The 135,515-nt window shown below is 46.0% G+C and overlaps 2 protein-coding genes across 4 annotated transcripts; one reads left to right on the top strand and one right to left on the bottom strand.

Annotated features, from left to right (window-relative positions):
* Window positions 1-23,107: 23,107 nt before the first annotated feature.
* CKB (creatine kinase B) lies at window positions 23,108-42,497 on the bottom strand. Of its 3 annotated transcripts, none has more exons than XM_082218994.1 (8): window positions 42,342-42,497; window positions 40,337-40,546; window positions 37,801-37,955; window positions 34,257-34,389; window positions 32,895-33,066; window positions 30,366-30,489; window positions 28,939-29,128; window positions 23,108-23,513 (listed from the first exon to the last, which is right to left on the bottom strand). In XM_082218994.1, the coding sequence occupies exons 2-8, from the start codon at window positions 40,527-40,529 to the stop codon at window positions 23,335-23,337; spliced, it is 1,146 nt and encodes a 381-aa protein (XP_082075120.1). In that variant the 5' UTR covers window positions 40,530-40,546; window positions 42,342-42,497; the 3' UTR covers window positions 23,108-23,334. The 3 variants fall into 3 exon arrangements, with proteins under 3 accessions (XP_082075120.1, XP_082075122.1, XP_082075121.1); XM_082218996.1 differs by lacking the exon at window positions 40,337-40,546 and adding an exon at window positions 39,659-39,846 and having other exon boundaries at window positions 42,342-42,488; XM_082218995.1 differs by having other exon boundaries at window positions 40,337-40,542; window positions 42,342-42,463.
* A 14,891-nt stretch (window positions 42,498-57,388) lies between these two features.
* TRMT61A (tRNA methyltransferase 61A) lies at window positions 57,389-119,220 on the top strand. Its single transcript, XM_082219440.1, has 4 exons — window positions 57,389-57,557; window positions 62,519-62,883; window positions 79,264-79,530; window positions 110,641-119,220. Exons 2-4 carry the CDS (start codon window positions 62,553-62,555, stop codon window positions 110,967-110,969), a joined length of 927 nt encoding a protein of 308 aa, XP_082075566.1. The 5' UTR covers window positions 57,389-57,557; window positions 62,519-62,552; the 3' UTR covers window positions 110,970-119,220.
* The last annotated feature ends 16,295 nt before the right edge of the window (window positions 119,221-135,515 follow it).

The following is a 135,515-nucleotide window of genomic DNA, read 5'->3' as shown; positions in this document are numbered from 1 at the left end:
CGCGGCTATGGCAGGAGCCTCTATAGCCGCGCGTCACCTCCCCAGCCAGGAGAGCGCGCACAGGGCTAAAGAAACCATAGCCCCGCGACCCTCTCCCGGCTGGAGAGGTGACGCGTGGCTATGGCAGGAGCCTCTCCGCTGCGCCTTTCCGCTGCTCCCTGACCTGCTCTTTGGGGCTGGTGGTGGGCTTCCCCCCGCCAGCCCCAAAGAGCAGGTCGAAAGGAACCTGAAGCCTCGAGAGCGAGAGGGGTCAGTGCACACCGACCCCTCTTGCTCTCCAGGCTTCCAAGGTAGCCGCCTGAACGCACCTTAAACGACACCTTGTTTTAGAGCAGGAAAACAAGAGGGAGAAAGTTCTCCCCCTCTCTGTGCAGCGCCTCCTGCCGCTTCACTGAAGGGGCGCTGGGCAGAGAGGGGGAGAATTTTTTTTTCTTGTTCTCTCCCCTCTAAAACAAAGTGCATCCTATTGTCCGGTGCATCCTATGGTGCGAAAAATACGGTATTTTTCTCTTTGACATCTGGTGGGAGGGCGTTCCACAGGGTGGGTGCCACTACTGAGAAGGCCCTCTGCCTAGTTCCCTGTAACTTGGCTTCCCCCAGCGAAGCCAAGTTACAACAAGAATACAAAGCTGAAAATGAATGAACTGCAGCTAAAACATTATGTTCATTTTTCACATGCTCTAGTCCTTCCCCTGCCCGCCCACCCTAATATTCTTAAGAGGGTCTCTTCTCTAGCCTTCAGAGAGTAGCTGGAAGTGAAGAGGCAGAAAAGAGTCCTCCTTTCCATCCAGTCTGTAGTTTTATTCTGAAATCTTCAGTGCAGTACTGCGCCCAGAGCTGAGAAAAGGCTCACACTAATGAAGTTCCCTGTCACAAAATGAGCCTAAAGCAATGGGAGCTTCGAACACTGGCTACCCCAACCCTCAGGGGGAGCTTTTGGGGGACAGAGGGTAGGAGGGACCAGAAAAAAAATTAGCTACCCTTCCTTGCACAAGCTGAAGCATCTCTGCTAGCAGAAAGTCACCATGGGATGGAACCCATTTTCTATAGGACAGAAGCCAGCCAAGAAAGGACAAGAGCCGGAGAAGTCTTGAATTCCAGTTAATGGGAGAATTGTCCCATGACTAAAATGCTGACTGTCTTGACCATTAATGCTGGCCATGGGAGAGGAGGAGGATTACCAGTGGTTGCAAAAATAAGTGAGGAAAGTACAGTGGTACCTCAGGTTACAGATGCTTCAGTTTACATATGCTTCATGCTACAGACTCCGCTAACCCAGAAATAGTATCTTGGGTTAAGAACTTTGCTTCAGGATGAGAACAGAAATCGTGCTCCAACGGCGCGGCGGCAGCGGGAGACCCTATTAGCTGAAGTGGTACCTCAGGTCAAGAACAGTTTCAGGTTAAGAACAGACCTCCAGAACGAATTAAGTTCTTAACTCGAGGTACCACTGTACTTTCTTTCCCTGTCAATTTTTCTATTCTAAATTAGCCTTCCACAACCCTCCAGGTAATTTGGAGTCCCATCAGCTCCAGCTAGAATATTTAATGATAATGGAAGATGGTAGATGTAGTTTTGTGTTTGTTTTGTTTTTGCTGGAAGCTACCCAGAGTGGCTGGGGCAACCCAGTCAAGTGGGTAAGGTACAGAAATTATCATTATCATCATTTATTGCAAAACAACTGGAAGGATACCAGTTTGTTCTAAATCTACCTAATAGTGGCCAGAGCAAAAGCCAGTGGCCACTGTTCCTTTGCAAACTGTTAACTTGTATACAGGAGATTTTGTCCTTAAAGCAAAAAAAAAAAAAAAAAAGTGATTAAAAGAGGGCTGCCATTTTGCCTGCAAGTGTAAAGGCAGTTGAGGCCCTCTTCTTGATACATATCTAAACTACTAAAAAGATTCTGCACATGCAGACAGACACAAACACCAAGCATATTCTGAGACATGGAAGCAATTGGAACAAACCTGTGTGCTCACAGAATCGGGGTTTGCAGGCTTCGTATCTGAAACTTTTTCCGTTCCATTGAATCAGGAAAAGGGACAGTGTGAGACAGCGGTTGCAAGGTTGTCAGTATGAACTGTCACGCTGAGTAGCTAAGTCTGGTTCCTGGGCCTTTATCCATACCTCTCTTTTCTTAGCCATTACCAAAGAATTGCACACCATCTGTGAAATCGTCATCACTAAAAATAAAAAACCTGTTGGGATCACTGCATTGCAGAGTACCGTATTTTTCGCTCTATAACACGCACCTGACCATAACACGCACATCGTTTTTAGAGGAGGAAAACAAGGGAAAAAATATTCTGAATGAAACAGTGGACGTATCATTTTTGTGCTTCATGCTGTGGCCACAGACATGTGATCTGATGGTGAATTTGGGGTGACCCAATGCAAAAATCCTGAGAATCCCTGTGGATCCATGCTTTGTACCACTTTTTTGCACCATTGCAGCCCCAGGCAACAGTGGGTGCGTGATTTTGGGGGGGCAGGCTGTAGCCATGGACATGCTATGTGCTCTGATGGTGAATTTTGGCTGACCCAATGCAAAGATCCTGAGGATCCATGTGGATCCATGCTTTGTAACCACATTTTAAGTGGGGAGGGAAGGAAAAACACAGAAGGCTAAGAATGCAGGAGAGGGCTATAACGTGAGGAAAGGAAGGCAAAAGTTCCCCCCCACCCACCCACACAAGCCAGCCAGCGCTCTCTCTCTCTCTCTCTCTCTCCCTCCCATCTGCATGTTTTCCGGCTGCCTGATATTTATTTTTTTTAATTGCCTTGACAGAAGAAAGCATTTTAACTGCATTAAGAACTATTTAGCAGCGAAACCTAAGCTTTGCCATCCCTTAAGAGGTACACAACACTGTAATCTTCCAGATCGCATGAATTTACAGGCAAAACACTGTTTAAGGATTTCATCCTTTTAAATTGAAGAAAGCATATTTGAATGCTGTGTGTCCCCAAAAACAAAAAGCAGGAAGTCAAATCAGAATTTTAAGCTGAACCTGTAATCTCTCTCCCTTCACAAACATTGTTCCCTCCGGAGCACAGAGAGGAAAGCAGACACTCTGCTTGCCTGGAGGGGAGGGGCTTTCCCTGCTCTTTGTTCCGTTTCAGCAAACACAGCAAGGAAACAGAGCGGGTGAGCAGTAAGACCCTGAGGCAGAATGCAGGAAAGCAACCACTTCCTCTGCTTGCCTGGAGGGGAGGGGCTTTCCCTGCTCTTTGTTCCGTTTCAGCAATTGTGAAGCCCGATTTGATTTTTGTCTGATTTTTCGGCTCCAGGGACCACACATTCGCTCCATAACACGCACAGACATTTCCCCTTCCTTTTCAGGAGAAAAAATCTGCGTGTTATAGAGCGAAAAATACGGTATATTTTATGATTTGCATTGTATAGATTCTCCATATCTGGTGGTCTTAAGAACCCAGAAGTGACCAACCTTTTCTATGAGACAACACTTCTAGCGATAGCTACCATAATGGATATGTCTTCTTTGCATCAAAGCACAGAACAGCATCATCTTGTTCGCTCTTCTGGTTATATGAAATGTCCTTCAATACCTAGATTTGATATGGGCTTAATTACCTAACATAATTTTCATGTGGGTCCTCTTGTGTGACTTAGTGCTTGTGGCCCCCAGTCCAGCAAAGCAGAAGCGTGGAAAGAGCTTTATTTTACATTACTTTTAAAACATACTTGATGCACCCGTCTTGAGTTCAGCCTAGGAGGCCAATACTGAATGTTTCACATCCAATTTTACATCAGTGTAAAACTTCCTTGCAAACATTCTATACTAGTTAAAAGGGACACGGGTGGCGCTGTGGTCTAAACCACTGAGCCTCTTGGGCTTGTGGATCAGAAGGTTGGCGGTTCGAATCCCCACAGTGGGGTGAGCTCCCATTGCTCTGTCCCAGCTCCTGCCAACCTAGCAGTTCAAAAGCTTACCAGTGCAAGTAGATAAATAGGTACTGCTCAGCAGGAAGGTAAATAGCATTTCCATGCACTCTGTTTTCCGTAGTAGATAGGTAGCCGTGTTGGTCTGCCATAGTCAAAATAAAAACACTGTTTTCTGTCACAGTGTTCCATTGTGCCAGAAGCAGTTAGTCATGCTGGCCACATGACCCGGAAAGCTGTCTGTGGACAAACGCCAGCTCCCTCAGCCTGAAAGCAAGATGAGCGCCACATCCCATAGTCACCTTTGACTGGACTCTTTACCTATTGGTTAAAAGCATCCTAAGCCAGCCTTAGTGTTTTCTATAATCAACTCCAGTTGCTGGTGGCTGAGATAAAGGTTATCATGACTGTAGAAGAAAGTATAAAATGTCTGGTTTTTGAAACTGCTTGGTATGTATAGATATTTGATTGTTGAACAACAGCTGTAATGGGCATTGCTTCTCCCATTTTGTTAAAGCAGTAAACATTTCAAGGCACAAACTCTTAGGTGAGTATCTAGATCTCTAGTTTAGAATTTTTAAAAAACTATTTAGGCCTTTTTTGTGCAGCTACAATAGGTTATGAGAATTCCTTGTAGAAGCACATAAAGTGTGACCAAACCAAAGGTCTAAATAATTGGTGCTTTTTCATCACAAATTATTTTCTATTGTGTTTTGGGTCTCGCTTGCGTGCGCTCTCTCTCTCTCTCACACACACACACACAAACACAGAGAGAAAGATAGACTCAAAATACAAGTTATAGAAAATACTTTGTGATGACGAGCACCATTTATTTAGAATGTACAATAAGTTTGCTGAATGGTATTTTTCCATATTTATGGTCGCTGGTACGGTTATTCTAAAACACACTTTCTATAAGACATTTGATGAAAGCTTCTTAGTAAAGTTGCACTCTGCTTCTGTTTGCCAATTCCTTCAAAACATGACATTATCGTAAGTACAGGAGAAGAGCCCGTCTGGATCCAACCAAAGGTCCATCCTGTTCCTCACTGTGGAAACTTGCAAGCATGACGTGAGAGCAACTGCCCACTTCCCACTTGTGATTCTCAGCAACTGGTATCCAGAGGCTTTTTGCTTGTGATAACTGCAGGTGTTATGTAACCTTCATGGCTACCAATAGCCTTGTTCTCAGTTGAATTTGTCCTGCATATTTTTAAGGTGATCCAAGTTGGTGGTCACTGTGTGAAGAAGTGCTTTCTTTCCCCTCCTGAAACTTCCCTACATTCATGTTGTGAACCTTCCTGAGATCTACACATTAAATGGCCATATGCACGTTTAATAAACAATAAAAAATAAATAGCATTCAGTTTCATTGGTCAGCCCAGAGTATTATTATGAGAGAGGCTGAAAAACATCTTTCTGCTTCCTCCTCACCATGTGTAGTTTTCTACGTTTCTAGCATGTCTCCCTCCCCCCCCCCAAACTAAAATGTCACAAATGTCATAACCTTTCTAGCTGACCTGCCATTGTGGTTTTGAATACCACCTGCAGCATTCTGGAGAGCTTTCACCCTCTTGACTTGACCTTTCCGATTTCCTTTTTGCCAGTTCCCTCATTTTGGGAAATTTTTCTCTCTTGAAATCAAATGTGTTGGAACTCACCCACTTACATATTGTGTCAAATCTGTTTGGTCATGATCCCAACCAATCGATTCCAGTCAGTTCCAACACAACATTTTGCATTACACTAAAGACAAAGTCCAGGGTAATGTCTTCTCTGGTCAGTTCCATGACCGACTGTTCTAGGATACAGACATTAGGGCATCTAGAAATTTTGCCTCTTTGTTGTTACTTTGGATCTGTGTGCTGGCCTGATTTTAAATCAACTATTTGAAATAAGATGGGACTTCCTGACCTCCTTTGTGAAAGCACCTCACCACCTGCTCCCCCACCCCAATTTATTTATTTTTCAGATTTATAAACCAGAAGTTGCCAAAGTAGCATACACTAAGATAAAATACAAAAAGAATGCACTCTAAAAATAATAAAACTATTTCTAACAAGTCCCAAAGCAATAAAACCCTTTTTACGGTTGTGCAATTAATATTACCAAAGTTGACTTGGTCCCACTTCAGGGAAAGGCTTCTTAAACTAAAAAATCTAGAATTGATGCCTAAACATAACAACACTTGGCACCTGTTAATTTCATCTGGTGACTGATTCCAGAGGGCTGGAGCTGCAACACTAAAAATCAATTTCTTCCATTGGTGGTTACATGGAGAACTCTTCCCACAGTCCCATGCATGCAGCCCACCGCTATTTGTGCAAAGGCTCAGTGCCCAGACACATCCAGTGATGCCCTCATATTTGTTTTATAAAAAATATTTATACGCCGCTATATCATAGAAAGCCAAAACTGTTTACCCACAAGAATGTATATTCACAATAAAATAACTTTTTATATCGGAGATACAGGCTGTTTTTCAAAAAAATATCCAACACAAACTTTTAATATTGGAGATACAGACTGTTGTTGTTTTTTTACTGCTTTCTGCTACCAGCGCCCAAACACAAGCATTGCGCAAAAACTTGCCTGTACCCCTGCCATAGAGGTCCATATCAGTTTTAATGACTGGTGTTTTAATCTTTTGTTGGAAGCTGCCCAGAGTGACTGGGTAACCCAGCCAGATGGGTGGGGTATAAATATATTATTATTAATCCTCAGGGTCCCTTCCAGCTCTACAATTCCGTGACTTGCAGAAGCTGATTCTCCTGCTGTGCCTTACATATAGCTTTAATGTTGTTTCCAATAGCGTAGCTGAGACAAACTGAAGTCTCGGGCAAGGGCAAATTGAACAACCTGTTCTACTAAAGTTTCTGTTTCACACTCAAGAGATAAACCTCTTACAGCTCAGTAGGACTTGCTCCCAGGGAAGTGTGTACAGGATTGCTGCCTAAAAATTTCATCTGAAACTCTTAATTTCCAAGCTGTGTGACCATGACGCCCCAGAATCCTCAAATTTACCTGCATGTATATCACAATGGCAAGTAACTTCCCCTGAAGGGGTTCTGTAAATGTGGTGTGTGTTTTCATTTGGGGGGCAAGGGCTTTCCAACCCTACTCCTGCCCTATGCATGCAGAGGAAGAAGAAGAGTTTGGATTTGATATCCCACTTTATCACTACCCGAAGGAGTCTCAAAGTGGCTAACATTCTCCTTTCCCTTCCTCCCCCACAACAAACACTCTGTGAGGTGAGTGGGGCTGAGAGACTTCAGAGAAGTGTGACTGGCCCAAGGTCACCCAGCAGCTGCATGTGGAGGAGCGGAGACGCGAACCCAGTTCACCAGAATACGAGTCCACCGCTCTTAACCACTACACCACACTGGCTTCCTCAACCTCAAGGTTGAGCAAGCAGCTCAACCTTCAGCAATCTGATGCCCTCCATTGCTGGTTGGTGGCTGATGGAGGTTGTTATCTAGATCAGCATTTCCCAACCTTGGGCCTCCAGCTGTTTTTGGACTACAACTCCCATAATCCTCAGCTAGCAAGACCAGTGGTCAGGGATGATGGGAATTGTGGTTCACCAACCTTGGGCCTCCAGCTGTTTTTGGACTACAACTCCCATAATCCTCAGCTAGCAAGACCAGTGGTCAGGGATGATGGGAATTGTAGTTCAAAAACAGCTGAAGGCCCAAGGTTGGGAAACGCTGATCTAGATCACCTGGAGGGCAGCAGCTTCGTGAAGTGCCTTCTGCAGCATGCAGGGCTCTGGGCAGAAAAATTGGCGCAGAAGGGTTTTCCCGAGGGCAGGAAGCTCTGGGAAACATTGCTTGCCCTTAGGACGCACATGGATTCTCTGCAATACAAAGTGGCTGTGTTGACAGTTGCTCTGGAAACCAAAGCACTGGCCGTTCCGAGTCCAGCAGCTTAATGTCACAACCACAGAGCGGTTTGTTCACTGCTGAATGCCACCAAGCAATCACACAGTAAGAAGTGCGGGCTTTAGCACTTTGCCGCATTTGGTCACACATTTCTTTGAAACCATTGGAACCCAGTGTCGCCTGTCCCCCCCCCCCCCGTGACGGAACACACAGGGTCTTATTCATAGCAAGCTGCTAGGAAGAGTGAGGCCATCTCTTCCCTCTGCCCGTTTTGGGTGGGAGGGGGAAGAGAATTTACTGCAGTTAAATTGCCATTTTAATTTTTCAAATTGTCTTCATCTGCCCGCATTTGAAAAGATAGGAAACATGCAAACACCCTTTTAATTTATCCCTATCCTTCCTTGGCGATCTCTTGTAGCCAAGTAAGATTGTCTTCCATAAATACGGTTTTAACAATGAGTCCGTAAGTCATAGAATCATAGAGTTGGAAGAGACCACAAGGGCCATCGAGTCCAACCCCCTGCCAAGCAGGAAACACCATCAGAGCACTCCTGACATATGGTTGTCAAGCCTCTGCTTAAAGACCTCCAAAGTAGGAGACTCCACCACACTCCTTGGCAGCAAATTCCACTGTCGAACAGCTCTTACTGTCAGGAAGTTCTTCCTAATGTTTAGGTGGAATCTTCTTTCTTGTAGTTTGGATCCATTGCTCCGTGTCCGCTTCTCTGGAGCAGCAGAAAACAACCTTTCTCCCTCCTCTATGTGACATCTTTTTATATATTTGAACATGGCTATCATATCACCCCTTAACCTCCTCTTCTCCAGGCTAAACATGCCCAGCTCCCTTAGCCGTTCCTCATAAGGCATCGTTTCCAGGCCTTTGACCAAGTGATTGTGGGGGCCATATATCACCGGTTGGATCCTGCCTCCTCCAAGACCAGGCGTAGAAATAGGACTAACGTGGGTTCTGCAACAAAATTCTGCAGCGTGGGCTGTTCCTGTGTTCTTTTATTAAGGGCTTTTGGTATTTTTGCGAACCTTGGGCTGCACCTCGGTGGTAGAGCATCTGTTTGGCATGCATAAGGTCCCAGATTCTATCCTCGGTATCTTCAGGCAGGGAGTGTTCTGAGTCTGAAACATCGGAGTTTTACTGCCACTCAGACTTGGTTTCCGGACCCTTGATCATCTTGGTAGCCCGCTCTGCAAACGTTACAGCTTGTCAACATCCTTCTTAAACTGTGGTGCCCAGAATTGGACACAGTATTCCAGGGATTGATTGTTTCGATGCTGCTCTGTAGCTCCTCTACACAGCATTCATGTGGCAGCAATGGAGAAGGGCGCTTTGCAAGAGAACCCCAAACTGGAGCCTCCCCCCCCACCAGTTAACAGGACTAAAGATAAAGGTAAAGGGACCCCTGACCATTAGGTCCAGTCGTGGCTGACTCTGGGGTTGCGGCGCTCATCTTGCTTTATTGACCGAGGGAGCCGGCGTACAGCTTCCGGGTCATGTAGCCAGCATGACTAAGCCGCTTCTGGTGAACCAGAGCAGCGCACGGAAACGCCGTTTACCTTCCCACTGGAGTGGTACCTATTTATCTACTTGCACTTTGACGTGCTTTCGAACTGCTAGGTTGGCAGGAGCAGGACCGAGCAACGGGAGCTCACCCCGTCACAGGGATTCGAACCGCAGACCTTCTGATCGGCAAGTCCTAGGCTCTGTGGCTTAACCCACAGCGCCACCCACATCCCTATAGTTAACAGCACTACCACTTTGGAATTTATAGCAGGGCTAAAAACGAGCACAAAGTGAAGGCTAGGAACTGGTAATGACTGCAGTGGCCACAAGGTGGCGCTCAGATGCAAAGACGCAAAGAAAGATGCTGCTTTTTTTGTCTTGCCATAGACAGCTCCTCAAAAAGCCACAGCAATTTAGTAACAAGGGAGGGAATGCCAGGATTTAATTTGGTTTGCTGATGAAAGTGTTGGTTGGTTTAGGTTTTTTGTTTTTTAAAAATATTTTTAGCCTTTCCTTTTTCCTGGCAAAGCCCCAGAACAGCATTCTGCTATGTTTTAAACACAGCAAAATGCAAATTAGCAGTCAAGTAAATATTAAATGATCTGTGAAATCAAAACAATCGTGAGAATGAAAGCAGCAACAATAAATGGCACTGCTGTTGGCATCGGTGGCTCCAGATAGCTGGGGAAGAACAGTGCTGGTGGAGAGACAACAATGGCTGAAGCCAGCCAGCCAGCCCCCAAACTAGGGCTTTAGCCAGCCTTTGCCTGGGGCTCTCCAGCGGTTTCGGACTATGGCTGTGTCCGTACTACAGTGTTAATGCATTCATGGGTTGCTGGTTCGATGTGGGTGTTTCTCTGCCTTCATCCGCACATGAGTGTTTTTAATTTCATGCCTCTAAAATTTCTCGCTTCCTGGCCAAAGGTGCCTGATTGCGTTCGTGCCGATGTGGTGTCCAAACTTTTTTCAAAGAGGGCCGGATTTGATGAAGTGAAGGGCCGTGAGGGCCAACCAAGGGGCCAACCCAAAGTTTTTTTTACGATTGGAGTTGTTGAGGTTTTTTAGGATTTTACCTCAGAAAATAAACTGCCACAGGGGCCAGATTAAACCAACTGGCGGACCAGATTAGGCCCCCAAAATGGACTTTGGACTTGCCTGACAAGAGTTAAGACCTGGTCACCAAGGGAACAGACTGCCGTGAGAGATGGTGGGCTTTCTTTCGCCTGAAGTATTTTCACAGAGCTAAGACAGTATCTCTTTTTGCAACTTCCAGCTCTAAAACTCTGTACTATTCCAGGAAGTGTCCCTTCAGGTCTGTATAGGTCAGTGTTTCTCGGACATTTTTTTCTCTGGGCTGCACTTTCGGAATAAAAATTTGCTCATGTGCCGCACTGATTGATTGATTTTGCTAAGAAACATGTTGGAAAACAAAAAGAAACTACTGTATTCCTGGCAGCATTTGATTTATAACTCAGAACACAACTGCTTTCAAATATGATCAAGGGACATGCAGAAGTTATTAAACAATGCAGCTACATAGGAGCATGGATCATTCCCAAAATATAATTATAAATGAGACTCTTACATGCCTTATACAAACTCAGTGAGAGGTGTGAGCTTGCTGTGGCCAGGTAATCTCATTTATACAGTGGTACCTCTGGATGTAAACGGGATCCTTTCCGGAGCCCTGTTCGCATCCTGAGTAGAACGTAACATGCAACTGCACGTCTGCGTGTGCACGGGTCGCAGGTCGCTGCTTCTGCACATGCACGTGGCATCATTTTGAGCGTCTGCGCATGAACAAGTGGCGAAACCCGGAAGGAACACGCTCTGTTCCTTCCGGGTCGCCGTGGAGTGCAACTCAAACATGCTCAACCCAAAGCTAATTCAACCTGAGGTATGACTATATTGGGTCTGGTTGGAGACAAACTAACTCTCATCTCAACACAAAGAAGCCTTTATCTTTTTTCTGATCTTGATCCTATACTATACTGCCCTGAAACGTTTAACTGTTTCTTTGTCCTTGAATCTTCCTGATGCACTTGTCATCCTCTTGACATCCTCAAGAGAACCACTGGTATAGGCAAAGCCCAGCATTTTGGATTGTGCCTGAAAACAAATCTGAAAGCGTAGCAAGTTTATTATAATGTAAAATGTTAAAAAGTGACCATCTCCCCAGCCACAAGGCTGGAGAAGGACTGTAGGGGAGTAGGAGACGATTGGCCTTGCATGCAGGTGGTCCCAGCCTAAACCTCCAGCTACTCAAGGTAGTGCTGAGAGACTCCTAGAAGAGGGCTGTGCCAATCAGTGTAGACGATACTGGGCTAGATGGACCAATGGACTGGCGAGTTCCTATGTCCCTATAGCAGCTCTTTTAGGAGAGCATGGAGATATGGGGCTAGTTTGGGGCTAGGTAACACTAAGAGGGGCAAGCATTGTTCCTGCACAAACAAAGCCTCGCTTGACACGGCACTTATTTGCCTCGTTCCCATGGAAACAAAAGCTGTGCCCTTTGCTGTTCCTTGCAGCTGACTTTTTCAAATTTTATTTTTAAGTCGAGCTGCTGTTTATGCCTGGCAGCAACGAGCCAGTCAAATGAGAGTCGCCCTGGCAGTGCCCGTGTGTCAGATCAATGCCCCTCCTGCTGCTGGGCTGAGGAGGAAGTGCAAAAGCACAACGGGGTGCTCATTGCTCCAAAAGCTGGCTCTATATTTTGCATATATCAGAAAGCAGAACAGAAAGCCATACATGGAAGCAAAATAAAGTCTAGGCCAGCAGCACACTGCAAAAGGAGCCATAAATAAGGAAGTTGGAGGCAGCCCTGAATCAGGAAGCTTTTAGCATTGACATTTTATTTTTATGTTTTGCTGGAAGCCACCCAGAGTGGCTGGGGAAACCCAGTCAGATGGGGGAGGAGTGTTGTTGTTGTTGTTATTGTTGTAGTAACTTCAAGAGTAGGCTACTTTGGCTGTGAGTCCTTGAAGACCTGCTCCCTGCCTTGCGGGCCTTTTTCCACCTGGTTAGGAGGGCGGGGCCTGGACTGACTCCAGCTACAAAAGCTGAGGGTTCCGAGCAGATTTTTGGGCTGGGGTATTTCCCTACACGTTTTTCCTGTTTGTTCTACAACACCACTTTTATGCATTGACATTCAGCAGATCTGAAACCATAAGAGCAATATCTCCCCTAACCTTTCCTGTCTCAAGATGCTTCGTCTTTCTCTCAAATTCTCTTTTAATGGTACGTATGCAGAACCGACTCTGTTGTTGTTGTTTAGTCGTTTAGTCGTGTCCGACTCTTCGTGACCCCATGGACCAGAGCACGCCCGGCACTTCTGTCTTCCACTGCCTCCCACAGTTTGTTTTTTTTATATATAAAATTTTTATTGGTTTTACAAAATTTTTAGAGAACAAACAAACACTTAAAAAGACAAACATACACGTATATTTTCATGACATATTTTCATAAACCTCTTTTCTTGGACTTCCCCATACCCCCCCTTTCTGCATCCCAATGTCCATAATTTTATAGCAACTCCCAATTGTTACTTTCCAACCTCTGTCATCTTAGTCCTCTCTATATTCTAACCTTATATCACTGTATCCCTTTGTTTCTGAAAACCACAACACTTTAACATTCATTAAGTTTATAATAGTCCTTAAGATAACCTTTAAATTTTCTCCATTCTTCTTCCACCGTCTCTTTTTGTTGGTCGCGGATTCTGCCTGTCATCTCGGCCAATGTCATATAGTCCATCACTTTCATCTGCCATTCTTCCAGAGTGGGTAAATCTTGTGTCTTCCAATACTTCGCGATAAGTATTCTTGCTGCTGTTGTAGCATACATAAAGAAAGTTCTATCCCTCTTTAACACCAATTGGCCGGCAATGCCCAAGAGAAAGGCCTCTGGCTTTTTAGAAAAAGTACATTTAAGTACCTTTTTCATTTCATTATAGATCATTTCCCAGAAAGCCTTAATCTTCGGGCACGTCCACCAAAGGTGGTAGAAGGTACCTTCAGTCTCTCTACATTTCCAACATTTATTATCGGGCAAGTGATAAATTTTTGCCAGCTTGACTGGGGTCATGTACCACCTGTAGACCATTTTCATAATATTTTCCTTTAAGGCATTACATGCCGTAAATTTGATACCAGTGTTCCATAACCATTCCCAGTCAGCTGACATGATGTTATGCCCAACATCCTGTGCCCACTTAATCATAACCGATTTGACTGTTTCGTCCTGTGTACTCCATTTCAGCAACAAGTTATACATTCTAGACAAATTCTTAGTATTGGGTTCTAACAGTTCAGTCTCTAGTTTGGATTTTTCCACCTGGAAGCCAATTTTCCTGTCCTGTTTGAAAAACTCCACTGCCTCCCACAGTTTGGTCAAACTCATGCTGGTATCTTTGAGAACACTGTCCAACCATCTCGTCCTCTGTCATCCCCTTCTCCTTGTGCCCTCAATCTTTCCCAACATCAGGGTCCTTTCCAGGGAGTCTTCTCTTCTCATGAGGTGGCCAAAGTATTGGAGCCTCAGCTTCACAATCTGTCCTTCCAGTGAGCATTCACTGCTGATTTCCTTCAGAATGGATCGGTTTGATCTTCTTGCAGTCCATGGGACTCTCAAGAGTCTCCTCCAGCATCGTAATTCAAAAGCATCAATTCTTCAGCGATCAGCCTTCTTTATGGTCCAGCTCTCACTTCCATACATCACTACTGGGAAAACCATGGCTTTAACTATACGGACCTTGTTGTCTTTGTCCATGGAGTTTCCTTGGCAGGGATACTGGAGTGGCTTGCCGGTTCCTCCTCCAGGTGGATCACGTTTGGTCAAAACTCTCCACTATGACTTGTCCATCTTGGGTGGCCCTGCACAGCATAGCTCATAGCTTCTCTGGGTTATTCAAGCCCCTTCGCCACGGCTTGTACAGCTGAAACAGACTCCAAGGATCATCTAGTCCAACTCATTGCAATTCAGAGAACACAGCTAAATAATTCCCAACAGATGGCCATCCAATCTCTGTTTAAAAGCCTCCAATGAAGGGGAGTCCGCCATATGCAATTCTTTTCACCAGTGAAACCCTTAAAGCAGAGCTAGGTAAAGCAACATCTCCCCCTGCTGGCAGTAAAGGGGGAAACTACTGTCAAATGCTCTCTGTTTATGTAAACAGGCACGTGCGAAGCTGCAGAGATCGCAGAGGAATGTGGTTGGTTTGCCTCTCTGTTTTCCAATGCAGTGAATCACTGTGGATTTCGATGTTCATCACAAGTGGGGGGAAGTCACTGCGCCCAAGGGGCCTCCTGCATTATTAGTGCCCCCATTAGTTTTAATTTAGTCCTGATTAATTTCATATGTGAACTCAAGCATTATTATTTTTCCCTCAGTGGGGTAGGAAGACAAGAAGGAACATGTTGAGAATTAGCAAAGGAGGGATTATGAGCCAAGATCAAAGCACAGCTGCAGCTACCCAGCAAGGAAAGCTCTCCGTTGTGCCAAATGTCCCATAGCTGGGAACTAAGAGGCAATAAAGATTTCTGAGTATGTTTTGAAAGCTAGATAAGCTGGGCAAAAATAGTACTTTCATTCCAGAGTGGAGCGTGCCTTATCCATTCCAAGTCATCATTTGTTTCATGTAGTCAACACGCATCCTTTACTTTCTTGTGGTGGGAAACCCAGACAGTGTCCTTCGGAGTACAGTCATACCTTGGTTTTCAAACAGCTTAGTTCTCGAACATTTTGGCTCCTGAATGCCGCAAACCCCGAAGGGACTGTTCCAGTTTGCGAACTATTTTTGGAAGCTGAACGTCCGACGGGGCTCCCACGGCTTCCGATTGGCTACAGGAACTTCCTGCAGCCAATCAGAAGTCACGCTTTGGTTTACAAACCTTTTGGAAGTTGAACGGACTTCCAGAATGGATTCCATTCGACTTCCAAGGTACAACTATAAGGGGTTTTTTTTTGCAGGGAGTAGGAACAGGAGAATCTGTCAATTTTCGTTCCTCTCCATTTTTAATTTCCCAGTCTTAAGTTCAGGTCTTCACATTTCCACACCGGTTTGTGACCCCCCCCTCCGCCCTGCATAAAGGTCCTCATGATAATTAAGTATTTTATTGCAAAATTCTCCTAATGCACACAATTTTCTATTTTACCAGATATACACATTTCGGTGAAACTTCTCCTAATTGAATGCATTGTGTACGTTGTTATAATATATAACATAATGCACAAGGTATGTTATTTTCACTAATGTATTCATTTTTGTGCAAATTTTGAAGATTGGTGTATTTCAGTTCTCGTATTGTTCCTAAAAGGGGTGAATTAAATAAATTCCCCTTGAAATGGCAACTGAATTGAATCTCTCTCCCCAACCCTAGCATGCAGTCAGTGCACATTATTTATTCCATTAAAAAAACCCCCACATGATTGCCATATCCAGAGCCTTTTCCTTAAATGAGTGTGTGTGTGCGCACACCCCCAATAATTATATGGTTACATCTGGCTTTGGCTAGGGCACATCAGATTCCTAATTTAAAGCACAGCTCTCATAAGCCTGAGGTTTGCCGACCCCTGGCTTAATGCATTCAGCAACAAATTGCACTCCCTGACATCTATGTACGTCATTTATAAGACCTTCCTCCAGAAACACACAGTGACAAAGATTTTGCTAGCATCACAATAATACACAGTAAGAATAATTGCTCGTGTCAGAACACCTCGATTTATTCATAGCAGCCACCGTGTTCTGTTCTGTTCTGCACTTTCATAATTCCTCATATATATATATATATGAACGATCTAAATCAATTTAGGGTATGTATCTACTTTGTAGTAGGGAACACTCATCCCTCCTATTTAGTATATACCCGTTTGATATTTCTCCTTCATGGAAGCAAGGAAAGGTTGAATCACGTTTGCCAAGCCACTCACCAAAGCAAGAGGATTTCTTGTCTTAACAAGCTGCCTAGACTTCATTCTCTGGGCAATTGTTGCATCTGTGGGGTCCTTACAAAATGTACAACCTGAAACTGATAAGGCAGGAATATAAAAACATATGAAAGCAAATGCAGCAGGAATTTGGGGGGCATCAGGCACATCATTAGTCCCAAGACCCTTAGGTGGTCCTGAGTTGTTCAGAATGCTTCACTAACTTCAGCGTCACAAGGAAAGCCTCAGGTAGAGAGTATTAGAGTGGTCCTGTTATGAGGTCACCAGCCCGTGAAGCATCCATGTCCAGGAAAGGGCACAGTTTGTCCCGTTATCAACCCAAGCTGATAATAGGTGTTCCTTTCCACAGAGATCACCTGAGCCTCTGGTGACAAAGGTGGCTCTGAGAGCATCCCCCAAACTACAGTGGTACCTCGGGTTAAGTACTTAATTCGTTCTGGAGGTCTGTTCTTAACCCGAAACTGTTCTTAACCTGAAGCACCACTTTAGCTAATGGGGCCTCCCGCTGTCGTCGCGCCGCCGGAGCACGATTTCTGTTCTCATCCTGAAGCAAAGTTCTTAACCTGAGGTAATATTTCTGGGTTAGCGGAGTCTGTAAACTGAAGCGTATGTAACCTGAAGTGTATGTAACCCGAGGTACTACTGTACAAGCTTGTTCCTGCAGAGGGAGTGTGACGCTGCCCAGAACCCAACTTGAATTCCCCGACTTCCAGACCTGGGAACCACTCACCTACAGAATCTCCATCTTACCTGGATTCAGTTTGTTGGCCTTCATCCATAAGAACACAATAAGAGTCTGCTGGATCAGGCCCAATGGCCCACCTAGTTTGGCCTCCTTTTCTCACGGTGGCCAACCAGATGCCTGTGGCAAACTCACAAGCAGGATTGAAGCACATGAGCACGATCCACTCCTGTAGTTTCCAGCACACGGTGTCCAGAAGCATTGCTTGCCTCCACCACTGTGTCCGGGAAAAGGCTTAAGCCAGTCTCACAGTCTCTCCTGATTCAGACGTAACTGAGAAATAGAGCTGGGTGTCAACAGTGTTATGTACTGAAGTTCTCACCCTGGGCCAGCAGGGGGATACTGTAGATAGTTATGCAAATGAAGGATCGAAAGTGACGTTCAGTGATTGGATAGCTTTAGAAAGTTGCAACAGTTACGTTGTTCTGGAGCTCTATATAAGCAGGCTGACTGAGCCCTTCAGTTCAGTTCTGTTCTGGCATCTGAATAAAGAAGAGCTGTTTGAGGAATCGCTGTGTCGTCTGATATGTTCGCCCACAACTTAACAAACGGCATGTCAACAGCAGGAGTGCCAACTGTGGGTACCGGGGGCTGGGGGTGCCATGCAGCGTGACACTGAAATTTGTGGGGAATTTTGTGGGTGGTCAGACACCCAGTTCCCCAGGAAGTTGGCACCTATGGCCCCAAATCTCCTTTTGAAATGTTGAACAGTTCTCGATTCTCCTGGTTTACCTGCAAAGCACATATCACACTGAGGGGAAGAAAAATATTCTCTGCTTGCAAATTGATAGAGCTAAGTATCAACAGTATGTTTGCAGTCTCAACGAGCCGTGTGAGAATCAGTCCCCGGACCCCCATTAGACTTCTGAATATAATTCTCAAGGTGTTGCAGTGTTTGTAAATGAAAGAACATTCAGCTCTCTCTCAGGCGCAAGTATAGTTATGGGTGAATAACTTACTGAGGCCATACCTGCAACATACATTTAAAGCACTTTTGTCCTACTTTAAGAGTCATGGCTTCTCACAAAGAATCCTGGGCAGTGCGGTTCATTCATGGTGCTGAGGAGGTCTCCTGGAAACTCTCAGCACCCTTGACAAACTACAGTTCCCAGAATTCTTTGCAGGGAAGCCATGACAGTCATGAAATGTATGATGCAGGTGTGGTCCAAGTGAAAACAGCATGGTGGTTGTGCAATCACTTAGCAAGGCGGTTGTTTGAGTGCTCAGGGTAGGCTAGCCATCTGTGCCATCCTCCTGACAAGTGGGCAAGAGGGTCAGTGGTTAGAGCAAAAGCATTTCGGCCTTCTCAGTAGTGGCACCCGCCCTGTGGAATGCCCTCCCAGCAGATGTCATGGCAATAAACAACTATTTTACTTTTAAAAGACAACTGAAGGCGGCCCTGTTTAGGGAAGTTTTTAATGTCTGATGCTGTATTGTTTTTAATATACGGTTGGAAGCCACCCAGAGTGGCTGGGGAAACCCAGCCAGATGGGCGGGATATAAATATTATTATTATTATTATTATTATTATTATTATTATTATTATTATTATTCTATGCAACAGTAAGGTCACCCCTTTTCCTTCATATTATAGTCTTTGGGAACAACAAACCCTTTGTTACCGCACTGAGTTGTTGCAGAAGAAGATGACCTAGCACAATTTTGGAAAGTCGAAAGAGGAGTTATAAATGGGAGTCCACAGCTGTGAAAAATTCTCGCGTTCATTCTGATGAAGCATCAGTTGGGATGCAGCCCAGGAGATCTTGCTATAACAATTTGAAGTGCTTGGAGAATTTGTTGTAACTGTTACACTCTCATATATATATATATTTAATCTGCATGTTCATTTGACACTCAATCTTGTTTAGTATACCTGAAGGTCACTTGCAGGATTATAGGGTTAAAAGGAGAGTTAAAAGGAGATTATAGAGTTAAAAGGAGATCTTATAGTCTAACCCTCGTGCTGAATGTAGGATGCAACTTTAGCATACGCCCAACTTCTACCTAAATGCCTGTTTAGGTAGCAATTACAGATAGGTAGCCGTGTTGGTCTGCCATAGTCAAAATAAAAAAATTCCTTCCAGTAGCACCTTAAAGATACTGTGTGTATCTGAAGAAGTGTGCATGCACACAAAAGCTCATACCAAGAACTAACTTAGTTGGTCTTTAAGGTGCTACTGGAAGGAATTTTTTTATTCTGTTTAGGTAGGAGAGCACTGCCCAAGGCAATATGTTCCACTGTTTAAAAAGCTGCTCCAATGTCCTTGCAATTTCCACCCATTAGTTTTAGACCTCTGGAACCAGAGGAGAACAAGCCTGACAGGCCCTTCAGGTATTTCAAGACACATGAACCCTCAAAGCCACTGTAGTCCACTCCTCACAGCATTGGGACCAACACGGTAGAAACACAATGTTGAAATCTCTATGTAGCCATAGATTTGGGTGGTTTGCCTGTTGCTACCCCTCAATTCAATCTCCCTCAAAGGGCTGCTGTATGAATAAAATGGTGATGATGAAGGCCCGGCATGAAGGCAGAAGAAGAGACAATGAAAACCCCGGCTTTTGGTCTCTGCCTGCATTTCTCAGCCATACCACACTGCCTTTGTGGTCCGTAACAAAGAAAGGGCACTTGACTTCGCAACCATGAAATGCAGCGGCTGTTTTGATCAGGAGGAGGGATGCCCAGAGCTGTGACTTGGAACTCCTACAAAGCAGGAGCAGCAGTGCAGAAAGATGCCACCACACATCTGACACCACTGTTGCACACCTGTGCAATGCAGGGACAGGGCAAAGGTCCAGGGTTGTAAAGACTGCGGAGAGAATAATTGGGTGCACTCTTCCCACCTTGGATCAAATCTATGTTTCCAGGTGTCATAAGAAAGCTGCAGAGATAGTGCGCACCCCAGAAATGATCTCTTTCAGCTTCTGCCTTCTGGAAGAAGGTAGGTGTCAGAGCTGCTTCCAGATCCCAGCTCACAGAGGACCACGCTAGCCGGCAACACTGTATAAAAGTCTTTATTGAGTTACAGTTTCCATTTTCAAGCCGCAGCGCACAGCTCTACGTCTTAGAAGCTAGACCGGCGAAGCTCCGTCTGAGTCTCCGCCTCCTGTACACCAACTTAATACTCTAGCCTTACTCCACCTCTTCCGTCTTTCCTTCCTTCTCTGGGTCCCTCTGCCCCCCATGGTCTCTTCCTTCCTGGACTCATCTGACGCTGACCCCCCCGGACCCTTCTCCCTCCTTGCGGCGGGCTTTAGGACCTGGCTCCCTATCCGGGCTGCTTACTGTGCCGCCTTCCTGTGCGTTTGAACTTGGCGCGCGCGCCCAACCTTCCACCTTCCTCTTGACCGTTTCCTCGCTCCCCGATGGAGGTGTGGCCAATCCTGACTCATGCCCTCCCGCCTGCGGCGAGCCGCCGGATCCCGATACCTGGGACCCTTCCTCCCTACTGCGCTCTGGTGGGGAAGCTGGCCCCGATTTCCAACCGCTGCTCTCTGAGCCCCCTCTGGTCCCTTCTTCCTGGGGTGTCCCCCTTGCTCTGACCACTGGCGCTCCTTTCTGTGAATCTTCCGATTCACTGGAAAGACTCGGAGATCTCGGGCCGCTGTCATCGCTCATATTTCCTTCGGATTCCTCCCCCTCGCTCTCTGTTTCTTCCCTTTCCTGTGCCTCTGCTCCTGAACCCCTGACAGTAGGTAAAGGTAAAGGGACCCCTGACCATTAAGTCCAGTCGTAACCGACTCTGGGGTTGCGGCGCTCATCTCACTTTAGTGGCTGAGGGAGCCGGCTACAGCTTCTGGGTCATGTGGCCAGCATGAATAAGCCGCTTCTGGCAAACCAGAGCAGCGCACGGAAATGCCATTTACCTTCCCGCCGGAGTGGTCCCTATTTATCTACTTGCACTTTGAGGTGCTTTCGAACTGCTAGGTTGGCAGGAGCTGGGACCGAACAACATGAGCTCACCCCGTCACGGAAATTCGAACCGCTGACCTTCTGATCGGCAAGTCCTAGGCTCTGTGGTTTAACCCACAGCGCCACCTGCGTCCCCTCTGGAAGAAGGTACAGGGTTATAAAGACTAGGACTAGCTGCCTGAGAAACAGTTTCTATCCAAATGCGATTTGGGTTTTAAACGCAGTGTAAGGCAGTCTCTATGGGAGCATATTGCATTTAATTTTGGGGGTATCAGAGTTTTTAGGGGGTTAACCAGGCTGGGATAGCACGCTTGTTGGTTTTTGAATGTCTGATGTAGATTTTTTTCAATTTCGTTGTTCTGTATGGGACAATGACAATAAAGATTATTGTATTGTATAGTCACAACTCTGCATGTGCACTGGCAAGAGTGCTAGATTGGCTTTGTTGGTGCTCATGCCCAGGCCCAAGTTGCTGTACCGTGTCCCTACCCCGGGCATAGTAAGCAGCAGTGATGCCCCAGCCGACAGACCAGTTGCATAGCAGGGGCGCCATCACACCCTCAGGTTTGTGGGTGCCCACCACCACAACACAGACATGCAACATCACACACACACCTGCATGCACACGTGCACCTTTGGGTGGGTGGTGGCAGCAGTGACAACTCTTCCTCCTCCAATCTGCAGCCAGTGAGGTACCCTTTTCCGTGGGGAGGGGCTCAGCCCCTGCCTCCACATTCAAGCCCCACCCCCCCAGAAAAGGATACCTCGCTTGCTGGCTGTGCAGAGGATGGAGCTGAACTGCTCTCTCAGAGACAGCCCCCCTGCTGGCTTTTTTCATGGACTTTGTGGGTGCCAAGCCCCCACAATTATATTATTGTGGGTACCCAAGCACCCACGGCCCCCTGGAGTTGGTGCCAATGTTGCATAGCATTGCCCGTTCCAGCCAACCACTCCCCATTAGGAGACATTGAAGATAGTCACCATCTTAAGTCTTAAACCATCTTACAGCTGCTTCGAGAATGAGGTGGAGAAAACCCTAAAGTACACTGTCCCTGAGCTCTAGTGAAAAGGAGGGGTGGGGGCAGCGCTCCCCTCGTCCTTCAATATACAGTGGTACCTCAGGTTAAGAACTTAATTCGTTCCGGAGGTCCGTTCTTAACCTGTAACCGTTCTTAATCTGAGGTACCACTTTAGATAATGGGCCTCCTGCTGCTGCCACACCGCCACCACACAATTTCTGTTCTCATCCTGAAGCAAAGTTCTTAACCCGAGGTACTATTTTTGGGTTAGCGGAGTCTGTAACCTGAAGCGTCTGCAACCTGAAGCGTCTAACCCGAGGTACCACTGTATAGCTCATCTGGGGTTGCCAGCCATTCCTCATGCTGCAGTCCGTCTCCTTGACCATAGGGAGCCAACTCCTAGGGGCTGTGGGGGCTTTGACCCACCACAATAAAATATTTGAGGGGGCTGGGCCCCCACAAAGTTGATGGGCATTCCCATTCAAATGGTGTGTGTGCACTTCGTCATGTGATCGATTATGCAGGCTGGGCCCCCACAATATTTTATTCAAGTTGGCACCCCTTCCCTTGACATCTGATGGGAGGGTGTTCAACTGGGAGGCATGCAAATCTTACATGTTTCTTTATATAGAAAGATACATAAATATGGGGGGGGGGGAGAGGGAGAGTGTTCTGGGTATACAGTGGTGCCCCGCAAGACGAATGCCTCGCAAGACGGAAAACCCACTAGACGAAAGGGTTTTCCGTTTTGGAGGTGCTTCGCAAAACGAATCTCCTATGGGCTTGCTTCGCAAGACGACAATGTCTTGCGAGTTCCTGCTGGGTTTTTTTCCTCCTCCCCCCTTTTCTAAGCCGCTAAGCCGCTTATCAGCTGATCCGATCAGCAGATAAGCCGCTAAAAGCCGCTAATAGCGCTAATCCGTCAGTGGGCTTGCTTCGCAAGACGAAAAAACCGCTAGACGAAGAGAATCACAGAACGGATTCTTTTTGTCTTGTGAGGCACCACTGTATATCAATTCAGGATTTGCATAATGGCCCTAGAATGATGTTGGTGAAGCAAGCTAGAGTCAAAGGATAAATTATCTTATAATTTTAGTTCATCCCCAAATCCCAGTACCCCCTGAGGAGCCAGAAGCCTTGCTTAGCCATTAAATGCCCTTGAAAAACAGAAGGCAACAAATCAATCATTTGTCAGGCCAAACAATGGTTTTTATTTCATTTTTTCCGTGACATTTCAGCCATCAAAAAAATAAACTCTAACACATATGGATGGAAGACTTTCTACAAGTGTTACTAAGTGGGAATTTCTCTTTCGACTCCAGGATTTTGATTGGAGCATCATTTTTGTTTTTTAATTAATTATCCAATAAGTTAGGAAGAAGCATGGGGGAGAGCTGGGGTGTTAAAGTGCTTTTCATTTCTGAGCTGGGATGAGGTCGTCAATACACTGGCCTTTCTCAAGGCGCTTCTCCATTTCGATCAGGAGCTTCACCCCATCAACCACCATCTGTACCAGCTCCACCTCAGAGAACCCAAGGCGGTCGGCGTTGGAGACATCAAACACGCCTCCCACCGCAGCCGTGTCCACTCCACCTGAGGAAAACCAAACAGGAAAGGGGGATCAAATTGAGGATCATCTACTCCATAGGGAGCCAAGAACCCAAGTTGGCCCTGCAGATAATAATAATAATTTATTATTTGTACCCTGCACCCATCTGACCGGCTTGTCCCAGCCACTCTGGGTGGCTTCCAACATACCATATCTTTCCATGTATAAGATGAGCACAAAATTAATAAATAAATAATAGCAACATTCCTTGCATAAGACAACCCCCAATTTTAAACTTTAAAAAATGGGGGGGGGAAATATAGTCTTATACAGGCATCCCCAAACTAAGACCCGTGGGCCGGATAAGGCCTGAGGGACTCATTTATCCGGCCCACAGCCACCACTGCCGCCCGCTCTTACCGGCGCAGCTGCCCACTTCTGGGTAAGAGCTGCACCAGAAAAAGCTTGTGCGCGTGCGCAGACGTTATTTCCGGTGCACATTCGGGTTGGAGGAGGCGCGTGCACATGCGCACAAGCTATTTCCGTTGCTCATCCAACCCGAAGGTGCGCTGGAAATAGCGTGGGCGCACGCTCCCCTGGAGACACCGACCCGAGGCACAATAAGTTTGCTGAGCCCTGGTCTTATACATGGGAAAATACAGTATATAAAAAGATAATAAAACATTAAATAGCTTCCCTATACAGTGGTACCTCAGGTTAAGTACTTAATTCATTCCGGAGGTCCGTTCTTAACCTGGAACTGTTCTTAACCTGAAGCACCACTTTAGCTAATGGGGCCTCCTGCCGCTGCCGTGCCGCCGAAGCACGATTTCTATTCTCATCCTGAAGCAAAGCTCTTAACACGAAGCACGATTTCTGGGTTAGTGGAGTGTGTAACCTGAAGCGTATGTAACCCGAGGTACCACTGTGTGTGTGTGTGTGTGTGTGTGTGTGTGTGTGTGTGTGTGTGTGTGTATATATATATATATATATATATATATATATATATATATATATATGCAGGTTTTGGTGTCTTCGGGTGTCTTCCCGTGTAAGAGTCGGGGTGTCTGTGCGACGTTTCGACGAGGTCTCACTCGTCATCTTCAGGCTGGTGCTTTCGGCTTCTTGTTACTGGAACAGAGCAGAAACTGGTGTTTGAGTTCCTATAAATACTGTTGAGGGGTGTGGTGTATAGCCTCCAACGTTCTGGGCAGAGAGGAAGTTCCTAGATTAGTGTGCCTTTTCTTCTTTTGTTCCTTAATTACTTGAGGGATATCTTGAGTGATTTCATGAGTGATATTCTGAATACCACTGGGTGGGTCATTAAGTGTAGATTAGTTGCTAAAGCTTTCGTGTCTTGACCTCTTGAGCTTGTGAAGAGTTTTTCTGAGAAGATGGCTGTGCTGCATTTAGTTGTGCTCTGGCTTGGCTTCGTGTATAGGGGCGAGCTGTGGTTTTGTGCCTTGTGCCAGCCAGATCTGTGTAGGGATTGCAGGGGGGTGCAGCATCCGGAGGTGCCACTATAGTTTGGCTACTGGATGGAGTCTGTAATATGTCTGTGGAGAGGGTCTGGGTTTGGGTCTGGTGTGGTTGATTGGTGACGGCGTTCTGTGTGCCTCTGGTTCTGGTGTCGGTTTTTGTGGGGAGGGCTAATTTCCAGATGTCTGGCAGGCGGGACGTGTCGTCACGCTTGTTCATGTTGTGAGGGTGTTTCTCTATCTCGATGGCTTCCATGATTATTCTCTTGTGGTGATGTTCCGTGTTAAAGAGCAATTTGGAATCTGCAAAATTAATTTCGTGTCCTGTTTCTTTCATGTGTTGGAAAAGAGAGGAAGTTTTTTCTTCTTTTTTGACGGCATTCTTGTGTTCTGCGATACGTGCATTTATTCGTCTGTTTGTTTGTCCAATGTACACACACCAACCGCTACTTACATGCACAATCACACCACCACCCTGCACAAATAAACTCCGTAGCCAAGACTCTCATCTCCAGAACCAAACGCCTGGCTGACAAAGACCACTTGACAACTGAGTTACAGAATCTCTCAAATGTGTTAATCGCCAATGGATACCAGAAAAACAGGGTTACGAAGCTAATCCAAAAAGAAACACCCCCCAAAAACCAAGACACAGAAGAAAACAATGGCATGGCCCTCCTTCCCACCCAAAGACACCAAAACCTGCATTCCTGTACCCGTGAAAATCTACGAAAGCATATATATATATATATATATATATATATATATATATATATATATATTTTCTCCTAAATAAGCAGGGTGCTCTCTTCTCCCAACAGTCTCTCCAGAAAGAAACCATCTTTAATGGTGATGGATGACAGGGAGACGCCAACGAGAATCGACAGATGATCTCTAGCCTCTTTCTCCTAATAAAAGTCAGGATCCTCAGTAATGGTTGTTTTAGTACCATAACCAGGCCTGAGGCCAGACAGAAATGGGTCTGTTTTTAACTTTTTAATATTCTTTTTGTTATATGTTTTTATGTGTTGTTGTAACCCACTTTGATATTTTTATATATTAGCAGCACATAAAGGTTAGCCTGAAGGGATGAAAGACGTTCCCCACAGCCAGGCTAGTACAATAAAGCGAACAATGGGATCCAAATTCATGACTTATTTTATTGCACCGGAGGTTGTATTGCTGTGTTATTTCTAATTATTTTGACTTATGAGGCTGGCTTTGGGTGGTCCTTCAAATAAGGAGATATAAATTCCAAAACACGAGTAGCATGCTGCGGCTCTAAGAAATTTAGGAATACAGAGTCCATGTATGGCAGGCATGGCCAAACATAGCCCTCCAGATGTTTTGGGACTACAATTCCCATCATCCCTGACCACTGGTCCTGTTAACTAGGGATGATGGGAGTTGTAGTCCCAAAAACATCTGGAGGCCCAAGTTTGGCCATGCCTGATCTATGCTTCCCTGCACCAAATCCTAAAACAGATTCTTATCCACTACACTGGTCTTTAGAAATCAGCTTCTTAGGTTCACAGGATGCCATTTGCAAATGGCTATCTAACATCACATGTTTATCTCAACTTAATAACTAAGTGTTGTCTAGGGTTGCCATATGTCTGGGAAAACCAGGACATGCCCTCTTTTTGGGAGCCAACATGCTCATCCAGGCAGATATTTTTACATTTTAAAGTAAATGTCTGGGTTTGGGGGGGTTCCTTAAATATTGGGGGAGGCTGGAAGTGGAAGCACCACCATAGAGTGAGGCCATCATAGCAAATATCAGGTAGGAAATATCAGGCTCTGCACACCGTGGCCACTACCAACCCGAGCCCGGGAAAGAGGTGCATGGGTGTGGCTACGACCCCATGTGCCCCTTTCTCGGGCTGGCAGCAGCTCAAGGTCTCCTATTTTTTGCCCTTCAAGATATGGCAACCCTAGTGTTATCCTGATGAATTTCAAAGGGTGCCCCAACTTGGCTGCACTGCCTAATAGGCACCACTGCCTGACTATATACTTTTTTTTTGCACTATCAAGAGCAGAAGTGGGTAAGGCCAGATGCAGCCTCCCTTCCACTGACTTGACTGTCAACCAATGTTGCATTGCACCAGGCACTTTCAACTTCAAAGGTGCATGTCTGAATTCTTCCTCTCCATTGTTCTGCCCAGACGCTGAGGTCCAGCGCCAAGGGCCTTTGGGCGGTTCCTGCAAAGCTACAGGGAACCAGGCAGAGGGCCTTCTCGGTAGTGGCACCCGCCCCGTGGAACACCCTCCCACCAGATGTCAAAGAGATAAACAACTACCTGACATTTAGAAGACATCTGAAGGCAGCCCTGCTCAGGGAAGTTTTTAATGTGTGACATTTTAATGTATTTTTAATCTTTGTTGGAAGCTGCCCAGAGTGGCTGGGGAAACCCAGCCAGACGGGCAGGCTTGCAAAGGAATAATCAGGAATGCATTCCAAGGCCCCTTTGCAATCACAGCTTTGCCATATGTTCTCTGCTGCGGCTGAGGGTTTGCAGGCCAATTCAGCACCCTGGCAAGCATCATTTGCTTGAAGGTTCCCTGTGCCTGACCTAGAGCCTAACAGCTGGACCTGCAGGCTGGGCATAAACCTAAAGCAGCAAGAAGCTGTGTTATATATATATTTTCCCAAATATGGGACTACATACAAGGGAACAGCAGTACATGGAGCACTCGGTTTGCAAGCAGAAGGTTCCAGGTTTGATCCCAGGCATCTCCAGGGAGCTCAGGAAAAGAGTGCTGCCTGAAATCCTGGAGAGCTGCTGTCAGCCAGTGCTGGCAATATGAAGCCAAATGGATCAGTTTTCTGACTTGATATAGAGCCACTTCCAATGTTCACTGCACCTGCGGTTTTCGCTGTAGGGTAAAGCTTTTGCCTGGTTTTTACCGATTCGTACTGAGCGTTATGGGACGTGGGTGGCGCTGTGGGTTAAACCACAGAGCCTAGGACTTGCCGATCAGAAGGTCGGCGGCTCGAATCCCCATGACGGGGTGAGCTCCCGTTGCTCGGTCCCTGCTCCTGCCAACCTAGCAGTTCGAAAGCACGTCAAAGTGCAAGTAGATAAATAGGTACCGCTCCAGCGGGAAGGTAAACGGCATTTCCGTGTGCTGCTCTGGTTCGCCAGAAGCAGTTTAGTCATGCTGGCCACACGGTCAGATGGGTGGCATGTAAATAAAGTTATTGTCATCACCTTATCTCTCCCCCCTGTATGCTTAATCAGGGCTCTCCCCTGCTCTCAAAAAAACCCCAGCTCCAACTGCATGAAGTGGGTTCATTGCTTTGACCGTGTCTGGCTGCCCTCAGGGTTATATCAGGGCCATTCCAAAGTGCTGGATCTGGACTCTGGATCTGGAAGAGTCCGTGACCAGAAGGAGGAGGAGTATCAGGAAGCGTGGAATAAATTTAATGATTATTTAGTTAAATTTGTTAAGTTAAACTAACTGAAAATAGCTTGCAGATACTTAATGGGTTTAGGATTTTATTTATGTTAAATGATGAATTAATATGTTTAATTCCGTAAGGTGAAGATCTAAGGATGTTAATGTTTAAGTTAAATTTCATAAAAATTGGGATTTGGAAAACCGTTAAAAGGACATGCAATGAAATTCAACCAAGGGGAAGCGAGGAAGTCACTTAACAAAGTTAATAACTCTAATTTTCAATAAGGTTATGATTTACATTTGTTCGTCTTGTTTGTTTGTTTGTTTATAATATTGTGAAAACTAATAATTTTTTTTGGGGGGGGGGGAAACAAAACAAAACCAAAGTGCTGGATCCGGCCACCAAATCAAGAGAACAGCCATATGCAGCCCTAATTTTCAATATTCATTTTTTTAAATGCCTGCTGTGATCATTTTGCATATTTCGATGGCTTGGTCTGCGGGACAGCCGGAGTACCACTTGCTCTTGCCAAAAGAGCAAGGAGTAAATGTGATATAAAGCCCCAAGTCCAGGCTTTGGGTTCCTCACCTGTGCCCCGTTTCTGCAGCCTCAGCTTCTTGAGGATGTCGCCAAATTTCTCGTGCTTGCCAAGGTGGGGTAGCTTAATGTGCACTCCGGCACGGAGCCCTGTCCCGAGGTTGGATGGACAGGTCAGGATGTAGCCCAGGTGAGGGTTCCACATGAATTCGTAGTTTTTGGATTTGAAGAGGTTTTCAATCTAGGTGGGGGAAAAGACAGGCCATTATGAAGAAACGCCTTCCTCTCTCAAGATTAAGGAGCTACAAGGCCCCTTTGTGGCTATAATTGCAGAGTGGTAGAAGTCCGTCAGCTGCAGCAGTTAGAGTGTTGGGCTAGGGACCTGAGAGACCAGGGTTCAAATCTTCACTCAGCCAGGAAGCCAGCCACAGTCTCTCAGCCTGACCTAATGAGCTGTGCAGTTGCGATGATAAAAGGGAGATGAAACCAGGAGCTTATGCAGTGGCTGGGCCCAAGCTCACCCAGTGTGGGCCTTTGAACCCTGGTCTCCCGGGTCCTAGGACTCTAACCACTACACCACATGGCCTCACAGCCTTGAGGCTTAATGCAATCCTTCAGGAGTATGTTCTCAAAAGGCAACAAAATGCCTCTTGCCTGCCAGGATGAAGAGGTGGAAGAGCATGAAAACTTCTGGCTTTGATACTGCAAACTGCACCTGTTTCGCTGCCAACTTTTGCAGCTGGCTCCATCCACCACAAGCGTGTGGCCCCTGGGAGGCTGATTGTGAAGGGAAGTGGCCCTCAGGCTGAGACAGGTTCCCCACTCAATATGTAGCTACTGCCTCACACTCGACTGACTCTTTTCTTAGAGGCAGTGACCAAATACCCAGATGATTAATGCAAGATTTGGAAACACTGAAGAGAAGCCTGCCCTCTTACCCCTTTCAGAGGGGTACACCTTAGGAACAGATTACAAAAGCCTACCACTATGGATGTGCCTTAGAGCATCTATTTGAGCCTATCAGGTTGCTGCGTACATGCAGGAAATCTCAAAGAGCACTGTGTTTCCATCTGTAGAGGACGACAGCTTTAAGCATGCAAGGTTGCCTGCGTTCCGGCACTCTCCAGAAATTTCAGAGACAGGCCTTCCCCCTGGGAGCACATGGCCAAGGTCAATTGCCAGAGACTTCTCATTCCTCCGGATACGAAGGTAAGAAGCACTCCAGCACAGGCACAGGGGCTCTGTTGCCAGGACGCAGCTGCATTCTCTTCTCACTGCGCCACCACCTCTGCCTGAACTGGGAATTCGCAAAGCCACACTCTGCTGCGTTCAGTTTAGAGCCGACACTTAGGTCAGCACTTTTGAGCTCTGCAGAGAAGGTTGCACCACATCAAAGCACAAACACACACACAGGGAGGGAGGGAGGGAGGGAGGGAGGGAGAAGACTTCCACTTGCTTCGACACACACTTATATTTACCTGCGTTAGCCCAGTACAGAAGCGGGTGAAAACTTCCTTCATATTTCCACCTTTCTGCATAGAAATAACTCTAAGGTGATCTTCTTCATTGATCCACACAAGGAATGTCTTGTTGTCGTTGTGCCTGAAGGACACAAGGCAGGGACGGCGTTGAGAGCTGTTCTTGTAACCTTTCCTCGAGCCATAGATCTAAGTTAAGCTAGCCACATTTTTAAACCTGGCTCCGTCTGCAGTTGTAGCTTTCAAGACGCTTTCTGTGCCCACAGTGACTTTGCAGAAGCCCACCCCCCTCTTAGATGGCCATCAAAACTACCCCAGGGCATTTTGAGTTTTCTGCCTTCAACCAAATGTTACGCACACCACAGATTGACTGTTTTAGCTTTCAGCTGAACAAGAAAACCTTGGAAATCTAGGGATCCATCTGGTAAAGACTTTTGGGTTTCTAAAAAGCAACAACTCAGGGTTGTGCAGTGGGTAACACAATGCACTCAAATCCTGGAGATCTGCATTCGGATCCCAAGTAGGGAGCCCTGGCAAATCGCCATTTCTCAGCCTATTCTACTTCAGTTTGTTGGAAGGATAAAATGGGATTGGACCGAGATCCTGCGTTTGATGCCATTGGCAGGCGGATCCCACAACTGGAATTCTGCTAACTTATCATTCCCACCAGTAGAAGACAGTGGGGGGAAGCAACTATCAAGATCTCCCCTTGTCCCTAGAGTTTATTGTGCCCCCCCCAAAAAAACCCCTGCTCTAGAGATTTGGGGGCACAGCATGAGATGCCGCACAGGGAACTTTTGGGAAATTCTGCCAGTAGGAACATCTACTGGATCTTAGTTCCATCCATGAATGGAAGCCTAGTTAGGATCCAATCCATGGGGTGTTAGGGTTTGAAGGTGCCTTGCAAATAAACTCCTCCTCAATGATAATTTTCTTTATCTTTTTTCTTAATTCATTTCTTTTTTTTTACTCCTTTAATATTTTTATCTCTAATTTTTCCCCCACTTTGATTTTGCTGCTACTTTACTCTGTTTCTTTGTGTTGTTGTTTTGTTATTGTCTACTCAGTGTTAAGCCACAGAGCCTAGATCAGAAGGTCGGCGGTTTGAATCCCCATGACGGGTGAGCTCCCGTTGCTCAGTCCCTGCTCCTGCCAACCTAGCAGTTTGAAAGCACGTCAAAGTGCAAGTAGATAAATAGGTACCACTCTGGCAGGAAGGTAAACGGCGTTTCCGTGCGCTGCTCTGGTACGCCAGAAGCGGCTTGGTCATGCTGGCCACATGACCCAGAAGCTGTACGCTGGCTCCCTTGGCCAGTAAAGTGAGATGAGTGCCGCGACCCCAGAGTCGGTCACGACTGGACCTAATGGTCAGGGGTCCCTTTACCTTTACTCAGTGTTTATGAGAGGTTTTGCATACAGGTGAAGGTGAAGGAAGCTTGGTGAAGGACCCTGTGTGAGAGGCAGGATGGGAGAAGAAAGGGAAGCTCACAGGTGAGAGCTGGGAGGGTTCACCATTTTCGGTGTGGGACAAGTTAAGATCTACCTGTGAGAGAGGACTTTGCATACTTCTCCGTCTCTCGTTTAGATCAGTTGGTTTTTTACTGGATTGTATTATGAAAGGTTGTAATAAAATCTTACTGAAAGATTTTCAGTGCCTGCAATAGTCACTGGCATTCTGCTTTTGAAATTCTCAATTCCTAGCTCTGATCTTCACTTTGGGACAAGTTCAGACTTCCATATATTCTTGCCAAGACATGGCTGTGCCATTTAAAGCTCTCATCCTCTTATGTATAGCAACCCTAAATCATACCGGAGGGGGATGCCCACGTCTATAATCCAGGCTACTTGGAGAAGTGAGCAATGCATAGCAAGGATTCATTCCTATCCCAGAACCGGCACTCCCTGGCGCATGACTTGGCTTGCTCCCAATACAAAATTCACACACTACAACTGAATATCAGGACAATCTAGGGAACGCTTCACGTTGCCTTTATTCTTTGAGGCCAAGCTAAGATCCTGGAAAAGATCTTTGAGGCTAAGCTAAGATCCTGGAAGAGGATATCATTTCTCTGGGAACAGCTGCTCGATAATAGGTCGTGAAACTGTTTTATCAGAAGAGCAGTTGATATCAACACCTCCCTTGGAATCAGCCTCATGGCTCCAGGTGAGTTTAGTTACAGGATGGTGGCTAACCTGTGGCCCTCTAGAAGTTGCTAAAATTCCCATCAGCCCTGGTCAGCATGCCCAGTGGTCAGAGTTGTTGTCCAAAACATCTGGGGTCACCAGGTTGACAAAGGCTGCCCCCTAAGGCCATTTTACACTGGAAGCAATTGCTTTTCAATCATGGCTCAAAAGGCCTTAATTCTCCTATTTACTGACCAGGGCTTGTTCCTCCTGTCTGTTGAAGACATGCAAGACCAGAATCTACCTGCACATATTAGGTGCTGCCAGCTAAGACAATATCAGCATCTCCCATTTCCTTCCTTCCGTCATTTTTTCTAAGGGTTGCCTCTACTGGGCGTTACTCACCAGATGCCCCGGCCATCAGGCCAGTCACGTGCCATTCCGGAGGCTAAGAGCAGAGGAGAGACCGGCTTGTCAAAGAGGAAGTGGTCATCAATGAGCTGCTGCTGTTCCGCATCCGTCATGTTTTTCAGAGCATAGTACCTCCCGTTCAGGTCCCCTTCCAGGCTAGCCAAAGCTGGAAAAAGCAAGAGAGGCTTGCAGAATTACTGCTGGGGTTTTTTGGTGTGTGTTTTTACAGAAAACGAGTTAACACGTCACAATCTTTAAGGGAATGCAAACAATGTTCTTATTTCGATTATACACATGCGCATCATAAAGGAAGCTAGGACTCGAACCAATGGCTTCAATTTACAAAAAAAGAGATCCCAACTAAACATCAGGAAGAACTTTCTGATAGTAAGAGCTGTTTGACAGCAGAACGGTCTCCATCGGAAGGTTGCAGACTCTCCTTCCTTGGAGGTTTTTAAGCAGAGATTGGATGGCCATCTGTTGTGAATGCTTTAGCCGAGATTCCTGCATTGCAGGGGGTTGGTCTAGATGACCCTTGGGTCCCAAAGCTAAGATTCGATTCGTGTGGCTCCCCTCCCCTATCCTGCAAACTGCCGTTTGTTGAAGGTGGTGATCATTGTAGCTCCGCTAAGGGTAAACTGCAATTCCGAGGATTCTTTGGGTGAAGTCATGTGCTTCAAATGCATGCCGCAGACATGATCTCAGCATACCAAGATGGCAGCAAATCCAAGCTTAGCATGGCAACTCAGGTGTGCTTATATATAATTTTTTAATTCTCCACCAGCTTAGCTGGCAATTTCCCCAGGTAGTCAGGGATGGGGGAAGAGGAAAAAAAGGAATCTAAGCCCACTATTCTCGACCCTTTTGTTGCCCTATTAAGTTGTCGGATACCAAGGAGCAACGCATGCTTATCTGCGGCCAGGTATGCTTTTGCATACCAGGGAGGAGCCAAGGCTTATTATGCAAGCATGGGAAAGAACACAGAACTCCTCCAGCTTCCTGCCGCAGGTGTGGCTCGTCTGGCTGTGTGCTTGGCTTTATTGCACAATAAACTTCCTCTTCCACATTTCACCTTTTGGAGACAACAATGCTGTCCTTTTTGTCTTTTAAAGAGGTGCTATGGAACAGAGGTGCCAGCTTCCTAAATGCTGCCAAGAACCTAAACTGGGGGCGCACCCAGAGAGGATTCAGTCCCAAGCGCCTTGTAACTCGTATGTCATCGTATACAAGGCTTGAATGATTCATGCATTTTGCATTCTTCCTCGGCCCACGTGATCAGGTTACGTTCAGGGCTACGGGCTAGAGTCTCTGCTCACTGCTTTTTTTTTGCAGCATGCAAATGCCAGAACCTTTTACCTTCCACGGACAGCTTCTCGATAGCACGCCTTTCTCCTCGGCTGCAATGAGGCGGCAGGCAGAAGCCACGGATGCTCCTGCCAGTTCGGACACGTGAGCTCAGGACGTAGTTGGGATCCAGGTCGTCGCCACCCTGCAAGATACAGGAAGGAACGTCTTAGAACCAACCCCGGCGCAACCGCAGGCGATTCATCAGGCTGTCCCGGCCAGCATTTAATGAGTGCAACCACCCGGGAATTAAAACACAAGTCATTCGGAGAAGCTTCTGCGCTGAAACTTTAATGGCCTGCCTCACAGCCATGCATTATAGATGGTGCAGGTGCATTTCCCAGCAAGCAGATCACAAGTTCTCAGCTGCCACGATTATATATACAGTATACACACACACACACACACACACACACACAGTTGGAAGGGACCTTGATGATCATTCTAGTCTAACCCCCTGCAATGCAGGAATAAAGAGGCAGTTGTCCCATGTGGGGATCGAACCTGCAACCTTGGCGTTATCAGCACCATGCTCTAGCCAACTGAGCTATCCAGACGATGGTGCAGCCACAACATTTCAAGCACAGCCAGCATCTAGATCAGGGTTTCCCAAACTTGGGTCTCCAGCTGTTTGGGGACTGCAATTCCCATCACCCCCGACCACTGGGTCCTGCTAGCTAGGGGTGATGGGAGTTGTAGTCCCACATCAGCTAGAAACCCAAGTTTGGGAAACCCTGATCTAAATTAAAAGCGCTGGTCCTGGAGATCTGCAGAAAGCAGCATTTTGCCATCCACACGCAGAGAAGTGCAAAGTAATCCCTGAAGGGGAGAAGTCATAGTTACATGACTCGTGTCCATATTAAGAGACAGGACTTTGGCCATAAATGGCAGACTTGCTAAAGAGAATGCTCTTGGGATTGCTATATTAATAAGGCAGTGTGCTGCCATTATTATTATTAGTAGTAGTATTACTATTATGATTATACACAAGATCTCAGGGTGGGTTCACATGATAAAATACAAGTTTCAGTTCCATCGTTGGTATTGTTGACACACCAACTGACAGAAATCCCAGGTTTTCAGATCTCTCCCAGCCCTGCCTAGAGGAGCTGGGAATTCCACCTGGGGCCTTCTGCATTCCAGCCAGGTGTCCAGCCCCTGCTCCACAGCCCTCCCCATCGCTGGATGCGGTCAAGGAAGGAAAGCGGCAAGATTCAGTTTGTCCGTGAGACCAGGCCACCTAGCAATCCTGGGAAGCGGCTACAATTTAAATTAAATAAGCTCTGGTCACATCGACACCATCCCTTCCAAGCAAATTCATCCCACTTCAACAGCCATAGTTCCCCCGCTGCAACCTCAAGAACCCTTGGAATTGCCATTTATTACTCACAGAGTAACAATTCCCAGCACCTTGAACAAACTCCAGTTCCCTGGATTTGTTGGGGAAAGCCCTGACTGTTGAAGTGGTATAAATGTATTTTTATATATATGAAGTGGTACATTTATATATGAAGTGGTACATTTATATTTTTATATACAGTGGTACCTCGGGTTACATATGCTTCCAGTTACAGATTCCATTAACCCAGAAATATTGCTTCAGGTTAAGAACTTTGCTTCAGGTTGAGAACAGAAATTGTGCTCCGGCGGCGTGGCAGCAGCAGGAGGCCCCATTAGCTAAAGTGGTGCTTCAAGTTAAGAACAGTTTCAGGTTAAGTACAGACCTTCGGAACGAATTAAGTACTTAACCCAAGGTACCACAGTATATGGTGTGGATGGGACCATAGATTTAGTGTGCAGGTGTTTATGTGCACACACAGAACATTAAACAGGAAGGAAGTTACCTTCCAAACACACAGAAAGACTGCTTGCTGGTCAACTCCAGCCAGTAGCTCACTCAGGTTAGGACTTGGGGGCTGAGATCCCAGGCCCCACACAGCAGAATGAGACCCCCAGCACAGCAAGTCAAGCCTACCGCATTCGGAAGTAACACAGCTTACCAGAGGGGGGCCCCATAAGCTCATTACATCTAAAAGTCCAAGATTACCTAATGGCACCACTAAAACCAACAGCCATCAACGTGATCTAGGGCTCATTCAATCCCAGTATCCCTGGGTGTGTGAATGGATAGATCAGTGGTTCTCAGCATGTGTCGGGGAGGAAGATCCAAGGACAATCTATTATATTTTGGGAATGATTCCTGATCATACGTAGCCACATTGTTTTATACTTCCTGGATGTCCTGTAACCATGTTATAAAATAGTTGTGTTCTATGCCGTAAATCAAGCACTGCTAAGAGTTGTTCCTTTTCATTTTCCAACAAAAAAAAAATTGTGTGGCATGAGCAAATTGTTCTTCTGAAAGAGTGGCCCAGAGAAAAAGTCTGAGAACCACAGGTATAAAAAGATCTGTTTTCTCAGCCACATATAGCACTATCAGTTTTATGCAGACGATCAAAATATTGCTGGCTACTCTATTCCTTTCTTAGGAATTGTTCTTCCTTCAAAGCTTCCCAGGAATTGTTCTTTCCAAACTTCACACTGGGGTGAGTGGGGCACAGAGGGAGGAGGGGTTAACTTTGCAGAAGCAGCAGAGAAGCAAAGGGGAGAGAGTAATCCTGCACCAATCTCATTCAGAGGCACCATATGCCTGCTTTAAGAGAAACATGTCCCACCAGAATTGCTCCAAGAAGCAATAGCCACCAGGCAATCACAGTAAGCACCCATCTACAGATGGCGTTTGCCCCCCTACACACAACCAAGCCTAATAAATTCACATTATCTAGGTCTGCATATATGCCTAGACAGCCATTATTAGGGCTTTTTAATGGAAAGAATCACCTCTTTAAGAAATATGGATTTAGATGGGTTTGGTGGCTGTGCTAACAAGCTCTTTGGGGGAGTTTATTACTTTCTCCCACCAGCCTTATGAGGAAGGGTTGAGGGAGTTGAGTATGTTGAGCCTAGAAAAGAGGGGATATGATTGCCATCTTCAAATATCTCAAGGGCTGTCATATGGAAGAGGGAGCAAGCTTGTTTCCTCCTGCTCTAAGAAGGTAGGATTCGAACCAGTGGCTTCAAGTTTCAAGGAGATTCCAACTAAGCATCAGGAAGAATTTTCTGGTGTCAAGAGCTCTTTGACATTGGAACAGTCTCCCTTGGGAGGTGATGGACTCTCCTTCCTTGGAGGTTTGTAAGCAGAGGTTGGATGGACATCTGTCGTGGATGCTTTCGTTAAAATCCCTCCATTGCAGGAGGTTGGCCCCCGGTGTCCCTTCCCCAACTCTACAAGTCTGAGTCTACTATTCTTCCAGCAGGAGCAGTCGTCCTAGTCAACCCATGCAAATATCAAGGTCAAACTAAGGATGCCTTCAAGGAAGCCTGTTCCGCTTTTGCAAGAGGCGGCGCCTAGGCAGGGTGTAACATTTGGCAAGTGCCTATGATATTGTTCCAGGGCAAGGGAGCTTTTGCCTCCCCCCTCCAGATGTACTGAAGTCCTGTCAGCCCTGTAAGATCAATTTAAAATGCAATTCCAACAAACAAATGCAATTCCTACCTGCAAGTTATCGGCATTCAGGTCCGTCTTGTGCTGGTCTGTAGGCTTGTAGCCTCCATGTCGGTCTTCAATAATGGGGTCAAAGAGTTCCTTATACACGTCGTAGCATTCCTCATCACCGGCTACACATCCTACTGTCATAATGTAGGGGTGCCCTACAGAGGTCAAGAAGCCAGAAAAGCCAACGTTTGGATGGTGCTCGAGTCTAGTTCCAAGATACCAACAGCTTCATGCACTCAAGTCATCAGGAAGAACAAAAACAGATTTTGCATGCCATTCACTTTATAAGGTATAAGTAAAGCATGTTTTTTTCGCTGTGGTGTAAAGGCCGAAGCCCAATTCAATCAATTTTGCAGTTTGCAAACAAATGCATATGACCATCCGGAACCAGTTTACAACAACAAAAATGCAATATTTTTAGAAAGCTAGTTTTAGCAAAGGTGCCTGGATAGCTGTCCCCATTCAACATTAAAGGGAAAGGGTAAAGGGACCCCTGACAGTTAGGTCCAGTCGCGGACGACTCTTATGAAATCCCAAAACTAGACTTGGACGGTCACAATTAACTGGTTTTTGTTCACTGATATTACAAAGGGTTTCTAGCTTTGGGGCACTGCCTAGTATTGAGAAAGCGCCTGGCAGATTACTGACAATGGGCAATTATCCATCGTCATTCATATTCTGAGTAGACCCATTGAAACTGAAGGACTAATTTCAATTGCATCTATTCCCCGTATGAATATAATCACCCAGTGGAAGGTTACAGCTTGGCAAGCCCCATACTGGCCTCTTCAAAGAGTCTGGCCACCATTTCTCATTTACAGGGCTTTGTATTTTCAGCATCAACATTAAGATTCTGACCCAGTTAATCAAGATTCTGAAGCTAGTACGCATGATGAAATTTGAGGGGGAGGGAGAATCGTCTTCCCGCATAACTCTAGTTATTTTTTCTTTCCTTTTTGCACCATTTAATATTGCAGGAACAAGGAGTTATGAAGGGAAGAAACTTCACATTCAAACCTCTGGAATTTTATCAAGAGAATCCTTTGGCTTCTGAAGTTTCGGCAGAAACTGCAGTAAGGACTGCAAACATTTTCTCTCCATCAGCCAGCCAGGTTTCCCAGGAAACCAAGTTCTGCACCCAGTGCTAAATCCTGTGATTCACATAATCATGGCATACATTCTAGCTTCATGCTGTGTGTGTTTATGCTGTCTGGGGGTGTGCAGTCCTTTAAGGAACTAGTTTCCAATGGAGCTAACCAAGATGTGTATTGCCTGGAACCAATATAGGACCATGAAGGCCAAAAAAACCCTTGTTTGGAAATGTCACACTGCTTAGATGATGCAATCGCCATTATACAAAGGTGCACAAAGTTCAGGAGCCTGTCCAGTTGTTAACACAGCCCTCAGGCAAATGTCTGGTACCTTGGGGAAGAGGGCGAGTTTTTAGGGGAAACCCAAAAACACGAGAGCAACATTGCTCTCCTGCTGCCATTCCCCAGCAACCAATATTCAGAGGAGCTCCAGCTCTGATCCTGTACATATAGATATCGTGACTAGTAACCATGTTCCTGCCTTTTCCTAATCTCCTTTAAAAGCCATTAAGGTTAATGGCACAGGGCACTTTTTCCAAATTAGGAAGTGTGGGGGGGGGAAGCAAGCCTTAAGAAACTCCATCACAAATTATGAGTTCGGCTCAGTTGCGTAACTTGCTTCATTGGAACCACACTTCTCGTAAAATTGCTGGGACATTTCCACAATCACAGCTACGGCTTCAGACACAAACACATACACAGGGGTCATTGCCAGCCTAAGCAAAAAGCCACCGGTCCAGAGAAGAATCTCAATCAAGGCTTTTTACCGGGATTATCAACCCCAGTCTGAATGACATCATCCACGGTGCAGCCGCTAGAGGTTACTTTTTCTCTCAGTTTCTGGTACAATTCCGGGGTTAGGACCTTGGCCATATGATTGTTGTGGACGCTCAGGTCTGGGTATTCCTCATCGGCAGGCAGCTTCTGGTTATTAAAGAGGGCCATTTTATCCTTGCTAGAGAGAGAGAATGTGTGACAAAAACAAAACAAACGCAAACACGGCAGCGTTAAGACAGACAGCGAAAAAGGTCACCAAGATCTGCTCCCCTTTAATTTGCCAAAGAAGTGCCACGGAAGACAACCAAGGAAGGGGAATTTTTTATATCTATAAAACAGCCTCAGTTTTAAGAACTTGGGTTAAAAAGAAAAATTCTTCTTGTGCAGCAGTTTGCATATTTAGCAGGGTATTTACATAGGGATTTGCTGGGAGACGGTGGAGGCCATTGCATGTAATGACTGGATTTATATTCCTTGAATAAAGCCACCTTCAAGGTTTTGGGTGGTCAAGGGCTTTTGCACCAATGCGCAAGGCTTTTTAAAGTAGCCAGGCCTTTTGGAGGCTTCAAGGTTGAATCCCCTTCCAGATGCCATTTCAAAGCAGCACTTCCTCGTTAATGGAGGGAGAACAGATCCGGATCAAAGCAGGTGTCCATTTTTTTTTTTACCTGGGTTGTCCACCCCAGTTTGAATCACATCGTCCACGGTGCAGCCGCTAGCAGTCTTTTTGTCCCTCAGCTTGGCATACAATTCCAAGGTCAACACTTTAGCCATATGGTTGTTGTGGACACTCAGATCGGGATATTCATCCTCCGCAGAGTACTTGCACTTCAGGAGGTTGTGGCTGTTTGAGAATGGCATGGCTGGCACCTGACTGGCTAGGGGAGAAGGAGAAGAAGAAGAGAGCGTGTTGCCGTCACCTCGCCTCTTCCCGCAGGGCACTGGCTTAGCAGTCGCTCTCCGGAAGGAGGCTGGGCCACGGAGCAAGGTCACCTTGCCGCCTGCCCTACCTGCCCATTCAAACACCCTGCCTGCCTGGCACCTGCCCTCCTGGAGGAATGCCAGGGACTTGGCAAACATGGCTCAGTCCCGTCCCCCGTCCCCGGCTCCCTCTCCTGCTGGCACAGGTCGCCTCCAGGGCCAGCGCAAGAGAGGGGAAGCCGTCGCTAAGAGATTTGCCCAAGGTCAAGGCGCTGCATCGGTGGCAGCGCCAGGAATAGAAAACAAGCCGCCCAAGCGCTTCCTCCAGGAGCTTTTAAAGAGCTTGGCTACCGAGCGCCTCCCTTCCTTTCCTCGGTCCCAAGGGGTGACCTTCAAGGCCGGGGAGGAGGAGGAGACTTCTTTTGCAGCGAGGCAGAAGAGGCGATCTCCTCGCTAGCAAAATAATTACGCGCGCACTAAAGGGTGCCTAGTTTCGCTTGGAGAGAGAGAGAGAGAGAGAGAGATCCGGGCTCCCGGGAGAGACTTGCAAAGCGAGCGAGAGCAGCCCAGCCTCTCCGCGCGCCCCAGGCCCCGGCTCGCCTCTCTTTTGCAAGAGTAGAAAAGCCGGTCCGGGATGCGCAGCGTTTGGCGCACAGCAAGCCAGCAAGGCGGGAAAGGGGGCGAGGAAATCCGGCCGACGCTTCTCGGCCGCGCGCTAGGAAGCGCTTTGGCGAGGAGCAGGTGGCACGGACTGCCTGCTGCTGGTGCATCTCGGAGGGCGCAGGGAAGCCGAGCGCCTCCCGCCCCTTGGAGCAAGCAGGAAGGCAGGCAGGCAGGGCGCGGGCTCGAGGCGCCCAGGGCGCACGGCCGCGCTCTCGCCGCCCCGCCCCGCCCCGCCCGCCGCGATGCAGCCGGCTCCTTCTGCCTTGCTCGAGGCTCGGGGGCAGCCCGGAGAACCGCGGACCAAGACCCGCGTTTTGGAGAGGGGCGGCTGGCTGGCTGGCTGCAGCTCGTAAGTCGGCAGCGCCACGGCTCGGGGGAGGAAGACGCGGCGAGCGCGCCCAGATTCCTGGGGCTTCTCTGCAGCGCCTGACTCTTTCTCTCTCTCCATTCTCAAGGGGGGCAGTTCTGCTCCGCAGAACCGATCCGGATATTTTCTAATATCCCCCTTTTTTAAAAAAGTCCTCATTAGCTACAAGGGCTCTCTTCTCTCGATCGCTTAGCTCGGGAGGCAAATAATGGAAAATGAAACAGTCCCCATTATATAACGCATTCCTCCGCCTGCTTTGGAGACATCGGCGAGGGATGAATGGATGCGAACACCCTGCTAAATATCAGCTGAGCCGGACTGAGGCGTCCTACCAATACACCTGCAGCAGAAGAATTTTAATTTTTTTAAGCGAGGCATCCAAGGTTTGAAGCATCTCTGTGTTTCCTGGTTATGGTGGACGCGTTCCTAGCTCTGAGCTGCGTCCTCTCCCCCACCCCGCGCCTTAGAATAAAATCTAGCATCTTCGTTCCCTTCCAAGCCCAAGAAGCTTACAAACGCGCATCTTGGGGCAACCCCACCCCCCGCCAAAAAAAAGCTCTCTTTATCCCTATGCAATTTCTTGGCTGCTTTTCCCTAAAAAGGAAAACAACAGCCGCCGCCGCCACCCGATCTCCTTTTTCTCCCAGCCTCATTCCATTGCTAAAGAGGACCGCTGCTGCTGCTGCTCCTGCTCCTGCTCCGCCTGGTCTCCAAAAACTTACCGAGGGCTTCAAAGACGAGAAAAGGCAAAGCGCTTGTTCCCTTTGCCTCTTACAACCCTACAGCTCTCCCAGAAAGACCTGCCGGGAATGGAACCTGGCCCCCACCTTCCCATCACTTTTATAGATACCCAGAGCACGCTGCCTATTGGCTAGTATTTATATTCCATTCATTCCATTGGATCCCGGCTCTCGAGGAGGGGTGAGCTCACTCCGTCTTTTCTTGCCTATTATCGCTCCCCAGTTTGCTGTCCAGCCTCCCCAGTCAGATTGGGGAGGCGCGCTGGGGGGGAGCGGCGGAGGTTGAAAGAGAAAGTGATGGAGCCCCGGACTTTAGAACTCTCTGACAAGCTAAAGCAAAAGACCTTCAGAGCAAAGGAAAGTTGCTCGGGGACATGGGCTGAGGAGATGGGATTCAGGCTGCAGTCCTATATACCCTTGACTTAGGAGGACGGCGTCCCCCGTCCCCCGTCCCCCCCCCACCCGAAAAGCAGGGCGGAGAAAAGATGTAAATAAAGTTAAACAGATGCATCATTGAGAATAAGCCCATCTGGATGCAATGGGACTTGCATCTGAGTAAACTTGCCGCATCATTGGACAAATGTATTTTCTTAATACTGATTAATATTCTGTTGCCAGGTACATTCCAGTTTGTGCCAAGGTTTTCAAATTCCTAGCTCTTTGGGGGAACGTGGCGACATATATATATTTTTAATGCACTGAAATGCAAACAAGATCTGTCAGGGATCTGTTGCTGGCCAGACGTGAGAGTCACGTGAGCGATTTGCTGCCTTTCTCACAGAAGTAACCGAGACTGCCCTGGGCTGCAAACCCGACTGCATTGTGCCTCTGCTTGACATTTGCAGGCCCAGCCTGGGTAAGTCTACTTAGGAGTAAGTGCCACACCAATTTCCATAGGGCTTATGCCCAGCTCAGTCCTTATGCATAGGACTGCAGCTTTTAAATCTACCAAAGAAAGAAGGTTTTTTTTTAATTACTTTTTTTACAGTATGATTCAAAAGCTGGTTTAATTTTTTATTTGTTGCTGCTCATCACAGAATTGCGTGAGAAATGCAGAAATGTGTCTTATTTGTGTTCTCTTTCGGTTCTGGTGTGGTGTGTGAGCCGATGAGACATTTCCTGTGTCTATAAGGGTTTGGACAGAAAGTCAGATTCCCCCAGATGCAGCCAGATGTGGTTGAGGACTCAGATCTTGAAGGGCAGAAAGAATTTCAGCAGGTGCAGCTGAGGCCTGGTCAGCAAATAATTTTTTAACAGGGGCCTTATTGGGAAAGCACACTTTAAGACAAAGGGTTTTTTAACCCCTTCCATTCCATGTGAAAAGCAACCTTCAGTAGGAATCTTCCTTTCTCTGCATCAACTGACAATATTTCTTTTGCAGCTTCTCCAACAGGAGAAGAGTTAGCATGTCCCTTTTCCCATGTGTAAGGCCTGAAGATGAGCCCTCCTGGACAATGTTCCATATATATTGAGAGACAGTAAGGTGTAGTGGTTAGAGTGTTGGACTAGGACTTGGGAAACCAGGGTTCTAAATCCCCATTCAGCCATAAAGTTTGCTGGGTGACCTTGGGCCAGTCACAGTCTCTCTGCTTGACCTACCTCACAGGGTCATTGTGAGGATAAAACGGAGAGAGGGAGAACTATGTAGGTCACCTTGAGATCCTTGGAGAAAAAGATGGGATATAAATGTAAGATAATTATTATAATTATTTTAATCTATCCCAGGATCCTGTTCCAGCTAGCTGCCTACAGGACACGAGCGTTTCAGCACTCCCAGCTCCCCATCCCTTGTGTTGCCAGTCAACACATAGAAGTGAAATGGAGGTATAAAAATGGGCTCAGGGCCGGTCCTACCGTTGGGTGGAGTGAGGTGGGGCAAGGAGTGTCTGCAAAGTTTTGGAAGGCAAACCTTTGTGTGCCTTGTGGCATTCCTTGTGTACGCAACCCCTCCCCAAGCTAGCCTGCTGCTCTGGACTCAGTCGATGAAAATGTCCCGCTGCCAGTGTTGCAGCAAGATTCAATTTGACTTTTGTACATGGCATGAGAAACAATGCCGCCTTGTCCCCCTCCACAGGCAACAAAATACTGCATCTCAGGCCAGCCCTGGGTACCTCTTCAAACTGCAAGTAGCGGCTCACATTTTTAAATTTCTTTTGCGTGTGGGGAGGGAGCAGTGCAGGTAGAAATCTAGCACAACAGGAAGCAAGCTAGACTAGACCCAGTTTCTCACTGATGTGCTACTTTTTTACTGCAGGGAGGTGTGTTATTGTTTAATAGGTGAAGGTGTTTTGTGTGTGTGTGTGTCTTTAAATGCCATCCTCACCTACAATCTTAAATTGACCACTCCACTTCAGCCACCTTGGGATTCTACCACCTCACTCGGTTACATGGGTAGACCTGCTCTCCCAGTGAGCCACCAAGAGAATATTATAATGCTTTTGCACAGGGGAAAGGAGCTGAGCTACATACAAGCTAGGCTTTATTTAATAGCCACACGGTCTGTGGGATCTTGGAAGAGAACAGGTTTATTTCTGTGCTGTGAAAAGCTCTACCCGCTAATTGCTCCAGATTAAGGCACAGCTACATGAGACGGTTGAAAAGTTGGCAAGCCTATTTTCGCAGGCTGGATTGAGCTCTGAGCAAGCTGCTCCCTTTTTCTAAGCTAGGGTCATAGAAGGGACCCTAGGGGTCATCTAGTCCAGCCCCCTGCAATGCAGGAATATGCAGCTGTCCATTATGAGGATCGAACCTGCAGCCTTGGCTCACTCTAACCAGATGTAAAGGATAGTAAAGAGCCTAGTTAGCCTAGTCAACAGAATGCTTCACCCTGGACTAGTGGCAATTAAATCCCTTTTCAGCCATGGAAGTCAGTGAGTAATCTTGGGCCAGGTGCTTTTTTGTGACTTAACCCACCTCACAGGGCTGTTGTGGGCAGTGCTTTTTTCTGAAGGTACTCAAAGGGTAGCCAGTACCTGCACCTTTTCCCACCCACGATGTTAAAAGTGTGGCAATTACTATAACAACTTCATGGCACCTTATTTTTCTATTAACAGCAGCAACAACAACAACAACAACAACATTAGTTGTGGGGATAAAAGTTAGGGGGAAGAACTGTGTCTACCAACCAGAACTCCTTGGGGAAAATGTGAGATTTGAAATGTCATCAAGGAACAGAAGCAATTGTGTAAAGAGGACATTTTAGCTTGTGCAATACGTTTTCTGCCAAAAGTTCCTCTAAGACTGTTAAAGGCACAGCATCCCAGCCACCTTAAAATGCATCTTTCTTTAAGCATGATGGGAAACCACACCTGACAACATTCTCACTTCTGCGCAACTGTCAGGGCACTTCAAGACTGTGGCTACTGAGCAAGTGAGATTTGCACTCTGCAAACTCAGGTTATGTAGTTTGCAGAGGATACGGTGCTGTTCCACAACAAACCCGTTTCTAAAACCGCCCAGACTTTTTGTGGTTGGAAAGATGCTCTGCGAAGTGTGGAGATAACAGTTGCTTGACGCTGTGTCATACAACATCCCTGCAAACGACTCAGAATGAGTGCTCAGTAAAACAGGTCAGCTGGGAGTGACCTTGAAAAGTGCAAAAGTTCTGTTGATGTTCCTTCATAGCTCTCTCTCTCTCTCTCCAGTCTTGAGCTGTGATTTCCATCAGAGTTTCGGGGAAGGTGATATCAATTTGTATGAGAAAGCTAGTGATGGATCAGTGTATATGCTGCCTGCTGTAGGAGTGCCAATTTACTTCCAGCATGATCTGCTTGTATATTTGCAAATAAAACAAATATTATGACAATGCTGTAAGTTCCACTGCGATATATGTTCCTGGAACTCATTTTGAAGAAGCAGGAAACATGGGCACAGGGTATTTTCTTTTTCTTTTTTTCAATTTTTTTTATTGGTTTTCACACTATTATAAACAAACACATAAGACAAAAAAACATAAATCACAGCCTTATTAAAAATTACACTTATTAATGTTGTTAAGTGACTTCCTCACATCCCCTTGGTTGAATTTCATTGCATATCCTTTTAACGGTTTTCCAAATCACAGTTCTTATAAAATTTAACTTAAACATTAACATCCTTAAATCTTCAGATTATGAAATTTAACATATTAATTCATCACTTAACATAAATAAAATCCTTAGCCAATTAAGTATCTGCAAGCTGTTTTCAGTTAATTTAACTTAGGGTATTTTCTTTCCTGATAAGAAATATGCCTCTTTAATAGCGGTGGAAGTTAGTTAGTTGCCGTTATATTCCACCTTTTTTTCTCCAAAGAGCTCAAGGGTCTTGTCCATGATTCTTCATTTAAACCCCCACAACAACCCTGTGAGGTAGGTTAGGCTGACAGGCAGTATGACTGGCCCAAGGTCACCCAGCGAGCGTCATGATTCAGTAGGGATTTGCATGCTGGCCTGCCAAGTCCTAGCCTAACACTGTAACCACTATACCATGCTGCTGTTGTTTTTTCAACAGGTGCCGTTTCCCCCAGAACTGCAGCCAGTGGCGAAGCGTGGGGGGTGCAGGGGGGCCGGCCGCACCAGGCGCAACATCTGGGAGTTAGGGTTAGGGGGCGCAAATCCACGGGTTAGGGGGCGCAAATCCACAGGTTAGGGGGTGCAAATTACTTGCCTTGCCCCGGGTACTGACAACCCACGCTACGCCACTGACTGCAGCTCATCTTGGTGAATTTTTGCCTGTTCTGCAATCATTTGGGACAGAGGTCCCCGGCTAGTGTATTTAATCAGATCCTGGATCTAGTCTCCTAGGTGAACTCCAACAGAAATTGTTTGTGCTCTGCCTGTCTGCAGAACCCTGCAAAGCTCCATTAACTTATATACGGCTATAAAGTGCTGAATGTTTGTGGAACTGGTTCCTTGGCCAAGATTTACATAGGGATATAACAATATGCTTTGTCAACAGTACCAATTAATCATTTCCTACCAGTTGCGTCTAATGTTACACGGAAACACAAGCCTAAGTCGGGTGAGATTGCAGATAAGTATGGCTGCAAGACTTCAGCAGAATCAGGCCCAACAGCTTCATGTTACTCCAGACCTGGTTTTCAGAAGTGAAATCAAATTGCAAACAGTGTTTCTAGTCTGGTTACTTTATTTCAAAGGGAATCTGGACTTTCAGGTCTGTAGAGGCTCCTGTTTTCACTTTTTTTAAAAGTGTTTTGGTTTTTTTAAAGCACTGATAGTTTTGCCTGGTAGTAAAGGTAAAAGGTAAAGGGACCCCTGACCATTAGGTCCAGTCGTGGCCGACTCTGGGGTTGCGGCATTCATCTTGCTTTATTGGCCGAGGGAGCCGGCGTACAGTTCCGGGTCATGTGGCCAGCATGACCAAGCCGCTTTTGGTGAACCAGAGCAGCACATGGAAACGCCATTTACCTTCCCACCAGAGTGGTACCTATTTATCTACTTGCACTTTGACGTGCTTTCGAACTGCTAGGTTGGCAGGAGCAGGGACCGAGCAACAGGCGCTCACCCCGTCGCGGAGATTCGAACCGCCGACCTTCTGATTGGCAAGTCCTAGGCTCTGTGGTTTAGACCACAGCCCTACCCACGTTCCTTTTGTCTGGTAGTTTTCATATTAAAACAGTGATCTGTGATCAATCTGATGATAAAATGACACAAGAAAGGATGGCGATGGTGATAATAATTCCTCTTTGCTTCCTATTCCTTTTTCATTTTACATCGTGACTTTTTAGGTGGCAAGGCTAGGTTGATTTGCAAACTGCTCTGGGATTCATGACTGAATCCACGAACGAATCAATGAATGGGATTAGTGAGGCCGTATGGAGCTATAATGTTGATACTGCTATCATAAGACACACAGCTCTTCTCTGCCACCACCACCCCATTCTGAGGAGCTAGGAGAAAGCCATATATTTTGGAATTGATTTGTGGAATATTCACCAGCAAAGGTTGTCAGCTGCTGCTAACCGTATATCTGGAGGCATTAGCAAGAGATAAGGCTTATCTTGAGGACTGGAGCGAGCCAGGATCAAATCCCTCCTCAGCCACATAGAGCTCTCCAGATGAGTCTGGGCTGCTTCCTATCACCACACTGTCACCTGAAGAGAATAATTGTGCTCACTGCTTAGGTATATTGGTTCTAAACCTAAGTATTAGCAGCCTATTCAAACTATGGTAGCCATCTTAATACACACCCGCTGGAATCAGCTCTACCACATAGCTAATAAAAGGTATAAGAGGCCCATCTTGTTTTTTGGTGTGTTTTTTTAACCTGGCCACCCTAATTAAAGCCAAAACAAAACAATAACAGCTGAATGCTTAAACACACACCCTTTATATACCGCTCAAAGTCTTGAAGCCTCATAGCCAGTGTTGCTCAGTGCCATTTTGAAAGGTTCAGTCGGCCATCTTTATTCAAAACAGCATCCGAATGAGACAAAAACCTCGAAATATCATGCAAAATCGACTTGCGATATCTTAAGGGGTTTCCAAACAGACAAAACAACTTTCCAAATATATTTATGGTAGATAGATAAAACAACAGAAATCCAATGCTAGGACAAAACGGCAGAAGCAGGACCATATACGTCTGAATACAAATCGCCGCCCCCTGCCCCCAATGAGGGTTGTAACCCTATTCTGTGGACAGGCAGAAATGTCAGAGCTTTACAGTCTTCCTTCGTGCAGCCTTACCCAACTGGACACCCTCAAGATGTCTTAGACAACAACTCTCAACAGCCCCAACCAGCTCAGCAAGTTGGGGGTGACCGGGGGGGGTGCAGTCTAAAACATCTTGAGAGGGCACCAGGTTGGGGAAGGTTGCCTTAGTGCAGGGGTCAGCAACCTTTTCCAGCCGTGGGCCAGTCCTTCAGACCATGTGGTGGGCCAGACTATATTTTGGGAGAAAAAAATGAACAAATTCCTATGCCCCACAAATAAGCCAGAGATTGATTTTAAATAAAAGCACACATTCTACTCTGTTTTGAATAAAGATGGCCGACTGAACCTTTCAAAATGGCACTGGCTATGAGGCTTCAATAGAGAGCCAGCTTGGTGTAGTGGTTAAGAGCAGTGGACTCGTAATCTGGGGAACCAGGTTCGCGTCTCCGCTCATCCACATGCAGCGGCTGGGTGACCTTGGGCCAGTCACTCTTCTTTGAAGTCTCTCAGTCCCACTCACCCCACAGAGTGTTTGTTGTGGGGGAGGAAGGGAAAGGAGAATGTTAGCTGCTTTGAGACTCCTTCGGGTAGTGATAAAGCGGGATGTCAAATCCAGACTCTTCTACTCGTGTAAAAACACCAGGCAGGCCCCACAAACAACCCAGCGATGCATTTTAAATAAAAGGACACATTCTACTCATGTAAAAACACGCTGATTCCCGGACCGTCCATGGGCCGGATTGAGAAGGCGATTTGTTCGCATTTGGCCCACAGGCCTTAGGTTGCCTACCCCTGCCTTAGTGCATTTTTATACTGATGGGAAAAGGTCTCACTGTTGCCATTCAGCCCCTTATACAGCAGTCAAAGCGAGGTTGGAGAACCTTTGGTCCCTACAGAGGTTGCTAGACTCCACTTTTCATCATCGCAGGTACATCATCCCTGGGCTCTGATGATGATTCAGACATCACCTTGGACCTCTACAGGGGTCAGGGTGAGGCTGTCCCAGGTCTTTATCGATCATCCTGGATAGCTCAGCTGGTCAGTGTGTGGTGCCGGTAATGCCTAGGCTTCAGGATTGGCCCCTACATGGGAAAGGTGCATGCTCCCCCATCACTCTACCTGGGCAGTGAGGTCCAGCGCCAAGGGCCTTCTGGTGGTTTCCTCACTGTGAGAAGCCAAGTTACAGGGAACCAGGCAGAGGGCCTTTTCGGTAGTGGCACCCGCCCTGTGGAATGCCCTCCCACCAGATGTCAACTACCAGACTTTTAGAAGACATCTGAAGACAGTCCTGTTTAGGGAAGCTTTTCATATTTGATGCATTACTGTATTTTAATATTTTGTTGGAAGCAGCCCAGAGTGGGCGGGGTACAAATAATTATTTTTTTTTATTTTTTTTTATTATTATTATTATTATTATCAGGGGGGCACAGATTCCCCACCCCCAAACTAAAGGAAGAGAAGCCTTTCCACTCAAATGTTTTTAAATGTGTTAATCCCTCATCCAAATAACTGTGTACAAGAATTGCAATGTTTTTTAATGACTTCAGAGCAGGTTCCGATTTCTTCCCTCAATTCTTAGGCCGTCAAAGGAGAAGCCAAGCATCCCTGCTGTCTTCTTAGCACAGCTCCAGCTGAGATAATTCCTCTTAATGCCAGACTTAGAGTTCCCAGTGGGTTATCTTAGGTTACATTTGGCTTATTCTAGAATAAAGCATTGCAAGCAAGACACCACCGTTGTGGTCGGGTGACCTCTCCTTTTCTTGCTTTCATTTTGCCAGCCTTCATCCCCCACCCCAGCCAATGAGCTCACTTTGGCCTCTGATTCTAGATTGTTAACTTTTGTCTTGCAAATGCCTTTTCATGACTACTCAAAGCTATCTCTTCACTTTCCTTGCTTCGGTGTCCTTAGCACAAAATAATATTTTTGTGTTTTTAATCCTGTAATCAATCCTGTGATCCTCGGATGAAGAGCGGCATATAAATTTAAATAATAATAATAATAATAATAATAATAATAATAATAATAATAATAATAATAAATTATTGCCAGCACTTATATCCATGCAGGAAAAAGTTCACCACCTGCTCAATTTCTGGGTTTGAGGTTGCTGTTAAACTTACAGTTTATTTAATATAAATAACTTACTTATTATTTAGGGAAGCTTTTAATATCTGAAGGACTATTGTATTTTAATATTTTGTTGGAAGCTGCCCAGAGTGGCTGGGGAAACCCAGCCAGATGTGCGGGGTATAAATAATAAACTATTGTGATTGTTGTTGTTGTTATTGCAGGGTCAGTGTACAGAAAATCACAAGGGTATACTTGTTCCAAGCAGTAGCAATGTTATGTTTAACAGTGACATGTCAAGCAAGCAGCCACAGAGCTACAATAATCCAAGGCCTACCCTCAAAACTCCACTTGCCAGGTCTGCTGCTGAGCCCAAGCCACACCAGGGACTAGCGCCTTGCAAAATAAACACAAATAGTTCATATTTGCTTATTCGTTTGCTTGTTTACATACCACCCTTCATTCAAGGATCACAGTTAAAGCCACCTGGCATGTAGGTTTTCTTACTGGATTATCTGTGGGTTGGGAAAATCCAAATGAAGGTGGGGGTACAAGCTGTCATTTTATAGAATCATAAAGGTAAAGGGACCCCTGACCACTATTCCAGTCGTGACCGACTCTGGGGTTGCGGCGCTCATCTTGCTTTATTGGCTGAGGGAGCTGGCATACAGCTTCCGGGTCATGTGGCCAGCATGACTAAGCCGCTTCTGGGGAACCAGAGCAGCGCACAGAAACACTGTTTACCTTCCCGCTGGAGCGGTACCTATTTATCTACTTGCACTTTGACGTGCTTTCAAACTGCCACGTTGGCAGGAGCAAGGAACAAGCAACAGGCACTCACCCCGTCGCAGGGATTCGAACTGCCAACCTTCTGATCGGCAAGTCCTAGGCTCTGTGAATTGTACTTTTGGAAGGGACCACAAGGGCCATCTAGTCCAACCCCCTGCAATGCAGGAATCCTTTTGGCTTGAGCCCATGACTCAATGAGATTAAGAGTCTCATGCTCTCCTGTCAACAACATTGTGTGGATCCTGGAAAAGAGCGAGAGAAGCAGTTTCAAATCTGCATTAAACGTCAGTGTGGACAGGCCGTTAGCTTAATTTCTGCCTTACAGCTGTTAGGCAGAGCGTCCTACTAGCTAACGGCCTATAGATAAAGCAGCTGGCAGAGTTTTCCTGCCCTAGTATCTTAAAAGATGCTAAAGGTCCATCTGTAACAAAAACCAGCTACCATGAAGCATCTTCAAGGAACCTGTAGCTAGAGAATATCTGCCTGCTTTCTCTTTCATCAGCCTTTCCCAGCTTCCCCTGCGGGTTAATTATCATTGTTGTGCATTAGAGTTCTGTGTTTCAAAAAACAAATAGATTTGGGGGGCTGGGCCCGGGAGCTTTGCTGAACTGGGACATTGCTTTCCCCCCCCACAAAAAAACTTCCCAGTGTGTTGATAACCGCTCTGGGATAGAAGGTGGCATTAGATATTTCCTCGACTGACCGTATAAGTATCTTGTTGAATTATACAGCAGATGGGTCTGAATTATAGAGCAGGAAGCATGTTCGCAATCAAATACGGAGCCCTCAGATAATTGCTCCAAAGATTTCTAATACGTAGATGGGGGAGAAGCAGAGAAGTTTCTCGGGGGCTGTGCTATTCATTTCCCCCAGAGGCTTAATTATAAATGTTATGTAGTGTGTGCTGTAGGGAAACTGCTTCCGTCTCTGAAATGGTGCAGGAGAATCTAAGCACCCTATATCTCAGTGCAGTCTTAGATATGTCTACTCAGAAGTAAATTCCACTAGGGCTTTCTACCTAGCTTAAGTGTGTACAAGATTGCAATGTACCTAACGCCACTTTAGTTACAAAGAAGTGAGGTTTGCTACATACGTTGCAGTTCATTTCTTTTGCATTTTTGGGGAAGGTTTGTAATTTTCACGTTGCAGCTATCTGAAGTAGGGAAGTTATTATTTACACTCCCCGCCCGCCCCAAAAAAGGGGGAGAGAGAGGAATTGTATCCCATTGGGTGGAAGAGTCCTGTATTGCAGGGAGGTTGGACTAAATGGCCCTTGTGGTCCCCACCAGCTGTATAAATCTATGGTCTTTATGATCACCCGATGCAATATTTAGATCCCGGAATCCGTGAACAAGCCCTCAGATCTCTAAACTAATCCTCCCCTCTGATACTGTGTCCTTTTGGTGACCTTACAGTCAAATTCTTTCAGACAAATTATTGCCTTGCACTCACACGTGAAAGAACAGACGCTGTTTTCCTGAATGTGGAGATTATTATTTTTAAAAACCTCTAGGATTAGAAAATAACGTAATTAGAAGCAACTTTGTTCCCCGCGTTTCCTGGGGACTGTTAAAGCCCAAGGATGGGAGATGTTTCTCTCTGAACTTAAAGGGCAGTTTTCACTGGATAAACCTGTATTAGTTTATGAAATATTTGGCCCAATAAATATTATGAGGTTGCCTGCCCACAAAATGATGAAATCGTTTGCATCTGAGCATTTCCTGTGTTCTTCTAAAATTGCAAATACTTCTAAAATTACCTTTGAGTGCTGTCAGAAAGGTGAATTGCTCCTTTGTAGGCTTAACTAGTGTATGGGTGCTTCCTTTAAATAAAAAAAAAAAACTGGCTCTGCTCCTATGCCTTTAACAGCAGTCTGACATACAGAAATTCAACAGGTGAAGCTTTTCCTGTTGTGTTATGGGAACATAATGGGGAAAACTCCACCTGGTTGATTCCTGCACTGTTAAAGTCCCAGAGCATGTCCTCCAACATTTCTCCGATGGAAACAGGGATGTCCTATATAATAATAATAATAATAATAATAATAATAATAATAATAATAATAATACCCGGCCCATCTGACTGGGTTGCCCCAGCCTCTCTGGGTGGCTTCCAACACATATAAAAACACAATAAAACCTTAAACATTTTAAAAAAGCTTCCCTATAGAGGGCTGCTACTTATCTCCTTGGCTCAGGGAATGCACAACTCCATACCCTCCAATATTTCTCTGATGAAAATAGAGATGTCCTAAGGAAAAGCAGGACATCCCAGGATCAAGTCAGAAACCAAGATATCTTCTGTAAATCCAGGACTGTCCCTGGAAATTAGAGACACTTGGCAGCACCCAAGGGCTCAAGTATGTGAGCCAGTACCTTCTATGGCACCCATGAAACTTCTCAATACATATCGCCCTCAGAAATCCTCAAGCCATGAGAATCTGTTTGCTCTTCCTGCTCAGTTCCTGTTTGCACTGACTCAGCCTTTCCTGCACTGAGAACCCACCTCCTTTAATAGTAGTAGTAGTAGTAGTAGTAGTAGTAGTAGTAGTAGTAATAAGATTTTTATTAGGAGTGCATTTGTTCCCCCTTTCCCACCTCCTGTACCCACAAGGGCAATTTTTATTTTTAATGCAGCTGTTTTGTGCAATTGCAGATCTGCTCAAAAGAGCTTTAAAGAAAACAACCTTCAGAAATAGCCAGTGGGAAAAGGGCCGGCTGCATCCTTTCCTTTGGGCTGATGTCGGAAACAAAATGGAAGTAGGGTGTGTGTGACAATAGATGCCACCCAATGACGTGTCACCACAGATATCAAAGAAAAAGCCACCCACACAATGCATTTCAGAGCATCCAGTATTGGGTAACAGGCAGTTTTATATTGGGTTGTCTTCCACTGTCAGATCAGTAAAATCTGAATTTATTTGCAGGGGTCGGGTGGGAGACAGAGTAGATTGCCGTTTGGATAAGGTTATGTGGGCACCCTGAAAACAAACAAATACAGTACACACCAGCAACATCAAACCCACATTATCCTCCAGAGCGGACAAGCCCTGAGGGTTTGAGGTCTCTACCCACATGTGAGATTTAGCCTCTGGACAGCCAGTTGCCTAATTGTTTATAAGCTAAATCCCATCTAAGTAGTAAAAGCCAAGTGACACATTTAGATAGGAGTGCTGTGCCTGGGGGTGCAAGGCTTCAGTTCAAAGCTTGCTCTGAAACTTTGGCCAGGATGTTTTCTGGGAAGCAACCATGTGAGAAAAATGTATGTTGCAACATGTCCTTCAGTCCCTGGGATTTTAATTTTATTTAATTTTTTGTCTTCTTCAAATGGACTCATTCTTGCCTGACTCAGTAGCTTCAAGAATTCCATCAGTATAATGGAATGATTGTGAAACGGGAAGTGAAATCCCCCCCCCCCATAGAGTGTGAGTGATTAAGCAAAGGGGAAGAAGAGTCAACTTGCATATTTCACTGCAGGCAGTGTGGAGTAGTGGTTAGACTTAGGACCAGTTTACCTACAAGATCCATATAGTTAAAGCTATGGTTTTCCCAGTAGTGATGTATGGAAGTGAGAGCTGGACCATAAAGAAGGCTGGTGGGCAAAGAATTGATGCTTTTGAATTATGGTGCTGGAGGAGACTCTTGAGAGTCCCATGGACTGCAAGAAGATCAAACCTATACATTTTCAAGGAAATCAGCCCTGAGTGCTCACTGGAAGGACAGATCCTGAAGCTGAGGCTCCAATACTTTGGCTACCTCATGAGAAGAGAAGACTCCCTGGAAAATACCCTGATGTTGGGAAAGATGGAGGGCACAAGGAGAAGGGGACGGCAGAGGACGAGATGGTTGGACAGTGTTCTCAAAGCTACCAGCATGAGTTTGACCAAACTGCGGGAGGCAGTGGAAGACAGGAGTGCCTGGCGTGCTCTGGTCCATGGGGTCACGAAGAGCCGGACACGACTAAACGACTAAACAACAACCTACAAGATCGCTTTATCCTACTTTGATCGACTGAATTGACAATTATGTGCCACATAATACCCGTTCCACATTTGTAAGAACTCGATTTGTGATAGCTTTGGAAGTCCCTACATATTGATGATGATATACTTGGCCCATTTGGCTGGGTTGCCCCGGCCATTCTGGGCATCTTCCAATACACATAAAAACATAAGATCAAACGTTAAAAACTTCCCCAAACAGGGCTACCTTCAGATGTCTTCTAAAAGTCATATAGTTGTTTATTTCCGTGACATCTGATGGAAGGGCATTCCACAGGGCGGGCGCCACTACCGAGAAGGCCCTCTCCCTGGTTCCCTGTGACGTCACTTCTCACCTTGAGGGAACTGCCGGAAAACTCTCAGTGGAGGACCTCAAGCAGGGGCCTTCACTATCCTCTTTTCAGCACCTGCTGAAAACATTCTTGCTTAGACAAACCTACTCAGGTGTTTAGAAAGTGGAGGCAATTCTAATTTATTTTAGCATTGTAACATGTGTATGCAGGGCTGGATTTAGGTTTGATGAGGCCCTAAGGCGCTGTGGTCAAAAGCACCGAGCCTCTTGGGCTTGCTGATCAGAAGGTTGGCGGTGAGCTCCCATTGCTCTGTCCCAGCTCCTGCCAACCTAGCAGTTTGAAAGCACACCAATGCGAGTAGATAAATAGGTACCACTGCAGCGGGAAGGTAAATGGCGTTTCCATGCGCTCTGGCACTCGTTACGGTCCTCCGTGTGCCAGAAGCTGCTTAATCATGCTGGCCACATGACCCGGAAAAACTGCGGACAAACACTGGCTCCCTCGGCCTGTAAACCAAGATGAGCAACTCCAGAGTCAGGGGTCAGGGGTCCTTTACCTTTAAGATACTGAAAGTAATGGGGCCCTTTATATGTCCAGCTGTCCTTTGTCAGCAACAAATTGTTGCTTTTTTGTGTTGAATATATGCTATATGGTAATTTATGGACCTAATAGGTATCCAGAGCCATTTGTACATAACAAAATATGTATTTTATTAAAGTAATTGTTGAACTGAAATTCAGTTAAGGAGTATATTAATAGTGAAATAATTATTAAGCCCTAACTTAAAATTGTTTTTATATTCATAACAAACATTTTGGAAATGTACGTCCAGGTTTTTCCCCCCTTAATTTTTTTTGGGGGGCCCCTAAGAGAGCGGGGCCCTAAGCTATAGCTTGGTTTAGTTTATACGTAAATCAGGCACTTTGGATATGCTCATAGCTGTCAACTTTTCCCTTTTCTTGCGAGGAATCCTATTCAGAATAAGTAAATTTCCCTTAAGAAAAGGGAAAAGTTGGCAGCTATGCGTATGCTATAAAGCCTTGCGCGCGCGCACCTTCGCTTCGTCTCATTCTCCTTCAGACAAACTGCAATGAAAATTTAAAAAAAACCCAAACTGCTGAGGAGGAAGCGAAGCCGCTCGCTGCCTTCAAACTAGGCAAGCTTTTCCCTGGCAGGGAGCCATCGAGGGCGGGGAAGCCGCGGAGCGTCAGCAGCCTGCGACAGGCCGAGAGAAGGGAGAAGAAAGCGGAAAGGGCGACGATAAAAGAAAGGAGGGAGAGAGGAAAAAAACCAACCCACGTGCGCGCATGATTGAGGTTGTTTATCTGCTCTGATCCTATGCACCCTCCCCGCTTCCTTCTTCCTGTGCGCCCACGTGGGAAGCCGGCAAAGGTAAGGCTCTATAAATACTCCTGCTGAGATCCTAAAAGGAGCTGGTCGCTGGAAGATTCCGAGCAAAAGGAAAAGCGCTTTTCCCACCCCCGTCCACTTCTTGGTTGACTTTCAAAGGGGACCGGGCACGTTTTCATGGAGGGTGAGGCTTGCTTCCTGGCATGATGGCCATTCTGCTCTGCGCCTCTGCAGTTGGAGGAAGCAATACTCCAGAATACCAGTTGCTGGAAACCAGAGAAGGATGCTCCTGTCCTGGGGTCCTGCGCGCTGGGGTTTTCCCCTCACACGCAGCGGTTCTCAACCTGTGGATCCCCAGATGTTGCCGGACTACAACTCCCATCATCCCTGAGCTCTGGCCTTGCTAGCTAGGGGTGGTGGGAGTTGTAGTTCAGCAACATCTGGGGACCCACCGGTTGAGAAAGGCTCAAGTCTTTTGAGGACAGGATGCTAAACCAGATGGGCTACTACAAGCCTGTTTTCTTGTGGTGTTCGTGGAGGGAAAACAAACAAAAATTCTGAGTTAAGGGATTGCAAGCCCTTTGCACCCTTAGCCTGGGAGGAAGGAAATTTGAAGGAAATGAGGCCTGGGAGAGGCTTCCTCCTGTGCTCAGGGTTGGCTGTTTGCACCATGCATTTAAAGCGTGATGATTGCACTCTATAAACAGGCCGGCCTGCCCCCAAAGAATTATGGGAGCTGTATTTTGCATACCCTCCCACCATTTGTCCGATGAAAACAGGGACGTCTTGTTCCATCATCATCATAAGTTTAATATTTATACCCCACCCATCTGACTGGGATTCCCCACTAAAGCATAACTCCATTTTGTTGTTGTTTAGTCGTTTCCAACTCTTCGTGGCCCCATGGACCAGAGGACGCCAGGCACTCCTGTCTTCCACTGCCTCCCGCAGTTTGGTCAAACTCATGCTGGTAGCTTTGAGAACACTGTCCAACCATCTCGTCCTCTGTCGTCCCCTTCTCCTTGTGCCCCTGATCTTTCCCAACATCAGGGTCTTTTCCAGGGAGTCTTCTCTTCTAATGAGGTGGCCAAAGTATTGGAGCCTCAGCTTCAGGATCTGTCCTTCCAGTGAGCACTCAGGGCTGATTTCCCTAAGAATGGATAGGTTTGATCTTCCTGGAGTCTATGGGACTCTCAAGAGTCTCCTCCAGCACCATAATTCAAAAGCATCAATTCTTTGGCCATCAGCCTTCTTTATCGTCCAGCTCTCACTTCCATACATCACTGCTGGGAAAACCATAGCTTTAACTATATGGACCTTTGTTGGCATGGTGATGTCTCTGCTTTTTAAGATGCTGTCTAGGTTTGTCATTGCTTTTCTCCCAAGAAGCAGGCCAAAGACAAGAGGCATATAACTCCATACCCTCCAACATTTCTCCAGTGAAAATAGGGACGTCCTAAGGAAAAGCGGGACATTCCAGGATCAGATCAGAAACCGGGATGGCTTGTGTAAGTCCGAGGCTGTCCCTGGAAAATAGGGACACTTGAAGGGTCTGAGTTTGTTGTAGGCCCATGAGGAGGAGGGAACAAACAGCCTGGTACAATTGCCCTGGGCCTCAGAGGCCTAAGCCAGTCAGGGACCCTGCCAGGCGTCTGCCAGACTTGGGCACCTTAAAGATTTTTGCTTTTCCACCCTCTTTACTGCAGTGCAGAGCTATTACCTTTGGAAGAAAAGAAATGGGGGGGGGGACCCCAGCCCTGCACCCATTTCTTTTACAGCAGTCTCCAAAATCTAGTAGGCAAAGTGTTTTCTGCCACCTGTTTCCATGCATGGAAAAGCTTCACCTATATCTCTGTGATTCTGCTTCTCTTAATCCTACAGGAGCAAAGCTGTTTTTAAAAAACGTATTTATGCAATTAACAATTCCAGCCCAAAGGTTTCTTCTTGCCACCTGCTCGTCATTTTGTCCTCTCTTTTTTTGCATTTTTTCTTTTCCTCTCTTTAAAATCCCATTAGCTTGTAAATTGCAAATGGAAGTTAATCAAATCAGAAGGCAGGATTGCAGCACTTAATTAGCATTTCGGAATTAACTGCACTTGCCTCTCAATTGCTTTCTAATAGCACAGTATGTTGGGAGCACAGGATGGGAAAAAAGGATGGCGTCTCCCTCCTTATGATGCAAAGATCAAATTTGCATTGAATGTAATCTTATTAATTATTAGGCAGAGAACGGGATGCAGAGTGATATTTTGAGTGTTAAGTTCTCAGAATGCTTTTCTGAGCCTGTTCTTCAGAGCTTAACGTGGCCTTGAGAGTATCCTGTCTACTAATAATAAGCACATTCTCTAAACACCTATCCTTTGGTTTGCTAAAACTATACCATCCATGCATGAGAGGGAGGAATCAGCAGAGCTGGGTGAACTCCCGTGTTTTCAGGTCATGGAACAGGGCTTTGGGGAGGCAGAAAACCAAGGAGGGAGGGGAAAATGGAATGGAAAAGGGCCTGGCCAGCTGGCTGGCTAAAACCTTGGAGCAGCATTCCACATTGCAAAAAGCTGTTGCAGGTTCCACCTGTACAAGATTTAATGATGATGATACCGAGAGTGCAAAGGGATTTTCCTGAACACTTAATTGACAGCAGCTCTCATTGAATCTTGGAGTAGGTATCATGTTATCTGGGTCATGCAAGCAAGAACCGAGTTGGGGCTTTCCAGGCTTGGGTCTCCAGCTGTTTGTTTGTTTTTTGGACTACAACTCCCATCATCCCTAGCTAGCAGGACCAGAGGTCAGGGATGATGGGAACTGTAGTCCAAAAACAGCTGGAGACCCAAGTCTGAAAAAGCCCTGAACTAAATGATGCATAAGGGATGCGGATGGCACTGTGGGTTAAACCACAGAGCCTAGGACTTGCTGATCAGAAGGTCAGCAGTTTGAATCCCTGCGACTGGGTGAGCTCCCGATGCTCAGTCCCAGCTCCTGCCAACCTAGCAGTTCAAAAGCACGTCAAAGTGCAAGTAGATAAATAGGTACCGCTCCAGCAGGAAGGTAAACGGCGTTTCCGTGCGCTGCTCTGGTTTGCCAGAAGTGGCTTGGTCATGCTGGCCACATGACCTGGAAGCTGTACACCGGCTCCCTCGGCCAATAAAGCGAGATGAGCGCCACAACCCCAGAGTTGTCCGCAACTGGACCTAATGGTCAAGGGTCCGTTTACCTTTAAGTGATGCATATTGGGGCAAAAATAAATAAATCTTAACTTTACAGTTGACTACCGTGAGAACAGGTTGCTGGGCTCAACAAGCTTATGGCCTGAGGTTCAATATATATTGTTGTTGTTGTTGGGAAATAGTAGACTCTCCTTCCTTGGAGATTTTTAAGCAGGGCCCGGATGGCCATCTGTCATGGATGCTTTAGCTGAGATTCCTGCATTGCAGAGGGCCAGACAATGACCCTTGGGTCCCTTCCAACTCTAAGATCCTATTATTATTATTATTATTATTATTATTCTATACCATCCTTCACCTGGTGATCACAAGGTGGCTTATAGGATAAATCTAAATGCATACATAATAAGTTTTTTTTTGAAAAAATTAAGCACTGTCATTTGGATGAAGACATGCTGCAGGCCTGAATGCTTGCGATATGCTTTGCAATGAGGTATTTTGTTAAGCCTGCGTTATAAATCCGTTTGTACTTGGAATGCTTACCTGTCCAGTGTGTGTGTGTGTGCATGTGTGTGTGTTGAGAAGGAGCTTCTCAGCCCTTCTAATCCACGAGGGATGTGCATTGTGGTTTATTTATATTCTGCCCCCTTAGAACTCATATCCCTGTCGGATGAGAGTTGAGTTGCTATGGTCCCTGTCCTTTCGAGATCTCTGGGATACATTTGAAGTCGCCCATTTAACTGTGAGCCTAGGAATTAGTTAGCTCCTGTTTCCTAGAGTGATAAATTGGGGAGGGGGGAGGGAGAGAGAGAGAGAGAGAGAGAGAGAGAAGGGAACTGTGCTTTGAGCAGAACTGGTTGCCCAAGATTGATGCTTATGAGAACCATGCCCATTCCTCATATTTGGAATCACAGCTGCGATGAAGGGAGACTGGGATTTAATTAGGGTTAGGGCTTACTGATCAGAAGGTCGGCAGTTTGAATCCCCGCGATGGGGTGAGCTCCCGTTGCTCGGTCCCTGCTCCTGCCAACCTAGCAGTTCGAAAGCACATCAAAGTGCAAGTAGATAAATAGGTACCGCTCCAGCGGGAAGGTAAACGGCGTTTCCGTGCGCTGCTCTGGTTCTCCAGAAGCGGCTTAGTCATGCTGGCCACATGACCCGGAAGCTGTACGCCGGCTCCTTCGGCCAGTAAAGCGAGATGAGCGCCGCAACCCCAGAGTCGGTCACGACTGGACCTAATGGTCAGGGGACCAGCTTTACCTTTTAGGACGGTATTTATAGGGTGTTACTGTTGGAAAAACACCCCCCCCCCCCCGGGAAGGCTGCCAACTTCCCAGTTCAAACCTCTGGTTACCTTTCTTCCATGGGCGTAGAGCTTTTGCTCTACCTTGGTCTGAGGAACAGAGTTGACTCTTGCAACCTTCAGGTGTGGTTTTGTCTCTCCTGTGGACAAACCATGTACTTCACTCAAGACCCCAGTGTTTGAAACCTGGTTTGAGCTGCTAGCCACAGCTATATATGCAACAGCTGTGTTAGCAAACTCCCGAGAGCACCTCTTGGGTGGCAGTCCCTTTGTGACTCTCTCAGATCTATATATCCAGGGAAGCAAGAGGCATTATCTGATTTCAGGGACACGTTCCAGCCAGGCAAAAACTGATCAGGGTGCAAAACAGGAACAGAGAGTGGATGTGACCCGGGGAGAGTTTTGAGGGCTGGATTCCCAGTCCTGGAAGGATGCATTTGGCCCCTGAGCCTTGCCACCCCCTGAAGTATAGATCTTGGAGGCAGGAATGGGCACAGAGGGGTGGAAATAAACAACCTGTGTGTTCCCTTCTTCCTTAGCTCCAGCTAACCTGCTGGCCACAAGACTATCGCGATGAGTTTTATCGACTACAGAGAGACGATAGAAGAAGGGGACACGGCGATCGTCTTCTTGGGCCATGAGTCCATGTTTCCGGTGAAGGTGCAGCATGGTGGTAAAACCCAGACAAAGTATGGTGTCATCAGGCATTCCACCGACCTGATAGGCAAGCGGTATGGCTCCAAGGTGACCTGCAGCAAAGGAGGCTGGGTGTATATTCTTCACCCGACTCCCGAGCTGTGGACTCTGAACCTCCCCCACCGGACGCAGATCCTGTATTCGACGGACATCTCTCTCATCACCATGATGCTCGAGCTGAAGCCGGGGTCCGTTGTCTGTGAATCAGGTAAAGGTTCTTGTTGCATGGCATTTGATAATGGCAATTGGGAATACTTCCTCGGAGGGTATTGTTATTACTATTTCCATTGCATGGCCTTAAAATTGCTCATTTTATTACTACTGTTTTCACTGGGGAAATTCCTCTTGCACCTATTGTTATTCCCAGTACTACTACTGTGTCTGTAGCACGGTTGTTACTGCTCATTCAGAAGGAATCGTAGAGTTGGAGGAGACCCCAAGGGTCATGCCAGCCTGGCTTTTGAAAGGGGCTTTTCATTTTTGGGTGGGGGACGGGACCTCACACACTTCGACAGGTGCATTTCTTCCTGTCCAGCTTGGAATCTAGCATGTTGCCAGTGTGGTGTAGTGGTTAAGAGTGGTAGACTCGTAATCTGGTGAACTGGGTTTGCGTCTCCCCTCCTCCACATGCAGCTGCTGGGTGACCTTGGGCCAGTCACACTTCTTGAAGTCTCTCAGCCCCACTCACCTCACAGAGTGTTTGTTGTGGGGGAGGAAGGGAAAGGAGAATGTTAGCCATTTTGAGACTCCTTAGGGTAGTGATAAAGCGGGATATCAAATCCAAACTACTACTACTACTACTACTACTACTACTCTTCTTCTTCTTCTTCTTCTTCTTCTTCTTCTTCTTCTTCTTTGTGGTTTGGGGGACACTCAAAGGATCAGGACCCCAAATCCTTCCCCTCCGCCCAAGCATCCTCTCTTTGCTGCTGTGGTGTGCAGCGCAGCTGTGGGAAGATTGGGGAGACTCAACTAGCTGAGGAAAATAGCTGCCCTCCATCTCAATGTGCAAAAGGGGCCATTGAGCTGAGGTATCTCTGCATGTGTGCATTGTGGCGATCAGATGCCCTGTGCTGAAATAACGTCATAATAGGTGCCATGGTATGGAATGAATAAATAGTTGTGCTTAAGTTGATGTGGGTATGGATTTAATAGCATGTCTGGTCTTCAAGACTCAGGGCAATGGATTCTAAGAATAAGCACTGGAATAGCATTCAAATCAAATTCGTTGAAATTTTGCTGTTGTTTTGCAACTTGGCTTTTCAGCCCCCAAAGGCTTACAAGTGGGTCTTGCAGGTGCTCAGGGTTGGTCTTTGGCAGGCCCTCTGTGGGAGAGAATTCCACCCAGGGGAGGGTGGCCCCTGAGAACACCCCTCCCCACACTCTCGCTGCCCGATGTGCTCACGTCCCATGCACCATGATGTCAGAAAACAAGCCCATGACCCTCGAGCGAAAGGAGTATTGTTATGATTGCACAAGCTTTTGGCAGGCGTCTGGGCATGACAGTATCTTTCTTGGACGGCCGAAATGCCATCTGTCATCCTGTTTCCTTATTCAGCAGGATGTTTCTCCCCGCTTCCATGTGGGAAACTTGCAGTGCCGGTAAACAGCTCCAAGGACTGAGTTGATGCTTTGAACTTTGCACTAGAAATTGCTAGGAGTCTTTCGGTCATGCTTCAGTCTTATTAGCCTCTCCAGGTAAGGCCCCACCTGCAACCTGTGTTTAAAGCAGCATTGTGCCACTTTAAATAGTCATGGCATCCCTCCAAGAATTTGGCAACTTTAGTTTAAGAGTGTTGGAAGTTGTTGGGAGGTCTGCTGTTCCCCTCACAGAGCTGCCGTTCCCAGCATTGCTTGGGAAGAGGGAATGACTGCTCAACATTATGAGAATTTTAGAGGGGAATAGGGGTGCCCTAGCAACTCTCAGCACCCTTAACAAACTGCAACCCCCAGAATTCTTTGGGGAAAACCATGGAAGAAACCTAAGATGTCAGGATACTGCTTTTAGTGTATACTGCAGATGGGGCTTAAGTTTAGGGTTGGGAAATCCAAGATGGCAGCTTCAGTAGCACAGAGAGCCAGGCTAGACTGTACATTCGTTATTGTAAATAGGCGCTCTGTTGGTAGGCCTGTGGCGATGAAGAATCCTATTGCACAGTACATTTAAAGCAGAATGATACCACGTCAAACTATCATTAGCTTTATTAGAACAACAAAAATGATGTTGGTCGGGCTTGGTGATACCTGGTTTTCAACTCCGCGATATATCACCAGCTAAACATTGTGATGTGCCGTTATATTGCGACGTCTGAAATAAGAATGGAACTCTGTAGAGGCGAACACATGTTGGCTTTCCTCAGCTCTCCAAAATGTGGCACTTGCAGGAGGTATCTCAAATTTATTACTCGAGCAGTTAGTGCCTTCAGCTCTTTCAACAGCTGCTGGATTTCTGCCTGATCCCCTACACTAGCTTTAAAGAGCAGATAGCCAGATCCCATGGGTACTCGCTAGTTCCTGCAGGAAGCAAGATGGAGGCACGGGCGGTCCGAGGAGGCGGTGAACTTTGGCAACCAATTCTTGTTGTGTTATCCTTGCTTTGAAGATAGGGAAGCTGCCTTATACCAAGTCGAACCATTTGTCCCATCTGTTTTAGTGTTGTCTACACTGATTGGCGGGATGCTGGTGGCGCTGTGGGTTAAACCACAGAGCCGAGGACTTGCCGATCAGAAGGTTGGCGGTTCGAATCCCCGTGACGGAGTGAGCTCCCGTTGCTCGGTCCCTGTTCCTGCCCACCTAGCAGTTCGAAAGCACGTCAAAAGTACAAGTAGATAATAGGTACCGCTCTGGCGGGAAGGTAAACGGTGTTTCCGTGCGCTGCTCTGGTTCGCCAGAAGCAGCTTAGTCCTGCTGGCCACATGACTCGGAAGCTGTACGCCGGCTCCCTCAGCCAATAAAGCGAGATGAGCACTGCAACCCCAGAGTCAGCCACGACTGGACCTAATGGTCAGGGGTCCCTTTACCTTTACCTTACTCTGATTGGAAGCAGTTCTCCAGGGTTTCTGGCAGGGGACATTACCAGCCCTGCCCGGGAGTTGAATCCGAGGCCTTCTGCATTCAAAGCAGATGATCTCTTTGCCTGGGATTGTGGTTACAGCAGAGAGCACATGGGAGAAGCTTTGCTGTGTTTGCTCCTGACTACTGCCGGGCTAGAGGGCAAGCGGCCTTTGTTTTGACCTCTGCTAATGAATTATGCCATAACGAAATAATGGAAAAGGTCGGCTATCACTTACGCAGTGGCATCCTTGGTTGCAAGGAATGTTAACTGGCATTCATGTGCATGCTAGGGGAAGGGGCTGCAGCTTCTGCTTTGCATGCATAAAGTCTTGAGTTTGATTCCAAGCATCTCCAGCTAAGCCTGGGAGAAGACACTTGTCCGAACCCTAGAGAGCCACTGCTAGTCTGTGTACCCCGTACTGAGCTGGACGGACCAATGGTCTGACCTGTAACCTCCAATGTTTCATGGAACATACTACCTTATAAGGCAGGGGACTCTCCTCCATTAGATGTTTCTAAGCAGAGGCTGAATGGCTGCTTAGTTGGGGCAGTGAGAGCAGAGGATTTCCCGCATCAAAGCAGCATTGACTTTTCCAACTCCTTTGAGATTCTGTGATACAGCCCCGTTTGCAAGAAAGCAGTGCTATTGGAGAGCGACATGCCTATGGAGAGCTTTTCATGCTCACACCTGTTCCCGTATCATTCAGTAGAACTTTGCATGTGAGTCAGGGCTCTACCCTTGCTGGGGGGCACCAGTTACGTGTGGGAAAACCTCATGTCTTCGGTTCATATGGTAATTCTTACTGAATGAGGAAACTCATCATGTGTGTGGCAATTCTCCTCGTCTTAATTAACTGTGACCTTGTTTTCTGGATTCTTTAGGTTGCTTTAGGTAGGCTGGTGTTTGGTAGATGGGTCTGTCCTATTGGGCAAGGGGTTAATCTGTGTTATCCTTCACCACCCGGCTGTCCTCCAGAGCTTCTGAACTTCAGCTCCCATCAGCCCCAGCTAGCATGGCCAGTGGTAAGAGATGATGGGAGTTGTAGTCTCAACAACATCTGAGGCTGGTCCAGAATGCCTCTTGGTTGCTTCAGCTCAGTGTTTCTGTAATGCATCACAAAACATTAGGATGGGGATTGGCACCTGGAAGCCAGCATGGAGTCAACCTGGCCCCTCTGCTTTGGCAACCAGGAGGCAAAATAGTGATGGCCTAGACGGTAGCTCAGTGCGTAGAGCATGAGACTCTTGGGTCGTGGGTTTGAGTCCCACTTTGGGTGAGATTCTTGCATTGCAGGAATCTCAGCTAAAGCATCCATGACAGACGGCCATCCAACCTCTGCTTGAAAACCTCCAAGGAAGGAGAGTCCACCACCTCCTGAGGGAGATCGTTCCACTGTTGAACAGCTCTTACTGTCAGAAAATTCTTCCTGATGTTGAGTCGCAATCTCCTTTCTTGTAATTTGAAGCCATTGGTTCAAGTCCTACCCTCCAGGAGCAGGAGAAAACAAGCTTGCTCCATCTTCCATGTGACAGCCCTTCAGCTATTTGAAGATGGCCATCATATCTCCTCTCAGTCGCCTCTTCTCCAGGCTAAACATGCCCAGCTCCTTCAACCGTTCCTCATAAGGCTTGGTTTCCAGACCCTTGATCATTTGGGTTGCCCTCCTCTGTACACCTTCCAGCTTGTCAATATCCTTCTTAAATAGTGGTGCCCAGAACTGGACACAGTACTCCAGGTCTGGTCTGACCAAGGCAGAATAGAGCAGTACTATTACTTCCCTCGATGTGATTGCTATACTTCTGTTGATGCAGCGTAGAATCACACTAGCTTTTTTCAACTCTACAATTCTATGATTCTATGTATAAGTCTGCAGTAGCACTGAGAATTGCTGGTGGTTTGCCATTTTGGGAATGAGGATGAGACTTTGGTCAGCTACCTTCTTGCAAAAGTGGCCAGGTGCTTGCTTGTTGTGAAATCTGTGGCTGTTCAGGTATTGCTGGACATCCAGCTCCCATCAGCCCTAGCCAGCACAGCCAATGCTCAGGGATGTGTGTGATGGGCCATATTTCCCCCATCTTTCTGCTAGGCCAAAGGTGAAGGAGAGATGTTTCGCGTTCCTGCTGTCGTTGAATGAAGCGATACTGCAAACGAGTTCCTGTGTGGTTGTGCAAGGAACTTGGGGCGTTGGAGTTGGCTTAATGCTGAAATTAATTGCCAACTTGATGGGCAGGATTTTTAATCTTATGCCGTCGAGTCTTGCATATATCGTGTTGGGTTTTTCTTTTTTTAAGTGGGTTACTGGCAGATGAGGTGAACGTATTGCTCCGACTTGTTTTGCATGCCTGCTTTTATGTTTCAAATCGTTTGACAGCACATATTGTCAAGCAGAGGTAGGCAGTTTGCTCTGTGAAAGGGGCCACATTGAAATACAGACACAAACACACACACACACACACACACACACACCCTGTGGGAAATAACTCATTTACACATTTTCAGTAGGATGTAATATAATCCTCATAACATTTTGCATATGTGGAGGATGCCAAGTTACAACTGAAGGACGTGTTGCTGTCATCTTGTGCTGGCAAATTATCGGGCTGGTATTGTGTGTCAGCCAGGCTTTTAAGTTAAGCCCTTTGCAAATCTTGAGAGGGTGATAAATGTCATGGGAAGGATCCAGAAATGTAGGGAGAGGAGCTTCTGGCGGTGGCACTGTTCCTGATGAGCTGTTGTACAAGGGCTAGCGGAAGATGTTTGTGCCATTGTACAAGAGTTTATGCGAAACCTCGTGCTGGCTTCCATCTTGAGATCTTGCACAAGAGGTTGTGTGTCACCTTGGACAGGGGGGGGTCAGATCCAGCTCAGAAAGTTGGAGCTGTGCAACCCTGGGGAGGTTCATAGTGGGATGGGAGAAAGGGCTGCAGGAACCCAACAGATGTCTGAGCCTAGAGAGAGGACCACAGGTTTGTGGGATGGAAAACTCTGTCCAGGGGAGGGATAAAGCAGGTGGACAAAAGAGCATTCTGCCCCCATGACACCAGACTCTCCATGTCAGATACCTCCTGATGAGGAACTGCCTGCAGCACCACCTACTATCGGTGTAGAGCCTCCTACAAAGGAACGTAACTTGGGATGAGCCTTGACTTGAGTCTTGGCTTGAGTCTACTGCAAGCAGCCTGGATGATGAGTCTTGACACCAGCATTGGCACGAAGAAACTTCACAGGCTCAGCCCACTCGAAGGAATGCTTGTTTACTCACCCCGTCCTAGGACTCCAGCTGCTTTTAAGCGTTGTGCATGCCTCACTCTTCAAAGGGAAGGTGCATAGCCAATGATCAGAGATGATGGGAACTGGAACATCAGGAGGGACAGAGGTTCCCCACACCTGAATTTTAGGCTATATCATGGTGTTTGAGCTACTTGTGGCTCCCAAGCAATTGATGTGTAGATCTTAAGCAGCTGGAAAATTGTCTCAGTAGTACGTAAAATTTTATTAAAATGGAAGACGGTAGATTAGAGAATGTGCGCTTTGTCTGTTAATTGCAGCATGAATAATCATTGCAAATTGCTGGAAGTGGCAGACAGAACCATTGAAAGCCAGTAGTTGTTTAAGATATGAGATACGATTTAGTTAAATTCCCTGAGATTAAAATTTCTTATAATAAGGCACTGTTTAATAAGAGAAACGTGGCTTTAGTTGCTAGGTTTTCTGCAGTGGAACAGCCAGTTGAATGCAAAATGAAGTTTTTTTAAAAAAAGAAATGGTATTGTGCTTCCTTGAATACATGGCAAATATTTATGCTCTTTTCTTCTTTTTCCTTTTCTATCCCACTATAAATTTTTTTAAAGCATCAGTATGAATTTATAAGTATATGTACACTCAGAATACTGAAATCTCCTTACCTGCAGCATACAAACGTAATATCTGCAACAAAACAGGAACACTGTATGAGAAGAGCCCTGCAGGATCAGGCCCACATCAACGGGCCAACCAGATACCTATGGGAAGCCCGTGAGCAGCTCATGAGTGTGACAGCCGCCTCCCTGCTTGAGTGTCGTGGACTGGTTGGAGGAATGGTGGGAGGAACCAGCTGGGAACCCCTAAGGGAAGAAAACTCAGAGCCTGGGGATTGGTGGTGGGACGACAGTGAGTGGTCAGAGGGAGGAGGAGCCATTGGTAGCCCTCTCCTCTGTGAAACCAGTTGCAGCATGGCATGCTTTTGCTCAGAATGTAAGCCATGCTTCCTCCAGCAGCGGCTGCGCTTCTCAGCGTGGCTTAACAACCAACCCCTCTTCAAAGAGAACCCTGGAAATTGTAGCTCTGGGAGGGGAAGAGGGGTCTTTCGTCAGCCAGGTGTCCTGGCCAGAGCTTTCTTTACTTTTAAGGCATGGGTAGGCAAACTAAGGTCTGGGGGCTGGATCCGGCCCAATCGCCTTCTAAATCTGGCCAGCCGACAGTCTGGGAATCAGCATGCTTTTACATGAGTAGAATGTGTCCTTTTATTTAAAATGCATCTCTGGGTTATTTGTGGGGCATAGGAATTTGTTCATCCCCCCCCCTTCAGAATATAGTCCAGCCCCCCACAAGGTCTGAGAGACAGTGGACCGGCCCCCCGCTGAAAAAGTTGGCTGACCCCTGCTTTTAGGCATAGGGTTGGAGGCAAGTAGCCAAACCCTGCAACTTGCATGCAATGTTTTACTGCAGAGGTTATTGGCAGCCTTCTCCTGTTGCAGGTTCTGCTTTCCAATTGGATTCTCTTAGCCGCTTTTGTCTGTGGGTGGACCCTGGCTGACCTCCTTCCTTGCTTTTTCCTGCAACTCTGAATTTGCCCTAATCCATGTTTCCCGAGGCCTGCTAATGGGCTCTTTATGTTTGGATCCACAAGGTCACAAAGGGTGGTGCTTGATTTCCCCCTGCTAGAATCTGCAAAAATAATCACACCCCTTCCAACCTTCTCTATCCTCCCTGCTCCCTGTCTGCTCTCCTGAAAACCAATAATGCTTTCAAGTTAGTAGATATCTGGAATGCTTGGCTGTGTGTGTGTGTGCGCTTGTGAGTGTGTTTCTTGCTGAGCAGGTGGACATGGTAGGTGATGAGTCACCCTTTGCCGTTCCTGGAAACCAAGCCACAGCTCTGGATTCGGGCCTTGAGAGTACATAAGGCATTTATTAGCGAGCAGGTGGAATCCCCCCAGCTTCCGGTGTAAGTCGAACCACGAAGCCGAGATACGGTAATGCAGTTTTGTGGAATTATGATCAAATATTTGATCTGCTTTGCTGCAGCAAGAGCGCTGGCGGTGGGTCTAGGCGGCCTGCGGACGGCATTTGTATGCATGGCTGATTCCCGAAGCAGCGACTGAGGCAGCTGAGGGCAGCTCTGAAGAGCGGCGGTGTGAAGTAACCTAGATTCTGCTCTCATTTGTACACCAAGCACATGCATGATTAATGCGCTCCAGTTGAGTGCAAGAGCAAACGACCTTTTTTTAAAAAGAGACTTTCAGCAGGGCAGCCTCGCAAGGGGCTGGGTCTTCTTCCTGTCTCTTAGGAGCCTGACATGTCAATGGCAGAGTGAAGGGAGATGGCTCTGGGATTTAGGGACACACTTTTCACTGCATCATCCCATCACTTTTATTCAGGAGTTGGCAGGATATGGGGCAGAGAGTCGATGAATAACTGGCGTGCGCATAGAATAACGCCCTGGGTATAATTGGGAGCACCAGGCAGTGGCAGAGCTCAAGGAAGGGAATTCTTTGCACAGAAGCAAATTTATAAACCGCTCACCTTATTATGAAATTTCAGAGCAGCATGCAGAAAGCCCAACAGTAAATTATGCACTGAGAACAGCACAGTTAAAATTCACGGTGCCGTCACAAAAGATGGTCGGTGGACTATAGTTGAAAGTCTCATTCAGGAAACGCTTGGATAAATAAAACGGTCTTAAGCACATCTCTGAAATAGGAGGGGGGGGGCAGACAGTGCCTGACCTCAGGGAGCTTTGTGGATGAGGTTTACCTTTGGCAACTTTCTACTCACCCAGGCCTTTTAAACAACTTGCCTTTCATAGCCTAGGTCTCTCAGAATTCTAATTGCATTTTTATTTTTTAATAATAATAATAATTTGTTGTTTTTGTAGCTGGATAGCTCAGTTGGTTAGAGCCTGGTGTTGATACAGCCAAGACTGAGGGTTCGATTCCTGTAAGGGTCAGCTGCATATTCCTGCTTTGCCGGGTTAGGGTTTCCCAAACGTGGGTCTGCAATTGTTTTGGGACTATGATTCCCATCATCCCTGACCACTGGTCCTACTAGCTAGGGATGATGGGAGTTGTAGTCCAAAAACAGCTAGATGATCCTTCCAACTCTGTTCTTTTTCAAGCTGGTTGCTGTTTTGCCTTCTGAGCTTCCAACAGAACTATTCCTGCGGAGCTGCAACGTAAATGCAGGACATTAAATAATGAATAAGGCGTTTGAGTATCATTACCTCTTCGTTACAGAGAGGGCAGACCTGAGAGTGACTTGACTCTTCTCGGGCCCTCGAATGAGTTCATGGGAGCAGTGAGCTTTGAACCAAGGAGTTTCTGTTTCATGTTATATTCTTCCTCTGTCTCTACCAGGCAGGGTGTTGCGCAAGGAGGATTGGCTCATGGTGACCTCTATCCAGTCTAACTGGCTCAGAGTAGACCCATTAAACTCATTAATTGTGCCTGATTTCGGTTCCCTGATTTCAGTATGTCTGCTCTGAGTAGGACTAAGTTGGATTAAGACCTGTGGCTTCCTGTTGAGGTTAGTTTGACACCTCGGATCAAATGAAAGTCCCACAAGCACCTCCCTGGTGGTGGCTCAACAACAACAAAAAATACATAAATGTTAAAAGTTTGTCATTTGCTGTCTTTTCCGCAACACTCAAAATCAGTGAGGTAGCCACCTCACTGCCTAATGGTAGGCCTAGCCCTGGTCTGTCCCAGGAATCTCACAACTTGTAAGAATGTGAATCTTAAAATCGCAGAACTGTAGAGTTGGAAGGGACCACAAGGGTCATCCATTCCAACCCTGTGGGGATTGAACCCAAAACCCTGAGATTAAGAGTCTCATACTCTACCGACTGAGCTGTTCCATCTCTTAAGGAGGCAAAAGCCTAGGGCACCTGGTATTTCCAGGCAGTCTCCCATCCAAGTACTAGCCAGACCTGACCCTGCTTAGCTTCCGAGATCAGGCAGGTTCAGGGTAGCATGGTCTCTCTCTTTAGAGCTGGAAGCAGGTTGCAACTGTGAGGCCTCCTAGCCCAATGGCATATTCAGGGCAGTATTATTCCGCTAGCTGGTGTGAGACTGGCTGGCTTTGTGTAGCCCTCACACCAAGCCTCGTTACCTCTGGTGCCTTTCAGGAATACTAATTTATACACGGTTGTGCACTTCAGATATTTTGTTCTCATAACAACGGGAACATTGGCAGGAACAATGGCAGATCTTGGGAGGCAGAGCTGTCTGAAAACGCCTGCCAGAAAAGAGCATTAGTGGCCTAAGTAGAGGAACTATGGGGTTGCATTCTGCATTCTCCGCATAGCAATTAGCAGCTAAGAACAATGTGGGCGTGAAGCCCACATGCGGCCTCAAGTGCTTTCATGTGGCTTCCAGACTTTTCCCATGCTCTCCATGAGCCTTGAGAATTTCACTCTGTTGCTGCTGCTCTTTTTCTCTTCGGGGCAAGTTCCTAGTCCACATGAGGACAAAGAACCGAAAGGAGCAGCGAAATTCAAATGTGTTGTGCTTGAAGATCCCACAGTAACAAAGGCCATCTCATGCGTTCTCTCTCTCTCTCTCTCTCTCTCTCTCTCTCTCTCTTGCGACTAACTGTGCAAGAGGACATTTTCGCTCCAGCAGGTACCGTATTTTTCGCTCTATAACACGCACCAGACCATAAGTCGCACCTAGTTTTTGGAGGAAGAAAACAAGAAAAAAAATATTCTGAATCCCAGAAGCCAGAACAGCAAGAGGGATCGCTGTGCAGTGAAAGCAGCAATCCCTCTTGCTGTTCTGGCTTCTGGGATAGCTGCGCAGCCTGCATTCGCTCCATAAGACGCACACACATTTCCCCTTACTTTTTAGGAGGGAAAAAGTGAGTTTTATAGAGCAAAAAATACGGTATATCTGGACCAAGTTGATGAGAAACCATTTCTGCAGCATGCCCTTTCTAGGCTGGTTTTAACATGTCATGGATTGTGTTATTTTTATTATTTATTTTGTCTTGTTGTATTGTGATGTTATGTTGTAACCGCCCTCAGACCTTCAGGTATAAGGTGGTACAAATTGAATGAATGAATGATGGTAATTTGTTAATAGGCAGTTTTGTTGTTGGTTGTACCTGGTTGCTGTATTTTTGTTGTTGTTGTCAGTTGCCCCAAACCTGCAGTTTTACCTCAGGACTTCTTATTTTTCTCTTAGGGAGTTTCTCTGAGGCCATTGTTTCCCCCGCAAATAAGGCGGGCTACCTGATTCGTCTCTCTGCCTTCCCTGACAGATAATTAAAAAAAATGGAAGTCGACTTTACAAATACATTGAAGGCTTGGTTAACGCATCTGCCCTGAGGCAGCTGGGCTGTTCAGACTGACATGTGCCCCCCATCATCACCACCTGCCACTCCCCTCACTCCCCAAGTTGAGGGGATGAGGAGACATTCACCTGCCAGCTTTGTGCGCGCGCACACACACACACACAGCCTTGCATTTGTCAGAAGTGTGAGAGGGGTCTCCTGGGCACCTCGCCCCCTCAATATGGGAGAGTGTCAATTTGAGCATCCTTAATAATCGGCACCATAAACTTCCCTAGCAGATATCCACTTATCTTGTCTAAAGAACTTCCAATGATTGAGGAGGCCAGAAGGGTTCATATCCATCTTAACTGGCTTATAGCACCCATCCAATGGTTTATTAAGATGAACTGCGTTGAACTGCTTGCCTAGCCATTGCCTGCTTGAAACACCACTAAGTTGTTCTTTTTCTCGTTTCGGATCAAAACTGGTTGGGGGGGGGGGACATCAAATTATGCCTCGATAAATGGCAAGATAGAAACACGGAAGATACTGTATGGACAGTGGCCAATGTCACGTGTATGCAGCTTCCGAAACCAGTGGTGGGAGTGCACACAGAATATGGAGTAAATGCATAGTGTGTACATAGAAAATTTACCTCACAGATTTCCTTGCCTTGTATGTCCCAACCAATTACCCGTATCATCTGGGGGAAGCGCTATTAGTGGTCCCCCTTGGACCAGAAGCACAACTCAGGCCAGCAAGGAGTTGTGCCTCCAGTTTCAGTGGGCCTGTGGAACTCCCTCCCACAAGAAATCAGTCAGGCACTGTCCCTGCTAAGGATCAGACGCCAGGTTAAAACGGTTTTATTCCGGGAGGCTTTTTGCGCCATTACTGAAACCCCGATGCTTTAACCTTTGATGTTGAAATTACGTTCTGAATTTTACACATTGTGTGTGTGTGTGTGTGTGTGTGTGTTTAATTGTAAGTTGCTTCGGGGCCCTGATGGTGACTTGCGGGGTATACATTTTAAAAACATGAATAAATGACGCTTCGCAGAGGCGCTACGTCTATCAATGGTTATTAGCTTTCGTAGGTAAATGGAGCATCCATAGTCTGAAGCAGTTTATCTCTGAGTGCAAGACACTGGGGACAGGCAGCAAGGCAGGGCTGTTGTGAGCTTCCCAGGTGCTTCCAGCTGGTTGCAGAACTAGCCAGACCCTTGAGTCGAATCAGTGGGGCTCCTACAACATTCTTAGCTGCAGTCCTTTCCTCCCCAAGAGAAACGTATTTTCAAGTAAATGTCGACTGAGCAAATTTCCTCCCTCTCTACTGCAGGGGGTGTGTGCCTTCTTGGTAAGATCCACCATTCTTCCTGCCATTAAACAGCAACCACCACCAAATAGCATCAGATTCCAGGCTTGGCGTAAAGGGGGCTTGCGATGAATCCCAAGAGCCCAGGCGCTGAGCCAAAGCCAACTTTAATTTGGTGGGGGGGAGTTTCCTAGAAAGGGAAGGAGAACAGTCTTCTTCCCTGGTGGTTCAGGAGCAGGTTTTTAAAAGCCAGATAATTAAAAATGTAGAAGGAGAATATCGAGTGGGAAACCGAGAGAGACATTTGCCAAGCCGCCTCCTGTGCTTCTCCCCCCCCCCCCCGCTGTGTTGACATCCCTTCTGTTTGCTTCCGGAGATGAATGGGGAGGGACCTGGGGCGAGGGCAACGGTTAACCCTCGGGGGGGGGGCAGAAATCATTACACTCCCTGGGTTGCCCCAAATCCCCCACCCGGTCGTACAAGCGTGCCTTCTGGCAAGAGGCTTCACACGGCTGTTGTCACGCAAAGCAATCGATGGGCAGGCCTGTTTGTCTGCAGAATTTAGCATGGGGCTTGCGGTTCCCCCAAAAGTAAATACAGTGGTGCCTCGCAAGACGAAATTAATCCGTTCCACGAGTCTCTTTGTCTAGCGGTTTTTTCGTCTTGCGAAGCAACCCTATTAGCGGCTTAGTGGATTAGCGCTATTAGCGGCTTAGCGGCTTAGCAGCTATTAAAGGCTTAGCGGCTTAGCGGCTAAAAGGCTATTAGCAGCTTAGCGGCTTAGAAAAAGGGGGGAGCGGGGGGAAATCACAACACTCGCAAGACGTTTTCGTCTTGCGAAGCAAGCCCATAGGGTAATTCGTCTTGCGAAGCGCATCGAAAAACAGAAAACCCTTTCGTCTAGCGGGTTTTCCGTCTTGCGAGGCATTCGTCTTGCGGGGCACCACTGTAGACATGTTTGGAGGGTGGGTCATAGTGCTGTAGAGCACAGCAAGGTTCTCTTAAGAGCTCTTGGCATGGGAGGAAGTAGGCTTGGGAGATAGGGTCGTGGAAAAGGGAGAGTTGGATGGGACCCCCGAGGGTCATCAAGTCCAACCCTACAATTCAAGAACCTCAGCAGGTGGCCATCCGACCTCTGTTTAAAAACATCTAAGGAAAGAGAGTCAACCTCCCGAGGGAGACTGTTCTTACTGTCAGAAAGTTGCTGGAATCTCCTTTCTTGTAATTTGAAGCCATGGTTCGGGTAGGTAGCCGTGTTGGTCTGACACAGTCGAAATAAATAAAAAAATTGTCCTGTAGCACCTTAGAGACCAACTATGTTAGTTCTGGGTATAAGCTTTCGTGTGCATGCACACTTCTTCAGATACACAGAAACAGAAGTCACCAGACCCTTATATATAGTGGGGGTGGGGTGGGTTTTCTCAGGAGGGTAGTAGGAGATGGGTGATGGACTCAATGGGTGCAGTAAACCTATTGGCGACTGTTAACGACTGCATGCACACGGAAAGCTTATACCCATAAAAAAACAAATAGTGTTTATGACGCATTAAAAAAAATATAGTGGGAAAGTGAAAAAGAGAGCATAAATATTTTTTCCTGTATTCAAACAGCATGGTTTTTTTTAGAAAACATCATTTTGCATTCAACTGGCTGTTCCACTGCTGGATACCTAACAACTAATGCCGTGTTTCTTTTTATTAACAGTGCCTAATTATAAGAAATTTTAATCTCGGGGAATTTTAACTAAATCGTATCCCATATCTTAAACAACTACCCGCTTTCAGTGGTTCTGTCTGCCACTTCCAGCGATTTGCAAAGATTATTCATGCTGCAATTAACGGACAAAGTGCACATTCTTTAATCTACCGTCCATACAATTTTTCATTTACTTAAGAGCTAAAACATCTGTTGCTTGGGAGCCACAAGTAGCTCAAACCTCATGATTTAGCTGACAATTCAGGTGTGGGGAATGCCTGGCCCTCCTGATTTTACCACTCCCATCTTCCCTGATCGATGGCTATGCACCTTCCTTTGACGAGTGGGGCGGGCACAGCTAATTAGAGCACTGTTCAGGGAACAAGAGTCTCTGAACAACTCTCAGCTCCTTGAACAAGCTGCAGCACCCAGGATTCCTAGGGGAAAGCCCCATGGCTGGGATAGCTCAGTTGGTAGAGCACGGGTCTCTTAATCTCAGGGTTGTGGGTTCCAGCCCCATGTTGGGCAAAACATTCCTGCATTGCTGGCGGTTGGACAAGATGAGCTTCGTGGTCCCTTCCAATTCTACAGTTCTGTGATTCAAGTGGGTCACTAACTCTTCTGCCACAGCCTTTTCAGATCGCTTCCTTTTACTACATCTGACCTTGCAGCGAACATTGTTTGTGGAACTGTTGATTCCCATGGCTATTGCATTTATTAGAAGTGAACCTGGATATTGCCCAATAGATATTGGGCAATAGATATTGGTCATAATATAGACGTGGAAGCGTGCGAGCAATTGTGGAATCTGGATATAAAATTTACAGCATGTTATGATTTAAGAGAAAATTATATGAAAATGATATATTGATGGTATCTTACACCAAGTAAATTAGCAAAAATGTATAAATCTAAATCAAATAAGTGTTGGAAATGTAAAGAGAAAGAAGGTAGTTTTAATCATATGTGGTGGTATTGCAGTAAGGTTAAAGCTTACTGGGAAATGATATATACTGAAATGAAAAGCATGTTTAAAATAACCTTTGTAAAAACCAAACAAACCCAGAAGCTTTTCTTTTGGGAATTATAGGGACAGAACTACCTAAAATGTATAGAAGCTTAATCATGCATGCTATTACAGCAGCAAGAATGTTACTTGCCCCAAAATGGAAAGAAGCAGGAGTCCCAGCAAAGGAAGAATGGATACAAAAACTTATGGAATATGCAGAAATGGCGAAACATACCAGAAGAATAAGAAATCAAGATAACAATTTTTTTATGAAAGAATGGAAATGGTTTATTAATATTTACAGATAAACTGTAAACAGATAAGAACACTGGCAGGATTATTGTAATAACCTGCAGTTTTATAAGCGTTTATACTTAAAGAAAATGAATAAATGAGCATATTACGATAATTTGGATGTGCAGAAGATATTAAAAATAAATTTAAGGAACCGCAGGAAGGGGGGGGGAGGAAGTCAAGTTTTGAAATGTCAAAATGATTGTAAAATTAGTGAAATTAGTGAAGAAGCGAACCTGGATATGGTGCACAGTAGATGACGAGGTGGCCGTGATCATGCTTCTTCAAGATCTTGTTGCAAATTCTTCTTCCATCTCTGGTCCCTTATTATCTTCCAAACATACAAATTCCCTACAAGCAAAAGTCTTGTTAGCTGCTGTGTAGCAGAAGGCGACCTCCCACTAGGCAGATGGGGGCAGAGACAGCCTCTCAGCAATGTGCTTTTCTCCCCATTAGCAAAGTAGGTGATCAGAATCCTCTGCCATGGATGATATTAAATTGGTCAGATCCCTAGTCGTGGGGCAGTGTGGAATAGTGGTTAGAGGGTGGGGTTTAGGAGCAGGGACACCCGGTTTCGAATGCCTGTTTGACCATGAACCCTTGCTAGATCCTCTTAACACAAGGGCATAAAGAGGGAATCCTTCTCTCGTAAGAAATGCTTCCTCAAAGGCTGCAATTCCTTCCCCTTCCTCCTAGGTACTGGAAGTGGCTCCCTGTCTCATGCAATTATCAGGACAATTGCTCCAACAGGGCATCTGTATACAGTGGAGTTCCACCAGCAGAGAGCTGAGAAAGCCATCCAGGAGTTTGAAGAGCACAAGGTGGGCCATTTGGTGACGGTGAAGAACCAAGATGTCTGCAAAAACGGCTTTGGCATCACTCACCTTGCAGACGCGGTCTTCCTGGACATTCCGTCGCCGTGGGAAGCCATAGGGCACGCCAAATCTGCGCTAAAGCGTGAAGGTATGTTACCTGTTTTGTGGTTTATCCATCTGGGGTCTGAGATGGGCATGGGAGTAGAGAGTGTGAACCAACAGAGGCCTCCAAATTCCTCACTTGAAGACATAATCCTCAAATGATATTATTGGAATACAGTGGTACCTCGGGTTAAGCACTTAATTCGTTCCAGAGGTCCATGCTTAACCTGAAACTGTTCTTAACCTGAAGCTAATGGGGCCTCCCGCCGCCGCGCGATTTCTGTTCTCATCCTGAAGCAAAGTTCTTAACCCGAGGTACTATTTCTGGGTTAGCAGAGTCTGTAACCTGAAGCGTCTGTAACCTGAGGTACCACTGTATAAGATGTTAGCATGTGAAATACAGATTTTATTTTGCACTGTGAACGGGTTCACTTTAAAAAAAACCCAAAAACCCCTACCTTGAAAGGTGATGCAAATGCAAAATCTCTTTGGGAAGTTTTGGAACTCTGGGGGAAATGCGGGTAGGCAGCGGCTAGGGAAGGGCCTGCGATTGTGGCCACCGCCTCTGTTTGGGCAAGGAAAGTAAAGGTCGTAACTAGGGCTGGGTGGTATCTGGTTTTCAATATTGTGATATACCAGCCAAACATCTCAATATAACACGATGTCTGAAATAAGAATGGAACTATGTAGAGGCGGACAGTAGGGCTGGCCAATACAGTGGTACCTTGGTTTAAGAACAGCTTAGTTTATGAACAACTTGGATTAAGAACGCTGCAAACCCGGAAGTAGGTGTTTTGGTTTGTGAACTTTGCCTTGGAAGCAGAACATGTTCCGCTTCCTGTTGAGTGTGTTCTATTTGTAAATTGAGTCCACCGCTGCTATGGGAAAGCACTCCTTGGTTTAAGAACGCTTTGGTTTAACAGTAGACTTCTGGAATGGATTAAGTTCGTAAACCAAGGTACCACTGTATCTGGTTTTCAACACTCACTAAACTTTGCAATATACTGATATATCACAATGCCTGAAATATGGATGGAGCTATGTAGAGGCATTGGTTTCACGGTTTTTCCTGCATTGTGATTTTTGCATCGTGCACATACACACCATGGTTCTTAATATGTTGCCAGGTCAAAAATTGTGAATCTGATATCATAATATGGACTTCAAACTGGTTTTGGATGATATATTGATAAATCACCCAGCCCTAGTAGTGACCTGTGAGTTGTAGCATTTTTATCCTTTTGTTCCTGCCAAGCAATTGCAGATGTGTTCCTTTTCCTGCCACAATAACTGAGGTAGGTGGAAGTGAGAGAGAGCGAGCGATGGGCAGTGTTTGAAACTCCCATTGTTCTAGGCGCATTTTGCGAGAGGGAATTTCATTAGCGCGAGCCGTTTTTGAACTCCGGGAGCAAATTTCAGATTAGGAGGGTAGACGGGGGGAAATAATGCATGCAAAGCTCTGTGAACACTTGAAAGTGATACATACCTGCTCAATCTTTTGTTTTATGTTATTGCCAGGCTGTGCATGGAGCAAAAATGGCAAAATAATAATAATAACTATTGTTATTTCCTGCTTCTGTCTGTGTTTCTGCAAGGAATAATGTTGCTGTGTGTACTGGGTTCTTGACCTTTAAGCTCTGCAGCCCTTGTCTTGAAATGCTCGGCTTGTTGCTGAGATCCATTTAGATCTTTTTACTTAAAAGCAATTAAAAATAAGAGCTTCAGGTTTTGCAGCAAGAGGCAGAGATCTGAAAGGAGAAAAACAACTTTTCTCCCACTGTTCTCCCCCCCCCCCGCCCCACTTTGATTGCACAGTAATTGGCATGTGAATAATATAAAAAGCTCTTGAACTTTTAGCTGAGCTGCGAGTGAGTGGGAAGGCATAGTAACATAGCTTGATGAAAGCAAATTCTCTGCAACATTTTGATGGGTGTGCGTGTGTGTGATACAGATTTTTATTTTAATTTTAAATCCTGCTAATGACCAGGGTGGTTGAATGAAAGATGGGGAAAGCCATCTCTTAGGGGTTTGAGTCAAGAAGAGTACACATTTCATATGCTTGGGGGCTGGGTCACTCGTGTGCAGTTATCCCTTGATGACAGCAGCATTGAGTGATGGAGGGGGGTTTTCTTGAACTTGAGAAAGCTTAGGGCCCCAGTGTCATGGTCCGGTCTAGGGGCAATCAAAGTCCCGGCTGAGGACGTCGGGACCGGGGGCAAGATGGCGGGTTGGGAGCAGGAACGAGAGTCCAGAAGCCAGGGGTCCGGGGGTCAGGAAGCAGGGAGTCACGAAGTCAAGGGTCCGAGGGTCGAGGAGAAAGGAGTCACAAAGTCAAGGGTCTGAGGGTCAAGAAGCAAGGAGTCACGAAGCCGAGGTCTGAGGATCAGGAAGCAAGAAGCCAAACGCAGCAAGGCAGGAAACAAGTTGCATTGGCAAAGAGCCGAAAGGAAATGCTGACCTTATATGCCTTCCCCGCTCTTGCCACCAGGTGCATTGAGTTACCAAGTGGCCTCACCTGTGCGGCTGCGCCTTGCCTCTCCAGAACAAACTTAGGAAGGCCCCAGCCCTGCGAAGCCCTACTGGTCACAGGGCCTGGCTCCTGCACGCACTCCTGACACCCAGGATGTCTTTATCCAGCCCTGCTTCAAATGTAATAGGATGGAACCAAGAGTTGTGAGCAGATGGGGAAATATCTGCAAATGAGGAACCTGTAGCCCTCTAAAAAATGTTGAACTCCAATTCTCTTCAGCCCCAGCCAGCATGAACAATGGTTGGGGAAGTGTTAGAAAGTCAGGTATATAAGCTAGGGGCCCAATGGCTCCTTAAACTAGGGTTATAGTCGGCGTAACGAAATGTCTAGTTGCCGTTTCAGGGCCAAAAGTCGTGTTTTTCAGTACGACTTTTTGGTTCCTGAAGTTCATTCTGATTGGGCAGATAAAACATAACGGATAGAATTCTACAGGATGTATTGTTAGTGTGTGAAAACGAGCAAGAGTCAAGGATAACTAGGCATATATCTCCTGATGGTGGAGACATCAGACACTGTCCTGCCCCCCCCCCAGGCATCTTCACTTGGTTGCCAGTGGTTGATAGCTACTGGCGAATTTTGAACACTGAGTTCGAGAAGGGTGGGAGATGTAAGCTCAAAAGCATTTCAAGGGAGACCTGGAGCTCCCATCCCTTCTGTAAGAAGGAGGTCCTATAGAAATCATTCTGCTTATGTTTCTGCATATTTTTCTGATGCCACCCAGCACGAAGTCTAACATCGCCCTGCAGTTTGCTGAAGATTCCTTTTGCATGCTGAAGGGCAGAGTATGTTTGGATCCAAACCAGGACTTCTCAGTGTGGTTGGATTCCAACTTCAGCTACCTTGATCAAGTGCAGAGGCAACAGGTTATGCACATGGGTAGTGAACTGGGGCGTCTTTTCCCAGAGGAGAATTGATTGCTCTGTGCCAAATTGGAAACAGGGATTTAGCGCTATCCGCCACCAAAGACTTCAGATTCAATCCACGTTATACATGATTAAAGCATTGCTTCAAACTCTGCCAGCTCCTAAGCTGCAGTCCTGTCCTTGCTTACCTAGGAGCAAGCCCCATTGAACTCAACAAGGCTTACTTTTGAGTAGACATGCACAGGACTGCACTTCCGGAGTCCATCTTTGGGCGTTCTCAACTCGCAATCACTTCTGTTCCCACGGCACAGCATCGCCTCTGCTCGTGAACTGGAGACTTGTAAATTGCATTGACCTTATATCTGGAATAAATTTAGGCAAAAAAGGCAATGTGACAAGATGCCAGAAGAACATTCCCATAGTCCCCTGGGTGTTGCTGTTAAAGCGCAGTCAGGGTTCCAGTTCAAGTCAAATGCCAACATTTTGAGTTATGCATGCACAAAATACTTGCAGAATCATGGCTGTTGTACACTGCATAAACAACTGAAACCACCAACAGTTTGGGGAGATGCTATTTCCCCCTCCAGCTTTGTCCTCAAAAAGATGATGGTGTCACGATTTGTATCTGTCGCCATCAAGACCCAAAATCCATTGGAAGTGTTTCAGGCACTTACAAGAGTACAGGAAGCTAACTTGCATTGTGCCAGGCCATTTGCCTACCTATCTCAATACTGTCTGTCTCAAGCACCTATTTCAGTGTTGGAAATTAATCATAGAATTGTAGAGTTGGAAAGGACCCCAAGGATAATCTAGACCAGGGGTCAGCAAACTTTTTCAGACCTAAATGCTTGGGTGAACAGAAGCATCTTTATCTGGCACCTAAAGGTTGGCAGTAACGGGGCCTGACATATCTCTCTGGGGAGAGCATTCCGCAGTCAGGGAGCCACCACTAAAAAGGCCCGTTTTCTTGTTGCCACCTTCCACATCTCCTTCGGATGGGAGCCACACAACGAAGGGCCTCAGGTGATGAATGAAAGGTCTTGGTAGGTGAGAGGTGGTCCCCGGATGCACCTGGCCCCCAAGTCGTGCAGGGCTTAATATAAGCATCTTGAGTTGGGCTCAGCAATATTTGAAGCTGGGCATGTTGTTCCTTTCCTATTGCCAAGTGGGCAAACAATCAATTCACGCACCCTTGCCTTAGCCTGACGTTCCACTCTACTGGCCGTAAAGCTTATCTGATTTCTCAGATGAGCAAACCGCACTGTACTTAATTATTTTAGGGTGAATAATTCAGTAGCGTTTCCAAGGCTAGCTGCTTTCTGCTGGTTCTCTGGGAATTCCCTGCTGTGTGTCTGGGAACTGGAGCTTCCCATCATAGGAGCTAGCAATGTGTTCAGCAGTGATGACTGGAGTGAAAATACATCATGGGCGAAAATGAAAGCTGCCTTTCGCATCTGCATGTCATCTGCATAACTCTTATTTTGAAATTAACATGAAAAACGCCAAAGTATGGTTGGTGGGCATTTTGTGTGTATTTCACAATGTCCCTGAGGCCAAATTGGATGAGGCACTGTGACTTTTAACATCACTGCCAGGTATAATAGGGCCCCTGATAGCAGGAATTGAATAGGATATGTTTACATTTTAGTATTAACTTTACAGGGGGGCACTTCACTTTTTTTGTGCTTGCCCCCCTTTTTTGAAGGGGTTACCATACTAAAATTGGGAAGTAGGGGGTTGTGGATTTCATTGATGGCCCAACACCCACACCCACACCCCTCTTTGCCCATAATTCAAGCCTAGGGTACCTTCCCATCTATTTAAACCATCACATGCAAGCAAGGAGTGTGCAGTCTAGCTTACCAACCCATAATATGACAGGCAGCATGACATCCTCCTTTTAGCCTGTCTGCCTCCTCCCCCCTCGATCACATAACATTTTATTTGAAAAGTGGGTGTTAATTTTTAATGTTAAACATCCCATAAATCCCGTTAACAAGAGGAGAGGGAGCCTCTTCTGCCCTTGCCTGACTCACTCCCTGATCTCTGAATAGTGGCAGTTCATTATTTTAATAGCCTTGAGGGTTAATGGTCTGTTAAGCATCCCTCCATAGCTGCTGCTCCTTCCCCAGATTGCATTGACCTGCCTCTTTAATGACCTGGGAGATTTTATTTTTTCTTTTCCCCCAAAGATAGATGCTTTGGGTTTGTTGCTTTCGAAGGTCCTCATTCATTGTCCAGTGAGGTGTAGCATGCTAGGACCAGCCTTGTGGCTGTGTACCTTTTGGCCAGGGCTTCCTGCTACTGTCACTGTGGGCTTCCTGACAGCAGCGGTTCTTGCTTTTGAATGCTGCTGCACTGCAGAGCTCCCTTCATCTTCTAAGCCGGCGCTGCCTCTCGCCTCTCCCCACCCAACTCTTGACTTTGCAGCATCTGCTGACAAAACGATTTTCAGTGTGATAGTTGTTGTGCCTGATCCCTCTAACCTTGAACGCATTAGAAATTACTGCATTATTATTATTATTATTAATAGTAGAAGTAGTATTCACACTGCCTCAGAAGGAGCAGGTACGCATTTCAGGAGCATCCCTGGATCCACTGCTGTCGCCTGAAGATGGTTCAGAAACTTCAGTTGGTGCAGAATTCGGCGGCCATGTTGCTCACTGGGGCAAGACAGTTGACACCAACCCCGGCCTGATTGCACTGGCTGCCAATTAGTTTCTGGGCTGTTTTTGACCTATAAACCCTTAATTTCGTTGTCCCCGAAGGGGGCAATGACAATAAAGATATTATTATTATTATTATTATTATTATTATTATTATTATTATTATTAAATAATAATAATAATAATAATAATAATAATAATAATAATAATAATTTATTTATATCCTGCCCTCCCCAGCCAAAGCCGGGCTCAGAGCGGCCAACAACAATAAAAGTAAAATCAATTCAAAATCAAATTAATGGCAGCCATTGGGCTAGAGTTCTATGAGGATTACAGAAGGAGGGGGTCAGACTGTGCCTTGGCCAAAGGCCTGGTGGAACAGCTCTGTCTTGCAGGCCCTGCGGAAAGATGTCAAGTCCCGCGGGGCCCTAGTCTCTTGTGACAGAGTGTTCCACTAGATCAGGGCCACAGCCGAAAAAGCCCTGGCTCTGGTTGAGGCCAGCCTAACCTCCCTGTGGCCTGGGACCTCCAAGATGTTTTTGTTTGAAGACCATAAGGACATACCAGGAGAGGCGGTCCCGTAGGTACGAGGGTCCTAGGCCGTATAGGGCTTTGAAGGTTAAAACCAGCACCTTAAACCTGATTCTGTACTCCACCGTGAGCCAGTGTAGCTGGTATAGCACTCAGGTGCCGCAATACTTCAAAGACTACCTCTCTCCATATGAACCAACCCAGACCCTGTGGTCATCATCCCAGGCCTTTCCTTGTGTGCCTCCACATGAGGTCCAGAGGGTGGTAACACAAGCACAAGACTTTTCTGTGGTGGCTCCTCGTTTATGCAATGCTCTCACCAGGGCGACTCGCCTGGCACCTTCATTGCATATCTTTAGGCACCCGGCGAAAACCTTCCTCTCCTCTCAGGCCTTTGGCGAATTAAACCATCTCTGGCCTTTTAGACTGGGGGGTTATTGTTATTGTTATTGTTTGTTGCTCTTTTCTCTTGTGTTTTTTATATTGTCAACAGCCCTGTGATCCTCGGATGTATAGAAATTTAATAAATAAAAAATAAAGAGGAGGCTCACGTCAGTTCAGCTGTGTCGATGAAGATGCACAAACACTTTCCCCCCATTAATTCTGATGTGCTTCGCTGTAGGACATGTTCAAATGCTCAGTCAGCGACAGCTCCTGATTTCTAATGCACTCATACTCCCACAAACTAAATGGGATATTGAATTGGAAGATTGTTGTCCATCCCAGGGCAGGGCCTCTTTCATCCCCAGGAAGACAATAGTCGGATTGTCTAGTGAACGATGTTTACAGATCTGAAGTTCCTGGGTGGTGGGAATTTGCCCGTTCCCCTTCCCGGAACTGACAATTTCATTAATAGTACTTCAGGTTTTGTTGTTGAAAAGTATTTCCCATTATCTCAATAAGCCTTGCAAGTTACCGGGTTGGTCAGCACTATCTTTGCAAACTGTTTGCTTGTTAAGGAGTTTTAAAAGTTTTTAGCACATCTTCTAAATTCTTTCTAACGTAAAATATAAGTTTTAGATTGTCCCGAGGAAGGAAAACTCCCCCCCCCAACCTCCAACCCCCAAATCTAGCTTTTTCCAAAACACATTGTTGGACATTTACTACAGTAACCCTTTTGCAAGTCCGTGACTCACTGGTGGAGCATATATTTGCATGCAGAAGGTGGCATGTTGACTCCCCTGCATATCCAGGTAGAACTGGAAGAGACCGCAGTCTGAAACCTGGGGAGCTGCTGCCCATCAATGTAGGCCATGCTGAGAGGTGACTTTTGGGCAGTGTGACTGGTTCTGCTGCACTGGGTGCTTAGCCTGGAGGTGCTGCAGGACGTTGCAACGATGACATAGTGAATTGGGCAGGACGCAAGGCGAGAGGCTGGGGGCACAGAATTCTAGCCTCGCACAGGGCGCCGCTGCAGTTGGAAAGACCAAAGTCTACCCCTGCCATACTGACAGCAGTCTGACTCCAGCTTCCTGTGTTCCACTTGGAGATCATAGAATTGTAGACTTGGGAGGGACCCCCCAGGGGCCATCTAGACCAACCCCCTGCAATGCAGAAATCCTGCCCGCAGCCGTACCTGGGTGGGCTCGAACCACCAACTTTCTGGTTAACAGCCAAACACACTGAACCGTTGTGCCACTCTATTTTGGTTTCTTTTATCTTGTGCCCGTTGTTGTTGTTGTTGTTGTTAAGCCTGATGTGAAACCATCTAGAAAGCTGCATGGTCTGATCCAGAAACTCTCTTATGTTTCTGTCTGTCTTAGAGGCAAGCTGCGGTGACTGCAATATGTCTGTGCCTCACCTGTTAGGGCTTCCTCCAGCCACTGCTGCGGACGACTGTTTCTTATATTTCCCTTTCTCTGTCTCTTCCTAAATAATCCTCCCCCCCCACCCTAAAATGTCTGGGGAACTTTTTTTAAAAAGAGTCACAGAACATCAGGCTTCCAACAGAAACCCCTCCTTAATCCTGCGCTGAAGAAGCCCAGATGATGTGCTTAGAATAAGCTGTGTGGCACTTCATTTGCATAACGTTCTGACTGCAGCATTTAAACTCCCGAATAATTAGGAAGAGCTTGGCATGGATGAGGAAGCGGAGGGAGGGGGAGATAAATAAATAAAAGGCCAAGGATGGAGACCTCTAGAAAAAACGATAGACCAGTGTGCAGCACTTCTGTAGCTTTGCTGCAGATTTAAACAACATCTAATTTTCATATCTTTCCCTCTCCCCATTGGAAGCGGCCATTCTGTAAGGGGGAGAGGGCTATAGATCTCCAATAAAGAATTATCAGGGCCCTCATCCACAGTTCGCTGGATTCCTTTTCTTTTTTGGTGGTGAAGGGCAGACATGGCTTTTAAACTGACATAGAACATGCATGAGTTTGTAATGTAGATAATACTTCCTTTGGAACCCCTCCCTGCCTTCACCCAGATGCTGCCCCCGTAAGAATCTGCCCTTACATGGAGTCAGACAATTGGTCATACAATCATAGGATCTTAGAGTTGGAAGGGACCTGAGGGTCATCTAGTCCAACCCCCTGCAAGGCAGGAATCTCAGCTAAAGCATCCACGACAGATGGCCATCCAATCTCTGCTTAAAGACCTCCAAAGTAGGAGACTCCACCACACTCCTTGGCAGCAAATTCCACTGTCGAACAGCTCTTACTGTCAGGAAGTTCTTCCTAATGTTTAGGTGGAATCTTCTTTCTTGTAGTTTGGATCCATTGCTCCGTGTCCGCTTCTCTGGAGCAGCAGAAAACAACCTTTCTCCCTCCTCTATGTGACATCCTTTTATATATTTGAACATGGCTATCATATCACCCCTTAACCTCCTCTTCTCCAGGCTAAACATGCCCAGCTCCCTTAGCCGTTCCTCATAAGGCATCGTTTGCAGGCCTTTGACCATTTTGGTTGCCCTCCTCTGGACACGTTCCAGTTTGTCAGTGTCCTTCTTGAACTGTGGTGCCCAGAACTGGACACAGTACTCCAGGTGAGGTCTGACCAGAGCAGAATACAGTGGCACTATTACTTCCCTTGATCTAGATGCTATACTCCTATTGATGCAGCCCAGAATTGCATTGGCTTTTTTAGCTGCCGCGTCACACTGTTGGCTCATGTCAAGTTTGTGGTCAACCAAGACTCCAAGATCCTTTTCACATGTACTGCTCTCAAGCCAGGTGTCCCCCATCTTGTATTTGTGCCTCTCATTTTTTTTTTGCCCAAGTGCAATACTTTACATTTCTCCCTGTTAAAATTCATATTGTTTGTTTTTGCCCAGTTCTCTAATCTGTCAAGGTTGTTTTGAAGTGTGATCCTGTCCTCTGGGGTGTTAGCCACCCCTCCCAGTTTGGTGTCATCTGCAAATTTGATCAGGATGCCCTTGAGTCCATCATCCAAGTCGTTGATAAAGATGTTGAATAAGACCGGGCCCAAGACAGAACCCTCTGGCACCCCGCTTGTCATGTTCATGTCCTACCCTCCAGAGCAGGAGAAAACAAGCTTTCTCCATCTTCCATGTGACAGACCTTCAGATATTTGAAGATGACCATCATATCTCCTCTCAGTCTCCTCTTCTCCAGGCTATACATACCCAGCTCCTTCGACCGCTCCTCATAAGGCTTGCTTTCCAGACCCTTGATCTTCTTGGTTGCCCTCCTCTGCACATGTCATCCTCCTTAAACTGTGGTGCCCAGAATTGGACACATTATTCCAGGTGTGGTCTGACCAAAGCAGAATAGAGTGGTCCTATGATTTACACTGACTTGCAACAGCTTCCAAGTATTTCAGACAGGGTTCTCTCCAAGACTTACCTGGAGTTGAAAGGGATTGAGCCTGGGGCAGCCATCTACATGAACATAAGAACAGCAGAAGATGTCTGCTGGATCCGGCCAGGGGCCCATCTAGTCCAGCATCCTGTTCTTGCAGTGGTCAGCTAGCTGCCTCTGCATACAAAGCAGATGCTCTATTCCATAGATATTCCACATTCCACCCAAGAAACCCCCAACGAATGCTAGTTGTTGTTGTTTAGTCGTTTATCGTGTCCGACTCTTCGTGACCCCATGGACCAGAGCACGCCTGACACTCCTGTCTTCCACTGCCTCCCGCAGTTTGGTCAAACTCATTCTGGTAGCTTCGAGAACACTGTCCAACCATCTCGTCCTCTGTCGTCCCCTTCTCCTTGTGCCCTCCATCTTTCCCAACATCAGGGTCTTTTCCAGGGAGTCTTCTCTTCTCATCAGGTGGCCAAAGTATTGAAGCCTCAGCTTCAGGATCTGTCCTTCCAGTGAGCACTCAGGGCTGATTTCCTTCAGAATGGATAGGTTTGTTCTTCTTGCAGTCCATGGGACTCTAAAGAGTCTCCTCCAGCACCTTAATTCAAAAGCATCAATTCTTCAGCGATCAGTCTTCTTTATGGTCCAGCTCTCACTTCCATACATCACTACTGGGAAAACCATGACTTTAACTATACGGACCTTTGTTGGCAAGGTGTTGTCTCTGCTTTTTAAGCTGCTGTCTAGATTTGTCATTGCTTTTCTCCCAAGAAGCAGGTGTCTTTTAATTTCGTGACTGCTGTCACCATCTGCAGTGATATTATTATTATTATTTTACTTCATTAAAGTTGAGATGATTAGAAGAGCAAATGTGCTAGTCAGGCTTGAGACCTGACATGCACAGAATCTTGTATGCTTTCCTTCCAGCCAAACCTTGTTTCATGGGTGATGCTGTGATTTGTCAGTCCCCGTCCCCCCCTTGTAATGAATTCAGTGCATACTCCCATCTTTCTTTGGAGAGCTGAACCCTCTGATTTCCCTTGTCAGCAAAACATCCGTTTGCCCACATGCCTGCTCTCTTGAAGGACGTTCTGTCCCCCTGTTTGCAAAGGCAATGTTTTTAGTGCACTAGTAAGCATTGAGCAAATGCCAAAAAAAGGATGCTGCTGTCTGATGTTGCTGCGCATCCCCTCAAACCATCACTGCCTCCCACCACCAAGATAATGGCAATTTTCTGCTGTTGTTGTGACGCAGCCGTGGCATCGCAGCACCACGGCGAATGCGTTTCTAAAAATACATAAGTTTAAATGGCGGGGCGTTGCTTCTACGGTTTCTTTTTGGTGCCTTAAATTGTTAGGAAGACTTTTATTTCCCAGGAAGGGTGGTGACGACCGTTTCTGATGTTCAAGAAAGCTAGATTGTTAGCACCTGTCTTTCTCAAGAGGCAATGGAGCGCTCTTCCAAGGGTGAAGTCAAAACTGCTGAATTAGCAGCACCAAAGCGACCTCCTTGGGGTGCAAGCCTGGGCAGTGTGTATAGAGATCCTGGGCTGCCCAGACGACAAGACCTCTATCTCGGCCTCGCTGATGTGGTCCAAAGGGAAGCAGAACTGTACGTTTGGCAGCAGCTTGGCTTACAGGAGTTGCTGTAGAGCCAGTGTGGTGTAGTGGTTAAGAGCGGTAGTCTCGTAATCTGGGGAACCGGGTTCGCGTCTCCGCTCCTCCACATGCAGCTGCTGGGTGACCTTGGGCCAGTCACACTTCTGTGAAGTCTCTCAGCCCCACTCACCTCACAGAGTGTTTGTTGTGGGGGAGGAAGGAAAGGAGAATGTTAGCCGCTTTGAGACTCCTTAAAGGGAGTGAAAGGCGGGATATCAAATCCAAACTCCTCCTCTTCTTCTTCTTCTTCTTCTTCTTCTTCTTCTTCTTCTTCTGCTGGAAGGAGGTGTACAAGGCGCCATCCAACTGCCTTAGGGACTCCACTCCAGGTTTGTGTAGGGTTTACTCCTTAACCTTTTCTCCTGAAGATGTCCTGTAAGGAATCATAGGTTTAAAGGTAAAGGACCCCTGATCATTAGGTCCAGTCATGGCCGATTCTGGGGTTGTGGCGCTCATCTCGCTTTATTGGCCAAGGGAGCCGGTGTACAGCTTCCGGGTCATGTGGCCAGCATGACTAAGCCGCTTCTGGCGAACCAGAGCAGCACACAGAAACACTGTTTACCTTCCCGCCGGAGTGGTACCTATTTATCTACTTGCACTTTGACATGCTTTTGAGCTGGTAGGTTGGCAGGAGCAGGGACAGAGCAATGGGAGCTCACCCCGTCGCGGGGATTCGAACCGCCAACCTTCTAATCAGCAAGTCCTAGGCTCTGTAGTTTAACCCACAGCACCGCCCACGTCCCTAATCATAGGTTTAGATATTAAGAAATAAAGCACCGGAATGTGGATGTTACCTTAGGGCAATTCAGAACAAATCAATGTCCTCCAGATGTTTTTGGAACACCCATTAACCCTGACGATGGTCCATGCTGGCTGGGTCTGGTGGCTACCCCTGGTCTACCCCTGACTGGCAGTGTCTCTCCAGAGCTTCAGACATGAGTCATTCCTGGTCCTAGCTGGAGGTGCCAGGGACTGAAGCTGGGGCCTTCTGCCTGGAAAGCAAAAGCTCTGTCCCTGAGCTTATGGCCCTTCTTGGGAGGTCTACTTAGGGATGGGAGGTTACACCTGCCCACACAAGGGCAACACTCAGTTAGGCATCTGCTGGGATACCGCCATTTCTCAACCTGAAGTCCTTAGCAGTAGGTCTTGCCCTTATCTGTAGCCCCTACACACCTCTCACGCTGTTGGAAGCTGATGATCCCTCACTTATCCCCATGTGACATTGGTAGAAGAAGCAGCCCCACCCTTAGGAGAAGAAGCTGTCCTTATCGTGGTAGCACTGGATGCTGGTTGGAAACTACAGAGCAGGGTCAAGGTGTGTTTGCCAAGATGATGACCATCTGCTTTTGGAGATAGGATGGTGGGTGAAAGATGGACTGTGATTTGGTGCAACATGGTATATCTTGTGGCACTTGAGTTCTTGATGCAGGGGTCTCATTGCAAGGACATTGATCCCAGACTGATACTAGGTGCTGGTTCACTGTTTTAGCTTGACGGCTTGGTACAACTTCTAGAAACAGGATCCATACACCTTGATTGCAGGTGTTCCTTTTTCTTTTGTTCCTCCTAGCTCTCATGATCCAGTCACGGGTCTGGATTTGTCGGGAAGCCAAGGAGGGCCAGAAATTGAAGTGCAAGTATTGCAAATGGCTAAATTATTGGCTTCTTTTAGTCTTGTGATTCCTATGTCTGCAGTGGCAAGGATGTTCAAAGGCCCTGCACAGGGTGATTGATATGGACGCTTTTGATGAGAATATGCAGGTGTCGAATAAAGATCTAGGGTTCAAAAATGGGTTGAAAAGACATTTACAAGTTATGGTGCAAAATAATAATAATAATAATAATAATAATAATAATAATAATAATAATTAATAATACGAACCTCGGAAATAAAGGGCATGGGGCATGTACAGAGTACAGCTCCCTTGTGAGAGAGGAAACACTGCATTAAATAAGGTGATACCACAATATAACATCATTTATTTATCTTCACGTTTTATGGCGATTGTCAGCAATACAAAACTGCTAGAACATTTGCAAAGCTAAGCAGGGCCCGGTATGGTTTCAAATTGGATGGGGGACCACATGTTGAGATTCCTGCATTGCGCCAAATGACCCTTGGGGTGTCACCCAACCCTACAGTTCTGTGACTAATAAATGTTGATTATCTATTGATATATCTTGACATTATTTTCAGAGGATTTGGTGTGGGGGTCAATGCCCATTTTATAAGCTCATCAAGGGGTCACGGGACTCAGAGGTTTGGGCAACCCCGCTTTATATAGCTGTGGGCTGCAGTTCTGGCACGAGACTGTTTATAGTACAGCAAGGCCCGGCGCTTCTGCCCCGGTTGCAAAACAGTATTCTTTGTGTTTTGTGAAGGCAGTTATTCAGATTATGGGAATGCATGAATTATCCATGGCCCTTTTGTCTCCTGAGGGATTGCTGACATAGCCTCCGTTGTGAGGCAGGTGACTCAAGGCTTCATGCTTCAACATTGAGAAAGTGGATGGGAAGATCCTGTACTTTGTGCACCCCTCGTTTCCAATCTCTCCAGCCCAAGCTGTGCTTTGACCTGTGCAAACTCCGAATCCTCATCTACTTATCGCGTCTGCCGGCCTTCCGTCTAAGCTCTTTCCCCCAGCCTACGAGAAACAGGGAGGCTTGACCTGTCTGCAAAAGTGACTCCGCAGAGCTCTTTCGCCCCCTGCGTCGAATGGATGTGGGCTGGGAGGGTTTCGACAGACCCCCTCATTGTTCCCCCCACCTCCACACCGGCAGTTTCAGATGCATTATACATGAATGCATTCATTTTTTAAGACAGCTCCCCAGATCAAAAGGCTCACGCAGCTTCCCAATGTGAGCGAGACTAATCTGGGATAATTACTGTATCAACTCGGGCTAACACACAGATCTCATTAAACAAATTGAGTTGGGGGTAGCTGTTTCGAAAGTTGGGGGGCAGGGGTAGGGGAGTTCTTGAAGGAGGCACCCTGGGGTTGGTTGCAGTGGGGAGCGTTCACACAACACATCTTTCTCGTTAGGGGTTTGTTCCTGTGCTGGAATTCCCTTGGGAAGCTGTGTTGTGGAAACTGCAGCTACAGAAGAACTGCACAGCGATATTCACCAAAAATAAATAAATCCTGTGTTAGTTTTGTTGGAAGCTGCCCAGAGTGGCTGGGGCAACCCAGTCAGATGGGCAGGGTATAAGAAATTTATTATTGTTGTTGTTGTTGTTGTTGTTGTTATCATTATCATCATCATCATCATTGGTCTCTATTCTCACACACACACACACCCCAGGAACCCTGGGAGCTAGTTCTGACAAATGGGGCTCGAGATCTCTTTTGATTACCCAACTGCAGCTCCCAAGATCCTTTGCAGGAAGCCATGACAGCAAAGTGACATAAGATGTCTTGTAATGCACATGCGCCCAAGAGTTAACACATAGAGACATACCCACACACCCCATGGATTTAAGAATGCGTCGCTTCTGCAGCCTGGCTTAGAACGCATGTCTCAAAAACCCAACTGTGGGTCTTCTCTAGTTTGGTTTTGTTGGAAAATGTTTACAATTGGGCCATCTTTTTCATTTCTCTGGAGCTCTGCTGATGTAACTGTCAGTCATAACACTTCCATGACATTCCAGGGCGAAACTCTAGAGAAGCCTTATGGGAACAATAGTAAGCTGCTCCCAATGTCCTCCCGGCGCCTTCTCTTGAGCACAAAGCATTTATTGTGAGGTGACATTTCACGGAGATCCCATTCTCCCCCCCCCCCCTTGCAGCCATTTCCCTAAACGCTGAGAATACCCAACACCCTGGTTAACATCCTCTGGTTTTTTTGTTTTTGTTTTTTAATGCTTAGCTTGGTGGCAAAAAGCCAGAATATATTGTCTGTTAGAGCTGTGATTTATTAATTAGACTCCCCTCTGGGTTTCCCTTCTGTGCTGTTTTCTTAAAATGAACTTGGCACTGCAGAAACGCAAACAAGTTTGAGCTGGGAAGCAACCTCTGCTCCAGATGTTCAGCGATTTGGAGGGTGATGCTGAGTGACACACGCGTACCCGAGCGCACACAGTCGCCTCTTGCGTTCCGGATGCTCCAACATAAACAAATGGGCCGTATTGGAGCAAACGGGGGCAGGTCGTGGGGGTGTTTCACCTGCTCCATCACGCCTGGCACAGGGAGCGGAGAAGCACCTTTGCCTTCCAAGGCGCATGGTAAACTTGCCCATCGTCAGCAAGGCCTTTGCGAGTTGTGTGGGTGTGTTTCCCCCCTTTTAATTCTCAGACTGAGCTAGCAGTCTGTCCTGCAGAACCATTTGTAGCAGGATTAGTAGCCATGGGATTAGTTATGCAGTGACGATTTACTTTGAGTGCATCTGTGCAGGGCTGAACTCAGAATCTCTCTGTGATGTCCCCACCCCCACCCCCACCCCCCCACCCCCGATACAAACAGAACCTGTTTCTCAGGGACCACCTCCTTACTGGCTTCCTGTGGCTTCTCCTGGTCAAAATCACTGGGCTTCGTCGGTCTTTTGAGGGCGACACATTAAAAATCACGTGAGACATCCTACTTGTCATCCTTTAGGTTTTAGACCCCTCCTCTAGAACTTTGAGGCAGGAGTTTGGGCTCTGTTGCATGTGCATGAACATTAAGGTGCAATGCATCGTCTGATCGCTGCAACTGGTGATTTTAAAATGTTAATATATTACAAGATGATTTCCCCCCCCCAATACATTTTTTAAAAATGTTTTTAGATACAATGCCATTAAGTGGTTAGGCTAGGACCTTGGAGGCATGGGCTGTGTACACACCAGACATTTAAAGAACACTGAAAGCACACACACACACAGCCCGCCCACAAAGGACTGCAGTTTCCCCTTACAGAACACAGCAGTTCTGTAAGTTCACAGCAGTCCTGTGGGATAGGTTAGCCTGAGATATAATGGTTTGGCCCAAGGTCAGCCAGTTAACTTCATGGCCGAGTGAGGATTTGAACCCAGGTCCCCCAGGTCGTCGTCCAACACGCTGACCACTCCATCACACTTAGGCTTGTCACCTTTGTTCTGGCAAAATACAGGAGAGAGTGGGGCGGTGCAGTTGGGGGGAGAATTTGTGTGTGTATGGCGCTGAAGTGACTTCAAAGCAATCCATTACAATATCTTACAAGATGGCCCCTCTGAAATTTCTCTCTCTCTCTCTCTCTCTCTCTCTCTCTCTCTCTCTCTCTCTCTCACACACACACACACACACACACATTTATAAACCTGTCTGTGCTCTGCTACCCAGAGCTTAAATACATGACCTTTCACACACCCTTTCTCAAACACAGGCATTTGCAGAGGGTCCCTAACTTGGCAGCGAGAGAGAGAAGTCCTGAAATACAGGACAAAACTATCCATACAGGACACAGCATTTTACATCGAAATATGGGGCAGTCCTGTATTGTTCAGGGACGGGTGGCAACTCTAAGTTCACACTGGCTCCATAAATCCAGGTCAGTTTTTTGTTTGCTTTCATATGGAAGATCCTTTCCAAAATGTCCTCACCTGCCAAGTTGTGTGGTCCCAAATTGGACCTCCTTTTTCTGCTTAACTTGTGACTTTCCTCTTTTAAGTGAGAGTTGGATATAAGAAGGGCATTCTGGTGTCCCCATTACCCTCTATTTTTATCAGGCAGGTTGCCTTGTTATCATTTGCATAGATTGCATAACAGGCTTTTTCTTCTTCTTCTTGCGGGGCGGCTGCAAAGGAGGGCTCCTTCGTTAGAGGACCCAGCAGCCGGCTGGGGAGATGGGAAAAGAATGCAGAGCAGCCGAACAACAATTAGCGCCACCCCAGCCACTCTTTTTCTCTCCCCCTTCCCCCACTCATTAAAACCGACTTCGTGCCAGGAAGGCTGCCTTATGAGGGCATTACATCATGAGCGAGACCACATGATCCCTGGATTTCTGGCAGACCACGTCCTTTTTTAATTCCTTGAGCTGATTTGGCCGGGTGGCTTTTCAGAGCAAAGCCCGAAGCCTTCTATTCCCAGCTGCAGAGGTGACATTGTGACAAACGGGAGATGCAATCTCTCCCCCGTAAAGGGAGGAAAGGTGCGTCTTAAAAGCTCTGGGCTGGAGGCGGCTTCGGGTACTATCTAGGAACAGAGCCTTTCTTCAAACAGGACCAGCTGAAAGATGTTGGTTTCTGTCTACCCTTCGCAATGTTCCGTTTGACAGATCTGTTCGCCTTGGGGGGATTTTGTCGTCTCTTGTCGCCTTGCGTTGATGCATTCAGGAGATGCGAAGCCTCTTGGATGGAAAGCTAACAGTCTCCAGAGCACTCCATCTAAGGACTGGGGATTATTCTGTTTACACATACCATCCCCCTTAAATAAACACAACCCTGTTCCACTCTATCTGCATGTAATATCACTGGCAGTGCGATGTAGGCCCCAAAGCACATCTCAAGAAAAAATTGGTGGGCGAATTGGACTAAAACGTGTGAATATTGTTTCACCGAAGAAGCCTAGGATCTCTTAATTTGCTGAGAAATCTCTTCTGGGGATTCCTAGCTCACTGTTTGCAGAGATTCAACACTCCTCCAGGAAAAGGGCAAATAGAGACTGGCCGGTGAAACAGCATTTAAAAAAGGGGGGGGTGAATCTAGGGAAATCTGGAAAATTAGAAATCAGTTTGCTTAACATCTGGTGGAAAGTGCTATTAAAGAATTACTAAGCATATAAAGGGGGACGCGGGTGGCGCTGTGGGCTAAAGCCTCAGCGCCTAGGGCTTGCCGATCGAAAGGTCGGCGGTTCGAATCCCCGCGGCGGGGTGCGCTCCCGTTGCTCGGTCCCAGCGCCTGCCCACCTAGCAGTTCGAAAGCACCCCCGGGGGCAAGTAGATAAATAGGTACCGCTCACCAGCGGGAAGGTAAACGGCGTTCCGTGTGCGGCTCTGGCTCGCCAGAGCAGCGTTGTCACGCTGGCCACGTGACCCGGAAGTGTCTTCGGACAGCGCTGGCCCCCGGCCAATAGATGTGAGATGGGCGCACAAACCCCAGAGTCTGTCAAGACTGGCCCGTTCGGGCAGGGGTACCTTTACCTTTACCTTTAAGCATATAAAGGGGACGCAGGTGGTGCTGTGGGTAAAACCTCAGCGCCTAGGACTTGCCAATCGCATGGTCAGCGGTTCGAATCCCTGTGGCGGGGTGCGCTCCGTCGTTCGGTCCCAGCGCCTGCCAACCTAGCAGTTCGAAAGCACGTCCAAGTGCAAGTAGATAAATAGGGACCGCTTACCAGCAGGAAGGTAAACGGCGATCCGTGTGCTGCGCTGGCTCGCCAGATGCAGCTTGTCATGCTGGCCACGTGACCCGGAAGTGTCTGCGGACAGCGCTGGCTCCCGGCCTATAGAGTGAGATGAGCGCACAACCCTAGAGTCTGGCAAGACTGGCCCATACGGGCAGGGGTACCTTTACCTTTAAGCATATAAAAGAACAAGTCTTGTAGAAGCAGAACCAACGTGGTGAGGTTCTAGGACTTGTTGACAAATTAAAAACAGACAAACCCTCAGCTCCAGATGGTGTCTTTCCAAACTCAAATGTGAAAATGCTGATTTTCAAACAAAAATATGCGACTTGTCCCTAAGATCAGCTTCCATGAGTTGGGACTGGAAAGTGACCAATGCAATACCAATTTTTAAACGGGAATCTAGGAAATTACAGACCTTTTAGCTTAACTGGAAAACTGGTGGGAAACGTGATTAACAATAGAATACTCTTACATATAAGAAGAACAAGTCTTTTTGAGACAGAATCAGCATGGCTTCCTGGAGAGCAACTCCTGTCTTACTAATTTTTCAGAGAATCAAGGAGCATATGGATGTAAGTGATCAAGTTAACATTGTGCACTTGGACTCTCAAAAAGCTTTCGATAAAATCCCTCCCCAAAGACTCCAGAGGAACCTTAGCAGTGATGGGATAAGAGGAGATCTCCTTTTACGGTTCAGTAGCTGGTTTAAAAAACGGGAAGCAGTGAGTAGGAATAATGGACAGTTTCCACAACTGAGGACTTCCACGACTTTTTAACTTGTTCATAAATAACCTGGAGATAGGGGCGAGCAGTGAGGTGGCCAGGTTTATAGATGACACTAAATTGTCCAGGGTGGAAAAAACAAGGTGGGTTTGCAAGGAGCTCCAAAAGGATATCTCCAGACTGGATGAATGGGCATTATGCAAGTGCAAAATAATGTGCAAAACACCCTAACTGCACACATGTGCACTCATGAGGTCTAAACTGGTCATGACTGACCAGGGTCATAGCAGATAGCTCAGTGACGATATCAGCCCAGCATGTGAGAGCTTTGAAAAAGGCTAATTCCGTGCTGGGAAAGGGGTTGAAAGTAAAACTGCCAATATCATAATGCCATTATGCAATCGATGATGCAATCGTACTTGGAATACTGTCTGCAGATTTGGTCACCATGCATCAAAAAGGATGTTGTGGAGCTGGGGAAGGTTCAGGAAAGGGCAGCCAAAATTACCAGAGGGCTGAAGCAACAGAAAGGCGACAGCACTTGGGGCTTTTTAGCTCGGGGGGAGGGGAAATGTGAGTATGAAAGAGGTATATAAAATTATTCATGGGGTGGAGAAAGTCGATAGAGATAAGAACCATAGGGAGCTTATATCGAATGGTTTAACTATCAAGCCTTCTTTCCAGGGAACTCTGGGAATTGTAGTTCTGTGGGGGAGATAGAGGTCTCCTAAAAAACTCTCAGCACCTGTACCAGACTACAGTTCCCAGGATTCTTTGGGGGAAGTCATGACTGTTACAGTAGTGTCTTAATGATTTGAATCAGGGTTTCCCAAACTTGGGTATCCAGCTGTTTTTGGACTACAACTCCTATCCTCCCTAGCTAGCAAGACCAGTGGTCAGGGATGATGGGAACTGTAGTCCAAAAAACAGCTAGAGACCCAAGTTTGGGAAACCCTGCTTTAAATATATATGGTTGATGTGGCCTAATTCTACTTTACTAGAGAACCGTCATTATCCCTTTCCTTTAAAAAAAAAATTCCCCCTTTTTAGTCCAAAGCAGCAAACAGCTATTCCACGAAATCTGAACCTGGCAGATTTCAGAACTGCCTGAGTAGTGTCCTGGCCAAACTGGGCATCCTAAAAATAATTTGGCAGAAAAATCTGAGCTTGTAAAGGAAGAAGCTGCAGCTAGCAAACTCATCAACGCTCCTTTGCTGACAGTTTCCAGAAGGGGTAGCTGTGTGAGCCTGTCACAACAAGAGCCTTGTGGCATCTTAAAAACTAACACATTTCATTCTGGCATAAACATTTGTGGACGAGGCATGGTGCAGCAAATCCCAGTCCCCACAAGCTTATGCCATAATAAACGTGCTTGTCTTTAAGGTGCAACAAAAATCTTTCGCTGTCCTTTTTCTGATGGCGCTTACTCGCAAGTGTATAGCGCTAAGGTATAGCACTCATAGCCATAGCTGTCAACTTTTCCCTTTTCTTGCGAGGAATCCTATTCGAAATAAGGGAATTTCCCTTTAAAAAAGGGAAACATTGGCAGCTGTGCTCATAGCACCAATATTTTTTTAAAAGCAAGCTAAGGAAAACCAAATTCTGAGGACGAAAATTCTTTCAACCATTTCATATAAATTTGCTTCAGTCTGCATGGTCTTTTCTATATTGTATTTTAGCCTCTTTTTTCAGCAGTTTTTTGGTTTATTTAAAGTAGTTTGGCTATTACAGTGGTACCTCAGGTTACAAACACCTCGGGTTACCAACACTTCGGGTTCTAGACTCTGCTAACCCAGAAGTAGTACCTCAGGTTAAGAACTTTACCTCAGGATGAGAACAGAAATTGCGCACCGGTGACGGCAGCTGGAGGCCCCATTAGCTAAAGTGGTACCTCAGATTAAGAATGGTTTCAGGTTAAAGACGGACCTCCAGAACGAATTAAGTTCATAACCAGAGGTACGACTGTATAGCAGGGGGTGTGGATATGGGTTTAGTGGAGGGCAAATTAAGGGTAAGAAGGAAAAAGCCATAGAAAAAAGGAGTATGAGATGGAGGAGCAAAGTTGCTCCATCAACAACCTCCATCTACTACCTCTTGAAGATGTAGCAAGTTTCCTTGGGTCCTATTGGAGACTGGGAAGATGAAGATCCTGGGATGAGGATTCCAGAAAGATTTACCAGCTTAAATAACCTGCCAAGGCAATGCTGTGGCAGAACCAAAGTGTGGTTTGCAAAGACTGCTTCGGGACAAGCACCAAGAAGGATTGCATTGACTTATATGGGAAGCTAAGGAAGTCGAACCATATTTGTTTTCCCTTTCCCCCAAGAGAACTGTGTTATGTTCCTTTTGAACGGATTATAATGGAACAAGGAGGCCCGGTGCGTGTCTTTCCCTGAGTAACTGGTTGAGAAAAGATTGTGCTTCTCGTCAGCAATTCCCAGTGGAATGTAAATGGAGGGCTGAAAAATGTGGGATTGGGATTGCCTTGTAGTTAACCTTTGCCTATATTAGTGGGGGCAAGTGGTTCTTCCAAAAATTAAAAGTGATGTCATCGGTAGTCCATTCAACTCAAGCTGATTCTAGCAAGTTTGGGGTGCGAGGAGGGCAGGGGCAGGGTGCAATTCACCCTAGATTTTATTTCCATTCTGGAAAGCCATTGCTGTCACTTTGAATGGGTTATTCAGATAGTAAATCAGAGCAGTACCTCAGAGCAGGGCTTTTTTGGTGGCTGCCCCTGACCCGTGGAATAACATTCCCATCGAGTTACGACAGGCACCCAATATCTGCACTTTCTGGAAACAGCTGAAGACGTTTTTGTTTCTGCAGGCTTTTAAATAGGTCTTTACCATGACTGCCCACTTGTTAGGGTTTCAGTCTTGTTTTCAATGTGTGTGTTTTTAACTGTTTTTCATATGTAAATTGCCTTCAGACTAGTTTAGAAGGCAATTGATGAATCAAGGATAATAATAATACCCACACATAAAACCCACACATGAGGAGGAGTCCTTGTGTGTCCTTGTTTCTCAGTTTGACCCTTTTACATGGTTTTGTATGTTTGGTGGTATTTTATGTATTGTGTTCTGCTGTTATTTTTATTGTTTATCGATCAGTAATTCTTTATTGTAACTGATAAGTGCAAATTATTGTTTAATTATTATTTGCTTAGTGTTGAATTCTAACGGATTATTGAATATTGCTTTATTTGATATAAGTTGTTTATTCTAAAGTTATTGTGACTTTTTATAGCGGATCAGATTGTAACTATTTATGTTTCATTATTAGTTCTATATGTGTTGGAAGCCTCCCAGAGTGGCTGGGGCATAAATAAAAACGTTGTTGTTGTTGTTGTTTATTAGAGCTGCCTCCACCCTCCTCCCAGGAGAGGAGAGGAGCTGAGCTGGCCACAAGACCATCTGCCAGAGGGAAAAAGCCATCTGTGTGCCAGCCCATTTAGATGCTGGCTGTGCAGCAGCTGTTCATCAGCTGACCAACTTCCACCCACCTGGTCATTTGCTCACCTGGTCACTAACTCACTTGCCCAGCTGACTATTCACTCTCCCTGGGGAGTCTTAAGGCTCCCCCACAACACACACACACACACACACACACACACACACATGCAACATGTTGCTGCTTAGAACCTCTTGTTTATTAGAATCTGTGGTGGTTGTGCAATTGGCTTTGGGTTCTTGCAACAGCATATTGTTCAGTCGTAAGATACGGAAAGTGTGCTGACATTTTTTGGGTCAACCTCCGTTCTTCGTGAGAGCGAAACTACTTTGTGAACTTGTAGAATTTTTTTTAAAAAAATAATTCAGGGTCCTTGCAACAATTCTTACTTGAGGATTATAATTTGGCAGTGCGTTCTTAACCTTGGCTGATCTTAATGTGAAAATGTGTTACTAATTTGTATGTTCAGAGGACGTTGTGTAAATAATTTTCGGGTTTTAGCAATAACTCGACGTAATCGTTCATGTTGATTCCAGGAAGTAGGGAAAATGCACTTGTTTTATCTCTCTGTTTTGAGAACGCTGTGTAGGATTTATTTTGGGGTTTTGCAGTATTTCATGACGGAGAACATGCTAGGAAATAGACACTTAATTAACAATATCATAATTGTGGGTACTGTGTATTTATTAAGGCTTTGCAAACAGTTCATTGCAGGTATTTAAGGGGGAAATACAATTCCTGGGTGATGGTTATCATATCCTTACGCTGCAATCCTGCACCCACCTAACCTGGGAGTAAAGTCCTATCAAACTCTATAGTTCTGACTTCTGAGTAGTTGTGTATAGGGTTGCACTGTTAAGGGTAGTTGAATAGGAACTTGGTGCAATCCACAAAAGGATAAAATCTAAGTAAAGTTGATGTGTGATACCATTTTAAAAATTGTGTTCTTATTAAGATTTTCCATAAGCAACGAGAGTTCGTTCATTGTCTCTACTTTCAAATCATAGTCTTTCATACAGGTCATTACAGTTAAATTGAGGCATTTTTGTGGTCATCAGTGTGGTTGTGGAGGAAAGAGAAGTGGAAAAAGGGGTGAGAGAGACAGTAAATATGAGGAAAGCAGAATGTTCCCTAGAGAAGGATCTGAAATTCTGAACCCTTGAATTTCTTTTACTCTAGATCAGTGGTTCCCAACCTTTTTTTTTTTTTTTGGCCATGCCCCACCTAAACATCTCTAAAATCCCAATGTGCCCCCCGCCGTGACATATAATTCTTATTATTCAAAATGTGAACTCCTATTCACGTAGAGGAGGCCTAAAAGACCATTCACTGTTAATAACTTATTCTCGAATTGCCCCCCTTAAAAATCAAATTGCCCCCCTTTGGGACGTGTGCCCCACATTGGGAACCAGGGCTCTAGACTGTTTTGTTTTATGTTTTAATGTGTTGTAAACCGGTTTGAGATTTTTTCTTTAAAATATAAAGTCGTATGGAAATGAATAATAATAATAAATTTCACTGGGGAGAAAAAAGGCACCTAGACATTTGGTTGTAGCAACTGTAACTTGGATACCTGAAGGAGCGTCTCCACCCCCATCGTTCTGCCCAGACACTGAGATCCAGCGCCGAGGGCCTTCTGGCGGTTCCCTCATTGCGAGAAGCCAAGTTACAGGGAACCAGGTAGAGGGCCTTCTCGGTAGTGGCACCCGCCCTGTGGAATGCACTCCCTTCAGATGTGAAGGAAATAAGCAGCTACCTTCTTTTTAAAAGACATCTGAAGGCACCCCTGTTTAGGGAAGTTTTTAATATTTAATGCTGTATTGTTTTTAACACTTGATTGGAAGCCGCCCAGAGTGGCTGGGGAAACTCAGTCAGATGGGCGGGGTATAAATAATAAATTATTATTATTATTATTATTATTATTATTATTATTATTAACCTAGGCTTAAGGTGCCATTTGGCAGTTAGCTTATACAGTGGTACCTCGGGTTACAGACGCTTCAGGTTACGTGATTTCGGGTTGTGCACCTCGCCGAACCCGGAAGTACCGGAATGGGTTATTTCTGGGTTTTGGCGCTTGCACATGCGCAGAAGCACTAAATCACGCTTTATGCATGCGCCAAATCACAGCGCTGCAGGTTCCGAATGTGCCTCCTGCACAGATCACATTCGCAACCCGAGGTTCCACTGTATATCTAAGTTTCAAACATTGGCTCCCAGATAAAAATGTAACCTGCCAAGATTTGGGTGTTTCTCTCACTCAGGAGTTACGGTGAAATGAAATTTACGGCATGTAATGCCCTAAGAGAAAATTTAATGAAAATGATTTATAGGTGGTACATGACACCAGTCAAGCTTGCAAAAAATTCATTTGCCCGACAATAAATGTTGGAAATGTAATGAGACTGAAGGTACATTCTTTCACCTTTGGTGGATATGCCCAAGGATTAAGACATTCTGGGAGATGATTTATAATGAAAAAGGTATTCAAATATACCTTCCTGAAGAAACCAGAGGCCTTTCTCCTGGGCATAGTCGGCCAATTGGTGCCAAAGAAGGATAGAACTTTTTTAATGTATGCAACAACAGCAGCAAGAATACTCATTGCGAAGTATTGGAAGACACAAGATTTACCCACCCGGGAAGAATGGCAGATGAAGTTGATCGACTATATGGAACTGGCGGAAATGACTGGCAGAATCCGAGACCAGGGAGAAGAGTTGGTGGAAGAAGACTGAAAAAAGTTTAAAGACTATTTACAGAAATACTGTAAAATTAATGAATGTTAGAAAAATGTTGGAATGAAGTTATATGGCTTTAGTAGAAATGTTATAAGGATTTAAGTATAAATAGATTAATAGAGTATTAAAGGAAAAAATAAGGTTAGAATGTGTTAAGATAATTATAGGATAGAAAACAGAGGAAGATGGAAAGGAATTGCTGAAACAATTAACAGAAGTGGAATACAAAAAGGGAGATGTGAGGAGGTCGTGGAAATAAGTGAATGAAAGATAAGTTATTGCAATTTTTTGATGTGTTTTAAACTGTTTTTGTTTTGTTTTGTCAGTTTAATGTGTTAGTGTTAAGTAGTGTTTTTGTATTGTATTGCATTGTTTTTGTAGTGTTTAAATTGTTGGAAAAGTAATAAATATTATTTTCCAAAAAAAAAGGAGTTACGGTGAAATTTGTGGTGGGCAGCAGATGCAGATTTTGTGTGTGTGTGTTGTAGGCTTTCTGTGGTTGCTTTCTGGTGACCTGCGATTGCCCTCTAGTTTGGAGATAGTAAGAAGCAAGCACCCTGCACCTCCTGCCCATTTGACCTTGGTTCCTCTCTTGTGGTCAACCTTTTGACCTCTTCCCTCAAGCGATTGTGGCGCAGACACCCCACTGCAGATGGGCAAACAAGCATCTGCTTTGCTAGAGGATTTGAATTTTAGAAGAAGATGGGGCGGAAACTGCAAAAAAGTCCTGTATGTGGGTACCACAGTCTCGGAGGATTAATAAAAACTGAACTCCGGGTTGAAGACTCAGCTCTAAGCAAAAACCCATGGAAGGAAGTGGACGACTTCTAGCTAGAACCACACTCAGTTGTGCAGATGTCCTTATTTCAATTTTACATCCCGCTTAGGCAAATGCACAGAAGGTCTGTGTAGTAGTACGTAGACCAGGGAGTGCCAACCTTTTGTGGGTCAGGGAAGAGACAATGGAGTGCACATCTGGGCGTGAAGGCAAACTACTGCATTTGCAGCAGCAAAGTGACCGAAGTTGAGGCTGATGTATTTGCTCTTCATTGGATGAAGTGGGATCTCGTCCACGGAAGGTTATGCCACCATAAATCTATCGCGTCTTGTGGCACCTCTAAAGACTGGTCTTTTGTCTCCACAAGGCACAACGTCCTCTGCCAGCAACCCCTTTGTGTCCTTCTCCCACTTCGGTCTCTCCTCAAAAGCCACTTCTTCAACAATTATATTTTATGTACAGTGGTACCTCGGGTTAAGAACTTAATTCGTTTTGGAGGTCCGTTCTTAACCTGAAACTGTTCTTAGCCTGAGGTACCACTTTAGCTAATGGGGCCTCCCACTGCCGCTGCCCCGCCACCACACGATTTCTGTTCTCATCCTGAACCAAAGTTCTTAACCCGAGATACTATTTCTGGGTTAGCGGAGTCTGTAACCTGAAGCAGCTGTAACCTGAAGCATCTATAACCCAAGGTAAAGGGACCCCCTGACCATTAGGTCCACTCGTGACCGACTCTGGGGTTGCAGCACTCATCTCGCTTTATTGGCCGAGGGAGCCAGCGTACAGCTTACGGGTCATGTGGCCAGCATGACTAAGCCACTTCTGGCGAACCAGAGCAGCGCACGGAAACGCCGTTTACCTTCCTGCCGGAGCGGTACCTATTTATCTACTTGCACTTTGATGTGCTTTCGAACTGCTAGGTTGGCAGGAGCAGGGACCGAGCAACGGGAGCTCACCCCGTCGCGGGGATTCGAACCGCCGACCTTCTGATCGGCAAGTCCTAGGCTCTGTGGTTTAACCCACAGCGCCACATGCGTCCCTAGGTACCAAGGTACCACTGTATTAAATTTACATCCTGCCCTTCTTACCGGAGAAGCTCAGGGCAACAAACACAAAAAAGTTGCAATGTCACAATTAAGAATATATATTTTTTAACAAAAACTACTTTAGACATTTAAAAGCACCTAAAAGCAACCACATTCCTCTTACTGCTAAGAAGTTCGTGGTTGCCATGGCCAGTATCTTTGAGCCAACAAACGGCTGGTTGAGCAGGAATGCTTTTAAATGAGGGAGGCAGAGACGTCTCACCAGGGAGGACATTCCACAAGCAGGGATTATTTTTCCACCTACTGTAAAATCCCAGGCTTTTTAAATACCTTCACCCCACCCCAGCCTAATGTATAGTGGCAGCCGTTTGTTTAGAATTGTTCTTTTTTTAATATTGAATTTTAAGTAACCTGACCTGAAACCTTCTGGCAAATAGGCAAGTAAGAAATCAAAATAATAATAGTGTAAGACTTTTTATCACCTGTAATGGTGTGCAGGACATCTTTTAGAGCAGGAGCAATGATGTCATCCAGCAGAATGGAGGTAAAGGAGGTGATAAGGAGGCTTTCAAGTTTTACTATTGTTTGTGATGGGTTAGCTGCTAGGGAGGCAGAGAGAGAGAGAAAGAAAAATAAAGCAAGTCAGGGTTTGTTGGCACTTTTTTCTTTGTCCTTGATTCACCCTAGCAGTTTAAAAGGTAACATTTCTTTGCAGGAGTGTTTGCATTTCCAATTAAACAACAAGTTTAAATTTCAGCTGACTGGAGGTATTTTGTAAAAGCTCGATGTGGGGCTGGGGGGCTGTTTCGTTTTTAAAAAAACAAGCTGGGATTTATTCTGTAAACAGGGAGGGTGTATTCAGCTAAGTTTTACTCAAAGTAGATCTGTTGAAATGAATGGACATGGCTATGCTAGGTCCATTAATTCCAGTGGGTTTACTCTGAGTAAAACATAGCTGAATAACCCATATACAGTGGTACCTCGGGTTAAGTACTTAATTCGTTCCGGAGGTCCGTTCTTAACCTGAAACTGTTCTTAACCTGAAGCACCACTTTAGCTAATGGGGCCTCCTGCTGCTGCCGCCGCGCCGCCGGAGCCCGATTTCTGTTCTCATCCTGAAGCAAAGTTCTTGACCTGAAGCACTATTTATGGGTTAGTGGAGTGTGTAACCTGAAGCGTATGTAACCCGAGGTACCACTGTATCTTGTTAGCTGATCCTTAAAAAAAGAAAGAGTATTATATTGTTAGTAGGAATAGATGGATATGGGCAGCTGGCTGGATTTTCTTTAGAGGTGTGGTTTTGGATCCCATCACAAAGAACTCTTGCACTTTTGCAAGTTTACAATTTTGCTGCTGATTGCCCATTGATGTTTTGCATAGGGCTTAAAGCACCATTCCTTCTTAAACAGGTAGATAAGCAGTCATAATAGGAAAAGAAATGATAAGACATCCACTTTAAGCCTAGCCATGTAAGGCCCGTGGATCCACAGTCCCCATGTGGTCTAATGCTGGCATTCATATGAATGCAAAAAAAAAAAAAAGTTAACAGAAGCAATTATATCTCTCTAAACCATGTGGATTGTCTGCTCCTTGTAGCCCCAGAAATTATATTTGTGTGTTTCCTGTGCAAGTGTGCTTCCTTCTGCTGGGATTGTGGGCTGCTGTTTGGGTCTGATTAACTTCAAACGCTGGATATCTGGGACACAAGGAAGGGCTGTAGCTCAGCAACAGAACATCTGCTTTGCTTGCAGAACGTCCCATGTTCAGTCCCCAACATCTCCAGGTAGGGCTGGGAGAGGCCTCAAATTTTGGAGAGCTGCTGCCAGTTAAGGTTGGCGCGTATTCAGCTAAATCGGGGTTTCAGCTAAACTTGGGTCCCCAGCTGTTTTTGGACTACAACTCCCATCATCCCTGACCACTGGTCCTGCTAGCTAGGGATGATGGGAGTTGTAGTCTAGCAACAGCTGGAGCCCCAGGTTTGAGACAACCTGAGCTAGATGCATTTAGGTTGGGTTCTGTATAAAAGACTGCTGTGTTCTTCAATGTACTGGCAAGCAGAAAAGGCAACTCGTGAGATATCCCTGAGATATATCCCTAAGGCGTAGTGAAGTAGCCAGCATTGTGTAAGTCTGGAAGAGGTTGTGCAATGCCTTCCTTCCTGCAAAGGGAGGCAAAAAAACAGGATTACCGGTTAGGTTTGCATACGTCTGCTGTTTATAATGTTGGGCAGTGTCCAACTAGACAGTTCCACTAGTCCATCCAATGACTTGTCATGCTGTGCAACCCCTAAATATGTTTTTCCTACAACTGAGACGAAGGCAGGGAAGTTCCATTGCACAGTTGAAAGTCCTTGTGCCGGTGGAACTGTTTAATTGGATGCCACCCTTTTTGGGGGGAGTGCGAGTCGAGGAGATGCGAGCTGAGATTAGCTGTGTGTCTTTGCCGCCTGCCTGTCCCGATCACAAACCTTAAAACCTTTTCTCCGTCCCGAGACAACTTGTACAGCAGGGGAGGAAAAGAGAGACTGTCACTGTTTACACAACTCTGACATTAACGAAGCGCATTGTGCGAAAGTCAGTATCTCTTTACTGAGGTGCTGTAGCATCTGTGTGAAGGGTCTAGGAAGTGACATGCTAACAACCCAGGGACCAGGCACAAGGATAAGGCACAGACTGTTCCTGTTGCCTGTCTGCATGCACGCCGATGAAATACAGAATAGGTGCAGAAATACTCTCTGTGCTGAAAGTCCTGCCCTTTCTAAACCCTTTACAGGATTTTGCTGGCACTGAACTGCAGGAGGCAGATCCTCACCCCTGCACTCACCCACCTCTCTCTAAATCTCCAGTGTGTAGGAGTCAGCAGCCTTCCCCCACTTTGTATAAAACCAGGAAATTGAAAAACTGCGCCTGTCATAGAATTTACATCAGAGGGGCTGCCCCAGCGACTTCAGCAAAGCTGCTATGGAAATCAGTGATTCACAGAATCCGAGCTCGGGTAGCACTGCTAGGGAACAGGGGTTTGGAGGAAATTAGCCAGGCTGCCGCTTCTCATTCATTCATTCATTCATTCATTCATCCTCTTTTCTCCCTCCCTCTTTTTCTGTAGGTGGACGCATCTGTTCCTTCTCCCCTTGCATCGAACAAGTGCAAAGGACCTGCCTGGCTCTGGAGGAGCACGGCTTTGCCGAATGTAACACTCTGGAGATCCTGCTGAGAGTGTACAACGTTCGGACAATCAGCTTGCCAGTCCCTGACCTTGGAAAAGGAATCGGGGGTAACGCCAGAGCGGAGTCTGACAAAGGCAGCCTATCCGATCAGGGTGCCTCTTCTGCTGGTCTCCAGCAGGGAAACGCACAGTTTAAAAGCGGTGTGCCGCCAAGGGAGATGGTGGGTCACACTGGGTATTTGACCTTCGCTACCAAAAGCCTATTTTAGTTACTCGCGAAGCTAGCGGCCTCCTTGCTGCCTTCCCTCCTTCCCTCCCTCCCAATCAAGCATCCCAGGCTTTTTTTGCTCGTCGGGCAATTCCATATATAGTCAGACTGAGTAAGATTATGCTTTTGTTTAAATAGCACGCAGGAGCGCTAACCAGATCAGCCTTGCAGTACACTGTCCTTCTGGAACAGTGCTTGGCTGCCTGTCAGGTAGGAAGATGGATTAGCAGCTAATAGCTGTGGGATGGACTTTGCAAAGCAAAAGCCACTTACTGAGGTTGTTTGGGGTGGGGGTGGGGGTGGGGGGGCGGGTGTCAACAAGGTTTCCTTTTTCTTTCTGGAACCCCTGCATTGATTCTTCTCTCAATGAGGGTGTGCAATGGGGAGAATTTTTGCTTTCAGTTTTGTATTTGCCATTGGGAATCTATTTAATATTTGGATTTTTTAAAAAATAAAATAAAAATGGTTTTGCCGTAGCCCCAGAATTGGCTAGCAGCCCCTGCAAAGAGAGTCTAAAAAGGCAGGCGGATGTGTGGATCCATATATACACATACATGCATACATAGGTGAACCACCCTGGAAAGAGCATCAAACCCAATTTATTGTGGTTACATGACGTGAGTGGGTCTCCCTTGTCACAAAGATTCAAAGCGCAGGGCTAGCTTTTGAGGGGAGAAAGTTAGGCTGCAAGTCTTCACCCTGACATCTAATGCTGAATGGAGCTGGTGGTTTCCTATAGGAAGTGTCATTTAATCACATCCCTGCTTGCATCCCGAAATAATTCTGTTCAGGGACGGCTCTTCTACCTCTTCTATGTGAGCAAAATCCTCAGCACAATCGCACATTCACTTGGTCCTGAATAAATGGCTAGATTTGCATCCTGCTTCCTCCCTGCCAAACAACAAGCAGCAAAAAAAAACAAACCTCCCTTATTCAATCTGTCCTGTATTGTAAGATGGTACTTGTATTTACAGATGTCCACTGCTGTAAACAGAACGAACCCTTCCCTGGTGTTCTTAACCAGCGTATAAGCACGTCACAATCCTGTCTTCCTAGGGCCTGGGTGAAATGCGAGCCACGAGGCAAATCTTTTTATCCATTCCATGCGCCGGCTGATTAATAGATATGCCTGAAAGTGCGAATCCGGTTTTGCCCTTTTCTTGACCAAAAATAAACATGGCTGAGCTTTCGATGGGTTACAGCCCCGGTGCTAATCTGTCACAGTTTAACAAAAGTTCCGCCAACCGCGGCGAGCAAAGATAGAACAGCTGAGCAGATTAAAAACCAGGAAAGCAAATCATCTGAGCTCGAAGCTGTTACGTAAGTGTTCCAGGGCTGCAGCTTTCCGCCTCCGCCTCCTCCTCTTCGGAAGGATGTTAAAAGTCTTCTGTTATGCAGTGCTCGAAAGTACTTTTGAGGGAAAGCAGGGTAGAAGGTGTTACTGCTGCCGCATCATTAATGGGGCAGCTACAACTGCCTGCCTGCAAGCAAAGAGAGAACAGCAGGCATATGTAAACATCAGATCAACTGGGGAAGAGGAGGGGGAGCTGCATAAAACCTACAAAAGGAGAGGAAACAGAACCAAGGGAATGCCTCTGTCCTTAAGATGCTTGCACTCAAATCAGCACCGTATGTCCTTGGTACAATATGCTTCTAGTGCAAAGCCAGAAAAGTGGGAGGGGACTTTTTCCAGACTCCTATTTGAACAACCTTATAGGGGTCTCATGCAGATGATAGGCTTGGCAAGAGGCAAAGTGGGCGGAGCAACGAATGTTAATTCTACCTTTGTGCAATAGGTTAGATGGGATGTTTTCCGAGGTTGACGAGCCGACGGCTGGGCGATATCTCGTTTTCAACATCGCAATATATCACCAGCTAAACATCCTGATACACTGATTTATCACAACGTCTGATATAAGGATAGAGCTACATAGGGGTGACGTGGGTGGCACTGTGGGTTAAACCACAGAGCCTAGGACTTGCTGATCAGAAGATCAGCGGTTCGAATCCCCGCGACAGGGTGAGTTTCCGTTGCTCGGTCCCTGCTCCTGCCAACCTAGCAGTTCGAAAGCACGTCAAAGTGCAAGTAGATAAATAGGTACCACTCCGGCGGGAAGGTAAACTGCGTTTCCGTGCGCTGCTCTGGTTCGCCAGAAGCAGCTTAGGCATGCTGGCCACATGACCCGGAAGCTGTACGCCGGCTCCCTCGGCCAATAAAGCGAGATGAGCGCCACAACCCCAGAATCGGCCACGACTGGACCTAATGGTCAGGGGTCCCTTTACCTTTTACATAGGGGCACTGGCTGGATTCACGGTTTTCCCCGCATTGTGATTTTTGCATAGCACACACACACACACACACACACCCTGCATCATGATTCACAATATTTTTGCCAGATCAAAAAATATGAAACCAATAACACAATAGGGGCTTCAAACCATTTTTGGATGCTATTTTGATATATTGCCCAGACCTAGGCGAGCCTCGTCTACCCCTCACTTCCCTCTACAGCACACACAGAAAACTCCTCCTTGACCATTGGACCCACTATTGGTCTTGTCTCCTCAAGTTGCTGGAGCCTGTTTTCACATGCAAGGGAAGTCCCTAACTCACCGAGGGGTTGAGAACCATTGGCTGCCCTCACCTGGTTTAGCCAGCTAGTTGAAACTGTTTGCCAGGGTGTAGCTGCTGTCGCATGCTGACAGTTTCTAGGAGCCACAGGTGAGAGCTGAGAATGGGGATGAGCGACCCCAGAAGGAACAGGCTTGAATGATGCCTCGAATGCCTCCTCCTGGCAACTACTGCAGCCAAGCTGGTGCCAAACGTCTTGCTCTGCTTTCCTTTGGACCACATCAGCCAGCCAGGCCGAGGGGGGGGGGGGCGTGTCTCGTCATCTGGACAGCCCAGGACCTCCAGACACACTGCCCAGGCTTGTGCCCTGGGGAAATCCCTTGGGTGCTGCTAACACAATAGTTTGACTCCACGCCCAGAGGCACAGTCCATTGTCTCTCAACACTCCATTGTCTCTCAACACTCAATGCCAACAAGAGTAGGCTAAATTCTACACGGAGTCGGACCCTGCTCTCAACCCTCCATCCGGGCAAGCAAGAGGGATTATGTGAGTACAAAGACTCCTTCCAGTCCTGGCAAAAACGCTCAAAGGAACGTGCAGATCAGGGCTGGGGAGGGGCAAGTGGCCATTGGGGAATCCCAAGGGCTGAACAGGGACCCGAGGGCTGCATCAGGCTCCCAGGCAAACTGAAATGAAATGTTGCAATCAGCAGTGCGGATGTGATTTAATTTTGGCTTATTTCATGTGGCGTTGGCCCGTTCATTCAGAAGTAAGTGGCGTTCAGTGGTGCTTGTCCTAGGGAAATGTGCACAGCATTTGCAGCCTTAGCCAGTCTCATGAAGCCTCCCCCCTGTTGCTCCAGCGTTCGCTGCATTGCAGTGAGTTGGAAAGTGCTGTAACAAAGGGCTGTATTTTCTTCCCCTTTTGCCGCAGGACAGGACATCAAACATACAATGCTATAAAAATGCCAAGCACTTTTCTTTTCTGGTATTAAAAACGAAGAGGAAGCAATAAAGGGACAGAGCAGGGATGGGTTTCTAAAAGTTAGAAACCCTAAATGCACAGCACTTTTTGCAGCTGGGTGGGTTAAGTTGCCTGTGCATAGCTTGTGGCAGCCTTTGGCAACCTGGTGCCCCCAGAGGTTTTAGATTACAGCTGCCCCTGTTGGAAATTGTGGTCCAAAGTATCTGTGGGCACCGGGTTGGTGAAGACAGGCTTATAGTGTCAATGCCTCTTAGGTTGTCCCTTGCTCCTGGTTAAAATGTTGCAGTCAATCTAAGGATTCGCATCTCTGCTGTTATTCATTGCTGGTGCCCCATTCCTGGATTTCACAGGAGAGCAATGGAGGGTGCAGCCTGTTCTCTTTGGTAGCTGCCTTCTTCCTGGACTCGCTCGCCTAGGCAGGTGTGGGAGGGATGTCATTCCCTGCAGACAAGTCTCCGCGTGCCTGATTGAATTGCAAAGTGTCCTCCAGCATCCCTGGCGGAAAGGGAGAGCGCCTGCTCCAAAGCCGCCGCTGGCAGTCTTGATGAAGACAATCTCTGCAGCTTCGGTCAAGCAAGACATGCAGACAGATAGATGGGAGATAGAGAGGGCTGCATGCATAAATTTTAAGAGGCGCCCTGTGGATCAGACCAAAGGCTTCGCTAGTCCAGCACCCTCTTCCCACAGATGCCTGTGGGAAGCCCACAAACAGAGCCTGAAGTACAACACTCCATGTGTGAATCTCCATGTTGGGAGATTCTGGACCAATAAGAGTCAGTACTTGTTCAGCCAGTGCATAGCTAAAAGATATGAAACTCGCTCCCATAGGTGGCAGTAATGGAAACTGAGTTGGATGGTTTTAAAAGGGGATTGCATGGAGGAGAGGACTATTGATGAATAACCATAGTTTAGGGGTCCCGGGCCCTAAGGAAGTCAGACCATCCTCCACCAGGGCCAGGGCCTTTTCAGTGATGGCTCCAACCTGGTGGAATACTCTGTCCCATAAGACCAGGGCCCTGCAGGATTTAACCTCCTTCCGTCGGGCCTGTAAGACAGAGCTATTCCGCCTGGCCTTTAATTTGAATTCAGCCTGATCTTTTATTTCCTTTCTCTTCCCTCCCCCTACCCTTTTATGAAGATTACCGCTCTGAGACCCCACAGCTAATTCTCCCCTGGCCTCCTCGCTGGCCCAAGTAGGACTAATTCAGCCAGCTAGCCCCGGTGATTATCTAATGCTTATTAGATGGATTTCCCCTAAATTGATTTCTGAACTTTGAATTTTTTTGTTATTCATGTTTTTATACTGTGTTTTATGCTGCTTTTACAATTAAGCGTTTTAAATTTGTTTTTAGCCGCCCTGAGCCCGGTTTTTGGACCGGGAAGGGTGGGGTATAAATAAATAAAAAATTTTTATTATTTATTATCGATGGCTGCAAGCCACGATGACTATGCTCTGTCTCCACAGTTGGAGGCAGCGATGATTCTGGGTACCACTTGCTGGAAACCACACAAGTGGGGCATCTTCTTGCCCTCAAGTCCTGTTTGCAGGTTTCCCACAGGTATCAGTTTTGACCACTGTTGAGAACAGGAGGCTGGACTCGATGGGCCACTGGCCTGATCCAGAGGCTCTTGCGCTCTTAAGATACATGCTTTTCATCCGTTCAAGCCCAGCACATGTTTTCTACACCAAGGCATTCTGGTGTGTCCTTTAGATCTTCAAAGCTGGCAGATATGCCCGGCTCTTCTGTCGTGATTTGGGGATGTGGAGCTGCACACCCACTTCTGCTCCAACAGCCTGGCTTCGAAGATGTCAATGTGTGGGAAGCACTGACCTCACTCTCGTCGTTTCTGTCGTTCTTTTGCATGCACAAAGGTCTTACACTTCTTACCTTATAAGAACATGTGATTTTAAGAACTGGCTTGCAGGAGCTCTGACCAAGAGACCATCAGGTTCTACATTTGGGTTCCATTAATGGTCAGCAAGGTGCTCCTTATCTCCATAGAGAGCCCTCTTCACTCTGCAAAATAAAGTTCAGGAAAAGCTATCCTATGGTCTGTTAATGAGGCTGGTTAATAATGTAAGAATCTGCACACATTGACATAGCATTGCTTTTGAGGAAGGGCCCACACAGCTCTGTCTCTTGACTGCTGGAAAAGCCACACAGAGATTTCAGCACATGCTACTTACATACTTTCAAGCCTATCTTTACAGTCTTAAGGACCAGAAATTTGTGTTTCTAAAATGGGGGGGGGGAGAGAGAGAGAGAGAGAGAGAGGGAACACTTAACGGCACTACAGAAGCCTCATGTTTTTCTAGAACACAGATATGAAAAGATTTTAAAAACTTTTCAAAGAATAAGTCTACAGACTGTGGCCCATATACAATTGCAGGCAGCGACTATCACATCAGTATATTCTAAAATATCTCAACAATGGTGTTCAGAAAAATGTGTTCTGAAATACCTAGCTGTGCCGACTCAAATTCCCACTGCACCACACTGTGTGTCTTCATTTCCGTGTTGTGAAGCACATAGGATTGCTTGGTTGTTATTGTATAGACTATTGGTCAGGGACCATAGGACTTACTTTTTGTAACGTTGCTGAAACATTTTCATATCTGTTACAGAAATGCATGCAGTTGATTTGGTACCTTGACTCTGTTTATCCTTTCGCGTCTATTGATTGGTCATGGACTATATTATTTAGGTTCGATTTCATTGTCTAAACCGCGAGGTTCCCAACTTAGCGGAGGACCACCACTCGGTGGTAGAAAACATGCTTTGCTTGCAGAAAGTCTCAGGTTCAGTGCTTGTCATCTCCAGTTAAAAGAAACTGAGGTAGCAAGTGATGGGAAAAGGCCTTTGTCTGCCTGAGATTTTGAAGATCTGTTGCCTTTCGGAGTATACAATAACAGACTTGATGGACAAATAGCCTGACTGGGTAAGGCAGCTTCCTGCAATTACAGCTAAAAGCCATGGCTAGCATTGTCCTTTATTCATTTATCTTCCTATTTTTTAAAAAAAGCCATCAGCTAGCGACCGGCACTGTAGAGAGACACGTCTAAGCTTCTGCTGTGGCATCAGTTTCAGATGATGTGAGTCCTGATGCATCTGACCACATGCTCGATAAGTCTGCCCTGGGCCCAGTTGCTGGCATTTATCTGTCTTGGGAGACAGTGCTCCTTTGGGGGTGAAGTCAAACTGTGGGATAGTTGCAGGGCTTGCCATGACCACAGAGACTGATACGGGAGAGACATGTTTTGTTGCAGCTGGGGCAGATGAAGGCATCCAGTTGAGCTGCTGCACATGCAACAGGGCGTTTCTTCTCTCTGTGCTCCTCCCAGTGCTCATTCCTCCTCGGGTCACTGCTGGAGATACATGGCCTGTCTCCAGGCACTGCGGTTGTCTGCAAGGGATTCCCACATAACAGGGTTGCTACTGCCAGATTTCATGTCATGTTTGGAGACATCTCTAGGGCAGAGTTGGTCTGCCAATGGGTCTGGTGCCAGCTCCCCATAGGGCATGTCCTTGGGGAGCCTGTCATCTTCCTTTCTGTGGACATAACCAAGCCAGTGTAGATGTGGCTGAGATAGGAGTGCAAACATGCTGGGAACATACTGAATCAGGTCATTGGTCCATCAACCACAATATTGTCTACACTGACTGGCAGTAGCTCTCCAGAGTTTTAGGCAGGGGAGGAGGAGCTGGGGATTGAGCATGAGACATTATGCATCCAAAGCACGCACTGAGCTACAGCCCTTCGGCAGCTTTCGATCCCACTGGCCATGGTAATCTGGAGCAATTCTGTGATAGAAGTATTGGAAACACTATGATAATTCTGATCATATCTACATTGAGTAGATATCAGCCCCTTGATGTCTACACTATGGTGTACCATAGGGCACCATTTTATCACCAGTACTTCTTATCTTCTTATCTGGGAGTGGGATGCCATCAACATGACACCAATGTTTTGTTGTTGTTGTTGTTGTTTAGTCATGTCCGACTCTTTGTTACCCCATGGACCAGAGCACGCCAGGCACTCCTGTCTTCTACCGCCTCCTGCAGTTTGGTCAAATTCAATGTTGGTAGCATCGAGAACATGGTCCCACCATCTCGTCCTCTGTCGTCCCCTTCTCCTTGTGCCTTCCATCTTTCCCAGAATCAGGGTCTTTTCCAGGGAGTCTTCTCTTCTCATGAGGTGGCCAAAGTATTGGAGCCTCAGCTTCACGATCTGTCCTTCCAGTGAGCACTCAGGGCTGATTTCAATGTTTATTGATACATAAATTGTTCAGACTCTGGTGGGAGTCCCACCCATGGGAAAATGTGGCACGATTTAGAGTGATCAAATGAAACTTTTATTACAGGGGTGGCCAACTCCCAAGAGACTGCAATCTACCCCCTTTGGGGGGGTCAAAGTTGAGTTTTTTCAGGGGGGAGGTAAAATTTTGAGCTTTTTTTTAGGGGAGCCACAGTTGTTCAGCTTCTTTGGGGGGAGCCAATGATCTACCAGAGATCAACCGTGGACATCCAGTGATCACGATCTACCCGTTGGACATGCCTGTATTACATAGCATGACAAAAAAACCTGTAATTTTATTAGGACAGGGTATTTGTTGTTTACTGTTGCAACAATTATGTTCTCAAAACATATCATCTGTACCATCAAAAATAAATAAAAACATTATGCTGGTGACACTCTGCTCTTCCTATCTGTTGCATATGAATCAGGATCAATTCAGGACTTCACATGCCCAAACTGGAGAGGCAGGTGAGTGAAAAGACATTCCTTCCAAGCAGCGAATTCCCTCCCCGTTTTCATTTTAAAGCAATGCTTCCACTTATAAATTTATTCCATATATACCCGGTATATATTGATTGTTTTCCAGGCCTGCCATGGCCTACCTAGGACGAAAAGAGTAGTCTTTTAATTTTGCAAGGTGATGAACAGCAAGAGCTGACAACCTGTGATTAATCACCTCTAGGACCTGGATGTGAAGCAATTTGTTGTATGCTGTGAATGATTTATACAAGGAGACAAGCAATTCCTCCCAGCTGCAGAGGAAGACTGGCACTGCCAAATTATAAAGAGCTTCACAGGTATGAGACGTACACGCCTGTGGATGTTACAGTGTCATCTCCCTGGGGTGCTGCAGGGTGCTATTCAGTCCCTGATGCTATTTAATAGCTGTGTGAAGCAGCTGGAACAATCATCAGGAGTTTTGGCGGCAAGGTGCCACCAGAATGCTAGTGACACTCAGCTATAGTTCTCCAGGCAACCTGAATCAAGAGAGGCTGATGAAGATGAAATCATTTTAATATTTCTTGTAAACTACTTAGAGGTTTTATTTATTTACTTACTTATTAAAAATATTTGTATGGCACTGCATCGTTAAAAATATATCACAGCAGTTTGCAGCAATATAAAAAACATGAAACTGAACAAAATCATTAAAAGCTAAAAACAAGGTCCATTACAATCAAGCAGTAATATAATGCCAAGGCTGCAGGTTCAATCCCCCTAAGGGACAGCTGCAAATTCCTGCATTACAGGGAGTTGAACTAGATCTGAGTTTCCCAAACTTGGGTTTCTTAGCAGTTGTTGGACTACAACTCCCATCATCCCTAGCTAGTAGGACCAGCAGTCAGGGATGATGGGAACAGTAGTCCCAAAACAGCTGGAGACCCAAGTTTGGGAAAGCCTGGACTAGGGTCCCCCTTCCAATGCTGTGATTCTATGAAATAAATGTAAGAAGAGAGTTGCTGGATCAGGCCAATGGTCCATCTTAATCCAGCATCTTGTTCTCACTGTGACCAGCCAGGTACTCCAACAGGAAGCTGAAAAGCAGGAGCCGATGAGCACAAAAGCACTCTTATCTACTTGTGGTTTCCTGAAAGTGTTGCTCAGAGGCACACAACATTGTAGGTGGAACAGCGGAGGCAGAACTTTCTGCACCTTTACAGTGGTGCCCCGCAAGACGAATGCCTCGCAAGACGGAAAACCCGCTAGACGAAAGGGTTTTCCGTTTTGGAGGTGCTTCGCAAAACGAATTTCCTATGGGCTTGCTTCGCAAGACGAAAATGTCTTGCGAGTTCCTGCGGGGTTTTTTTCTCCCCCCCCCTTTTTCCCAAGCCGCTAAGCCGCTTATCAGATGATCCTAAACCGCTAAGCCGCTTAACAGCTGATCCGCTAAGCCAGCTAAGCTGCTAATAGCGCTAAGCCGCTAATGGGCTTGCTTTGCAAGACGAAAAAACCGCAAGACGAAGAGACTCGCGGAACAGATTCTTTTCGTCTTGCGAGGCACCACTGTATTTATTTAAGCAATTTATCTCAGCAGCCAGGAGCATCATAGCCAGACTCTGGAGAGACCTGTCAGGAGTAAGCATGGTCCAATGGTACCAAATGGTATGGGAAACAGCCTTATTAGAAAAACTAACCAAAAAAACTGAAACTGACATAGGGACAAATAGAAGAAGACACCTTCACTCCGGTATGGCTCCCCTTTATCGCATACACAGCCCAACAAGGCGACAACAAGCATCCTCCAGCAATTTACGAATCAAATCTGGCTAATCTGATCCAAACACACACCCCACTCACACACAAAACCAAATCTCACTACTGCCAATCAAAGACAACCCTAGGCCACCCGCAACCTCTCTCACCACCAGAGAAATACAACAAGCAAATAGTAAGAGAAGGAACCCACACAAGTGACACTGGCAGAAAACCCCCACACATACACTAAGTAGAAGAATATAAGCATTGTCACACAACCCCACCCTCCTCACCTTCCCCCCTCCCCTTCTTTCCCCCTCTTTTCTTCTTGACCTAACACTGTATGCAACACTTAACGTCTCACAACACATGAAACTGATCTGTAGAAAACACTTTAAAAGAGACCATGCACATATTTTTGTAAACTAAGAAATCGCACACCGCTTACGTACAGTCATCTCTAAACAGTGTACAAGAAACAAAACACAGAAAAGTAATAAATAAAGAAATCTTAAGACAATAAAGGTAAAGGACCCCTAATCATTAAGTCCAGTCATGAATGACTCTGGGGTTGTGGCACTCCTCTCGCTTTATTGGCCGAGGGAACAGGCGTACAGCTTCCGGGTTATGTGGCCAGCATGACTAAGCCGCTTCTGGCAAACCAGAGCGGCGCACGGAAATGCCGTTTACCTTCCTGCCGGAGCAGTACCTATTTATCGACTTGCACTTTGATGTGCTTTTGAACTGCTAGGTTAGCAGGAGCAGGGACAGAGCGATGGGAGCTCACCCCGTCGCGTGGATTCAAACCACCGACCTTCCGATCGGCAAGCCCAAGGCTCAGTGGTTTACACCACAGTGCCACCCGCGTCCCTTAAGACAATAAAACCAGACTTCAATTAAAGGGCTTGCAGGGTTGAAAAGATGTCTTCAGTAGGTGCTAGAACTTCAACAGGGATGGGGCTTGTCTGACCTCACCTGGAATAAAGTTGCACAAAATTGGGCCCAGAAAATTTATGACTCCTGCTGTATCCAAGCTGTGCATCCGAACCATAGGGAACCATTAACAGTGACCCCCCCCCCAAGTCCTCAGTGATTGGGCAGGGGTATAAGGTATTCTTTAGAGAAAGTGGTGACCTTTAAGGAGGAATTTACCCAAACGATGCTTGCATTTTTGGTCCATTAAACTAGACTAGATTTCACAGCTTCACTTTTCCTGTCACGTATTATTCAGGTAGCTTGATGTAGGTTGGAATCAGAGTTGGAGGATGCTTCAGATGTAGCTGATTAATTAACAATCAGCACATTTTATTTATTTAACTGTCTCTCCTACAGTTCTGGTCCACTCACAAAAAAAGAACAATTAAACACTAAAAAAAAAGACGAAACAGCCTTAAAGAAGGTGAAATTACCAAAGGGAACAGTCAATAAAAGCAGCAATTAAAAAGCCTGTGCCTTCCACCTTTCCTTTTTCAGCAGTCAAATGCCTCTGAGAAAACGAATGTTTGAAATGTTCTACCTAAAATTCATCATATTTTATTATCTGAAATGAAACAGTGCAGTAAAAGAACCTGCAGTCCAAAACATTTGTTTGGAATGGAGTTTTCTGGTTTTGTTTTTTTAAAAGAAAACTTATATATTTAGTTTTATTTTTAAAAAGATTCTAGGTTTATTCCTTTTTTAAAAAAATATTTCAGTTTCAGAAAACACATCTAACAAATAATCCCCATATACCCTCCATGCATGTACAAAGCAAACGATACAGTTGAACATTAAGCAAGTTTGTACAATAGTTAGAGTTGATTATAGGAGTTAAGGGTCTTCTATTCTCCATCTTGTCCCAGAGTGAGCCATGGTAGCAGGTGCTGTACTGAATAGACACGTACCATAAAGTTTCCAAATTTTGCCTTTGTGTTCCTGAGCTCCCTAAATTGTTTCATTAGTTTCTGCATATTCTATTCCACCATGCCTCTAGAGTTAAGTTAGTGGCTGTTTTCCAATATTGCACAATTATATTTCTAGCCGCAGACATTAAAAAGGATTAGTGGGTCCTTAAGCAATAAATTATTTTGATCATCTCTACACAGATTTAATAAAGTTAGCCTCAGATCAGGTTATATCACCTGTTGTGTAAAGCAACGAACTTCTTCAAAGACTAATTTCCAAAATAATTGGTACTGGTTTTAATTGTCACCACATTTGGATATATGAACCTAACTGCTGACAAAGGATGTCAAAATGGGAGCTCAACCTGTGGCATTCCACCTGTGAATTGTTTTAAAACTATTTTCTCTCATTTTAGCAGAAACTTACTTAAAAGATTTTCCCCCTCCCAAAGATTTTGTCAGAATGCATTATCTATTTCACTGTTCTGGGTGGTGAATAATAATAATAATAATAATAATAATAATAATAATAATAATAATATTATTATTATTATTATTATTATTATTATTATTATTATTATTATTTAGAATATTCCTGTTTTCATAAGAGAAATGTTGGATTGTATGTCATAAGAAACCAATCCCTCCTTGTATGCATATATCTGAGTAAACATGATGTGAAGGAATAGGTATTTGTAGCCATTTTGTGTTTGTCTGTAAAACTTGGGTTGTAAAATGATTGCCTTTTGGCTCTCCTGCCAAGAAGGGTCAAAAGTGCACAAGGACGTTAAGAGTTCAAAAGGACCTTTTGCTCAGGAAATTGTGCATAAGAGGGTCAAAGGTTCATGCTAGGAACTTGGCAATTAAGGGGAAGTAGAAGCACCCAGATGTTTGCTTATCGTGAGACTGGTGCTCCTCATGCAGGCAAGCTTTTTGCGGCGTCAATACAACACGGTTGGCAACAAATGCCTCCCTCCCCGTTAAATACAGATTTACCTTTCCTGGAGAAAATCAGATACGTAAAGAAAAGAAATATTGCCAATGTCTTCTTTGCAATATCTCAGTGACCTATTTGTAGTTAAGCCCATCTGGAAGAACCCTTAATCATCCCTCTAGAGTGAGCACAGCAACTCTTCCTGGTAGACCTTGCCCAATGAGGCAGTTGGGAGGACTGAAGGTCCCTGCCTTCCCACAGTTCCCTAAGCTTCCTCCTCCCCTGGGTCCTTCCCAAGCAATCTGAGACTTTGTCACTGTGACTGGCTTTGCTCCACCCTCTTCATAGGTCTCCTGGTTCTGAGACCACAGGAGAGGGGAGCTGGTTGCAGCAGGAGGGGGAGACTCCCTGGCTTCTTCAGCAGCCTGTCTCATCTCTGTCTTTTGGTTTCCCTCCTTTCCAGTCTCTGCTTCTGCCTCTGCTTCTGGACTGCTCTCTGCCACAGCCTCTTCCTGCTCACTAAACCCTGTTACCTCTTCAGCTTCCAACACCACTTTTGTCCTAGTCTTCTCCCTCTTCTGCCTCTGACCACTTCTTGCCGTCTCACCATCAATCCCCTTGCTCTGTGTCAGGATCACAGAATGCTGTGTGAGATAGTAAGTCTGCAAGCTTGAGTTTGCTAGCTGATGCAATCAGCCTGCAATGCTTTCTGTGGAAGTGCTGGGTCAGAACGACTCAGCAGTAATGTGCTGACAGTTGATTGGCTGTCACTGGTTTAAAAGGGAAACCTGTCCAGCAGTAAAGGTGGTGGTGTAGAGGAGTGTGGTCAAAGAGAGAGAGTTAGAGGTCTTCCTATTTGCCTTAAGGTGCAGTCAGGTACTTTGCTTGACTGTATAAACTGCTTGTGTATTATAGCCTGTAGATATTTGTATATGTTTGTTCTTGTATATGTTTGTTGTATATGTTAGTCGTTTAGTCATGTCCGACTCTTCATGATCCCATGGACCAGAGCACGCCTTTCCCGCTGTCCCCCGACTTGGTTAGAAGGCTGGCGGGGGGATTGATGGTGAGACGGCAAGAAGCCCCGCAAGCTCCCGGAGCGATGCCGAAGCTGCATGCAGCTTCGGCATGGCTCTGGGTCCCATTCTGGGGGCTGGGGGAGGGGGAAGCTCGGGCTTCCCTGCCCCAGCCCCGCGCCTGGGGGGGGAAATAATTTTTTCCCTTTATTCCCCCCCCCAAAAAATCTAGGTGTGTCCTATGGGCCGGTGCGTCCTATAGGGCGAAAAATACTGCAGTTCATAGCTTCTCTGAGTTATTCAAGCCCCTTCGCCACGGCAAGGCAGTGATCCATGAAGGGGATTTGTATATATGGCTGTCAGAGCTGCCCAAGGTCCCAGCTCACAAAGGACCAACGCCAGTTTGTTGTTATATACAAAAGTCTTTATTGAAGTTCATTTTCGTTTTTACAGCCGCAGCGTGCAGCTCTACGTCTGAAACTCTAGACCGCTGAAGCTCCATCTGAGTCTCCTCCCCCCAGACACCAGTTTAAGACTCTAGCCTTGCTCCACCTCTTCCTCCGCTCTTTCCTCCTCTGGGTCCGCCTGTCAGCTGGGGTCTCGCCCTTCCTAGACTCTTCTGACGCTGAGTCCCCTGAGTCTTCCCCCTGCCTCCGGCGGGCTTTAGGACCTGGTTCCCAATCCAAGCTTTCTGCCATCCCGCGCGCCTGTACATTTGAACTTGGCGCGCGCGCCCAGCCGGCAACCTTCCTCCTGACCGTTACACTGCTCCTGTCACTGCTTCCCCCTTCGGGGAGGCTAGCTGGACTTGACCTCCCCTCCGTTCCCCCACTCTCCGATAGAGGTGTGGTCAGTCTCGACTCCTCTTCTCTCCCTGCTGGAGGAGACGCTGGCCCTGACACCTGGGACTCCTCCCCCCCCACTACGCTCTGGTAGGGAAGCTGGTCCTGATCTCCAGCTGCTGCTTTGGGAGTCCCCGCTGGCCCCCCTTGCCCTGACCATCGGCGCCTCCTTCTGGGAACCTTCTGATTCGCTGGAGAAGCTCATGGAATCTCTCGGGTCACTGCTATACTCCCCTACGCTGCCCTCAGATCCTTCCCCTTCGCTCTCCATTCCCTCTCTCCCCTGTACCTCTGCTCCTGAGCCCCTGACAATAGCTCACAATAAATATACTGCACTGAAGAACCTGGAACTCTGAGCATTTCTGCTAAAGCGCCGTGAAGAATTCGCAACACTCTGAGCCGCCTTCTCTTGGGGCTCCCCAACTGGCACCTTCCACCTCTCCTCTGCTTCCAGCCATACATTGTGATCATAGAGCGTCCTCTCAGAGGACAGTCCCATTAAAGCTAATACTTTTGGCTGAGTAAAGCCAGTGCAAAAAAAGTAGGCCATTTATATATACTCCGAAAATTCAGTAGCTGACCAAGAACATCAATAAGACCTCAGGAATAAACATTTGAAGGTTACAAATTCAAGGGCGTTGTAGAGCTAGGCAAGGGTAATAAAGGAAGGCCATTTGCTTAGCCTTTGCTTGGAAACACCCATATTCAAAAGAAATCCGAACGTCAGTCATTTGCTTTAGAGTGTACAAAGGGACTGTATGCAGATAATGTACCTGGTGTGTATTGCTACAGAGGGAAAGGTCACTTTCAGTGCAGGCAACAGATTGGTAGAGATATTATGGACACTGCAACCTTCTGACATCGTACGACGGTTGCATATTGTGTGTGGGGTGTGTGCAAAGGGAAAGCAGAAATGTTTTACACAAACAAAGGCCCCATTATGGGCACCACAATTCAAGAAGGACACTGACAAACTGGAACGTGTCCAGAGGAGGGCAACCAAAATGGTCAAAGGCCTGGAAACGATGCCTTATGAGGAACGGCTAAGGGAGCTGGGCATGTTTAGCCTGGAGAAGAGGAGGTTAAGGGGTGATATGATAGCCATGTTCAAATATATAAAAGGATGTCACATAGAGGAGGGAGAAAGGTTGTTTTCGGCTGCTCCAGAGAAGCGGACACGGAGCAATGGATCCAAAATACAAGAAAGAAGATTCCACCTAAACATTAGGAAGAACTTCCTGACAGTAAGAGCTGTTCGACAGTGGAATTTGCTGCCAAGGAGTGTGGTGGAGTCTCCTACTTTGGAGGTCTTTAAGCAGAGGCTTGACAACCATATGTCAGGAGTGCTCTGATGGTGTTTCCTGCTTGGCAGGGGGTTGGACTCAATGGCCCTTGTGGTCTATTCCAACTCTAGGATTCTATGATTCTATGATCTACATTATACATTTATTTTATTTTATTTTATTTTAAATATTAACAATTTCAACATTTCAAATTATCAAAACAAATAATCTTCATTATTCCCCCCCTTTTCCCTCCCCTCTCCCCAAATAACCCTCCCTCCCCCCCCCCAAGACTTCCCTCAGCTCCTCTCTCTGATTTCTCAACTCATGTTATTCTCTGGATACTGTAAAATTGTATCTATCCTTTTATTATCTGTCTACTATATTAACCCTCAATGAATTTGTGTACGTTTATTCAAAACCTGCCAAGGAGTCCAGTTCATTTTTTTTCCTTTTTAAATAATTTGTAAAAAGTTCCCATTCTTCTTTAAAGTCACAGTTGTCCTTATCTCGCGATTTGTATGTCAGTTTCGCCAGTTCTGCATAGTTCATCAGTTTCTCTTGCCACTGTTCTTTTGTCGGGGTTTCCTCATTCGTCCATCCTTGTGCTATCAAGACTCTTGCCGCTGTTGTAGCATACATAAATTGCATTATACCTTTAAAGCAGTACCATCACCCTTTAAACAGTCGTGGCTTCACACAAAGCATTCTGGGGGCTGTAGTTTGCATAAGATGGTGACAGTTGTCAGGAGACCCTTGATTCCCCTCACAGAGCTAAAATTCTCAGAGAGGGAGCTGGGCATGTTTAGCCTGGAGAAGAGGAGGTTAAGGGGTGATATGATAGCCATGTTCAAATATATAAAAGGATGTCACATAGAGGAGGGAGAAAGGTTGTTTTCTGCTGCTCCAGAGAAGCGGACACGGAGCAATGGATCCAAACTACAAGAAAGAAGATTCCACCTAAACATTCGGAAGAACTTCCTGACAGTAAGAGCTGTTCGACAGTGGAATTTGCTGCCAAGGAGTGTGGTGGAGTCTCCTACTTTGGAGGTCTTTAAGCAGAGGCTTGACAACCATATGTCAGGAGTGCTCTGATGGTGTTTCCTGCTTGGCAGGGGGTTGGACTCGATGGCCCTTGTGGTCTCTTCCAACTCTATGATTCTATGATTCTAGGTTTAATAATCAATTCATCTTCCCTGGCAACTCTGGGAATTGCACCTCTGTGAGGGAAATAGGGGTCTCCAGCTTGGTCTTCCAGATGCTTTGGATGACAATTTTCATCTGAAGTTGATGGGGATTGTTGCCCAAAGCATGAGGAGGGCACCAGGTTAGCAATTCTTGAGTTAAAACATCCAGAGTCATGCCTCCAATGTCTCATTCTGGTTCAGAAACAAGGAAGCAATAAATGAAGTCTCGGCATTTTTGACAGTGTGAACTGTGCTCTTTTCTGTTCTCGTGGCTTGGGTTGGGGGTAAAGGTATGAGAAGGGATGTGTCACAGTTCCTGATATACTGATTGCCACACTTGTCAGTCACGTTAATAAGCACGCCGACCAGTTCTGCGGGGCCCTTGCAGCTCAAGACAAATTTCCATTGTGGTTCTGAAAATATTCTTTTTGGCATCAATGGAAATTTAAAGAAAACAAGGCCACATTCAAAACCCAGTAGAAATGTCTTGTAAATCTCAGAACTAATGGCCACAATAAATAAACAATAAATGAATTATTTTATTTTATTTATTTATTTATTTACAATAAATTAGCTATGTTTGTGAATGATGCACAGGCAAGGCAAACTGTGATAGAGTCATGTTCTTTCAGAGCTTATAAAATGGAACAGAGAAATTAGGGCTCTGGGATACCTTGGTGCTTCTGCCTAGGAATATTTCATCCCTACAAGCAAGCAACAGCCTATTCTTTTTATTTATTATTTTTTTAAATAAAAATTTTATTAAAGTTTTCACATATTTTTAAGACAAACACAAAAATACAAACAACCACAGACAAACACAACACAAATAACAAATATAATTTTAAATCCTTAATTTCTTAACCACTTCCCCTGACTTCCCCACACCTCCCCTTCTTGCATCCCAATTCCAATAGTTAACTCAGCAAGTTCTTATCCCCAACTTTTACCTTATTAATATTTTACTTAATTCATCTTAATTAACCAAATTTAACTTATAGACCTCAGTTAAACAACAGTACTCATCATTTACACCCTTTTCTAAGGTTGACCCAAATTCCCTTCCACAAATTTCCCAATTTTTATATTGATTACAAAACAAAATAACAAAAAACAACATATAATTATACACCCTTTGGATTCCAAAACTCTCACCCCCCCTTCCCGGTTTCGATCCCCCAAAAATATCCATCAGTCTATCAGTTATCAGCCTGGAGCTCTCACGTCCGAGGCCATCAAATCTCTCTCAGTCCCTCTGCTGGTTTTGTTGGTAGTCCTTTATATGCAACAGTCTGTTCTAATCCCTTCTCCATCCTCATGCCAGATACAAGCAGAAGTCAGTGCACCTTCAGCTGTACTGTCCAAACAACACATGTTTGGATCCAAACATAGTGGGTAAAAGATAAAGGGCCCCATGATGATTAAGTCCAGTCAAAGGCGACTATGGGGTTGCAGCGCTCATCTCACTTTTCAGGCTGAGGGAGCCGGCGTTTGTCCACAGACAGCTTTCCGAGTCATGTGGCCAGCATGACTAAACCTCTTCTGGCGCAATGGGAAACCATGACGAAAGCCAGAGTGCACGGAAATGCCATTTATCTTCCCACCACAGAGGTACCTATTTATCTACTTGCACTGGTGTGCTTTTGAACTGCTTGGCTGGCAGGAGCTGGGACAGAGCAACAGGAGCTCACCCCACTGTGGGGATTCAAACCGCTGACCTTCTAATTGGCAAGCCCAAGAGGCTCAGTGGTTAATAATAATAATAATAATAATAATAATAATAATATATTTATACCCTGCCCATCTGGCAGGTTTCCCTAACCATTCTGGGCAGCTTCCAACAAAATATTAAAATACAATAGTCTGTTAAACATTAAAAGCTTCCCTAGACCACAGAGCAAATCCTGCGTTGTATTAAAAGCCATTCATTGGAGGAAAAGGGATTGTTGGGAAGTTGCAACTCCCCTTCTGAGGAAGAACAGTGGTGCCCCACAAGACGAAATTAATTCGTTCCGCAAGTTTTGTCGTCTAGCGAATTTTTCGTCTTGCGAATCACGAAATCCCATAGGAATGCATTGAAAATCAATTAATGCGTTCCTATGGTCAAAAAAAGTCCAAACAAAGCCAAATTTGGTACAACAACAGTTTATTAACTGCTCTTTAAAGTCACACATACTGTAAAGAGCAGTTCAAAAATTGAAGGGAAAATAAATTAACTTTAAAAACAAAACATGTCTTTGTTTTTAGACAAAGGAAACAAGGCGCGAGACGTTTTTGTCTTGCGAAGCAAGCCCATAGGTGAAATTCGTCTTGCGAGGCAAATCGAAAACGGAAAAACCTTTCGTCTAGCGAGTTTTTTGTCTTGCGAGGCATTCGTCTTGCGAGGTACCACTGAATATTGTTACATGCCACCCCAACCTCTGAGCAGTTTGAGATTCCAGGGACACCAGGCATATTTACCAGGGTCTCTGTTTCCTTTTGGACAGTAAGACACAGCAGGGACTGTGATGTCTTTAGGCTCAGTGTTTATTATTTTTATTCTTTTTAAAAGGTGCCGGTACTGGGATTCCTGAATTGCAGAGGGTCAGACTGGATGACACTTGGGGGCTTCATCCAACTCCACAGTTCTTTTGATTCTATTACCTTCGTCTAGTTTCTTTATAGTTTCAGTTTCTCAGGGCCTTCTCTGTAGTGGCGCACGCTCTGTGGAACACCCTGCCTTCAGATGTCAAGGAGATAAAGAACTACACAATTTTAGACGACATCTGAAAGCAGTTTTTAATGCCTGATATTTTACTATGTTTTTATATATGCTGTAAACTGCCCAGAGTGGCCCAGCCTGATGGGTGGGGTATTATTATTATTATTATTATTATTATTATCATCATCATCATCATCATCCCAGTATTGTTCTGTCCACATTTCCACATCAGTTTATTTATTTTATTTGGTGTGTCTACACACACACACACACACACACACACACACAGTCCTCATGAAAATTCACCAGCCTTTTAGTGCAAAATTCTCCTAATGACCATGTTCTTGCATGCAATTTCTCCTATTCTAATACATTTCTTGATGTCGTTTTCACTAATAACACACATTCTTATGCACAGTTTACCCTGGTGCGTGCATTTTTGCAAATGTTGCGCAATTGTGCAATTCAGAGAAGTTTCGAAGGATTCGCTGCTTTTCAAAAAGTGTGGGTTAAGCATTTCCGTCTTTAATTTAGCGGAATCTTCTATTTTCCCCCAGTCAGTGCAAAGCATTGCGGTCTGGCCAAAATTCGTCGAGAAGCAAGCACAGCAGCTCACGGGCCAACACATTAAACGAAAATGATATGAAGCCTTTGAACGTTGCCTCCTAACTGGGAGGAAATGCTTCTTGCATGCGCGCCAAGGAAAAGACCGTGTGTCACAGCCATGTGCAGGTGACATTTGTGCGCCCCTGGAGGGCTCGTTTCTCCATAATGGTGGTAGCGCTGAGCAATGAGGGACTAAGAGTCAGGCAATATGCTGGCTTATCGATCAGGTGTTTGTGCATTATGGCAGGCTAGGGAAGCTGCGATCATGTGAGAGTCCTCCGCAAGGGATGATTAACAATCACAGCAATGCTCCTGTTTCAGCTTTGTGGGTGGAAGGAGTGTACTTGCACACACTGATCTCAACTTAATCTCTCCCCCTTCATTTTTTGATAAGAAAGAAGCAGGAGATGTAATCCACAAGGCAATGTGCAAACACTAGTCAAGTGTCCCCTCGAAGCTAGGTCCCATATGGACTGCACCTGCTGTCTCTACCTCCCCAATTCCCCTTAGAGCTAATCCAGTCATCCCTTGTGGCTGTTATTCTCTCTGCCTTTATGAAGTAGCTGTAAATATTCCTTATCTCCATTTTGAGCCACCTGCCTCACATTTAGGGGAACTCTAAATGCAGTTATACAATGAGCTTCTTCCAAATTCTTGCAAACAATGGGGCTATCAGCGGTCATTCTCAAAACAAAAAACCCTCCAGCAACCAAAATCAGTATTAAGGGATATATATATATATTCTTTATTACAATGAAATGATTACCATAACACTCCAATAATGCAATCATATATTCTTTATTGCAATGAAATGATTACCATAACACTCCAATAATGCAACCATATATTCTTTATTGCAATGAAATGATTACCATAACACTCCAATAATGCAATCATAATAGGCTGAATCCTCTGCAGTGTAGTTCAATATATGGCAGAAACATTTCAACACAAAAGCTTCCATTGGTAACCTAATATTACGTTGAAGAAATGGAACAGGACAAATCTGAAATAAATGAAATGAAAATATTAACTGGTCAGCAGTTCTAGACGAAAAAACAACCATTACCATATATGAAGCCAATGGGCTTTGCCTCCTGACTATAAAACCTCAGAAGAGGAGGGCAAAACAATTCACTGCAAACCTCTGTAGTAAACAGCAAGTAGATTTTGAAAACTTTCATTCCCTGAATATTCAAATACTGTGGAGGGATTGTAATGGGCCAGAAAAATGCATCAACAACAATCATACTTAATGGACTATAAGTCCACAAAGATGGGTTGTTAGTTTTTGCTTTCTGTTGCATAAACAGAGAATTGAATTCAGAAAAAAGGAAAGGTCAGTGATTGAAAAGGTTGTTCACTTTGTCCTTGCACCAGACCTGTCAAGACTAATCTATCGCATCTACAAATTCATGTGATAGACCGTTGCAAAGCTAGTTAAATGTTTTATTGCCTGTGTTTTGTATATAAGCTAACGTTGTTACGACCCATAGTTAAGACTGTAAATAGTAGATCTGTTGACCATGTCAATTCCAGGTTTGGGGGGCAGGGACAGGGGCTGGCACTGGGGCCCCTCCCTTGCCTGTGCCACCCCTATTTGGATTTACTCGGTGATCGTGTTGCTCCTGCGAGCAGTGCCTGGAAGCTGCCATTTTAGTGCCCTGGACGTAGTGACACTTTAGGGCACCATAGGGAAATAAAATAGCATGCCCCACTGGAGGTTCATAGCCAAAGCAAGAGTATATGTTTGCTTTGTATATATGAATACAAAGGAGCCAAGGTGACCTGTGAGTGGAATACAAATTTATTTGATGCATAAAACATACAACTTAAAAGGTTCAGCTTAAAATGATAGCTTCGTAAAATGAATGCCATAGCTGCAACAGTCAATAATGCCTGCCTGTAACAATGCACGTTGGTAAACGCAATGCATGTCAATATATTCATCAGTTAGGATGTGGTAGTGGCGTATACACTATGCCTGAACCAGCTGTAGAGGACAGTAGGGTGGCAGCGCTCACCTGACTTCCCATTGCTGCAGCTTAGCAGGAGGTCGAGGGGTAGGAGCAAAGCAGGGGCAAGGTCGACACAGTGCAAGCACCAGATACGCTCTGCCAGTGCATTTGCACTACGCCAGCCTAATGGCCTCTTCCGCTTCCGCAAGCAATGGAAACATGACCGACAGGAGAACAGGTGCACATTATCATCGCATTACACCATCCGCTACTGTGAACCAGATATCTTCCATAGCCAATAGTCAATGCATTTTGACTAAAATGTCTTCTTCAGTGACAAATTGAAGAAGAACACTAGGAGAACAATTGAATTCTGAACACTATCTTGAGCATGAATCCAGACGGTTTAATCAGACAGTCCTGGTGAAATCCCCCCACAGATTCTTCCTTCAGACAAGAACTACCATCAGCTGGGGAAAAAGAGGACAAAGAGGACAAGCGCCCACCCTGTGGAACACCCTCCCTTCAGATGTGAAGGAAATAAGCAGCTATCTTCTCTTTAAAAGACATCGGAAGGCAGCCCTGTTCAGGGAAGTTTTTAATATTTAACGCTGTACTTTTTTAACACTTGATTGGGAGCCGCCCAGAGTGGCTGGGGAAACTCAGCCAGATGGGCGGGGTATAAATAGATGATGATTATTATTATTATTGTTGTTATTATTATTATTATTATTATTATTATTATTATTATTATTAAGCTTCATCCTAAATATGGAATATTGTAGCTATGGTATTGCCGTATTTAATGCACACCCTTTTTTTAGCCAAATGACGCTGTGAAAATCAGGGTGCATGTCAGATTCGACAGCGCATTAGATTCGCATAACACGGTAGTTCTCATTCTAAGTTGGACATGTTTTGAATCGCATTCACAGGCTACCTTTCCCTCACTGGGAGAAACGCTTCCGACCATGCCTCAGAGTAATGCTAGCTTGGGGACAATGTGGGGAGATTAAAATGGCGGCCGCCTGGTCATGTGGTGCTAAATGCTGAGGGTGGGTGGGGAAATTAAAGGGAGGACTGTGGCGACAAAAGGTTATATATTTGAAGTTAATGTCTTCAGAGCCAATGGTGACTGGTGCCCAATGGAATTGGCAGGGCAGAAGCTAACAGTGGGCGGATCCAGAGGCAGGTGGACCCAGATCTGGTTTTTGCCACCATTCGGCTAATTGGCAACATTGAGAGTAAGGAGGAGGAGGCTGGCAGGCAGTGCTACCCACTGGATTGAGAGCCAGTGTGGTGTAGTGGTTAAGAGCGGTAGTCTCGTAATCTGGGGAACCGGGTTCGCGTCTCCGCTCCTCCACATGCAGCTGCTGGGTGACCTTGGGCCAGTCACACTTCTGTGAAGTCTCTCAGCCCCACTCACCTCACAGAGTGTTTGTTGTGGGGGAGGAAGGGAAAGGAGAATGTTAGCCGCTTTGAGACTCCTGAAGGGGAGTGAAAGGCGGGGTATCAAATCCAAACTCTTCTTCTTCTTCTTCTTCTGGATTGGTTGTATGTTAGACAGGAGACAGGTGGGGACTGACTGGGGGTAAATTGAGGTTGGTGGAGCAGTGCCCTATTTTCTCTAATGAACCAGCCTCCCCTGTTCACATCCCCTAAATCAGCCTTTCTCAACCTGTGGGTCCCCAGATGTTGTTGAACTAGAAGAAGAAGAAGAAGAGTTTGGATTTGATATCCCGCCTTTCACTCCCCTTCAGGAGTCTCAAAGCGGCTAACAATCTCCTTTCCCTTCCTCCCCCACAACAAACACTCTGTGAGGTGAGTGGGGCTGAGAGACTTCAGAGAAGTGTGACTGGCCCAAGGTCACCCAGCAGCTACATGTGGAGGAGCGGAGACGTGAACTACAACTCCCATCACCCCTAGCTAGCAAGGCCAGAGCTCAGGGATGATGGGAGCTGTAGTCCAACAACATCTGGGGATCCACAGGTTGAGAACCACTGCCCTAAATGGTTTGCTCACCCCGAAAGCCGTGCTAGCAGGAGCAGTTGCCTCCTCGCACAATGTCAATAGTGCATAGTT

Source organism: Podarcis vaucheri, assembly GCF_965113315.1.
Source record: "Podarcis vaucheri genome assembly, chromosome: 1".
In the NCBI taxonomy this organism is placed as follows: Eukaryota; Metazoa; Chordata; class Lepidosauria; order Squamata; family Lacertidae; genus Podarcis; species Podarcis vaucheri.
This window is presented reverse-complemented; position numbering and strand designations above follow the sequence as displayed.

Excerpts from the sequence above, each read along its gene's own strand:
- CKB (XM_082218994.1), bottom strand. The coding sequence starts at position 40,529 with ATGCCATTCTCAAACAGCCACAACCTCCTGAAGTGCAAGTACTCTGCG. Across the intron at positions 34,390-37,800 it reads TGAATGCCGATAACTTGCAG|GGTGGCGACGACCTGGATCC; the intron begins GTAGGAATTGCA and ends TGTATCTTGCAG. Across the intron at positions 33,067-34,256 it reads CGAGAAGCTGTCCGTGGAAG|CTTTGGCTAGCCTGGAAGGG; the intron begins GTAAAAGGTTCT and ends TGCTTTTTCCAG.
- TRMT61A (XM_082219440.1), top strand. The coding sequence starts at position 62,553 with ATGAGTTTTATCGACTACAGAGAGACGATAGAAGAAGGGGACACGGCG. Across the intron at positions 62,884-79,263 it reads GTCCGTTGTCTGTGAATCAG|GTACTGGAAGTGGCTCCCTG; the intron begins GTAAAGGTTCTT and ends CCTTCCTCCTAG. Across the intron at positions 79,531-110,640 it reads ATCTGCGCTAAAGCGTGAAG|GTGGACGCATCTGTTCCTTC; the intron begins GTATGTTACCTG and ends CTTTTTCTGTAG.